The sequence below is a fragment of the Lissotriton helveticus genome, chromosome 4_1 (assembly GCF_964261635.1).
Source record: "Lissotriton helveticus chromosome 4_1, aLisHel1.1, whole genome shotgun sequence".
Classification (NCBI taxonomy): Eukaryota; Metazoa; Chordata; class Amphibia; order Caudata; family Salamandridae; genus Lissotriton; species Lissotriton helveticus.
In genome coordinates, this window is record NC_136063.1 from 724,684,337 (window position 1) to 724,828,515 (window position 144,179).

The 144,179-nt window shown below is 45.9% G+C and overlaps 1 protein-coding gene and 1 pseudogene across 1 annotated transcript; both read right to left on the bottom strand.

The window, feature by feature from the left end:
* Nucleotides 1-50,617: 50,617 nt before the first annotated feature.
* On the bottom strand, nt 50,618-104,635 carry LOC144827309 (transthyretin-like). Its single transcript, XM_078685678.1, has 4 exons — nt 104,484-104,635; nt 99,991-100,136; nt 55,949-56,084; nt 50,618-50,887 (listed from the first exon to the last, which is right to left on the bottom strand). The coding sequence occupies exons 1-4, from the start codon at nt 104,544-104,546 to the stop codon at nt 50,780-50,782; spliced, it is 453 nt and encodes a 150-aa protein (XP_078541804.1). The 5' UTR covers nt 104,547-104,635; the 3' UTR covers nt 50,618-50,779.
* LOC144826828 (mortality factor 4-like protein 1) lies at nt 87,802-88,875 on the bottom strand (annotated as a pseudogene).
* Nucleotides 104,636-144,179: the final 39,544 nt, after the last annotated feature.

The window sequence follows — 144,179 nt, forward strand, 5'->3', positions numbered from 1 at the left end:
CATACCGCAAACTATCAATAGACCCCACTGATAGACTCACTAAAGAAATTAGTCAAATTGTAGAAGAAGCCCTGAGTGAGGGTTGGATAACAGCAAAAGAAGGGCAGTATCTGTGCACGGTGAATCCCAGGGTTCCCTATTTCTATCACTTACCAAACCGCAACGTCCACCACCGGGCCGCCCTATCATCTCAGGGATCGGCTCATTATTAGAACCCCTATCAACATTCGTTGATGTCTTCTTGAAACCTATGGTGAGCGAAATGCCCACATACCTCAAAGATACCAAAGATGTACTGAGACTCCTTCCGGACATTGAACATGATAAGAGGACAGACATCTTGGTGTCATTTGACGTAGAGAGTCTCTACACCTCGATACCACAGGTATAAACATTAGAGGTAGTTGAGGCACTTCTAACAGATAGGCAATTGGATTCTATTACTCCAGTTAGATTGATAATGACTCTGGCCAATCTAGCGATGACTGAGAACTTTTTTCAGTATGAAGACTCCCTCTATTTACAAGTGAGTGGGACCAGTATGGGCAGTATTTTTGCCCCGTCCCTAGCAAATCTGTATGTTCACAAGTTCGAAACAGACCATATTTTCTCTGATACTAATCCTTTCGCAGACAACGTGCGTCTGTGGAAGCGTTATATAGATGATATCCTGATGATATGGAGGGGGAGTGAAGCTGAACTCACTGTCTTTCACGAGTGGCTGAATGAAAGGAATCAGTTCTTGAGGTTCACTATAGAACACAGTAGGACACATTTGGCCTTCCTGGATCTTCTTATAACCTCCACGTCCACAGGTTTGGCGTCTGAACTTTATCGCAAACCAATGGCGCGGAATTCGCTATTAAATTACAATAGCTGTCACCCGAAGGCCCTCAGGGACAATTTGCCCTATGGGCAGTTCTTGAGGATTCAGAGGAATTGCTCCACAAAGAATAGTTTTGAACATCATGCAGGGGGCCTAGAACTAGATCTCCTGCAAAAAGAATATCCGAAATATCTAGTCCGCAGATCAAAAAAGCGAGCCTCAAATAATAATCGCGAGGGGTTATTGGAGATTTTACCTTCCAAACCTAAACAAGAACGTGTCACTTTTGTGAGTACATTCACTACACAGTCTAATCGTATTCAAAGAATAGTGAAAAAGCATTGGAGTATATTGAACACGGGAACAGACTGTATTCAAGCACCGTTGTTCGCGTTCAAAAGAGGGCAAAACTTGAAGGACAAGTTAGTCCATACCCGGCCTAAGAGTGACTTACCGAGAGCATTGGGCACTCTATGGGATATGCCGGCAGCCACCGGACATCATCCATGCGGGAACTGTGCAGTGTGTGCCAATACAACCAGATCACATACAATAGATATCGGCACAGGCCGTCCGTGGGAACAGCGCAGATTCACCAACTGCAACAGTTCCAATCTAGTCTATTTGATCACATGCCCGTGCCAAAAAAGATATGTGGGCATGACAACCCGAAAGGTTAAGACACGCATCACGGAACATAAAAGTTCCATTCGGTGTTCAAGACAATCAACGAGACTTACAAATCATTTCTTACAAGCGAAGCATACTCCTACTGATCTGCACTGGACAGTGTTAGAGCAACCTTTAATACCCACACGCAATTGACTAAATAATTGTATACTTTTAAAAGTGTGTTTTAAACTCACCATTATTGATGTAATATACCACCCTCAGCCCCGGTCCATCGCGGCTCTGTGCCGTTTGCGTGGAGGGCAGGGTCAGCTCCACTGTGCTGCAGCGTGAGGTCACCTATTCGAACGGAGGGAGTGTCTCAACTGGGGGCGGGGCTCAGGACATAAGTAGGAGCGTGATTGGCAGCACGATCGACTAGCAGGGTGGTGGCAGCTCTCTGTGTGGTCTTTACCAAGCGCTCGTGCAGATTGCGAGGGGCTCCTCCTCTGCACGCTACTGATGCCCTTGAGAAACGTTTTCTACTGAATACCTACTCTTTTAATATCGTATCTCTCATTGTTGCAATTGACTAAATAATTGTATACTTTTAAAAGTGTGTTTTAAACTCACCATTATTGATGTAATATACCACCCTCAGCCCCGGTCCATCGCGGCTCTGTGCCGTTTGCGTGGAGGGCAGGGTCAGCTCCACTGTGCTGCAGCGTGAGGTCACCTATTCGAAGGGAGGGAGTGTCTCAACTGGGGGCGGGGCTCAGGACATAAGTAGGAGCGTGATTGGCAGCACGATCGACTAGCAGGGTGGTGGCAGCTCTCTGTGTTGTCTTTACCAAGCGCTCGTGCAGATTGCGAGGGGCTCCTCCTCTGCGCGCTACTGATGCCCTTGAGAAACGTTTTCTACTGAATACCTACTCTTTTAATATCGTATCTCTCATTGTTGCAATTGACTAAATAATTGTATACTTTTAAAAGTGTGTTTTAAACTCACCATTATTGATGTAATATACCACCCTCAGCCCCGGTCCATCGCGGCTCTGTGCCGTTTGCGTGGAGGGCAGGGTCAGCTCCACTGTGCTGCAGCGTGAGGTCACCTATTCGAACGGAGGGAGTGTCTCAGCTGGGGGCGGGGCTCAGGACATAAAATGGTTACCCGGAAGCGCAGCGGTAGAGCGCAGCGGGAGCGCCATCTCCGCGCCGAAGCCGCGCCAAAGGGGTGCCAGTCTGCGCCAGTCCGCGCTGGGACTGTGCTGCGTGCCAGTTTCTCTGGCCACCACTGTCCCCAACACACATCAAAGGTACTGTCTTACTCGCGATTACAGCTTCTGAGTATAGGAAATACACTACGTGATAAGAATTGCTCTCAATTTGACTTTGGATCATTGTACAATTACGCTTATATTGCCTGCCCAAACTGTGCGCTTACGACTACATCATCCCTTTTTAAACACCTTTGTACCCCATCTTCCGGAGACGAAAGCGGTAAACATATAAGCTGCGTACTCATAAATACACGCTCCCTCATAAAACATAGGTACGATGTCGCAGAATTAATAACCTGTCAAAATATTGATGTTATGTTTGTTACCGAGACCTGGGCAGATCCTGCATCAGGCCCAGACTTTAACATCGCCACTCCAGATGGCTATCAGGTAACAAGACTAGACAGATCATCAGGGAAAAGAGGGGGGGGACTAGCCATTATACACCGAGACAAGCTTGCCATAAAAACTGAACCCCTGGATTATAACTTCGCGGAAGCCCTTGCTTTTACAATCTTTGTCTCCCCTGAACAAACTTTCAAAGGAACCCTCCTCTATCGACCACCCACTTCACGCACATTTTTTTTGAATTCTCTTATTCATTTATTAGAGCCAGTACCTGCCAACCAGGACTATACTATACTGGGAGATTTTAATTTTCATTTGGAGAATGATAATGATAAGGACTCGCATACTCTAATCTCTGATTTCCTGGCGGCAGGCTTAGAACAACAGGTTAATATGGCAACTCATCAAGCAGGACACACTTTAGATGGCGTATTTACTAACAACGCCCATATAACATTCTCTACAGTGCTCCCACTCACATGGACGGATCACTTAGCTGTCAAATTTACAATCTCAGCTAAGTATTCTAAGAACTCCTCCACCGGCACTTGCCCTCCGATCCTAAGTCGAGATTGGAAAAATATTGATGTCACCGCTCTATCCAATACCTTGGAATCCACAATACCTGAAGAATTATCTACCCCTCAGGAGGCTGCTCAGAACTACCAACTATGGCTACGTATGGCACTTGACCACGTAGCCCCAAATAAAAAAATGCAGCCAAACCGCACCAAACCTTCTGCGGCTTGGTTCTCTGAGTCACTTAGGCTCGAGAGACAACGCTGCAGAAATCTGGAGCGGCGGTGGCGTAGGTACTATGATAACTACGACAGAGATACTTATAAGAGTGCCTTGCTCAGCTATAGAAAGCTGCTCACTGCTGAAAAACGCACCTTCTACAGCACACAAATAGAACGTGCTCTTAACTCGAATAAACAACTGTACCAGGTGGTAAAAGATTTAGCCAACCCTCCAGCCCCCCCTCCAATTGAGCCATCCCAAATATTCTGCAACAAGGTAGCGGATTTTTTCCAGGCCAAGGTTTTGGATATTTTCGATAACTTTACCAATATAACGATTACTGACCCTACTATCCCGGAATCCCCCCTTTTGTCTTCAAATCCTAATTTTGAGGTCTTCTCTCCACCTTTGTCCATGGTGGAGCTTATAAATAGTGTTAAATCAGGCTCACCATTGGACCCATGTCCTCCACGAATCCTTACATTAGTACCCAACCTTATAGCCCCAGTACTCAGCAACATCTGTCTCTCCATATTTCAGACTGGTGTTTTCCCCCCTGTCTGGAAAAAAGCAATTGTAACACCTCTTTTAAAAAAACCCGCTCTAAATCCTTTAGAGACAACAAATTACCGCCCTATCGCCTCTCTCCCTTACCCTTCCAAAATAATTGAAAAGGTAATGAACCAACAGTTGTCGACTTTTATTGATCAGAATGGTCTACTTGACAACACGCAGTTTGGTTTTAGGAAGGGCCATGGGACGGAGACTGCCCTGATAAAAGCTGCCGAGGAGGTCAGGATAATCATGGATAAAGGTGGTGCAGCCATCCTGATACTCCTAGATCTATCCGCGGCCTTCGACACGGTCGATCATACCATCCTGATCGACCGTGTCGCCGCCCTAGGCATTCAGGGCAGGGCAAGAGCAACATTGGCTTCTTTTCTGGCCAACCGAGTACAGTCCGTCAAGATGGGATGCTTCTGCTCTCCTGATTTCACTCTCCCGTGTGGCGTTCCCCAGAGCTCCTCGCTAAGTCCGACACTTTTTAACATCTACGTGTCGGACTTGGCGAGGGTAATCAAGTCGTTCGGTATAGGTTTAACATCATATGCCGACGACACACAGCTGGTCCTGGAGATACACAAAAACGGAGAAGCAGTGGCAGCGAACTTTCAGGAGGGCATGAAGGCAATCAGTTCATGGATGAATCGGAATTGTTTAAAGCTAAATTCCGACAAGACGGAGGTGATGGTTTTTGGCGAACTAACTCCGTCTTGGTCCCCGGTCTGGTGGCCTTCGGAACTTGGAGCTCCCCCACCACCTGTTGCCAAGGTGAAAAACTTGGGCGTGCTTTTTGATAATAAGCTTACGTTTCTAAGCCATGCCAACGCGGTGGTGTCAGCCTCCTTCTTTACCCTGAGAATGGTGAAGAAACTGCTCCCATTTCTTCCCCCAACTGCAGGTAAAACCTTAATGTCCTCCCTGGTGTTATCTAAGGTGGATTACTGCAATGGTCTATTGCTTAACGCACAAGAGCAAGTTCTGAGCAAATTACAGCTTGTCCAGAACGCTGCTGCAAGGATTCTCATGGGCATCCCAAGCACGCTTCTATCTCTCCCACAATTCGTGAGCTCCACTGGCTACCAATAAGAAGCCGGATAAAGTTTAAGGCGATGTGTATCATTCACAAGGCCTTGAACAACAATGGACCTGAATTTTTCAAAAGAGCATTTAAACTGTACAAACCCAGCCGAACATTAAGTTCTTCCTCGGCCCAACAGCTCCAAATCCCATGCACAAAAAAAGTATCATGGGGAGATAGACGTTTTGTAGTGGCAGCATCAAAACTATGGAATCAGATCCCTTCCTCTGTTAAAGATCAATCCTCACTACTTCTATTTCGCAAACATCTCAAGACTTGGCTCTTTAACCAGTAAGACGTCAGTGGAACCCCTGCAATCTGCAAACTTCAGCGCCGAGACACCGAAAGGTATTTGCGCGCTTTAGAAATTTAAAAAAAAAAAAAAAAAACACACATCACTGATACAAAGAGGTTCTTGTTCAGGCGTGAACAGAAATGGGTACACAAACTTCAGACGGACAAACAAGGACTGAATGAGGACATTCCTTGGATGTCATTATAAAGTCTTTTGGAGTCCACACTTTGTCTCCCAGAGGATGGTATCCTCGATGTATGCTAGAGGCTGGGAAAAGTATAGACCACGTGTCTAGGTGACTGAGACCAAAAGATAATTGACACGTATGGTTTATGAAGACTTGTAATTTTTGAATTGAGACCGTTTATGGGCATTAAATTGGTAGGAACTACATTTCCCATAAGCTAGGGCGAGACGCGTTGCCACCTGAGCGCTGGATCCAACATTCTCTACTGAGAGTATGGAATATCACACAATGAATCATATTTTCATTTACCAACCTGTTGTCCTAGTAGTGAACAGTAAGACCTAAAATAGATGACAGCTAATTATGATCGATTACGATCTTTTGTCGCACTGGCAGTACAAACACTACATTTCCCATGAGCATGGGCGCCGCGCTATGACGTCAGGGCGCCGCGCCAATTGCTCCAGCAACAAACCGAAATCTGTAAATAGCAGCAGACCTGCCCGCTCGGCACCTCCAACAGACAGCCCAGAAGGACGTGTGGAGTACCGACGGGCAGGTGAGTGATTTGAACGAACAGTCTTCACTTTGATTTAGGGCCAGTTAAGCGCCGGGTCTCACAGCGCGGGCTCAGCGCGACCACGCGCTAGATAACACGTGTGCTCTCGAACTGTTTGCCTTACCGCTGGACTCTACTTAATAATAAAGGGCATCACGAACCGTCTTTCGTTTTACACAAATCGGTTCTGAAGTAGAACACTGGCCCATTGACGCGTCTTGGATATAAGCGCGTCACAAACATAAATTTTAGTTTAAGATCATACTATACCAGCAGAACCTACAAATTCCATTTTAGACTGCTTGGGAATAATTTTAAATGGACACATAGGTTGTCCCTGCCTCAGAGTGCCTCCTCTAACCCCCTCCTTCTGCCTTTGTTTGTTTGTTTGTTTGTTTGTTTGTCTATTTGTTCACACAGAGCGGGGCTCCGTCGTACCTGCGCTAATGCCGGGTGAGGTGGGGCGATATTCTCCATAATATTGGGTGAGTGTATCTGAGTACAGGTTATTCTGCTCTCATGTGACTCGCAACGCGAGAACGTGATATGTGACTGTTTGAATTAGTTTAAGTAACAGCCACTGTCAAGTGCTTTGTACCACTGTGGCTAGATGAGAAATTAGCTAAATGTGCTTTTTCTTTTTCTTTTCTTTATTGCATATTGGTGTGTGTGTCACTTTGAAATCCGGGGATTCGACATCCAGGAGAATTTAAGGTGATATTTTTTACACTTTCCCCCATGTTTATTTCACTTAAAGCAAGCAGTAGAAAAAGAAGGTCCTGATGAAGCAGTAGGTGACCTTTGGGCCCAAGGTAAAGCTGCAGAAACATGTCGACCGTGACCATGATAACTGTCAAGGTAGTTATTTGTTAACACTACCTCTTTTCACTGTTTTTAATAGTGGGAGAGGAAGGTCTCCATTAAACTTTTTTCCTTCCTCTACCCCCTTTTTAAACCACACCACCACATTTTAACATCATTTGTTTATTTCATTATTTAGCACTGCTTGTTAGAAACCTCCTGATACCCATCCAATGACTAGACACATTTGGATACAGAGAACGATTGAGGTACTGTTGTGCCGAATCGCACATTGGGCCACTTCCAGTGTGACTTTCTAATGTCTTTCCCAAATGATGTAGGGCGGTACAGGTTGGTTTTCTGATGGGGACACTATGAACAATTGAAGGTGCCCAGTGAGCGATTTTACTACTAGTCCACACACACATATGTATTCCTCTTCGGAGGTTGAGACTGAGTGCTACCATTGTGTTGGTTTCTGAGATTTAAAAGGGTAGTAGCACTGTGGTCGTTAACCATTCCCTCAGACCCCCTTTGAGTTAGTATTATATGCTCTGTGGAGTACCATTGTTTGAATAAATTTAAGCCTGACGTTATGTGACACCCTTTTGGGATGTTCCAGTATAGTCTGCCACGCTCTATCCACAATTTCTGTGGTTGTGTTATCAGCCCATCGAGTTCTCAGGGCCGCGAGCGGGATCGCTGCATGTGCCCTTATCCCGGTAAAAAGCCAGCGGACCAAGTGCCCTCCCAGTCCCATGTAGTATAATAGGTGCACTAGTTTGTGTTGTGTGGGTTTAATCGTTGTGGTGACCAGGTGGTCCTAATGTAATGCACTACCATTGCATGTAACAGATATGAGCGAGGTGGAGCGCCCGTGATCTGCATGAATGTATCGTGGTCTAGAAGTATTTCATCTCCAAAGAAAGAACCAACCTCTTCAAACCCCAATATCTGTCCAGTCCTGGAGTCTAGTTCGTGTGAGTCTGCCCTGCGGTGTGGGTATGCCCAACAAGGGTATATTCGCCGCATATGGTGGGGCCACCGACGTGTAGGAAAGGGCTTTCCTCCAACAAGTCAAGGCACATATCAGCAGGGGAGGACAGTCCGGGGGAATCCTAGCTTTAGGCAACAATAGGGAGTGGAGTTCTCCACGTCCAAGTCTTTCAGGGGTAAATCCAATCTCGTGCAGGTTCCGACCCGCAGTCCAATAGGAGAGCCATTGGAGCTGGCTAGCATAATAATATGTAAATACAAAATATATCCCAGCGTCTGTACGAGAAGAGAAACAAATGAGGATTCTTAACAAGACTCAAAAGTGTAATGTAGCAAGGTAACATAAAAGTATATGTGTGTGGATTCCCATCATTCACCAAGCCTCCCCGACAGCTTGGAAGACCGTCAGAGGTACCGACGGAGAGAGCGGTGCCTCCTTTATCCTGAGCTGTTGCCAGGTGGGGCGAGGTTTTGTCCTCTGTATCAATAAGAAAATTTTTGATCCCATGAGGAATCCTGTAATGTGAGACGTTATACTCACACTATATCCTTTTTTGAAAGGGTTGTAAATAGCAGTAGCTTTAGTTTTAATGGTCCTGACGAAAGCACATGGTTTAATCTTTTTTTCCTTTAAGTGCTAATAACATGTTGACCGCTCTTGTTTAGGACAGCTATTTGTTGAAACTGGTCCTTGAGTCATGTTTTTAACCTTTGATCACGACAGACACCAATAAAATGTATTGTCTGTTGATGCATCAATTTTATATATTTTTCTCACTTCACACTTAGCACTGCACTTGATAATGTGTTCCCACATATTCGATCTTGCTCATCTTGGTAACTATACCTTTGACATTCTTGAGCTCTGATATTCATAGAGCTTGAAAGTCATTAGATACAAAAGGATACCCAAATGATGAAGCTTATCACCAGGCTTGGTGAATGATGGGAATCCACACACATATACTTTTATGTTACCTTGCTACATTACACTTTTGAGTCTTGTTAAGAATCCTCATTTGTTTCTCTTCTCGTACAGACGCTGGGATATATTTTGTAATTACATGTTAGTGGTGGGCTGCATATTCCAGTTGGTCTCTAAACTTTGGCCTTTGACCCTTTCTTAATTTTCCTGTGTGTTTTTTTTTTTTTTAGCATAATAATATCCCCGAAAATCGGGGCTCCCAATCCACCTGCTTTCGTTCCTAATTGGAGTTTCCGGAGGCTCAAGTGTTTCCGGCTTGTCCCCCATATGAGACTGATCAAAATGGTATCTAACGTATTAAAAATGGACTAAGGCAAATTCACCGGTATATTCACAAAATAGTAGAGAAGGCGCGGGAGCACCACCATTTTTGAAATGGCTATGCGTCCCATCGCTGACAGGGGCAAAGAGGTCCAGAACCCCACACTGCCCCAAAGTCTAGTTATTGCTAGCTGGATGTTCCTGTCAATCTGATCTGCAGGCGATCTGTACACCTGAATTCCCAGGTATTTAAACGTGTCAGGGTCCACCGGCATACTATGAGCACCGAACTGTATGTGAGTATGTTGGATGTCTCTTGAAAGAAAAAGCCTAGTGATTTTACACGGTTTATCGCCAGTCCCGATATCTGCTCGAATGTGTCGAATATCTCCGGCATCGGATTGTGATTAGCTGTGAGGTCACGGACATATAGTAAAATATCGTCTGCGTATATGGATATATGATGTTGTGTGCCATAAACTGGTATGCCCAAGCGATCAGCCATACCACGAAGGGATAGTGCCAGGGGTTCGAGGGCAAGAACAAATAACAACAGGGACAGGGGGCAACCCTGTCTCGTGCCTCTGTGTACCTCATAGCTGTCCGAGATGTATTTACCAGTGCGAGCCCTGGCCGTGGGGCGTGTGTAAAGTAGGCGAATCCATCTCAGGAAATTGTCCGGAACCCAAAACGTTTTAGGGACTCGAACATAAACCCCCACGACAGGGAGTGGAATGCTTGTTTAAGGCCCAGTGCTATACATCCCGCCCGAGGGAAGGCACCAGTAGCACCCGACATTATCGAATGCAAGCGGCGAGTGTTCAGGGAGGTACTACAATTCGGAAGGAATCCACACTGGTCCCGATGGATAAGGGTGGTTAGGTGCGATTGTATCCGGTTTGCAAGGGCCTTACTTAATATCTTGTATTCAGTCCAGAGCAGAGAAAGGGGTCTATAATTGGTCATGTCCAATTCATCTCTCCAGGGCTTTGGCATCGACGCGACCAATGCCTGCATGGTGGACTCGGGCAGGCAACCCGCATCAAACGCCGTCTTGAAGACCGCTTCTAGTACCGGAACGAGGCGGTCCGAATATGTAACATAACATTCCACGGGGAGACCATCCATGCCGGGCGTCTTATTTCAGTTTAGACCTTTAATTGCTGCGCGTATCTCAGATTGGGTGATAGGGCCGTCAAAATGTTTCCTAGTAGCTTCCGAAAGTGTCTGAAATGGCAGGTCTTGCAGGAAGTCGTGAATCCTGGCAACGTCTATTGGCTCGGGGGGTGAATAGAGCATTTGGAGCATGGGCGTAAAATCCGTTTCGCTCGCGGATTTTGCGGATTTTCGGTAAATTCGCAATCCGCGAACTCTCGCGAACTTACCGAAAATTCGTAAATCCGTGCGAAGCGGATTTTTTTGCTTGTTCGCACTTGCCAACTAGAATACTATACAATTTCGCGGGAGTAAACACTCGCGAAAACGTAGATGCGGCGGGCAGCGACAATCTCGCAATTGCGAGATTGCAAAATTTGCAATTTCGCACAAGAAATCCACCAGCAGGCAGCATAAACCTTGAAAATTATGATTTTTATTAGAATAACTCCTCAGGTTGACATTTGCCTGCACTTTTTTTTTGCAAGGAGTCCATTTTGGGGGGGAGGCGGGGGGGTGGGAGGAAGGAAGTGCCCCACAGTCTCCAACTTCCTGTTCCTGTCCAGCAGGCTCCTCTCAGTGCTTTCTTCATGTGCTGGTCACTTTGATTTGGATCTTGACCTGGAAGCACTCAGCAGGTGCAAAAGTTCAAACTCATCATTAGTAACCATTCCCTGTAGTGCTTCCTGAGGGGCCCCTCCAGAGTTCAGTTGCCTACTTGCAACTATTCTATGACCCTGCTCTGACCCTCACAGCAGGCTCAGAGAATAGCTACAAGTATACAACAAAGGTCCTGTTAAAAAAATTACATTGCAACAGAAAGCAATTACAGATAAGGAAGCAGGTGCCAGGGATCTTGACCTGGAAGGATTACTTTTTGTGGATGCTGCTGGATATTTGGATTTTTGCAAAACTGAAAGCACTCAGCAGGTGCAAAAGTTCAATCTTATCATTAGTAACCATTCCCTGTAGTGCTTCCTGAGGGGCCCCTCCAGAGTTCAGTTGCCTACTTGCAACTATTCTATGACCCTGCTCTGACCCTCACAGCAGGCTCAGAGAAAGCAATTACAGATAAGGAAGCAGGTTCCAGCCAGGAAGTTCAAATTCAGTAACACATTAATCAGCCCCTAATTCATTTATGTCAGTTGAGGCAGGGCAGGTGTGCTTTTCCACCCATAATCTACAGTGATGAACTAGAGGGTGGCATGGGTGAGCCAGAGGGTGGCATGGGTGAGCCAGAGGGTGGCAGTGGTGAAACAGAGGGTGGCAGTGGTGAAACAGAGGGTGCTGTGATGAACCAGATGTAGAAACAACATGTTCGCGACCGTTGCTACCCGAAAAGTAAGTTCGCGTTTGCGAACTGGTACAAAATCCTCGCGAACTGGCAGAAATCCTTGCGAACACAAAAAAAAAAAATTCGCGAGAGTTCGCGGATTTTGCGGATTGCGAATCCGTAAATACGCAATTTCGCGGATTGCCAATTCGCAAAATCCGCCCATGCTTAATGAGCACGGAATACGACATTTATTTCTGCTTGTGTTTGAACCATGACCCCCGTCTGATCGCGTATACTGGTGATGTGGGGTGGATCAGGCTGGTCTCTGACCAGTCGGGCGAGCAACGTACTCGGTCTATCCGCCTCAGTGTGTTTCCGGTTTATGTATTCCCTGTAGTCTATCTCTCTGAGAGTTTCTAGTGTTTCAACATGATCAATGTGAGCTGTTTGTAACTCTGCTCTTTTTTCAGGATCAAGAACCACCTCCCTTTCTAGTATTTGCAGTCTACTCTCCACGTCCTTCAGTTTTTGGTGTATTTCTTGCCTAGCCCCTACCAGTTGACCTATCGCCACCCCCTTTATCACCACCTTTAGGGCGTCCCATACTATTAGGTTCAAGGAAGCCGTGTTCCAGTTCTCCCTCAGGTAGTCAGAGACAGCAGTGGACAAAGAAGAGCGAAAGGGGGCATCCTCTAACAACCGTGGGTTCAGCTTCCAGGTAGGCACGGGGGTTGGTACCCTACCCCAGAGCAGCGTCAGTGTGAAGGGCCTATGATCGGAGAAGTTCTTAGCAAGGTATTCCGACCCATCCATATTTGTGATAATGGCCTTAGAGCAGAGGAAGCGGTCAATCCTAGTGTGGAGACTGCACATAGGGGAGTAAAAGGAGTATTCCTTCTGTGTATGATGGAGTGTCTGCCAGACGTCAGATAAAGACCAGCCATCTGTCCAAGAGGCAAACTGTTCAGTCAGTCTAGTCGTGGAGGAGGCCTGAAGTGGGGGATGCAATCTATCCAGCCCTATATCTAGTATTGAATTCCAATCCGCTCCCAGAACCCAGGGGACTCCATCCCAGTCCGCCAGAGCCATCCCCAGCCTCTGCAGGAATTCGTCTTGCTCGAAATTAGGGGCGTAAATACTACCCAGAATCACCAGGGAGCCATCTAGCATTCCCTTCACTAAAACATATCTCCCTTGGTCGTCCACCCGCCTCTCAATTTCAACAAATGGAACCCCATGACGTATCTAAATAGCAGCCCCTCTAGCAAAGGCTGAGTAGTTTGTAGAATAAATACATCCCCTCCATTTTTTCCGCATTTTCTGGGCTTCAGCCTCCATAAGGTGAGATTCCTGGAGGAACGCAATGTGTGTTTGGTGGCGAAGTAGGAGTGCGTGAATGCGGTGTCGCTTTTGGATGGAACCCAGCCCTCTCACGTTCCAGGTAATCAAATGATAGGAACCCAGAGGTTTAACTAATCGGGCCATTCCGCTCATAGTAAAATAAGAGCTTTTCCTGTGGTAAGCGGTCAGGCAAGCAGGACCAGGAATCCCCATCCCCAAGAACGTGAACTAAACCCAGCATAGCGCCAGAACCGCACTGAACCCAACAGTGCTGCAACAAGCAAAACCTAAAACAAATGAGGGTGCGTACGCAACGAGGGAGGCGGCCAGCCGCCCCCACAACCATCTGCTAGTCAGCCACAGGCACCAGCCAGCTCTACGTTGCTCCATTCCCGGGGGAGATATAAACTATGGGTGTAAGTATGAGGAGGATTGGCAAAGTGTTTCCAGTTCTCTACAAGGGCCTACCACCATCAGGAGCACCCCAACCCCCACGTTTGATAGTGGCATCACTAAGACTATAAAACGCACACGTAAGGTGCACTGGCAGACACTACAATGCACAATACGTTCCAAACGTGGCTTCGACTATATTCTCATAGACCCCTTCGCAAAGGCTCAAACCATTCGCTCAGTTCAAAGCAACACAGTAAGGACAATAACAGTGTACATAGGTGTAACTCAGGCCGATATAAGGATATAGTAGCAGCAATCAATTATCCAGTAAGTCATCTGCCACTCTAGGCGTGATGGTGGGAAACAATATGGCACTGTGTTCCGAATCAGAATACAGGGTACTGTCCTCTGAGTCCGTGGCTATCTTGTGCGGGTCCTCCCGAAATGTTCCGACCGCTGCCACCCCCCCCCTTGGTCTTCCCGCTGTTGTTATTTTGAAGGGCCACCACCTCTGCTACCGTGTTCGAGCCTCGGGGAATGGTAGGGGGATCGTCCAGAGGCCCTCCCCAAACCCTGCGGGAGTCCCTCTGAGGCGCCGATCTGGCTAGAGCCTATACACATGACCTCCATCCATTCTTCAACATCAGCTGGGCTTACGAAGAAGTGCGTTTTCTTCCCATGAATGTCCTTCAACCGTGCAGGGTATAATAATGCATACTTGAGCTGCGCGGTCTGGAGCTTCTTCTTCACTGCAAGATTAGAGGATCGCTGTCGCTGGACCAGTAGCGTGTAATAAGGATATAAGGACACCCAGTGGTTTTCTAATTGAATGAGTGCCTTCTCCCGGGCTTCCCGGCCAAATATCCCGGTCCCTGTAATTGAGGACCCGCACAATCAAAGGGCGGGGCGGCATTCCAGGTTTAGGTTGGCCAGTCGGGATTCGGTGTGCTCGCTCCACACAAAAATATGGGGAAAGTCCTTCCGGCGCCTCATGGTCCCTAAACCACTGTTCCATAAATTCCGCCGCTTTAGCCCCTTCACAGCGCTCCGGCAGGCCAATAACGCGTATATTGCTGCGCCTGTTGCGCCCCTCCGCATCCTCCACCCGATCGAAGAGCGTAGAGACCTGCTGCTGGAGCTGCTTCAAGGAGGCGGAGAGCTCCGTTACCGTCTGGGTAAGATCCGTCAGGGTTCTGCCATGTTCTTTAACTTTATCCGCCAATTTGCCATGGTCTGCCTTCAGGAGGGTCAAGCCATTAGTAAGAGTGCCAAGTTGTAGCTCCATCGCTGCCCTCGAGTCAAGGATCTCTTTAAGGATCAGGTCCAATTCATCAGGAGGTTGCCCCTCATCATGGCCGTTCGAGGGGGCCCCCGGCGAGGAACTCCCACTGGCGTCGCCCGACATGACGCGGGGGGCAGCAGAGCTACTCCGACCGTCCTGACCCCTCGCCCGATTTCTGCCCATAGAGGCTAGTGGGTGACAGGCCAGAGGAAGGCAGAAAATCCACCACGACCAGGTCCGCCAAACCAGGAGAGGCCAGCACACAACAGTCCAAACCAGTACCCAGTGCAGGCAGCGCAGACAGTGTCAGGTGGGCACCCTAGAAGCGAAAGCCCCAGGTACCCAAATCAGTCCTTAGCAGAACCAGCAGCAACCAATGACACAAGGCAGGCCCCAGCAACAACGGTGCATCTCAATCTAGAACCAGGCAAGGGGTAGATCGAGCCAGGGAGCAGGTAGAGGGGGAGAAGGGCCACCCCCGGGGGGGTTACCACACTCACGGTGGCGCTGTCGAACCCCCGGAGAGCCCACCTCCGTTTCAGCAGATAGAGGACTCTATTCCAGCCGGTAGCTGCGAGGGGGGTACGGGTCAGAACGCCGCAGGAGCAGGCCGCAGATCCCTGCAGGCCGCACTTCTGTCCCAGCAGGCAGGCGGCAACGCTTCCCAGGCTCTCCGCGATGACTACAGCTTGTTTCCCCGCCCGCAGTCACACAAATCAGGAAGGCATCTCACCGCCACAGGCCCACCCAGGCCTCCAATATATAAGTAATGAAGACTGGTGCACAGCTTTAAATTATGTAGTTTTGACTTTGTTTGCTTATTCAAGTTCTGGGTGCCACCTGGGTGACGTCTCCTGTCACAGACGCTTGTATGAGTATTCACAAAAAAGTGCTTCTAATATGCCATTAGTCGCATCCCCTGGTGCACACCTAGGTCTCCAGGATTGTTAGTCAAGGATTCCTTTCTTCAAAAAATATGACTTTCGTCGTTTGATTAAATAGATTATTTATTCCATATTTTTCATTGTTAATGTTTCTGAAATTTCTTTAATTTCATATCTTTGCTTTATGTATCATTATATTCATTTGACATCATAGCTTTATCCAATGCATTTCGGGCATTGAGTGCCCTTCATCAGGGAGCATGTGCTATATGAGTAAAGAACAAAAAATGTATATTCACTAATGTAGTTCTGGTCTACATAATCAAATTAACACTCTATAATTCACTCCATGTGTGAAAAAAACGTGCTTGTACTGCTCAAGGTGTGTAACGCCAAGTGTTCTATAGGTGATGATAAACTTTGTGAAGGGATGTGTAAAAAACGAGTATAAGACTTATATGTCAGCAGTAGAACGTATTCTTGCTTAATGTTAAACAGTTCACGGAACACTGAAGGTGAAAACAAGATCATAGGTGATCGTAAAAATTATCGACATTACATGTGTCTCGCAATATTGTTCCAATTATCAAAGTAAGTGCAGAAACGTACAGTTATAGAGCGCGTAGCTTCTTTCCCTTCCTTCTCGTTCGTGTCATATGATATACGTGATGCGCTTGACTCTGATTGTATTTCTGCTTCCTGGTTTACAAGCAGCAGCAAACCGATTGGTTGCGGTGCCGATCATGTGACCATAGGCATGATGGAAAGACTACTAAATATCGGGTGTGTGTCTTCGGAAAAAAAGTGAATGGGAATGAAACTTAAAATATAGGACAAAAAAGTGGGTCTTAATTCCCCAATAAATTGGAAAAATGAATGTTATGTGGAAATTACATGTTATGTGAAAATTAACAAATAAAGGGCGCATGGTAAAAAAATGAAATATAACTTCACATCGACTTAGAAGAATATGGGAATACAGTGACGGCATAAGTAAATTGCTTTAACGTATTATAGATAACATGCAAATTCAATGCGATCATCTAACCCAAAAGGTTTACTGGAGTTCATAATGTGAATCCAGCTGTTCTCTCTTTGGAGGAGGTATTTGTAATTGTCCATTCCTTCTTTTTTACAAACAGTTTCTAGGATAGGAAATTGTAATTGAGACACATTGTGGTGTGCTTCAGAAAAGTGAAGTGGTACAAAAGGGGGTGGTGATGGACGGAGCATCTGAACCAATCAAACACTCACACCCAGTCAACAGATCTGGGTTTAATCCATCACCGTTCTTTAGCCCACTCTGCCACCCCAGTTCAGACATGGCCATATGCAAATCAGTCTGACCCTGTGCCTCATGGGAACAGTCCAGCCCGAACTGCCAAGCCATGCCTTCCCTGGACCGGAAACAAGCTTCCTAGGGCCGGTTTCTGGCATTACAGCCGTCTTCAGCCAGGCTTGCTTGAATCCAGTGGCAAAGTGAGCAAGGGACTCACGTCTGAGCATACCCTGCCAACTTATGGCGAACAAAGCGGTACAAATGGGGGTGGTGATGGACGGAGCATCTGAACCAATCAAACAGTCACAACCTTGCCTGAATGTACCCTGCTCTGTCAAACACAGCGTGGCGGTCAGGCGGTGAACACCGGACATTATGCAGATGAGCCCTGATGAATTGTTAGGAGGTGGCTCAGCTTGGGTTAGAGGCGCTTTGGCTGTCGGACAGCCTCGTTCGTGCGTTCGTGAGCCAAAGCAACAATGAGTCACCTTTGATGAGTACTGGTACTCTCCTTGGCAGCAGAGAAGTGCTGGTACTCAGAGCACTAAAAATGAGAAGTGTCGGTACTCAGTACCGGTGAGTACCGGCCCATTTAAAGCACTGCACGTATGTGATCTAGTTCGGCTTCCATGAGGTCGAACTCCACCCGCACCTGTTCGTCCATGTCCTTCTGGCAGTCTAACACCTGGCCTTGGAATGCGATATGTGCTTCGGTGAGGTGCAGGGAGCCAGCTGTGGTGGTGGGTGCTTCCTGTTGTGTGGTTTGTGCAGGGGGTGGGGTCTCCTCGTGGCAGCTGGGCTGCCCTGCTCCTGGAGGTGGATTGTCTAAGATGTCCATGAGATGTTGTAGTGTTTCGGTATCGTGAGTGTGGAGGTCCTCTTCAGCATCATTGATGAGTTGTCTGCTCTGCTCTGCTGGAGGTGTTGTTTGTCCCTCTGCAATGTGAAGGGGAGATGCATTTTGACATTGTGTTGACATATATGTTGACGCATTGTTCAAGTTTACATACAGACTGCATAACAATGTACATTGTGACTGTTTGGGAGGAGCTGACTATTTGATGCGGGACAGTGACATTTGTACTACATCATGGATGTGTTGTTGCACACGTACATTTTCATCTCACAGTTTCCTGCTATGTCAGATGTGATTGACCAGTTTCTACGCAAAAGCAGACCCAGTTGTGTTCTCTGTTCTGCAGTGTAAGTGTTGCACTTTGTACCACATTGGCGTCAATGTGGATGCGCTGTTATTGCTCTGTGTGTTTGCTGCATTGTGGGAGAGTCGCCCCTGCAGCTGTGGTTTTGCTGCCCCTTATCCCTTTGAGACGGTGTGCCTTTGACTTTTGTGGTTTTACGGTGCTGAGATGTTGGTGACTTGTGCTCTTGGACGGTTTTTGTACTCTTGTGCATTGTTTGTCTGCACATGTATTGTTGACGTCAGGGGTTGTTTGTGCACATGGATGTGTCAGAGTGTGACCTGCTCCTTTCCGGATCTGGTCCACACTCAGCCACCTCAGTGTAGTGGCGTGAACAATGTCATGATGATTGTACTGCAGCCATGTGATCATCATGTAGTGTCACTTGCAGTGTCAGTGTGGCTCACAAATAGGCATCTTTGCTGGGTTTCGCACGTGTGCATGTGTTGATTGCGAGTTTGGTGATGTGTGGGGTGGGACCCCTTTGGGCACATGGTGGATGGGGCCCTACTTGGTGTTTGTATGTGTGCTGCAGTGTGCCACGGGGATCAGGGACATGATCCAGGGTCATTGTGGGTGTGCAGTGTGCTACACATCATTGTGCATGTGTGCTATTGTGCCCATCCCCCGTCCCCCCAGTCCCTGGTCGTTACTCACCCTGTTGATGTTGTGTCAGGTCATATAGAGTTGTGTCCGGACTCCCAACTCCTTGCACCGTCTCCACACTGATGACTGTGTCCACCATTTCCTCCTGTGGCGCAGGACTCCCACCTCCAGTCGCCGTTGCTGCCTTCCTATTGGCAGCGGGCTTCTGCTTGGTTTGTCTTTTCACATCAAGCCAGCACTTCTTGACCTCCTCCATTGACCTCCTCGACACTCCGATTACATACACGTTGTTCACGATGAACTGCCATGTTTCCGTTTGTGTTGCCAATGACACATTGGAGGTGACGAACAGTTGTTGGTAGTATTCTATCACCTCCGTGACGCTGATCCGGATACCTGCGGACTGAACCCCGTTTTCCTCTTCCTCTTCTCTTTGGCCTTCCTCCACCCCGAGGTTCCTTGCTGGTGGTCTGTGGGGCTTGTGGGGTTCACGTTGACCTCTGCACTCGGTCCGGTCGCATCCATGGTGCTACGCAGTTTCTTTTTTTGCGTGGGAATTGCAGGCCTGTCACTGGTTATCGCAGAATTTTGTATCACGATTGTCCTCATCGCTACTGTTTTCGCGTTTTGAGTTTTTTCGGTGTCACGTTAATTTTAAGGCAGTCATTTGACGCGTTATCGTGAGACTATCGCATAGTACTGCCTTGTTGAGAATATAACGTCAACACAGCGTTATTTTCCCACGATAGACTGTGATGTGAAGAGTTGCGTTAAGCTAATTTTGCGATAATTATCACACGTTCTTGAGAATATCTCCCAGATTGTGCTGAACCCATGGCTACCACGTACTCATTCTGCCATGAGGGCAGCACATTCAAGAGAAATGCATAGCAGCTTTCAATCAGCTGCTCTATATTTCACTGTGCATACTGAAAGCCACTAGCAATTTGAGAGGGGATTTCATGTTCCCTTGAAGGCGGGTGCAGTGATTGGCTGCACCCGCATGCAAGGTGATGTCTGTCGTAGACATGGGACACCCTTTGAGCCCTCCTGAGGGCTGCTCTTAGTGGGAACACTGACAATGCACTACCTTCAAGGTGGTGCACTGTTAGTGCGCATAATGAGAACTTCTTGGCATCTGCACCTGGGCCTGTGATACAGTGCAGGCATAGAGCCACGGTTATTTCCTCATTTTTATTGGGCCCACCACCATGCAAGAATGGAGACGCCCCTTCAGACAGCACTATTGTGTTATGGGCACCAGCGCTATCATCATTTCACAAAGTGAGGTACATGCATCTGTGCACACCTCTGTAATTACAAAGTGCCCTGGGGTGCACATAGAAGGCACATAGCAGGGGCGGCTCTAGGCTCATGGCGGCCCTGGACAGGGAGCCTAGGTAGGGGGACCCGGAAGATGAGGTTCAGGCGAGGCCCCGGAAGAGGGGGGTCAGGGTGTTTGGAAGTGGAACAGAGCCGGAGGCCGCCAAATCCCTGCCAGGAGCCACTACGCAAATATGTATCCATCCTCAGAGGATTATTATAGTAAGGATATATATTGGCGTGGGGGCCCCGGGGTTTGGCGGCCCTGTGCAGGTGCACAGCTTGCACATGCCTAAGGCCGCCCCCGCACATAGGCTCATGGCACATGGTGAATGAGAATCAGGTCTAGAATGTAAGGTTTGCACTCCCACAGAATAATAACTCTGTGCAGTCTCAGAAAGTAAGGAGACCAAGAATGCAAAATGTTTATGTGCCACAAGCTCCAGTAATCCAGTGTCCGCAAGCTCAGATTCTGCAGCAAAATGCGAGTGGTCGCCGATTTAACTCAAATCCAGTCCCAAATCTTTTAATCAGAATAATTTCTAAAATCAGAGTGTGTTTTAATAATTTCGTATGTTTGAAGCATTTGAGGATTACAGTTCTGACCTGTCACAATGATAGTGCCTGAGAGGGAGGAGGATTGTGTGCTTCATGCAGTCTTAGAGGTAGACCAGAGTGGTCCATTCTTAGAAGGTGGGGTGAATGGTGACCCGTATCATTCCTGATTGATACTGGTGCTACTCGCTTTAGTGTTAAAACAGTGGAGGTTCCAAATTTACCATTGTCAGTAAAAGGAATCCAAGTTGTAGGAGTTGCAAACAAGCAAATGACAAGCCCAGTGTGAGAAGAAGTACCTGTTAAAATAGGGTCCTTTCTGGTTAATCACCATTTTGTGGTGTGTGACTCGATGCCTGGAAATCTATTAGGGCATGATCTGTTGTGCAAATTGAACTGCACCATTTACTCTACCCCAAAGGATGTAGAGTCTTAGACCCATGAATAGGATGTTGCCGTCAAATTGGCAAGACAAGGTCCAGACATTGGACTGTTTCCCTTGATAACAAATGATGATTTACCTTCAGATCTTAAAGATACTGTGAAACAAGAGTTCTGGAATTTTTCAGGAAAAGACATAGGTCTCATCAAGGGAGTTGAGTCTGTCCGCATTAATGTAAAATCTTGAGTACCCAAGTACACCAGAATATAATCTGACCCCTGAAACTATTGCTGGGATCACTCCAATGATTGACTCAATGAAGGTATTTTGAAGGAGATAATGGGGAGTCCATGTAATTCACCCATTTTGGGCTTACAAAAGCCTTGCGGCAAGTACTGTATAGTTCAGGGCCTGAGAAAGATAAACACCATAGTTGTTTCATGTTATCCGTGGTACCAAATCTAGCTGTGATTTTATTTCAAATTCCATGTGAGGCTGAGTGGTTTACTGTCATTGACTTACATAAGGCCTTTTTTTCCATACCGTTGCATGAGGGCAATCAGATCCTCTTTGCATTTCAGTTCTAGAACTGTGTTTTGGCTTGGTGCCCAGCCCCACAAGAGTATATGGAGAGCCCATCAATTTTCAATCCGATCCTTTAAAAGAATCTTGAGTCCTTGGTTATGCCCTGTAATTCAGTTCAAGTATATTAACAACCTGTTGGTTGCATCAGCTACACAGGAAGGTTGTAAACAAGACATTATTGCTCTGTTGAACCACCTGGCTGAGAATGGACTTAAAGTGACTCCAAGCAAGTTACAGTATTGTCAACAAGAAGCCCTGTATTTTGGACATCACGTTGACAAGGGAATGAGAAAAGTGTCACAAGAAATAATCACGACAATTCTGAAAATGAATCTGCCAACTACTCAGAAAGAAGTCAGGATGTTTTTGGGAATGGTGGGCTACTGTAGCCAGTGGATTTCCAACATTTCCCTAGTGGCCAAGGGTTTAAGGGGGACAACTGACAAGGATGTGTCTGATCCTGTACCTTGGGATGCCAACTGTTTGATTGCCCTACTAGAGCAGAGAGAAAGGCTTTATTGTGCCCCAGTGTTGGGAAAGCTTGATTAAATAAAGCATTTGCTCTCTTTTGCAGTGTGAGGGAGGGCTGCATTCTCTCAGTGCTTACACGGTTATGTGGAAATACTCGAAGGCCAGTGGCCTATTTTGCTACTACGCTTGACCCCGTAGCTGCAGCACTGCCTGGATGCCTTAAAGCTGACAGCAACAGGTGTCAGCATAGAGCGGTGTGAAAGTATTGTGATGGGTCATCCCTTACTGTATTTGTGTCCCATTCAGTTGAGATATTGTTGACCCGTACTCAACACTTAACAAAGAGTTGCCTGACCAGATATGAGCAGGCCATACTGTCAGAAGATAATGTGACTTTGAAAAGATGTGCTACCTTGAATCCTACTAACCTCTTACCCCTGCCTGAAGTTGAGGGTGAGGAGTGGCAAGTAGAGAATGACTATATTGATGTCACTGAACTATGCACAATGCCAATACCATGTATTCAAGATGAGCCACAGCCTGATTCCAATTTTGTAGTGTTTGTGGATGGGTCCTGCCTATGAGACAATGAAGGAAACGTGAGAGCTGCCTATACAGTTTAGCACAGTCTCAGGAGTAATCAAATCTTCCTTGCTTCAAGGAGTGACATCTGCACAAGTGTCTGAATTGATCGCTTTTACTAGGGCGTGTTGTGTTTCTTCACACCTGAAATTGACAATTTTCACTGTTAGCCAGTATGACTTTGGTGTTGTTCACGGCTTCAGACAATTATTGTCACAAAGGGGAGTTATGACTTCCTTGGGTTCCCCTATTCAGATTGGTGAGGATGTAAAGAGGTTGCTAGCTGCACTACAGTTGCCTGGCCAGATTGCAGATGTGAACTTTTCTGCACACTGCCAGTGGAGATGATTATGTGACCGTAGAGAACAGATATGCTGATGAAGTTGCATGATACTGTGCCCATGATGCTTGTATATTCAATAGTGAATATTGTAACAAGTCTGAAGATGAGACGAATCACGCATTTTTCTAAACCACAGCTGAGAGGAGGTTAAGAGGTTACAGGAAAAAGTGTCTGAAGCAGCAGGCAAAGTTGGGTCAGAAGTGGTTGTGTCAAAAGAGATGATGACATTCTGGTTTCGGCAGATGGAAGCCCTTTGATGTCAGACAGTCTGTTGCCTCCAATGTTTAGATATTATCATGGTCTGCCTTATGTAGAGAGGGATGCTATGATCTGTGTGTTCCTTCAGACTTAGTTTAATCCCAGATTCAGATCGATGGCTTACAGATTGTGTTACAGATGTGTTGTGTGTCAGCTGATGAATGTAGGGAAAATAACTGCAGTAACGTTGAGCCGCATAGGGAGATCAGGCGGTCCATTCAACAATATGCAGTTAGACTTTATTGAGATGCCTGTGTGGAATGAGCTGAGAAGATACATACATGTGGTTGTGTGAATCTTCTCGCATTCGGTTGAAACTAACCTGACCGGAAGAAATAACAGTCTCACAGTAGCTAAATTGTTGTTGAGAGGTTTAATATCTAGGTTCAGTTTCCCGACTACTCTGGAGTCAAACTGAGGGTCTCATTTTAATACTGAAGTCCTGAAAATGTTATGTGTGTCATTACAAGTAGAGCAGAGACTACTTTGGAGTTACCAACCTGAGGCTTCAGGAATAGTGGAACAGGTGAATGGCATGCTGAAATCCAGACTAGCTTAAGTGTGTACATCAACATTTTTAATATGGCCTGATGCCTTGCCCCTTGTGTTGATGAGTCTTCACAGTGTTCCGGGTTGTAGGACAGCATTATACCCTCACAAAATATTTATGGGCTGAACAATGAGTTTGCCAGCTGTACCTGCAAATGCGCTTGTGAACATGACAGATTACCTGATTCTTGATTACTACAAGGGACTGGCTCATGTGGTGCATTCTGTGTCTCATCAGGTTGGAACCTCCACAGCCCCGCCACATCAGGAGTACCTCCATGACATCAGGTGAAGAAGCACGCTAGGAAAACAAGCTTAGAACCTCATTGGCATGGTACTTACCAAGTTAATCTAGTGACAACCAGTGCTGACAAGTTCAGAGGTCTCCCCAAATGGGTGCACACTGCCCATACTCACAGATTTGAAAGTCCCCCATATGATGTAACAGCACCTCCCTCAGAAGTGGCAGTTGTAACCAACAGAAATCAGAAGTAGGTTAGATAAGCTGTAGGGGACCACCGAGAGTCTGAAATAGCACATGTTTGTCCCGAGTGGAGTCTTGATGAGACAACAGTTGAAGCTGAGACAGGAAAGTCTCGTCCTGTGGTGTTGACTGAGCCAGATTCTGACCCTAATGAAGGGCCTAGAGCTGTAGTAACATGAGCGAAGGCTGGAGAACGTAGGCCAAGAAGGCAAGAGAAATATAGAGAGAGAGACCGAAATTGTCTGAGGGACATGTGCCACACACTATTCCAGAGGAAACTGAGCATTCTGACCTTAGTGACACTGAATGTGAAGGGCTTGCACTCAGGAGGTCCAAAAGAGCTAGAGTCCCCTGTCGAAGGTACATGTCACTTGAATGGATATACCTTTTAGCCGAGAGGGTGAGTTTGGGGATTTTGAGGCTCAGTACAGTTCCAACTGAGCCTTCTTGAACTGAGTGTTGTGGCTGAACTGCATTTTGAACTTACTCTGACACTAAATAGACTAGCACAACATATAATTGACATGATCTCACACTGAATTTGTATTGTACCTTTATCAGAGGCATTTAAATAGACTTTGTTGAACTAAGAAGGCTACCTAGGCCCGAAACTGCTGAAGGAGTGTAAGGGTGTCATTTAGAACACCGAGTAGGGCTAAGTATGATTCATGATGACTTTGTAAGTAATTTAATTGCGAATATGTGTTGAAATCCCGCAGCCTTTTTCCCCGCAGGGAATCACAACGCGGTTGTTACAACAACCGTGTTGTGATTCCGCATACCATTACTACGCTAGTCGGAACAACGACTTGTGGAGGGGGGGCGCTGGATGTTGGAATAGTATAATTTACTATTCCAACTCCAGTCTGTGCAGACACTAGGGATGGTGTTGGATTTTAAATCCAACACCCCCCCCCACTCCGCAAGTCGTTGTTCTGACTTGCGGAGTAATGGTATGCGGAATCACAATGGGGTCGTGTTAACAACCGCGTTGTGAATCCCTGCGGGGAAAAAGTTTCGGGGTAAACAATGTTTACCTTTAATTGCACATCCTTTGAACTTTATTTTGCCATTTGCACAGTTGGAAACTGACAGCGAATATTCTGCTGCTACTACTTTCCATGCAATGATCTGATTCCTGAAGAGTAATGGAAACTAATAACCATAGTAGACGTAATTACATAATAGCAGGTGTGTTAAAAGCTGTAGTTGCAGTACTAATTATGTTGCTTGTAGGGTTATAATCACCCTTGTCCTCAAGTTTAGCTAAGACTAGAGCTACCCTTAGCCTACTGAGACCTACTGATAGTAGTTTGCATTCACTTGATGGGAGGGAATTACATGTAGAGTTATCTAGAAGAGATCTTTCCTCAAATTCTTATTTTAAATTAATTTATGAGTTCATTGACACTATGGATGGAAGGGATTGCTACCTATGTACACAATTACCTGCATCAGCTGCAGAAGGCATCACGTACCATCATATTCCACTAACTTATGGTGTTACTTGTAGCTTGTTAATGAGTCTTTTGTATAGACAGAGTCTTTTTCAGTATTATTTTTGAATCATGATTTAGTTTTTTCAGAAGTTGCTATACTTCAGCATTTGAATTGTCACCCTCAGGCTAAAAAGATAGAGACAACTGAAAAGTTCTTTAAACGCACCATAACACCAGATACTGCCTATTGTGACATCATCTGAGGTTCCATGGGGAACTGTGTTATGTAAAGGGTTCTAAAGGGTTCAGTTACTGAAGAGCGGTTGGTGGATGAGGTGAATAAACCTGTCTTGAGACTTATCTGATTTTCTTCTTTTCATTTTAATGTGGAAGACACCACATTAATTTGGCGACAAGCGTGGGTTTGGAGTGCCCTCTCACCTCAACATCAAGCACGAGCTGGCATTCCACTATTTCGTACATTAGAGAAGTCATGCTTTCATTCTTCTCCAGCGGCTGACTTGTGAAGCAAATGAGAAGTGGAGTGTACATCCTTATCCAGTGGCTGTTAAAGACGTGGAAGGGTCGTGCCAGCGAAATCGGAAAATAGAAATTACCCGGTTAGGAGATTTGAGGGAGGGGCAAGTGGTGAAACGCATCTGTGTTCCACTGTTTCAGTGCGTTACATCTCTGTTGGAAACGCAGGCACAAAAGTCCCAATGGGAGGGGCAAGCGCTGAAACACATTATCATTCCACCGCATTAGAATGTTGCTCCTCAGATGTGTGTAGTCACACTTTTGGCACCATTTTATAATTGGGAAGTTTGTGGCGCATAGTTACTTTAAAACAAGCTTGCCCACTTGTGGAAATGTGTACCACGACGTGTGTAGACTCGAACGGACGCCATGTTGGTCAATTGGGAGTTTGAGTCCGTCTGACACTGCTCCCAGCGACGTATCCAGGCTGCAGTCTTCTGCCCATGTGTGAAGGAGCTCCTGCGAATCGAGTCTGCCTTGTTTGACAGTGAAAAGCGTTTTACAGTTGTCTCTGTGTGCTGGGTTTAGGATTATTCATCGGTGATTGGCACACCACTTCGTCACATGTGCAATTTTCGTAGTGTGCTGCTTCGAATGTTTATCAGTGATTGGCACACTCTGTTGGTCACTAGTACAGTAAGTTTTAATTCGATGATTGGCACAGCACTTCATCCATGTACAATTTTTCTCTGAGTGCGGATTCATTTTTTTTCGGTGTTTGGCACACTCTTTTTCTCGCAAGTACAGTAAGTTTATCATTTTACGGGGTTTACTCTAAACTTACTTCAAGTCTCTGGTTTTCTCAGACAATATATTATTTTAGAATCCTGAGGTGACTTTGTTTCCTCTTAACAACTTTAATGTGGCTCATGTCACCTTACAAGTGTATAAGGTAGATAGCACTTGTTGTTCATATTAATTGTAATGCAGATTCAACACAACCACAATTTTTCTTGACCAGTCCTAGTGAACCAGCCATTAAGTGGCAAATATGGAAGAAGATCTTCGTGAACTATGCCAGAGTGTGTGGGACAAATTTAAGTGCAGAACGCAAACATTCTTTGTTACTTCACTCCTTTGGAGGAGAAGGACAGGATGTACCTGAATACTTATCCTTAACTAAGTGCATCTGATCAGAGAACATTAAATGAGTATGAGATATGCATTTTACAGTTGTAACAACAATATCTCCCACGTGTCAGCACTATAATGGAGAGATATCATTTGGGCTTACGTGAACAGAAGAAAGACGGGCCCGCCGAAGAGTTTGTTACAGGGTTAAGGAAATCAGCTGCCACTTGTAAATTTGGTGGAGCCGTAGAGGAAAGATTAAAAGATACATTTGTTTTAAAGTGTGCACATAATCAAATTAGAGAGGAGTTATGGTTGAAAGATGAACCTACTTTTGATGAGGTTTTGGCTATTGCCAAACCGGTTGAATATATTTAGAAATGAGTAGATGAATTAAGTGGTGCAAAAAGCAAGACACATGCTTTGTCTCATGATGTTGAGGAAGTGGTTTGTCAAACTAAAAATAAGACTTCTGTTGATTTAGGGAATGGCAAACCTTATTGTGTTGCAGTAGGCACCAGTACACAAGACAACAGGTCTATCTGCTTTAGATGTGCTAGGTTAGATCATAGAGTGAATGCTTCATTTTGTCCAGCTTTACAGGTCATTTGCAATGCCTGCGGGAGAAAAGGTCACTTTGCAAAATGTTGTAAGAGCAAAGTTAAAAGAACAGAACAACCTCAAGTTAAAGAAATGATGTATCAAGTAGATGATGGCAAAGTAAAACATCCATCTCATGTGGTCTTGGTTGGAGCAATTGAACTTAAGATGAAGTTTGATTCATGTTCACATCTCACCATAATTAACAAAGACACATTTGATGTTCATTTTAGAGACAGTGCTACACTTTTAAAATCCGACGTTTGTCCTCTTGGTTATGGAGGTTTGCCGATAAACTTGCTGGGCTATTTCATGGCATGTATTGAATTGAGTGGAAGAATGATTGCTGGAAAAGTATATGTTGCCAGGAGAGGAGATACACTTGCAGGGTGGCCCCATCAACGTCTTCTTGGTGTTCTCCTTAATCTGAATGCTGATCCACAAGTTCAAGTACAAGTAGTTGACAATCCTGTAGCTGTTCTAGGTGAACAGTTTTCTGATGTGTTTCAAGATAGGTTGAGTTTTCTGAAAGGGTACAAGCAACACATAAAATTTAAAGAAGGTGCCATTCCCATTGTTGCCAAAGTAAGGATAATACCGTTGAATAAGTAAACAAGTGTGTAGAAAGAGATTAAACGTTTGGTAGCTATGGGAGTCATTGAGTCTGTTGCGGCAACTGAGTGGTTAGCTCCGATTGTTGTTGCAAAAAAAGCTAGTGGCGATATTCGTCTTTGCATTGATTTGCACTCTCTTAATATGGAAGTGGTTGTGGATAGATTTCCTCTACCCGGCATTACTGAGATTATTAGCACTTTAGCAGGTGCTAAGTACTTCACCACCCTAGATTAGGTTCTGCCTACCATCAGGTGGATTTGGATAAAGTATTGCAACACCTGGGAGCGTTTGTGACACCCATGGGAACATTTACATTTTTTGGAATGCCATTTGGGCTTGTATCAGCAGCCTCTGTGTTTCAGTGGAGTATGTCAAATGTGCTTAAAGGCGTTTCTGGAGTAAAATGCCATCAAGATGACTTGTTAATTTATGGTAGCACTAAGGCTGAACATTTTTCTAGAGTGTGTGCTGTGTTGGAAAGACTGAGGACAGCTGGATTAACACGTAAGTTGGAGAAATGCAAGTTCTGTGTAGAGGAGGTGAATTATCTGGTTCATCGTATCACGGGGCAAGGTGTTTTTCCTAAAAAAAGAGTTAGTTGACACCATTGTGAGATTGAATGAACCTTGTAACAAGGAGGAGTTCTTGTCCTTCCTGGGCATGGTCGAATATTATTGCAAATTAATTCCAGGTTACACTGATAAGACACAAAGTCTTAGGTGTGTGACTGGTAAGAATGTGATTTTTGATTGGAGTACAGAGTGTGCAAGAGAATGTGTTTATATCAAGGAAGATTTGAAGAAAGCACCTTGCTTACAGGCCTTTGTACCAGGTGATGAAACTCATATTTTGACTGACGCAAGTGCCAAGGGCATAGGTGCTGTTTTGCTCCAGAAGAGTTGTGTAGAACGACTTATAGCATGTGCATCAAGATGTTGTAAGGGCTTTGAACTAAATCACTCTGTAATTGAGAAAGAGGCTTTAGCCATCTTTTGGGCTTTAAGAAAGTATAGGAATTTGATTTGGGGCACGGAGGTAAAAGTACTCTCAAACCATAAGCCCTTGAAGGATGTCTTTTCTAAAAAAAAAGGACTTGATTTGATTTCGTCGAGAATTAGGAAATGGATCATTTCACTTCAAGAGTACGAGTTTGAAGTTGATTATATTCCAGGTGTGATTAACAATTATGCAGATTGCTTATCTCGTTTAGTAGATGTCAAAGAGATTGATCTGGAAGAAGAAAGTTTAGTGGATGAACTTATAAATATTTGTGAGGTGACGTTGGGTGCAGTTGATGAATCTGAATGGAAATGTGAGTTAATTGAAGATGTTGAAATTTTGAAAGTGATTGAGTTATTTTTGTTAGGAAAAAACTACCATCTTGATAAACCTTGGTCTTTGGTTTGTGAGGAGTTATCGGTGATGAATGGTAGGCTTGTTCGTGGGACAAAACGTGTTCCACCCTTAAGTGTACGGAGTAAACTTCTCAATGTTGCTCATGTTGGTCACCTAGGCATTGTAAAAACCAAGGATTGTCTGAGGATGGATAAAGAAGTTGAAAGGATGGTCAGCTTTGAGGGTTGTGCGAGTGATAAAATTTAGAGAACCAAGCAAATGCCCATGGTCTGAAGGAAGCTTCCTATTCATCCCTGGGAGGAAATTCCTATTGATATTGTTGGTCCGTTGCATGGCATGACGGATACCCGTTATTTGATTGTTGTCTTGGATCTTTATTCAAGATGGATTGAGGTAAGCTCTGTAAGAGATATTTCTTCTGTAAGTGTATTAAAATTCTTAGAAGAAATCTTCAAGAGAGAAAGCTATCCCAATTTCATTCATTCAGGTAATGGTCCTCAGTTTTGTTCTTCTAAAATACAGACATTTTTCAAGGAGTGTGGTATAGTTCATAAGAGGAGTTCAGTTTATCATCCTGAAACCAATAGTGCTGTGGAGAGAGTGAATAAAACTCTCAAAGAAAGCATTCAACTAGCCAGGGCAAGAAATCTTAAAAGGAAATCTGTCCTGCAAGACAGAATTACTGCCTATCGTATGTCTCCACACTCGACTACTGAGAGGACTCCTTTTGAGTTATTCAAAGGAAGGGCTTCCGACTCTAAGTTGTGTCCAGGTTGGATGACATTGAACAAAGGGTTGAAAAACAACGAAATTCATGAATGGAAGTGTAAAGAGCTAGATAAATAGAGAACAAGGAAACTGTACTTTGATGAAAAGAAATGTGCACAAACTAATGAAGTGTCTGTGGGTGACTTTGTAAAAATCAAAGCACCTGTTGGTTGTCAACTATGGTCAAAATATACCAAAGTAAAAAAAGTTATAAAAATGTTCAAGAATGCAGTGAAGACTGAAGATGGTAGAATTCGGACCAGAAGCAGAGTTGTTGTCAAAACTAATTCTTATCCAGTCTTCGTGAAGGAGGGCTGTTCTGGCAATTATTGCTCTTCAAATAATATTGTTTCTTCAAAAACAGGGTCACACTCTTTACCTGTCAATGTTAGAGAGAGAAGCCAGAGGGTGCGTAGAAAACCCTCAAATATGAAAGACTGAGAGGGCCATTATGATGTTGGGCGGATCGCCGCCGACCGGCGGTGGCGATCCGCCCGACATCTTTCCCCGAGCGCCAGCCATTTACCCCCACCCCATTAGAATGGCAGGGGTCACAGTGGCGGATACAAGACCGTCCACCTCATTACCGCAGGCAGGCAATCGTTACGATTGCCTGCCGTGCTGTCCTGGCTAGGCACCGCCCACCATATTATGATATGTGCAGATTTGTGCCTTTTCATGGCGGTGATGCCGCCATGGAAAGCCGTGCGGTCTTTGGTAACGGGGGCCTGTTGTGGGCCCCCACGGTGTTGAGGGGTGTGGAGGGTGCACATGGGGGGTACCTATGGTACCCCTACATTTGCAAGCACAAGGTGGCAGGCACCGCGCGGTGCTTGTCATGTTGTGCATGCAAATGCACAACATGCATTTTTTACATTGCGGCGGGTGTTGCTTACAGCACCACCTGCCGCAATGTAAAAAATGCGGGATGCGACTGCCATGGTGGCGGTCGCATCCTGATTGGCATGGCGGGACTGCCGCACCCATAGTGGGTGATCCTGTTTGCCGTTGCGGTGGCGGGCGGACTTTGTCTGCCTACCATCATAATGATGCCCTATGTTTGTTAAATTATCTTAACAGCTTTGTCATTTTCTTTATGTTTGATTATTTATGATCTACCATGCTTGTAGTTCTCTTCTCCAGCCTTCTTTTTTGATGTTTTGTTAAATTTATTTAGCTGTAAAGAGGGAAGATGTGCAACATCTTCTGAGGTTCCATGTGGAACTGTGCTATGTAAAAGGGTTTTAAAGGGTTCAGTTACTGAAGAGCGGATGGTGGATGAGGTGAATAAACCTGTCTTGAGACTTATATGATTTTCTTCTTTTCATTTTAATTGGGAAGACAACACACCTATGTTCATTGAAACAATTTGACTAGTATTCTTACACATGTTGAGAATTATTTTCTAAATTTAGTTGAAGACTAGAGGAGAAATATGGAATAAAGGTAGAAGAATATTAAGAATGAACGTAAGTGGAGTAGAGAAGAAATTGAGCATCAAGTGGCAGGAAATTAAGCAGCATTGACTTTGGATTGGAAACATAAATGGAAAATATGCATTTTTAGAGATAAATCTGCAGTTGACACTAAATTCATGTGAAAGAGTGAATGTGTTCACACATTTGAAGCAAGAAAAAAATGGGAATTATTATTAGCAGGTCAAGATCACGCTTTTCCTGGAGTTTATTATATTTGTGGATTATATGAATATTTCAAGTTACCCAAAGGGTGGTATCATATATGTTTTTTGGATTTAGTCTTTTCAAAGATTTAAAATGTAGAACATTGTATTGATCCTGTGTGGGAAGCAAATGCCAGAACTAGAAGAAGGGCTAGTGATGCAGAAATTGTGGGAGACATTTTTGGTGCAATGATTCCATCTGTAGGAGTGCCTTTAAATGGTTTGAAGATTAGAAAGTTGTCCACCATTGTGGATAAATTGTCCACCAGCAGGAGTTTTATTGGTTGTAGATTCTGAAATGTTAGCTATGAGATCCATGGTTTTGCAAAATCACCTTGCTGTAGATATCCTCCTCGCGAAAGATGTTAAAGTCTGTCAGATGTTAAAGGTTTAACTATGTTGTGCCTACATTCTGACAAGAGTAAATATTTGAAGAAATATATCAAGAAAATTACAGGTCTGAAGGAAGATTTGAAGGAATTAGAAGTGACAGGTGCTTGGAAAAACAAGGGAAATGGATTTGCTCCAGTAGGTCGATGGTTTGGCAACCTGGAAATTGTAATATTGGATCCCATATTGAAGACCCTTAAGTACTATAAAAGCATACAGGTAAGGAGGGGAGTGAAAAAAAGAGTGTGGATGTGGAATAATAGGAGTATCAGTGTAGATACTATGATGACATGAAACATTTGGAGTAGTCTAGACGAAAATGTATGAAACCCATGAATTTCTGACTGGTTCATCTGATAAGTACTATATCGTCATTGTGGTGGCTAGATTCGCCATCAGAGGGGGCACTGGGGCACCACAATTTAGGCTCCATCTTTGCACGTCACAGATGAGCAATGTATATGTGTACCTAGCACCCTATGCTCTGTGCGTCTCAAGTTTTTTTCACAACAAGTTTTATTGAGTGATTAAGCAAAAATAGACACGTGGCACTCCACAGTCAGGAGATCACCACCAAGCATCATGACACGTTTTTATCATTAGTGCAAAGTCCAATCAATAAACAAGAGGAAAGACAAGGAACCCCCCTCCTCCACCCACCGACCCCAACCACCCAACTACCCTTCTACCCACCCCTTATCCCTCCCTAACCCCATGCACGTGAGTATATAAAACATTCAGTACTCGGTCGTAGTGTGCTAGGTATGACACACTTCCTAGGCCTGTAAGGCATCCTCCACCCGTATTTCCTCCTCCTGTTCTACTGGGGGGTCCAGTATCAGCCCCCTATATTCCGCCACCGCTTCCAGATCTTAAAATGCTTACGGGGGCATCCTCTTGCTTCAAATACCGGGCGTTCCAGTCCCATAAAGTAGTCTAGTCCAGCCTTCCATGCACACAGGGGGGGGGGGCTCGCTCACCCTTCCATGCTCGGGCTAGGTCCCTTTTTGCAACAACAAGCCCCAGCAACAACAGATGGCGTTTGTATATATTTCCATCTACACCGTCCAATACATGGAGCAACCCTAATCGAGGGGTGCGGGGAAGATCCCATCCCAATACCTCTGACAAGCAACTCCAAACACCCCTCCAGAATCTGATCAGCCCAGCACACGACCACACAGTGTGCAGCAGCGTACCCGTTGCAGCCCCACAGCGCAGACACTCCGGAGACCCAATCAGTCCTGCCTTCCACAACCGCTCCCGGGTGTAATAGGCCCTGTGTAAGTACTTGAATTGGATTAGCCTAAGTCGCATTGCAATGGCAGCCCCTCGCGGGGACTCCAGGGCCTCCCTCCAATCATCCTCATCTAGGGGGCCAACATCTTCCTCCCAGGCCTCCTTAAGGGGAAGTAGGGTGGCGGAGCAGTGAGTGACCAGCGTTTGATAGATTCGGGACACCTTCTTATCTCCAAGGTCTCCCATGAAGACTTTCGCTTCAACTGGGCTAAATTCCGGGAGCGACTCCATGTTAGGGATACTAGGTGCTAGCGCATGGCGAAACTGTAGGTACCGAAAGAATTGGGTCTTGGGCATGTGGATTTCAGTGCTGAGTTCCTGGAATGATTTGAGGGTGACCCCGGTCAGCACATGACCCAATGACGAGATCCCAATGGCATCCCAGCCATCAAACCCCGCCAAGGAGGCCAGCGCGGGGAGCCACCCGTTCTTCCACAACGGAGTCTCCGCCGTTAATCTACTCCACCAGCCCATGCGACGCAGCGCCTGTCGCCACACAACAAAGACAACTCGCGTGGCACATGGCAATGTCCGCCGCAGCCTGGCCGAGTACAGGATCGTGTGGAGTGTGTTGTCCCCCATCAGCGAGTGCTCCAGTGCATATGCTGGGTCTCCCCTGTCTCCATACCACCATTCGTTGAGTACCAGTAACTGGGAGGCCGGATAATAGGACAATAGGTCCAACGTGGCCAAACCACCACAATACGTGGACAGAAAGCATGTCCGCAGCACCCCTCTGGCAGCACCCCCAGCCCACAGGAAACAGCCCAAAACGGAGTTGACCTGCCGAAACCACTGGGGGGTAATTAGGTGTGGGTAGCTTTGCAGCTGGTATAAAAGGCGCGGGAGCGCAACCATTTTGAAGATCGCGGACCTACCGAAAATAGTCAGGGGCATCCGGGACCACGTTTTCACGTCCGTCTGGACCCTCTCCCATACTGGTACTATGTTACGTTCCCAGGTAATATCCACGGATTCTGAGAGGAACACCCCCAGGTACTTCCAGCCCCCGGCCGCAACCTGCAAAGCTGATGCCCAGGGGTCCGCCGCTGTCCCGCCACCCAACACCCACAGAGTGGACTTACGTGGGTTTAGACAAAGGCCCGATACCTCCCCGAAAATACGCATAATTTCCAAGACTCGGGCCCGATCTGTGTAAATCAGTAAGAAAGAAGAGGTCATCATCTGCATATAATGCAATTCTATCAGTGAGGTTCCCACTCCACTCAAAGCCCCGCATCTGTGCGTCAATGCACACCCAAGAGGCCAGAGGCTCCATAGCTAGTGCAAATAAGTATGGGGAGAGTGGACACCCCTGCCTGGTCCCCCGGCCAATCAGAAACTTTCCTGAGACCGCCCCTGAGACACGCACCGATGCGGTGATATCGGTATAGAGTAGTTTAATGTAGGAAATAAACACCGGGCCCAGATTGAGACGAGGCAGGAGCGCAAATAGGTATGTCCAACTAACCGAATCAAAAGCTTTATCAATATCCGCTAGTAGCAGAGCCGCCCGTTCCCCCGTGGCCCCCATGGCATCGACTGCCGCCTGCGCCCGTCGGATGTTGTGCCACATCGCCCTATGTTTTGGAAACTGGGGGGTATGGCCCTGTGGACTGAAGTGGGGTTGGGCCCAATATATGTAGAAAAACAAGTACCCACACTTCCTATCGTTTAGTCTCAAATGATTTAAAGCAAGAAATGAACCAACTTTATCATGTTCATCTCGGCAATTACTTATGCCTTTTATTAGTTTTTTTGGAAAAAATGGTATTTTTTAGAAAGAGAACAAGGAGTTCTCCACAAACATAGCCACACTTTTTTAGTGAGTGATTTTTACAACAACATATGTGCAAACATAGAAAAACAAACAGTCAATACATTTCATTTCATGATATGACGTGAGTTTAAAACAAAACGGTTGGAAAAAAGAATAGTGCAATCAAATACGATGTCAAAATTATTATTCAATAGACATCAATGCATACATGCGATCATATCCAACATGCTAAAGTGCCAACAGATATTTTTAAATCAATAAGGTTCAGTTCCCTTTGTCAACAACAAACATTTTCAATGTTTTGGGATTTTATCCTTTTTAATCCTTTTATGCCATGCCGACGCGTTTCAAGTGTGGGTGTCCTGTACCCACACCCTCATCAGGGCTGAGTGAATCTTTTTCCAATCCTTATCCTAGTGATAAAAAACATATATGTGCTTATTAAAACCCGCTTCCTTAGGTTTTCAATTTTTTTAGAAATGGTAAACAAAACAAGGCGCCTTACCTCTGGGTTGTAGAGGTAAAAGGCCACACTTGAATCTTTAGAATGAAGCGGTGTGCGTGCTTCTAAAAATATAAACATGGGTTCATGTTAAATGAATATATCCAACATCATTAAATGCTGGTGCTCAGCCGTTATGCGGAGCCTAAACAAGGTATTTACCTTTCTGGATGTCTCCTGGAGGGTCAATATTATTTGTTGTTTTCCGTCTATCGGTTGCACGGAACCCCTCTTCACACTTGTTTCTCTGAAAACGAGTGACCGAAATGCCATTATAGTTTCTGCATGTGTTTAACAAATACGCTTTAGGTAGCGAGCCACAGAGCCACTCACCGCGAATCCTCGCGCTTTAGGTGATGTCTGTAATCCTTATTCAAATTGAATGCTCGTGAAGTTTTCCTTATTCTGTAACATTTAAAAAGGGGGTGGGAATTAAATCATGGGCGCTGTGCTTAGATTTATAAATCTAAATTGGTTTGAGCGTTCCGAGGATAGCCGCTTACCAAAGTTTTGCTTGCGTCTCCTCTTGCACCAACCCTCAGTCTGAATCTTCAGTGCAGTGTGAGACGACTGCTACCTGTTGGGTTCTTAGAACTTTTTAGACCAATGAGAGGGGGGTGTTGCAAGAGCACCAGAGAGGTGCCTTCTGGGAGTTGTAGTGAATCAAGTTTCTCACAGTCTATTTAATTCACTCATTGAGTTTAATCCCTTATTGATGCTATCAAACTTCATAATAAGGTATGCTTCCTTACGTAACAGCGCTTGTTCAACATCAGGCGACCTATGTTTAGGGTCAATGCTTGATAACACAGTCCAAGTGAAGTCGGACTCCTTGTGTTCAAGGGCTGCGAAATGGTCGACCATTGGGGCATTCGGGACTCTTTTCTTCAGTCGTGATCGGTGTTGTGTGATTCTGGCATTCACTTGTTGGCAAGTTTTTCCAATATATATTTTGTTACACGCACACATTATTGCATAAACTACATTCTTGCTCTTGCAGTTTGTGTGCATCTCGTGTCTCCATTTGATGCCACTGTGGCAGAATTCATTTCCTTCTACGGTGCTACTACAGGAGGCACACATACCGCATTTGTGGTGTCCAGTTATTGGTTTTAATTTCCACTGTGATATAAGATCACTTTTAGGCTTAGCGACATAGCTGTCTGCCCGAATGATTTGTTGGCCAATACTTGGATTTTTTCTCATCGCGAAAATTGGTTTCTCCAGGGGGTTTTCCAAACCCTCCAGTAGGTGCCAATTTCGCAATATTATTTGTCTAAATTTGTTGGTGTGGGCCCCATATGTGGTGACACAAACCAATTTGTTCAGTTCCTTTTTTGGTTTTATTTGAAGGAGCTCTTCCCTTGGGGTATATCTTGCTCTTTTGGCGGAATGCTTTAACAGTTTTTTTGGGTAGCCTCTCTTGATCATTTCATCGCAGAATGTTGCTGCATGTGTCTCAAAATTAGTTAACTCAGAACAGTTTCGTCTAATCCTTAGTAATTGGCCGTATGGTAAATTCTGTTTCAGACCTTGGGGATGCGCACTGTTATAATGTAAGATGGTGTTTTTGTCTGTCTGTTTTTTGAATAGAGAGGTTGAGAACCTGTCTCCTTCAATACCTACTTCCACATCCAGAAAGGTCATTTTCTTATTGCTGGAATCAATTGAGAATTTTATATCTGGGTGTCTTGCATTCACCCAGTGATAGAAATTATCCAGCTCCATCTGGCTACCCTGCCACAGCAGCCAAATGTCATCAATATACCGTGCCCACTGTTTGATATTCTTGCTGTAAGGGTTATTTTGATAAATGAACTTTTCCTCGTACTGGGCCATGTACAACACCGCCATTTCCGGCGCATAGGGACAACCCATGGCTGTCCCTTTGATCTGAATGAAAAATTCGTTTTCAAATTTGAAATAGTTACATTTCAAAGAAATTGCTGCCAATGAAATAATGAAACTGGTGGGGACCCTGTGAGGTCTCACACGCTGCTCAAGGTAGTATTCCATCACTTCGAGGGCCTCATCTTGAGGGATCTGTGTGTATAATGAATTGACGTCCATTGTGGCCATCAATTCATTTATACTATCAACCGTAGTTTCTTGTAATTTATTGATAAAATCAATAGTATCTCTCAGGTAAGATTTGACCTGAGGTAGAAAAGGCTTTAAGAAGAAATCAATATACTTGGAAATAGGTTCCAATACTGAATCACAGCCGGAGACAATTGGCCTCCCGGGGGGTGTCTCTTGGTTTTTGTGTATCTTTGGCAAAAAGTATAGTATCGGTGTTCGTGGTGACTTTTTGTTTAAAAATTCGAACTCCTTTGGTCCAAGGAAACCACTCTCCAAACCTTCTTTTGTGAGAATGCTAATCTTATTTTGAATCTCAAACAGTGGGTCCTCTTTGACTGGTCTATACCATTCCCTGTTGTTAACATGTGCTTTTCCCTCGGATAGATACATCGTGCGTGGCCAAATTACCACCGCTCCCCCCTTATCCGCTTGCTTAATCACAATGGAGGTGTCTGTTTTTAGATCTTTAATGGCCATCAACTGATTCTTGCTGACATTGTGGCGGATGAAGCTTTTACTCTTTTCCAGTTTTGTGAGTGATGATAAAATCGCCTGTTCAAAGGCGTAGACTTGTTTCGGTATATTTGTCATTGGCAGAAATTTTGATTTCACCCTTAACCCAGTGGTTTCCCTTTCAGGGGTGGGTTCGGCACCGGCAAAGAAGGCTCTCAACCTGATCTTACGGCAAAATTCAATTGCCTCCAGCTTAAGTTTTGTGAAGTCTGTTCTTCGACTGGGCACAAACTTTAAGCCCCTACTTAATACCAGTTATTCATCTACCGTTAAGATTTTATCTGAAAGATTGACAATGGTAGACATGTCTAATTGTTGTAATATCTGTTCCTCGTGCGCATCTCCCATGGTTCTTTGAAGCGGACCGGTTGTTGCCCGCCTCTCCCTAAAAAAGGTTGATTTGGACCCTTTTTATTTTGTCCCCCTTGTCTATCTTGTCTTGAGTCAGAAGAGGACCCCGATGACGAGGTGGAAGAGAAGGTGGAAAATCTTGTTTTAGATCTTCCTTGGTAAGTATTCAAAGCCCTCCTAGACTCTACCGTTGTGTAGTAGTCCTCCTTTAAGAAGGGGTATACTTGGTCAAGTTTAAATGACTTAGAATCTCTTTCAAATTGAGAAGTTTTTGTACTTATCGTGATGTCTTTAAAAGTTTGTATTTCCTTCTCAATCTTTTCGAGTAGCGCTTTAGCCTCCGTCTCAGTTTTGTTATCTGCAATAGCCTTTATCAATTCTGTAATTTCCTTTTCCTCCTGACTACATAGACGTTGGGCTGTCTCTATTGTATGGACCATCAGGTCTCTGCTACATTTTGTATTAATGTAGCTGAAACCTTTCTTGTATTCTACGTCCTCAACAAAGATTACAGGGATGTTTTTAACCTGTAGTCCCCAAGGTATGGTGCCAGCCTGAAGGTGCTGTAGAAGGAAATAACCGTGTAGTTCGGTTCTTATGTGTTTCTTTTGAAGCCTAGTTAGTTTATCAACCTCATTTTGATTTTTTGCAGTGGTGCTTAATGAAAGACCTGGGAAGGGGTTAGAAGCTATTAAATTTTGGATGTGGCTTTCTGTGAAGGACAGCGTCTCATTCTCTGACATAATTTAACAGGAGATTTTCTCCTGGTCTGAATTAATCAAATGATCTGGAAAGTTGGCCGTGAAGGTCAAAGTCCAGACCCACTCGGGTGACAACCCGCGCAAATGCTTTGGAAACTGGGGGGTATGGCCCTGTGGACTGAAGTGGGGTTGGGCCCAATATATGTAGAAAAACAAGTACCCACACTTCCTATCGTTTAGTCTCAAATAATTTAAAGCAAGAAATGAACCAACTTTATCATGTTCATCTCGGCAATTACTTATGCCTTTTATTAGTTTTTTTGGAAAAAATGGTATTTTTTAGAAAGAGAACAAGGAGTTCTCCACAAACATAGCCACACTTTTTTAGTGAGTGATTTTTACAACAACATATGTGCAAACATAGAAAAACAAACAGTCAATACATTTCATTTCATGATATGACGTGAGTTTAAAACAAAACGGTTGGAAAAAAGAATAGTGCAATCAAATACGATGTCAAAATTATTATTCAATAGACATCAATGCATACATGCGATCATATCCAACATGCTAAAGTGCCAACAGATATTTTTAAATCAATAAGGTTCAGTTCCCTTTGTCAACAACAAACATTTTCAATGTTTTGGGATTTTATCCTTTTTAATCCTTTTATGCCATGCCGACGCGTTTCAAGTGTGGGTGTCCTGTACCCACACCCTCATCAGGGCTGAGTGAATCTTTTTCCAATCCTTATCCTAGTGATAAAAAACATATATGTGCTTATTAAAACCCGCTTCCTTAGGTTTTCAATTTTTTTAGAAATGGTAAACAAAACAAGGCGCCTTACCTCTGGGTTGTAGAGGTAAAAGGCCACACTTGAATCTTTAGAATGAAGCGGTGTGCGTGCTTCTAAAAATATAAACATGGGTTCATGTTAAATGAATATATCCAACATCATTAAATGCTGGTGCTCAGCCGTTATGCGGAGCCTAAACAAGGTATTTACCTTTCTGGATGTCTCCTGGAGGGTCAATATTATTTGTTGTTTTCCGTCTATCGGTTGCACGGAACCCCTCTTCACACTTGTTTCTCTGAAAACGAGTGACCGAAATGCCATTATAGTTTCTGCATGTGTTTAACAAATACGCTTTAGGTAGCGAGCCACAGAGCCACTCACCGCGAATCCTCGCGCTTTAGGTGATGTCTGTAATCCTTATTCAAATTGAATGCTCGTGAAGTTTTCCTTATTCTGTAACATTTAAAAAGGGGGTGGGAATTAAATCATGGGCGCTGTGCTTAGATTTATAAATCTAAATTGGTTTGAGCGTTCCGAGGATAGCCGCTTACCAAAGTTTTGCTTGCGTCTCCTCTTGCACCAACCCTCAGTCTGAATCTTCAGTGCAGTGTGAGACGACTGCTACCTGTTGGGTTCTTAGAACTTTTTAGACCAATGAGAGGGGGGTGTTGCAAGAGCACCAGAGAGGTGCCTTCTGGGAGTTGTAGTGAATCAAGTTTCTCACAGTCTATTTAATTCACTCATTGAGTTTAATCCCTTATTGATGCTATCAAACTTCATAATAAGGTATGCTTCCTTACGTAACAGCGCTTGTTCAACATCAGGCGACCTATGTTTAGGGTCAATGCTTGATAACACAGTCCAAGTGAAGTCGGACTCCTTGTGTTCAAGGGCTGCGAAATGGTCGACCATTGGGGCATTCGGGACTCTTTTCTTCAGTCGTGATCGGTGTTGTGTGATTCTGGCATTCACTTGTTGGCAAGTTTTTCCAATATATATTTTGTTACACGCACACATTATTGCATAAACTTTTAGGCTTAGCGACATTATATCACAGTGGAAATTAAAACCAATAAACTGGACACCACAAATGCGGTATGTGTGCCTCCTGTAGTAGCACCGTAGAAGGAAATGAATTCTGCCACAGTGGCATCAAATGGAGACACGAGATGCACACAAACTGCAAGAGCAAGAATGTAGTTTATGCAATAATGTGTGCGTGTAACAAAATATATATTGGAAAAACTTTGAAAGTTGATGGCCATTAAAGATCTAAAAACAGACACCTCCATTGTGATTAAGCAAGCGGATAAGGGGGGAGCGGTGGTAATTTGGCCACGCACGATGTATCTATGTCGCCTGATGTTGAACAAGCGCTGTTACGTAAGGAAGCATACCTTATTATGAAGTTTGATAGCATCAATAAGGGATTAAACTCAATGAGTGAATTAAATAGACTGTGAGAAACTTGATTCACTACAACTCCCAGAAGGCACCTCTCTGGTGCTCTTGCAACACCCCCCTCTCATTGGTCTAAAAAGTTCTAAGAACCCAACAGGTAGCAGTCGTCTCACACTGCACTGAAGATTCAGACTGAGGGTTGGTGCAAGAGGAGACGCAAGCAAAACTTTGGTAAGCGGCTATCCTCGGAACGCTCAAACCAATTTAGATTTATAAATCTAAGCACAGCGCCCATGATTTAATTCCCACCCCCTTTTTAAATGTTACAGAATAAGGAAAACTTCACGAGCATTCAATTTGAATAAGGATTACAGACATCACCTAAAGCGCGAGGATTCACGGTGAGTGGCTCTGTGGCTCGCTACCTAAAGCGTATTTGTTAAACACATGCAGAAACTATAATGGCATTTCGGTCACTCGTTTTCAGAGAAACAAGTGTGAAGAGGGGTTCCGTGCAACCGATAGACGGAAAACAACAAATAATATTGACCCTCCAGGAGACATCCAGAAAGGTAAATACCTTGTTTAGGCTCCGCATAACGGCTGAGCACCAGCATTTAATGATGTTGGATATATTCATTTAACATGAACCCATGTTTATATTTTTAGAAGCACGCACACCGCTTCATTCTAAAGATTCAAGTGTGGCCTTTTACCTCTACAACCCAGAGGTAAGGCGCCTTGTTTTGTTTACCATTTCTAAAAAAATTGAAAACCTAAGGAAGCGGGTTTTAATAAGCACATATATGTTTTTTATCACTAGGATAAGGATTGGAAAAAGATTCACTCAGCCCTGATGAGGGTGTGGGTACAGGACACCCACACTTGAAACGCGTCGGCATGGCATAAAAGGATTAAAAAGGATAAAATCCCAAAACATTGAAAATGTTTGTTGTTGACAAAGGGAACTGAACCTTATTGATTTAAAAATATCTGTTGGCACTTTAGCATGTTGGATATGATCGCATGTATGCATTGATGTCTATTGAATAATAATTTTGACATCGTATTTGATTGCACTATTCTTTTTTCCAACCGTTTTGTTTTAAACTCACGTCATATCATGAAATGAAATGTATTGACTGTTTGTTTTTCTATGTTTGCACATATGTTGTTGTAAAAATCACTCACTAAAAAAGTGTGGCTATGTTTGTGGAGAACTCCTTGTTCTCTTTCTAAAAAATACCATTTTTTCCAAAAAAACTAATAAAAGGCATAAGTAATTGCCGAGATGAACATGATAAAGTTGGTTCATTTCTTGCTTTAAATCATTTGAGACTAAACGATAGGAAGTGTGGGTACTTGTTTTTCTACATATATTGGGCCCAACCCCACTTCAGTCCACAGGGCCATACCCCCCAGTTTCCAAAGCATTTGCGCGGGTTGTCACCCGAGTGGGTCTGGACTTTGACCTTCACGGCCAACTTTCCAGATCATTTGATTAATTCAGACCAGGAGAAAATCTCCTGTTAAATTATGTCAGAGAATGAGACGCTGTCCTTCACAGAAAGCCACATCCAAAATTTAATAGCTTCTAACCCCTTCCCAGGTCTTTCATTAAGCACCACTGCAAAAAATCAAAATGAGGTTGATAAACTAGGCTTCAAAAGAAACACATAAGAACCGAACTACACGGTTATTTCCTTCTACAGCACCTTCAGGCTGGCACCATACCTTGGGGACTACAGGTTAAAAACATCCCTGTAATCTTTGTTGAGGACGTAGAATACAAGAAAGGTTTCAGCTACATTAATACAAAATGTAGCAGAGACCTGATGGTCCATACAATAGAGACAGCCCAACGTCTATGTAGTCAGGAGGAAAAGGAAATTACAGAATTGATAAAGGCTATTGCAGATAACAAAACTGAGACGGAGGCTAAAGCGCTACTCGAAAAGATTGAGAAGGAAATACAAACTTTTAAAGACATCACGATAAGTACAAAAACTTCTCAATTTGAAAGAGATTCTAAGTCATTTAAACTTGACCAAGTATACCCCTTCTTAAAGGAGGACTACTACACAACGGTAGAGTCTAGGAGGGCTTTGAATACTTACCAAGGAAGATCTAAAACAAGATTTTCCACCTTCTCTTCCACCTCGTCATCGGGGTCCTCTTCTGACTCAAGACAAGATAGACAAGGGGGACAAAATAAAAAGGGTCCAAATCAACCTTTTTTAGGGAGAGGCGGGCAACAACCGGTCCGCTTCAAAGAACCATGGGAGATGCGCACGAGGAACAGATATTACAACAATTAGACATGTCTACCATTGTCAATCTTTCAGATAAAATCTTAACGGTAGATGAAAAACTGGTATTAAGTAGGGGCTTAAAGTTTGTGCCCAGTCGAAGAACAGACTTCACAAAACTTAAGCTGGAGGCAATTGAATTTTGCCGTAAGATCAGGTTGAGAGCCTTCTTTGCCGGTGCCGAACCCACCCCTGAAAGGGAAACCACTGGGTTAAGGGTGAAATCAAAATTTCTGCCAATGACAAATATACCGAAACAAGTCTACGCCTTTGAACAGGCGATTTTATCATCACTCACAAAACTGGAAAAGAGTAAAAGCTTCATCCGCCACAATGTCAGCAAGAATCAGTTGATGGCCATTAAAGATCTAAAAACAGACACCTCCATTGTGATTAAGCAAGCGGATAAGGGGGGAGCGGTGGTAATTTGGCCACGCACTATGTATCTATCCGAGGGAAAAGCACATGTTAACAACAGGGAATGGTATAGACCAGTCAAAGAGGACCCACTGTTTGAGATTCAAAATAAGATTAGCATTCTCACAAAAGAAGGTTTGGAGAGTGGTTTCCTTGGACCAAAGGAGTTCGAATTTTTAAACAAAAAGTCACCACGAACACCGATACTATACTTTTTGCCAAAGATACACAAAAACCAAGAGACACCCCCCGGGAGGCCAATTGTCTCCGGCTGTGATTCAGTATTGGAACCTATTTCCAAGTATATTGATTTCTTCTTAAAGCCTTTTCTACCTCAGGTCAAATCTTACCTGAGAGATACTATTGATTTTATCAATAAATTACAAGAAACTACGGTTGATAGTATAAATGAATTGATGGCCACAATGGACGTCAATTCATTATACACACAGATCCCTCAAGATGAGGCCCTCGAAGTGATGGAATACTACCTTGAGCAGCGTGTGAGACCTCACAGGGTCCCCACCAGTTTCATTATTTCATTGGCAGCAATTTCTTTGAAATGTAACTATTTCAAATTTGAAAACGAATTTTTCATTCAGATCAAAGGGACAGCCATGGGTTGTCCCTATGCGCCGGAAATGGCGGTGTTGTACATGGCCCAGTACGAGGAAAAGTTCATTTATCAAAATAACCCTTACAGCAAGAATATCAAACAGTGGGCACGGTATATTGATGACATTTGGCTGCTGTGGCAGGGTAGCCAGATGGAGCTGGATAATTTCTATCACTGGGTGAATGCAAGACACCCAGATATAAAATTCTCAATTGATTCCAGCAATAAGAAAATGACCTTTCTGGATGTGGAAGTAGGTATTGAAGGAGACAGGTTCTCAACCTCTCTATTCAAAAAACAGACAGACAAAAACACCATCTTACATTATAACAGTGCGCATCCCCAAGGTCTGAAACAGAATTTACCATACGGCCAATTACTAAGGATTAGACGAAACTGTTCTGAGTTAACTAATTTTGAGACACATGCAGCAACATTCTGCGATGAAATGATCAAGAGAGGCTACCCAAAAAAACTGTTAAAGCATTCCGCCAAAAGAGCAAGATATACCCCAAGGGAAGAGCTCCTTCAAATAAAACCAAAAAAGGAACTGAACAAATTGGTTTGTGTCACCACATATGGGGCCCACACCAACAAATTCAGACAAATAATATTGCGAAATTGGCACCTACTGGAGGGTTTGGAAAACCCCCTGGAGAAACCAATTTTCGCGATGAGAAAAAATCCAAGTATTGGCCAACAAATCATTCGGGCAGACAGCTATGTCGCTAAGCCTAAAAGTGATCTTATATCACAGTGGAAATTAAAACCAATAACTGGACACCACAAATGCGGTATGTGTGCCTCCTGTAGTAGCACCGTAGAAGGAAATGAATTCTGCCACAGTGGCATCAAATGGAGACACGAGATGCACACAAACTGCAAGAGCAAGAATGTAGTTTATGCAATAATGTGTGCGTGTAACAAAATATATATTGGAAAAACTTGCCAACAAGTGAATGCCAGAATCACACAACACCGATCACGACTGAAGAAAAGAGTCCCGAATGCCCCAATGGTCGACCATTTCGCAGCCCTTGAACACAAGGAGTCCGACTTCACTTGGACTGTGTTATCAAGCATTGACCCTAAACATAGGTCGCCTGATGTTGAACAAGCGCTGTTACGTAAGGAAGCATACCTTATTATGAAGTTTGATAGCATCAATAAGGGATTAAACTCAATGAGTGAATTAAATAGACTGTGAGAAACTTGATTCACTACAACTCCCAGAAGGCACCTCTCTGGTGCTCTTGCAACACCCCCCTCTCATTGGTCTAAAAAGTTCTAAGAACCCAACAGGTAGCAGTCGTCTCACACTGCACTGAAGATTCAGACTGAGGGTTGGTGCAAGAGGAGACGCAAGCAAAACTTTGGTAAGCGGCTATCCTCGGAACGCTCAAACCAATTTAGATTTATAAATCTAAGCACAGCGCCCATGATTTAATTCCCACCCCCTTTTTAAATGTTACAGAATAAGGAAAACTTCACGAGCATTCAATTTGAATAAGGATTACAGACATCACCTAAAGCGCGAGGATTCGCGGTGAGTGGCTCTGTGGCTCGCTACCTAAAGCGTATTTGTTAAACACATGCAGAAACTATAATGGCATTTCGGTCACTCGTTTTCAGAGAAACAAGTGTGAAGAGGGGTTCCGTGCAACCGATAGACGGAAAACAACAAATAATATTGACCCTCCAGGAGACATCCAGAAAGGTAAATACCTTGTTTAGGCTCCGCATAACGGCTGAGCACCAGCATTTAATGATGTTGGATATATTCATTTAACATGAACCCATGTTTATATTTTTAGAAGCACGCACACCGCTTCATTCTAAAGATTCAAGTGTGGCCTTTTACCTCTACAACCCAGAGGTAAGGCGCCTTGTTTTGTTTACCATTTCTAAAAAAATTGAAAACCTAAGGAAGCGGGTTTTAATAAGCACATATATGTTTTTTATCACTAGGATAAGGATTGGAAAAAGATTCACTCAGCCCTGATGAGGGTGTGGGTACAGGACACCCACACTTGAAACGCGTCGGCATGGCATAAAAGGATTAAAAAGGATAAAATCCCAAAACATTGAAAATGTTTGTTGTTGACAAAGGGAACTGAACCTTATTGATTTAAAAATATCTGTTGGCACTTTAGCATGTTGGATATGATCGCATGTATGCATTGATGTCTATTGAATAATAATTTTGACATCGTATTTGATTGCACTATTCTTTTTTCCAACCGTTTTGTTTTAAACTCACGTCATATCATGAAATGAAATGTATTGACTGTTTGTTTTTCTATGTTTGCACATATGTTGTTGTAAAAATCACTCACTAAAAAAGTGTGGCTATGTTTGTGGAGAACTCCTTGTTCTCTTTCTAAAAAATACAATTTTTTCCAAAAAAACTAATAAAAGGCATAAGTAATTGCCGAGATGAACATGATAAAGTTGGTTCATTTCTTGCTTTAAATCATTTGAGACTAAACGATAGGAAGTGTGGGTACATCGCCCTATGTGGCATGAAGCCGGCTTGGTCTGGGTGGACCAGGTCCGTCACATACGAGAGTAGGCGGTTCGCCAACGCCTTAGCCAATATTTTAGCCTCTATGTTTAGTAGGGATATTGGGCGATAAGAGTCATGTCTGTCCGGGGGTCCGCCCGGCTTCTGAAAGACCACAACTTCGGCATGACGCCAGTCAGGCGGCAACCTACCCCGTGTTTGCGCCGCCTCTAGTGCATTCCGGTAATGGGACCCCAATTGGAGCTGAAATTTCCTATAGAATTCACTCGGGAAGCCACTTGGTCCAGGTGCCTTCCCCGTGTTGAGCTGTCCCAATGCGTCTCCCAGTTCCTCCGCCGTAAGGGGAAGGTCTAGTAATGTCTTGGTCTCATCCGAGACCGCCCTCGGAGGTAAGTCATCAATAAATTTAGCGACCTCATCCGCCGACAGACAATCCCGCGGAGCATATTGCGCCGTAAAGTAGCGGGCAAAACTCGCTGCCAGCTCAGCCGGGTCAGTAATCGCCACTCCGTCTCCAGCAGTGAGGCCCGGTAGCGTAATCGGTTGGAGAGTACGTTGACATAGCCTATGGAGCATTGTGCAGGACTTATCCCCCCACTGATATACTCTACTCCGCGTGGCCAGCCACGCTTGTCTAGCCTCATCGAGTAACACCCATGCATAGGACTGTTGTGCCTGCAGGAGCAACCTCACCGCAATCTCGTCTCCCCCTCCCCGGCACCGCAGTTCCAAGGTTTCCACCAGTGTGGCTGCTTCAGTGACAGTCTCCCGGCGCCGTGCTTCTCAAGTTTAGTAATGTGAAGTGTTCAAATGTACTAATGAAGTCTATTCAGTGTAGAAACTAAAGATTCATAAATGTGTGCACTTTAATGTTTAGCTTAACCATGAAGAAATGTAGTTCTCAAATCTATTTACACTTATATTCCAAGTTACACAGCATTTGTTTGAAGGTGCCTTGTATATGTAACTATGAACTACTTTATTCATGTATTGAATTTATTCATGTTGCATTTATTGTGAAGTTATGCATGCACATACAATGCATTTGAAGTGCAAATTGTAAAGCTTGACTAAAGTTAACGTGACTAGGCCATAATGTTGAAATGCATTTTGTTTTCTTGTGTGTACTCTCCTCTGCCGTTGCTTTCTCAAGGTTTCATAGCTAGTGAAAGGAGTATTGTTGTATTTGTGATAAGAAGACATGAGAAGGAAATCTTGTCAGAAGTGTGAGGAGCTAACGAGCTGAAGAAGTCTTCTGTTAATTTTGTATAAGGAACAGCGAGGTACCCAAGACTGCAACTATTGTTTCTGTTTGTGGGATAGGAAAGTCTAAAGATGTTGCAATCATACTGGTGTACTTGAAAACCATTGGTCCCTAGAGAAGTGGGAAGAGATATTGGCTAATGTTGAAGTATTTGTGTTTTAATTATTGTATGCAGTGTTAGAGTTTAGAGCAGATCCCTTTGAACTTTGAAAAATACTGACCTCTCTGCTTCCCTTTAATCTCATGGGTGTGTATCTACAGGTGGTATACTCATTCCCTGTTTTAGAAGACTTCTACTGGAGTTTATACTATGCTGACACCTTCCAGCATTCCTATCTCTCCCTGAGACTTTTCATTCTGAACCATCCTCATTCTAAACTTAGAGCCCTGGATAGATGACTTTGGAATATACGTTGGAAATAAGGCTTTGAATTTGTTTAAGGGACATCAATTTCAGTTTTTCACTATTAATAGTCTCGAGGATGCACTTATTGCCTATCTAATGCATCTGAAACTGAAAGTACTTCATCAACACATTTCCTTTTGGGATTTGGTATCTTTATGATGCTTGATTTGCATTTATTTGAATTACTTGTTCACTTGCAATAAGTCCACTTAACTGTAACCATTGATTACTGGTCCTCATTGTGTAGCCAAATGAGATACACAAATTTAAATTGTTATGTTGAATACTAACTCCTTTTGCCTCTTAGTCAACCAGCAAGATTTATTGGATGGAAATGGTAACAGCGTTACAACACGTCATCACTGTTTTGTTACATTTGGACAATGAAAGTTCTATTTTTATCCAGTGAAATGTGTGGTCAAAGCATTCAACCATGTTTGTCCAGATCCTTGGTCACTATTTTGGCACATGTCGATGTGGGTGGGAGTTACCAGCACATACTTGGAATTAGAAGTGGTGAACCGTCTAATATAGTGGATAAAAAGTTCGAAACAGCAGAACGTAGAAGCAGTTTAAACCTGACATGTATTCGCGTCTGGTAAAAACCTAATTTGCGGAAAATTCAGTCAGTCGTTGCATGACACACTCAACAGTGTATTCCACAATTGGCATACTTTTGTCAATCCTGCTGCAAGCCACATAAAACAAGGGACTCGATAAAAATTGAAAACAACTTTTATATTTGATACACATTTTAACGCAACTTGAAGTACGAGAAAATCGTTTGCACAGAACAAACAAGCCATACCAGTCATAAAACACACCAAACAGTCATATATTGAGATTAGAAAAGTAGGTACATTTGCAATTTGATGCATAACTTAATTTACTGGCCCGTTAACTACTGCACTGATTGTATGCGAATAAGGGCTGAGAAGAGCAGCAATGACGTAGTTGCGGTGTACAACTTGATTAGACTTGAAGATCACCTGGGAAAGAAGCAGAAAGTGACATTAAAGTACAAACAAATTCAAGGTAAGCGAAAAAATATGTGAAATGCTTTGTAGCTGCACCCCACGCAGGGTCCTATCCGTGGGTTATCATCCCAAATATAAATCTCATTCTTAGTGTAACAATAATTTTCCAGACATTTCTGGCAATAGTTTCCTGATTTCATATTCTCTACTTCTTAAATTTGAATTTGCATGTTTGCAATCATTTAATGGCTTTTGTAAATTCATTTTGTGCCTAATTTTTTATTAGTTGAATAAAACATTTGCCAGGCCTAGATGTGGACATTTCCCCACGAATTTTGTTTGAAATCTTGCCCCATCACACAGATTACCTTCATTAGGGGCATTGTGACTAAAAAACTAACATTGTAATTCGCAAATCCGAGCAATCGCATACGGTACTATTCCATCAAAGAAAGTTTTAATGCACATGGACAGTATAAATAAGAAATAATATCCATTCGGCATAATTTACAGATTACCAAGTTATTTAAAAAAAATTAAATTAATACATCACCATAATGCAGCAATTTCAATTTAGATTTCAACATTTACGCCCCTCCTACTTGCGAATCGGAAAGGATCGTAAAAGTCTTTTTGTGAATCTCAACAAATTTTGCAACTATTAAAAGAGCTTTTGTACTTAAACAAAAGCTCTTCTGCCATTGCATACCCTTTGATTTTGTAAATTGCTGGGTGCAATCGCTAAAGGGCTTTGTACATGGTGCCTAATGTTCTTTTATGGAGGTACACTTTGTGGGGTGAAATGAATCAGCAGACACATGAACCTGAAGTCCACATCTAGCAGAGTAAACACCTGGGGAACAAACTAATATAACAAGACACATAGGACAAACAAAGTAGAAAATGTATATGTGAAACAAACCAACATTATTGTCTCCGACTTTGGCAATGCAAATGTTAGTGCAATAGTGCAGAAAAATATTGGGTAGCACACCACTCGGGCCCAAATCCATGGTTTCCTCCACTCGCTTAACTTGTAGTTATTCATGCTAGTGATCACATTTGTGACCGTTGTGGACCAATATAGTTTCCTTAAAATACGACATTCATCTGCTGTAGATTGTAAGGTATAGGGCCACCTGCTGTATTTGAGTTCTTGGGCATTTTTGGGACTGTGGCAGTCCAGTCCCTCGTCAACAAAGATACAACCAAGGTAAACAGCAGACGCCAGAGATGTTACAAATACCTTATTGATGAAGTGAGGAAGGCTTTAAAGTGAAATAGTTGCTATCTGAAGAGGTTCTGGAGGGCAGGAGATGAGGTGCAAGTGAGGGTGATACTTTCAGAAAGGTGCCAAGATTGAATAGAGACATGAACATTCTGAGTGCGAGGGAAACTTGTGGTAGGTCTTTGCCCTCCGCAGAAAGTTCACCTGGTGCCTTCCCTGGAGAACTTCACCTAGGTGGAACGTCATTCTTTGGTGGTCGCTACAGTTGAAGAGTAACAAGTGCTGGAGAATTCACCTGCCATGAGAGGTCTGCTCCTGGGACAACTCTTTGTGATCTGGGGCATGGCATGTGGTAGAGTTTGACCATGGCTTAAAATACACAGCAGAAAATCTCTTCAAATCTTCAGACACACTATGAGGAGAAGCCAGTACATGGACGTATTGATAAGCAGAGATGCCTGTCAGCCGTAACAAACAGTCCTTAGGAAAGGCAGACCTTTTAATCCAATGAGAGTCTAAACATCACCCTACGCTTCCAGTTCCTTATTTTTATTTTACAGTAAATCAGCAGAATACCTCATTCCATTTTGCAGCTCGGGCATTTAACAAAGGAGCAGGCCTTAAATGGCTGGTAGAGCCAGCTATAGAGTGCTCTAGGGCTATTAGAACATTCTGCACCTAGATGGAAAAATTATCTAATTTGAAAAAGAAGGCCTCTCGGAGCCCAAGGAGAGGCCTTTGTTCACAGCAACAACTGTGAAATAAAATAAACATTGGAACGTTGCTCTATGGGGTTCTACCAGCCATTAGAAGCCCAGAGTACTCCATTGTTTTCAATGTCCTAATTAATATTGTGTTAATAATCTTTCAGCATGGATACTAGTGCTAAACAACTGTTCATATCTGTACCTATCACATGTAACCATAACATGATTAGAACGGCCCCTGCATTCCTTGGCAAGCTAAAATATATATACAAGGAGTCATCTGACTGCAAGAGAAAATTCTGAGGTAATTTTGAATAAGTAAATGTAGGTAGTTAGCCTGTAAGGTAATGGGTAGTATAGGTTAGCTGAAAGGTGCAAAGATGCACAAAGAGGGTGGTAGGTGATGAGACCAAAAGGAGTAGTTATGAAGCAGAAAGAATTGCTTTATGCAAGACAGAGGCTGACAAGCCACCAAGAAGTTTGATAACTAGGGAGAAAAAAAGTGAATACATCCTGCATTTTGTACATAAGCAGATGTATGGAAGAAATGGAGAGATTGAAGGTTTTCAAAGTAGAATTCATTTTCCTAGGGAAATGAGTGAAGTGGAGATCGAGGGATATGTTGCAGTTGTTGACAAGTTTGGTGATAGCTATGATTTAGCTCAGAGTTTTTGCTGAGTGGGGAAGGGGTATCACTGGGATGAAAGTATATTTTAGTGATGAACTAAAAAAGGTTCATTTCACTGTCAAAGTAGAATTCACATTTGTGGCCAGAAGAGTTGGTTGTGTTGGAGCATATTGGAAAGGAGATGAGAAGCATACAGTTTTTGGAAATGCACAGAACGGAATAGATGTGGTTTTCATTTCTGGCAGAGATCAGCTGTGGCTGGCTAATCGCTGTCAGCATCGCAAGGGCTAGAGGAGTTATTTTAACTTGTTGTTATCCAATTCAGGATTACGCTAGAGTCTTGTTCACTGGAACATAGAACAGGGATTTCGGGAGCATCTTTTTACTCACCGTGCATCCTGATACATATCCGTAGCATCGTCTTGAGCTTCCACAGCACTTTGACGTCATTGCATCAATGCGTCACACTGTATCTTTTGGGCACGCATGTCAGAGTGGCAGCTATCTTTCCACTGTAATTGGTCTCCAAGCAATGAAGCCTAACTATCCTATGTGGAAATTATTGCACTGTGGCACATACTTTGCTGGAACAGGATCCTCAAGTGCTTCATATATCTGAAACTCAGAGCCACACTTCCGGCCTCACCTAAGTCAGATATACATGTAGATCTTGATTATTGGTATGGCATGCTGGTATATTATAAAATTTACTATTCTATATTTTTTTTATTATCCCACAATCTTCTCTAGTCTAGTGTGTCACCTCTTCAACCATTTGGGACAGATTTACAAGAAACGAACACATCTGTATGGATGCGTCAGTTTCTCTGTGCCTTCATGCTAATCCCTTGCTCCACAATGGATGCGCCGTATTTAAAATATGATGCACCATGGTGCAAGGATTGACGGATGCATCAGAAATTCTGACGCATCTGTTGGTGCAAAGTCACACATTGCTGGAGTCGTGTTGCAAGCATGATGCAACTCCAGCAATACTAAGGGAGTCCTATTCCCAATACACAGCGTCATTCCTTACACCTGCTCCAAGCAGATGCAGGGTTTCGCAGCAGTGGCATCCTAGAAGTGGTGCAGTGAAATCTTGTAGATTTCACTGTGTCACTTCTACAAGGTGTTCCTGCGTGGGAACGCCCACCCAGCATATATTATACCTGACGCAGTTATTATGTGGCGCAGGGCTATACATGGTGACACATCTCCTTAGATGCGTCACGGTGTAAATGAGCCGCAATGTGGCGCATTATTTACGCCGCTGCGTCACAAAAAGTGACGCAACAGCGCTGCGAAAATATCGCAAGGGGCTTTTAAATCTGCCCATTAGTGTGTACATTAACTGCCCACGTAAACAATGGCTACTGAACAAAATGTAATTCAGCCTCTGCCATTCATACAGCTTCTTGGTAAACCTCTTTTGAGGTGGAGTGGCTGAGAGTTATTGAGGACTACCTTATTACCATCGATGTCAGTAAATATGATGATATATGATTTACTGCCTGGTTGGGCAATCATTTAGGGGAGACTGGCTAACAACTTTTTGACAATTTGTCTGACATGGTAGCACCTCAATCTGGCTTGGCATATGAGAATATAGGATCGGTATTGTGATGCTGTAGCCCAGAACGAGATAATTACCGCTAAAACACGCATTGCACATTTTTAAATATCGCCGTCTATCGTTGTGTTACTACGCTGTGTTAGCGGCATATCAGAAACGCTTAGCACTTAGGTGAAGTAAAACACAGGGACAGACGGTGATAATCAAGATTACTGAGGGAAATCTAGCGATAATGTCAGAGAAGCTTGCTTATAGGGGAGTGTGAATTTAAGCTGTCAATCCTCCTCCCAGTGTGGAGATAGCTAAGTAAAGTTGAAAGCAGGCGTTACAATCCGGCGATAACCATGTTTAGCGCGGCTTTTCTTAACGCTGGGGCCCGCATTGTAAATAGTGCGAGGTTGTGTTTGCATCGCCTATCATGCAGACATTGCGAGGAACGCCCACTTTGCATGTCATTAGCGATAATAATCGCTGACATGCAAAGTGGAGTAAAAAGGAAACACGCGTTAGCGTGTCCTTGATAATAGTGAGATATTTTAATCGCCACTTTTTGGCCAAAAACGGCAGCTAAAGTGGCGATATTGGGCTTGATAACATGGCCCTTAGACTCAGAGCAGGTCTTAGGAACCGAAAAGCAGCCCTTCTGCCCTGGCTAAAAGCTCTAATCAGCCCCACTCTCTTCTCCTCGATCTGTTCCAGGCTCCAGCCCGCCGGGGAAATGTCCGTGGAATAAATGTCCTGCCCAGCCTGGACTGGACATTCTCTTTTTTAATAATCGAACCCAAATTGTATTGGAAATACAATTCTAGAATGCTGAACATGGTACGACTGGAAAGTTTGTGGTAAAAAAATTATTACATGCTTTCTTGGACACAGAAACAGCATAATGAGTTACATGCCTCAGTTTGTTTTGAAGTCTCAGGTGTATACCACTTACTTGCACATTTTCGTAGAATGGGGTGATGCTCGCTTTCTTCCAGTACGCCCATGAGCAAATTTTAACTTTGTAAAGTTCTTCTCCAAAGTCGTCGTCTAATAAAAAATACTGGAACTCACCTAATGTTGATGTTTTCCTGTTTAATACATAAAATATAGACATATGTGTTTGTATGCATAGTACTCCTGTAATATTCATCTGAATCCGAGTTATTACTGAACAAAATCAAAAAGTTGATAAATATATAACGTATTACATTAGCAGCATTATTATGTTAGGTATAATCCCGAATTACTATGTCCACAAGTAGGATGGTGTTAATTTTGCAAAGACTTGTTTCTTCCCCACCCACATTACATTAATAGTATGAACACTATGGGCTGAATATCGGAAACACTTCTGCATTCACAAATCCTGTTCGCCATATACTCACAGAGTTACAATCACAAGAGTGTTATATGCAATACACTTAGGGGCTTATGTACAGGGCCCCTGCACCACCAGAGCATCACTTTTTGCGATGCTCTGGTGGCACTGGGTCCTGCTCCATATTTACAAGGCAGTTGTTTAACGTGGCCTTGTAAATATCATTCCCTTTGACATAGATCTCAGCATTAAAGTGGGTGCTCCAAGCAACACCTCTGGCTTTTTGAGACTGCCCCAGATTTACAAGGAATCGGAAATCTGACGCAGTGCCAAAAACGTATGCCTGCTCAGGAGAGGTATAAGGGTGGCGCAACAAGGAGAAATACTTTTATTTCTCCTCATGTTTTGCTCTTTGATTTGTGCTGCATCCTGCAGTGCACACAGAAGGAGAAAACACCATTAATAATTGTTCTTGTGGTGGAAGGTGTCCCTTCCTGCACAACAACAATCATCCCTGCAATGCAGCCACCCTGGCACCATGTGCAAGCGTGTCTGCGTTGGTGCACGGTGCTGTTTGTGTACCATCCAGCACAGGGGTGAGTACAGGAATGCGCCGTATGCTTGTGAATATGACTCACCTCGGGCATGCAAAATTACTTGTGGCACCATTTGGAATGCAAGTAGGGAAGGGTTAAAGAGGGAAGCAATATTGGGTGGGTTTAATTGAGACCACAAAACAACGGATTACTGTTTGTTGCATTCACATGGTGCAGCTGTGAGGAGGAGATGAGAAGGTATAACGACTAGGAACAGTATTTAGTATGTGCAGGTACAAATGATTATGGATGTTTTGGGGAAGTTTTCATGACATGAGGGACAGTTTGGTAGACACTGGGTGGCATTGAGTTCAACTGGAGGAGCTTTTGGTTGATGTCGTACATTTAGGGGCAGATTTACAAGCCCCTTGCGCCTCATTTACGCCGCCGTTGCATCACTTTTGTGACGCAGCGGCGGCGCAAATCCTGCTCCATGGTGTGGGGGTACTTACAACGTGACGCATCTGGGAGATGCGTCACGTTGTAATGCCCTGCGCCACATGTAGGTGTTCCTGTGCAGGGGGGGGCGTTCCGGCGCAGGAACACCTCCTAAAATCTACAAGATTTCACTCAGTCACTTTTAGGCCCATGCTGCGTCAAAACCCTGCGCCTGCCTGAAGCAGGCTTAAGAATTGACGCAGCATTAACTAGATAGGGCCCCCAGAGCATTGCTGGAGCTGCGTCGCGCTTGCGACGCAACTCCAGCAATGAGTCACTTTTAGGCACAGATGCGTGACGCATCTGTGCCGTTTTTGCACCATGGTGCGCCGCATTGTAAATGCGATTCAGAAAAGGGGGTGGTGATGAACAGAGTGTCTGAATTAAGCAGACCACTCTTACCCAGTCCAAAGATCAGGGCTTGATCCATCACCGTTATTTAGCTCACTGCCCCATCCCAGCTCAGAACCTGGCTATATGCAAATTAGTCTGTCCCTGGCCCAGTGCATCATGGGAACAGGGCAGACCAAACTACCAAGCCAATTCTTCACCAGAAAGGAGACAAGCTTCCGGGGACCGGTTTCCGCCATTTCAGGCGTCGTCGGCCCGGCCTGCCCGAATCCTGATGGAGCAGTGAGCAAGGGACTCATGTCTGAGTATACCCTGCCACACCTATAGTGGCCAAAAACGATTCAGAAAAGGGGGTGGTGATGAACAGAGTGTCTGAATTAAGCAGACCACTCTTACCCAGTCCAAAGATCAGGGCTTGATCCATCACCGTTATTTAGCTCACTGCCCCATCCCAGCTCAGAACCTGGCTATATGCAAATTAGTCTGTCCCTGGCCCAGTGGATCATGGGAACAGGGCAGACCAAACTACCAAGCCAATTCTTCACCAGAAAGGAGACAAGCTTCCGGGGACCGGTTTCCGCCATTTCAGGCGTCGTCGGCCCAGCCTGCCCGAATCCTGATGGAGCAGTGAGCAAGGGACTCATGTCTGAGTATACCCTGCCACACCTATAGTGGCCAAAAACGATTCAGAAAAGGGGGTGGTGATGAACAGAGTGTCTGAATTAAGCAGACCACTCTTACCCAGTCCAAAGATCAGGGCTTGATCCATCACCGTTATTTAGCTCACTGCCCCATCCCAGCTCAGAACCTGGCTATATGCAAATTAGTCTGTCCCTGGCCCAGTGCATCATGGGAACAGGGCAGACCAAACTACCAAGCCAATTCTTCACCAGAAAGGAGACAAGCTTCCGGGGACCGGTTTCCGCCATTTCAGGCGTCGTCGGCGCGGCCTGCCCGAATCCTGATGGAGCAGTGAGCAAGGGACTCATGTCTGAGTATACCCTGCCACACCTATAGTGGCCAAAAACGATTCAGAAAAGGGGGTGGTGATGAACAGAGTGTCTGAATTAAGCAGACCACTCTTACTCTTACCACTCTGTTCATCACCACCCCCTTTTCTGAATCATTTTGTCCACCATAAGCGTGGAAGGGTATACTCAGATGTGAGTCCCTTGCTCATTGCACCATCAGGATTCAAGCAAGCCGGGCCGACGACGCCTGAAATGGCAGAAACCGGTCCCCGGAAGCTTGTTTCCTTCCCAGTATAAGAATTGGCTTGGTAGTTTGGTTTGCCCTGTTCCCATCATGCACTGGGACAGGAACAGACTAATTTTCATATAGCCAAGTTCTGAGCTGGGATGGTGCAGTGAGCTAAAAAACGGTGATGGATCAAGCCCTGATCTTTGGACTGGGTAAGAGTGGTCTGCTTAATTCAGGCACTCTGTTCATCACCACCCCCTTTTCTGAATCATTTTGTCCACCATAAGCGTGGAAGGGTATACTCAGATGTGAGTCCCTTACTCATTGCACCATCAGGATTCAAGCAAGCCGGGCCGACGACGCCTGAAATGGCAGAAACCGGTCCCCGGAAGCTTGTTTCCTTCCCAGTATAAGAATTGGCTTGGTAGTTTGGTTTGCCCTGTTCCCATCATGCACTGGGACAGGAACAGACTAATTTGCATATAGCCAAGTTCTGAGCTGGGATGGTGCAGTGAGCTAAAAAACGGTGATGGATCAAGCCCTGATCTTTGGACTGGGTAAGAGTGGTCTGCTTAATTCAGGCACTCTGTTCATCACCACCCCCTTTTCTGAATCATTTTGTCCACCATAAGCGTGGAAGGGTATACTCAGATGTGAGTCCCTTGCTCATTGCACCATCAGGATTCAAGCAAGCCGGGCCGACGACGCCTGAAATGGCAGAAACCGGTCCCCGGAAGCTTGTTTCCTTCCCAGTATAAGAATTGGCTTGGTAGTTTGGTTTGCCCTGTTCCCATCATGCACTGGGACAGGAACAGACTAATTTGCATATAGCCAAGTTCTGAGCTGGGATGGTGCAGTGAGCTAAAAAACGGTGATGGCTCAAGCCCTGATCTTTGGACTGGGTAAGAGTGGTCTGCTTAATTCAGGCACTCTGTTCATCACCACTCCCTTTTCTGAATCATTTTGTCCACCATAAGCGTGGAAGGGTATACTCAAATGTGAGTCCCTTGCTCATTGCACCATCAGGATTCAAGCAAGCCGGGCCGACGACGCCTGAAATGGCAGAAACCGGTCCCCGGAAGCTTGTTTCCTTCCCAGTATAAGAATTGGCTTGGTAGTTTGGTTTGCCCTGTTCCCATCATGCACTGGGACAGGAACAGACTAATTTGCATATAGCCAAGTTCTGAGCTGGGATGGTGCAGTGAGCTAAAAAACGGTGATGGATCAAGCCCTGATCTTTGGACTGGGTAAGAGTGGTCTGCTTAATTCAGGCACTCTGTTCATCACCACCCCCTTTTCTGAAGCATTGTAAATGCAGCGCTTCCATGATGTCGAAGCTGTGGCGCACAATAACTGGCGCATCCCTGCTGATTTTCAGGGATGCGCCAGTTATTGTAAATATGCCCCAAAGTTTTTTAATTCACAATGTTAAGTAAGACAATGTTTGGGATTTAAGAGGCACTGATGTATGTAAATTGTTTGTACCAAACTTGTATTGACTAAAGAGTGTAAGATGTGAGATACAGCAGTTTTTGCTTTACGTCTAAAGTGGTAATATATTAATTTTGGTTTTTAATTTGAATTTATAGCTACCCCTGACGAATCGGGTCAAAGCGAATACAGCTGCCTAGGCTGAATTATGTATTTCCACATGGTGCTAAAATGGCCTGAATAGGCATTATTAGAGCATTTGAAACAAATGGGAAAACAAGCAGACTTTTATGTGCATGGAGAAGGCAAAGAGAAAGTTATGAAATTAAACATGGACTAAAAATGGATTACAATGGATGATTTAACTAATGATGAAGTCTTTTGAATATTTTCCGAATTGACTGTACGACTGGTGGATGGAGCGTAACGTAGCTCCACATGGTATGAATTCACACATCCAGGTGTGCCATGTCTACCAAGCACTGCATGTGGTGTAGGTAAGTCATCCCTATGGAAGGACTTACCGCCCTGAGGCAGGGTGCACTATACCCATGTGTGGGTATATTTGCGGTAGTGGATGCGTTTCTGTGAGATCTAAGCTCACCCATAGATATTACAAGTTTCAGGGACGCCATGATGAGTACATGGGCTGGACTACATGGGCTGGACACTCATGATGACAAGTTCTCCAGCTACATGATGGCTTCCATGTACGCCACGGTGTTTGGTACTAAACACCTCGTCTTGATAAACCCAATAAGATGCCAGTGCTGGATTTATTAATAAATGCCCTCATAGAGCACCTTTGAGGTTCCCCCTGAAAACCTAAGTGGAAGTGATATCACACACCCTTTTTCCCTAATGAAATCACTGGATATTACATCATATGACCTTTGACCAGGAATGACGTACAGGAAGCGGTGTCACATGGCCTTAACCATGAAGACATCACAACAATTCACAAAGCTGAAGTTCTATGATAACTGCATGATTAATTTAACATAACACAAGCACATGTCGATTTTGGATACCACCTATATTATGTTGTTAACATGATCTTTGAAAGTGGTAGGACGTAATGTCCTAATTTGTAGCATGCAAATGAGCCAGACCTCTTCTATAATGGTTCAGATGAGGGTTGGGTGCTCCCCCACAAGAAAAGTTTATACAAAATGGGATTAAATAGTGCACTTACACGGACAATTTTCACCTACATTTGCAAAAAAGCTGTAGGATCTGAAATGGTACTTGTGAGAAAATGAATTATCAATTGCATTGGATGGTAGTCCACCAAAAGTAATAATGTCACTAACTTGTCAGGTCCAATCAAAGGTTTCATTAAATTAAATTGATACTTGTATAGCGCACTACTCACCCGCAAGGGTCTCAAGGCGCTTGTACGAATACCGCTGTGGAACCCATCCTGGCTTTCCCTCTGAGGTGTCCACTCCTGGGCACCACCAAGGTGGAGGCCAGGCATCCTTAGCGTTGTGGGGGCCGTTGTGGAGATTAAGCAAGCTATTGCCCAGAGTTGCAGAGTGGGACTCCATGATTGGAATAGGCACCGAGGCGAGAATTATCAGGTCCGTGGAATTTTTGAGCTCAAGACCCGCCGAGGCGCGGAATTGAACCCTGGTCCCGGGCTAGACCTCTGCATCAGGGTCTGCCGCTCTAACCATTGAGCCACAAATTAAGTCATTAATTTAAACCTGACTGAAATCCCTTGTAGTTATGGCACAGAACAGACATGCTTAACTTAGAGAACATATGCAAAGCATTTAACAGTAATTAAACAGTTAAAATGTCAAAAACACAACACACTAAAAATTCCACTCTAATTTATAAAAAATAGGTAAAATGTTAATAAACAAAATGACACCGAAATCACAAACATTAATCAAGGACCATGAAAGTAGAGAAGTTTGAAAAAGGTTTACGTTTGAGTCTGAAAGGGGACTTCGCCATTATCCTAAGAAAAAACTCTTCTCTGCCTGGGACAATCTTGAAAGTCAATCTAATTCTGTGGAACTGCAAACAGAATCCTTTTCGCGGTCAGTACTCGAAGATTTTGAGAAACCTTTTTGAAAAAAATCACCAAATTTCTTTTGGTACCCACGCAACCACAAGTGTACACTCCTAAGCCCTCACCCAACCAGGACCCAATGGGTGCTCTTAGAGACTCCCAGGGTCAGTCAGAGGGCAACCGCAAAGTTCACTCCTGGTCTAGTTGCCCCTGGCCTGCTGGGATTCTTTACAAATATTTTCGCATCAGCATTTTTTGTTTTTCTCCGAACCACCCAGGGGATCAGCCATTCTGATCCTTAGGGCTCAGCGATTCTGATCCTTGGAGATCAGGATTTTTGTCCTTAGGTTTAAAGTGGACAGTGGTCCACCCTTCTCAGGTCCTTCTCACTGGTCACAGTTGCCAAGTGCAACAGGTTTGGTCTACCTGGTATCCTTTTGCCTGTCCAGCTTTATAGGGTTCACAAGCCTGTGGGTTAGGAACACCCTAAGACACTCCTAGTCCTTCTCTGACCAATGAAATAATGGTTCAGAGTCCCTGACCTTCCTACTTTCGTAATAGTTCCTGTTTGCTTTACTTTCAAATTGGCCCAAAAGGACTATATCATGGCGAATTCAAGATGGTGAAGGTCTTCGTCGACACTAAACTTCGACTCTGTGGCTGGGGGTGTGAGTGGGAAGTGTACTATAGTAATACTAGTGTCCTCCCACATCTAACACTAAAATCTAATTTGAAGCTGGTACCGTACCCATAACAAACCCGGACACAGCAATGTGGTTGGACAATAGCAAGGTCCATCACCAACCAGACAGGGGATGCATAAGCATTACCATGGCATCTAGTTTGCTCTCTTTGAAGAGTGCAAAACTTTTCATGTGCATTAGACAGTCCTGTCATGCAGGATTTGACACTGTGGTGTCATCAGGAGGGCACATGCCTCAACATGCATAATCTACTGAGCTCAGAGCAGTCATATCTGCCCAGTCAGGTCATCCTATTATGTGCTCTTGGGAGGAATGTCACACCTTATTCATTCCAATTACAGGATGGGAGAAACTGGAGAGCTGATACAAATTAGCCTCCAGGAACTTCAGGCAGAGAAAAGGTGACTTTCGGTTAATATTTATAAAAAATCTTACTGCACCATTGAAATGGGCTTTTTATAACTATTTATAACTATTACTGTTAGTTGTTCAATTATTTGTTCAGCTAGTCCCATTCCCGAAATGCATTATTAGAGCCTGATCCACAAAGTTAACCTTATACTTTTGTGTCATTTTACTCTTTTTGGGTATTCACAAACAAACAATTTAATAGTAACTTTATGACTCGGGAGACTCCCCAGTCGGGACGAGAACTCTACACATATGAAGATATGTAGGTCCTATCTATTTATATGTGGAGTTCTCCGCCCCAATGGCAGAGTCTCTGCAGTCATAAAGTTATTATTAAATTGTTTGTTTGTGAATACCTAAAAAAAGTAAACTTACACAAAAGAGCAAGTTTACCTTTGTGAATTGGGCCCATAATATTTTAATTTGTACTCTGGTTTTCTACATAGAACAGATAGGCCTGCAAAAGTTAGGGCATTGTCACTCTAGGACATTGTAACATTACTTTTCTACAGATTTGACTTGTAAATACTATGCATCCTACTTGTGGGTTACACTCCTACACAGGGGTGACTTACTAATAATTAAAACTGAGGCTTTTACTCATGAAAAAGGGTTGTTTTTACAGGTCGCACCACAGATTTTACACTGCTGCTGGTAAGCTTCAGAGGTAGGCCTGAAGCCAAGTGATTAGTCACACTGGTGAGTTGCACAATACGTGTTGCAGTCCACAGGTGAATTTTAAAATGTCATTCCTTGGTTCTGTTTCCACACCATATATTATGGTTTGATAGAAACGTTAAATACACCAATCAGGGATTAGCCAATTTCTCCATGTTTTGGGATCAGAGCTCATGGACTTGGCACTGGGCAACAGTGTCCCAGTGTGCAGAGTCTAAAAGCCAGCAACAAAATTCCGCAAAAAGGGGCATTTAATGACAGTACTCATTAAATAGTGATGTTCTTCCATGGTGTGCCAAGCCTATGAAATCTGATGCTCCCTAGGAATTGACCCCATTGTTCTCAAAATGTGCTATAGATACCCTGTAGGTCAAAAATTACCTTCATTGTACCAGGGGCATTTGTCATGGGTTCCCCCTTATGCCGAAAATTGCAAAAAATATGCCGGTGTCATAATTTTGCTATTAATACCATCTTAATATATTATTAGTGACCCTTATGTAAAAATGACATCTAGTATGTCAGGGCTTGTATTTTGTCATGGTTGCACCCTTAAGCCATGGTTTTCCTCTTTTATCCCAAGAAGTACCTCCAGTGAGCCTGTGCCTGTATTTTGCTACAGGTAGTCCAAGAATGTTCTCAAGCATACTATCATTCTTCCCCATATGCCAGCAATTACACCCGGTATGCGAGAATCAATATTTATCATGGGTGCCCATTGTGCCAAGAATTACTTCTACACCGCCAATGTGCCAGTATTTAGTCAGAGCTGCCTCTCATACCAATAATTGCCTCCGGTACGCCTGTAGGACCATAATGCCATAGGTGACTATGTAAGGCAGGTATTATATGCCGGGGCCTACTGCAGACTCACATGTAGAACACCATATTGCCACTCATTTTCACTCACTCATGCCCACTCATTCATTCTCAGTCTCTCCTGCACTCTCTCTTACTCATTCACACTCACTGTCATTCTTACACTGATTCACTCATACTTTCAGTTACTTCCACTCACTCTTACTCATTCCCTCATTCTCAGTCACTCTTACACTCACATGCTCTCATTCATTCATTCTTTCAGACACACTCTACCTCACCTTCACTCTTACACTTTCTGATACTTTCTCACTCACTCACATGCACTTACATGTTCCCACTAACTCTCAATTATTGTTGCCCTCTCCGATTCACCCATTTTCACTCACTATTGCTTACTTACTGTGATCCACGCACACTCCCTTGCACTCATTGTTATTCATTCTCACTCAACCCCTCTCTCTCTTGTAGTCACTGTTACTCTCACTCATTCTTGCTCACACTGGCTCACTCACACTCACTTACTGATACTCAGTCTCACTCATTCTTACTCACTACTTATAATAGGCTTATTTTCACTTACATACACACGCACACAAATGCCCACAAATACACACTCTCACATACAAATACACTCTAACCCGCAAGCACCGACCACAACATACATTTAGGATTTTCTTTTTTTTACTTACATCATCTGCTACTGCAGGTCTCGTTTCAGCTCCTGGTACTTTATTTTTTATCACACTAATAGTGAATAACAAGTTAGTATTCACTATTAGTGTAATGACAAAATGGGATGGAAACAAGCCATTTATATCACACGATTGAAGACTAAAACATCACCATTCCTAGAAACTGGCCAGTGCGAGGTATCAATTTTCTGAATTCTGTATCAGTTCTGCTTTGCCTGATCCAATTATTCATGGATGCGTCCCATGGTATCTAAAGCCCCAAACTTATTTTGGATACGTTTAAATAGTTAAGCCGATATTCATGCCGATTAGTTAATGAAAAGCAACTGCAATGAAAATGCTAAAGGGCACATTTTACCTGGGTGCTGTGGCCACTATGAGGCATGCATGCCGGTGCCATGCGCCAGCCAAACTGAGATTTTCCCACCAATGTTTTTGGTATTTTGTTTGTCCTGAAGTATTTTCCAATTATTTAGGCGGAGCTGCTTTTGTAAAAGAAACCCAGATGGCATATCCATGGTGCAAGGCAAACCTGTTAGAACTTTTGTTTTCCCAAAGCCAGACGCAAAAGTGGCAGTCTGTCTTTGGAAACGTAAAACCAATGTTCCAGACGGACTGGGCGATTTCTGCCAGCAATGTTATACATGGCAGACACACAGGGGTAGATTTACAAGCTTGTCACACAGTTCAGCACAACAATTCACCATGCTGCAGTGCATTGCGTAAACACAACAGTTGATGGACAGAATGCAAAACAATGTCATACATTCACCCCAGTACAGAGATCGCCATCGTCCACAAAGACTCCATCAGAATCTCAACTAACACCGACGACACCATCACCACCGCCGAGCACATGCTCATGCAAGCCAGCGCACCGGACGGACCTACAACGCCTCCACGCACTCAACGCCGGCTGGAACCCCGCCTGCTACCGAGCCACCCCAAAACGCACCCACGGACCCTTCACCTGCCAAGCCTGCCAATTCACCTGCCTCCGAACCTACACCGCACCCGCCAAGCCGAGCACCAGCAAGAACCACCTCAAGTGCATCCTGCTCAACACCCGCTCCGTCCACAGGCACGCCGTAGAACTCTGGAACCTCCTCAACACAACCTCACCAGACGTCGCCTTCCTCACGGATACCTGGATGAACGCCTCCTCTGCCCCCGACATCGCCATAGCCAAACCGGACGGCTACAAGATCACCCGGAGGGACCGCGTCAACCAAACCGGAGGAGGCAGTGCCATCATCCACAGAAACACCATCGGCGTCACAACCAACTCCGACGACACCCTCACCGCCACCGAACACCTTCACTTCCAGATCCACACAGACCCCAAGACCACCCTCAGAGGCACCCTCATCTACAGACCCCCGGGACCACGTACACAATTCAGCGAAGCCATCTGACTTCGTCAGTCCACACGCCCTCACCTCCACAGACTACATCCTCCTGGGGGACCTCAACTTCCACCTGGAGAACAACAAGGACTGCAACACTACCGCCCTGCTGGACAACCTCGCCAACCTCGGACTCAAGCAACTGGTGAACACCCCCACCCACTACGCCGGACACACGCTTGACCCCGTCTTCTCCTCCAGCAAGCACATCTCCTTCAGCCACTCCACCGGACTACACTGGACAGATCACAGCTGCGTCCACTTCAACTTCAGGAGAACCACGACCCACCACCACCCGCAACAGGTTCCCCGCAGAAGATGGAGCAAAATCACCGCCGACCAGCTCACCACCTCCCTCAGCCAGAACCTGCCCACCAACACGACGGACCCCGACGAAGCAGCCCGCAACCTCACACAGTGGCTCACGACTGCGCCGACGAACTCGCACCACTGAAGAATCCTCCCAGCAGACCCGGCAGCAGGAAAGCCTCGTGGTTTACCAACAACCTCAAAAATTCCAAGAAAACCTGCCGCACCCTCGAGAAAGCCTGGCGCCACGACCAGACAGCAGAGAACATGACAGCCCTCACGAAAGCCACCCACAAACACCACCAGCTGATCCGCACCACCAAAAAGACAACATTCAGAGAACGACTGGACAACAACACCCACAACAGCAAGGAACTCTTCAGCATCGTCAAAGAGCTCTCCAACCCCAGTGCCTGCAACAACGATATCACACCCTCGCAAGACCTCTGCGACTCACTCGCCTCGTTCTTTCACAGCAAGATCGCCCACATACACAAGAGCTTCAGCACACTGACCACGCACCCAACCACCGAACCAGCGCCTCCCACCACCACCCTCTGCACCTGGACCCCTGTCAGCACCGAAGACACCACCCGCATGATGAACACCATCCACTCCGGCTCCCCAACCGACCCCTGCCCACACCACATCTTCAACAAAGCAGACTCCATCATCGCACCCCAGCTCCGGAACATCATCAACAGCTCCTTCGCATCCGCCACCTTCCCGGAGAGCTGGAAACATGCCGAGCTGAGCGCCCTCCTCAAGAAACCCACCACGGACCCCACGGACCTGAAGAACTTCCGCCCCATCTCGCTCCTCCCCCTTCCAGCCAAAGTCACCGAGAAGACCGTCAACAGACAACTCTCCGCCTTCCTCAAGACCAACGGATCCCTCGACCCCTCACAGTCTGGTTTCCGAGCAAACCTCAGCACCGAGACCGCCCTCATTGCAGCCACCGATGACATCAGGTCCCTGCTCGACAACGGGGAAACGGCTGCCCTCATCCTCTTTGACCTCTCAGCAGCCTTCGACACCGTATGCCACCGCACCCTGATATAACGCCTCAGCAACACCGGAATCCAAGGAGCGGCACTGGAGTGGATCATCTCGTTCCTCGCCGGAAGAACCCAGAGAGTCCGCCTCCCCCCGTTCCGATCCGCGGCCACTGAAGTCATCTGCGGCATCCCGCAAGGATCCTCACTCAGCCCCACCCTCTTCAACATCTACATGAGCCCCCTCGCAGCCATCGCCCGCCAACACAACCTCAACATCATCTCCTACGCCAATGACACCCAACTGATCCTCTCCCTCACCAACGACCCCGCCAGAGCCATCTTCCAGGAAGGAATGAGAGACGTCGCAGAATGGATGAAGATCAGCCGTCTGAAACTGAACTCAAACAAGACGGAAGTCCTCATCCTCGGACCATCTCCCTCCGCCTGGGACGACTCCTGGTGGCCCCCTGCCCTGGGCAGCGCACCCAAGCCTACGGACCACGCACGCAACCTGGGCTTCATCCTGGACTCCTCCCTCACGATGACCAAGCAAGTCAACGCCGTCTCATCATCCTGTTTCAACACCCTGCGCATGCTCCGAAAGATCTTCCGATGGATCCCCACCGAAACCAGGAAGACGGTCACCCAGGCCCTCGTCACCAGCCGCCTGGACTACGGGAACACCCTCTACGTTGGAACCACAGCCAAACTCCAGAAAAGACTCCAGCGCATCCAGAACACCTCAGCATGACTCATCCTGGACATCCTGCGCCGCAGCCCCATCACTGCCCACCTGAAAGACCTTCACTGGCTCCCCGTCAACAAGAGGATCACGTTCAGACTCCTCACCCACGCACACAAGGCTCTCCACGACATGGGCCTGAAGTACCTCAACAGCCGCCTCACATTCTACACACCCACCCGCCAGCTCCGATCCGCCAGCCTCGCCCTCGCTTCCGTCCCACGTTTTCGGAAATCCACCGTCGAAGGAAGATCCTTCTCCTACCTGGCAGCGAAGACATGGAACTCCCTCCCCACTCACCTACGGCTGACCCAGGACCATCTCTCCTTCAGGAAACAACTCAAGACCTGGCTGTGCGAGCAGTAGCGACTCCCCGCCCCCTTCAGCACCTTGAGATCCTTACGGGTGAGTAGCCCACTTTATAAATTTCACTGATTTGATTTGATTTGATTTGACTTCTAGATTCACACCAACCCCAACACGACCCTCAGAGGAACACTCATCTACAGACCTCCCGGACCCGACCACAGTTCAGCGACACCATCACCGACCTCATCAGCACCCACGTCCTCGCCTCCATGGACTACATCCTCCTCGGGGACCTGAACTTCCACCTCGAGAACCACAACGACGCCAACTCCACCACCCTGATCGACAACCTCGCCAACCTCGGACTCAAACAGCTCGTGACGACACCCACCCACGCTGCTGGACACACACTTGACCCCATCTTTTCCGCAAGTCCCCCCGTCTCCTTCAACTACACCTCCGAACCCCACTGGACCGACCACAGATGCGTCCACTTCACCTTCAGGAAACCCACCACACACCACCGCACCCAACAGCTGCCACGCCGCTGCTGGGGAAAGTTCACCGAGGACCAACTAACGACCACCCTCGCCCGGAGACCACCCACCGACCCGCCGCAACCAACCTCACACAGTGGATCAACGCCTGCGCCAACACCCTCGCCCCTCTCAAGACCGCCACAACCAACCACACCAACAAGAAAGCCCCCTGGTTCACCGAAGACCTCCGAATCTCCAAGCACACCTGTCGGAAGCTGGAGAAGCAATGGCTCCACGACCAAACACCAGACAGCCACACAGCCCTCAAAAGCGCCACCCGCAGGCACCACCAACTCATCAGGACCGACAAGAGGACCGCCTTCAAGGACCGCCTAGACAACAACGCACACAACACCAAAGAGCTCTTCAGCATCGTGAAAGAACTCTCCAACTCCAGCTCCAACACCAACAACATCCCACCATCACAAGACCTGTGCGACTTCCTGGCTGCATTCTCTTACCGCAAGATCACCGACATCCACGACAGCTTAAACTCCCACACCCCCGCACCCACCACCGAGTCCAACACCCCTGCAACCACCACCCGCACCAGCCGCCTGACTGCCTGGTCTAACGTCAGCGACGAAGACACCATCAAAACCATGAACTCCATCCACTCCGGATCCCCATCTGACCCCTGCCCACACCACGTCTTCAACAAAGCCAGCACAACCATTGCGCCCCACCTCCGAAAAACAATCAACAGTTCCTTCGAGACAGCAACCTTCCCGGAAATCTGGAAGCACGCCGAGATCAACCCCCTTCTGAAGAAGCCCAAGGCGGACCCCAAGGACCTCAAGAACTTCCGGCCCATCTCCCTGCTCCCGTTCCCGACAAAAGTGACGTCAACAAAAAGCTTACCCGCTACCTCGAAGACAACAACATCCTGGACCCCTCCCAATCCGGTTTTCACAGCAACCACAGCACCGAGACCTCCCTTATCGCCGCCACTGACGACATCAGGATCCTGATGGACAAAGGAGAAACAGCCGCCCTCATCCTCCTGGACCTATCAGCAGCCTTTGACACAGTCTGCCACCTCACCCTATCAGCACGCCTCCATGACGCCGGAATTCAAGGGAAGGCCCTGGCCTGGACCACATCCTTCCTCTCCGGCAGAACCCAGAGCGTCCGCCTCCCACCCTTCCGCTCAAAATCCACTGAGATCATCTGCGGCGTCCCACAGGGATCCTCCCTTAGCCCGACGCTGTTCAATATCTACATGGCACCACTCGCCCACGTTGCACGACAACATAACCTCAATATCATCTCCTACGCCGACGACACCCAGCTGATCATATCCCACACCGAAGACCCCCACACTGCCAAAGCCAACCTCCAAAGAGGAATGAAGGCCGTAGCCGACTGGATAAAGGACAGCAGACTGAAGCTGAACTCAGACAAGACGGAGGTCCTCATCCTCGGACCCACCCCATCAGCCTGGGAAGACTCCTGGTGGCCCACGTCGCTAGGTGCAGCCCCGGAACTCACAGACCACGCACGCAACCTGGGGGTCATCCTCAACTCCACCCTCTCCATGACCAGGCAAGTCAACGCCATCTCCGCGTCCTGCTTCAACACCCTCTGAATGCTCCGCAGCATCTTCAAATGGATTCCCACCGACACTAGAAAAACGTCACTTAGGCCCTCATCACCAGCAGACTAGACTACGGGAACGCCCTCTACTCAGGAACTACAAACAAATTCCTGAGTCGACTACAACGAATCCAGAACGCCTCGGATCGAATGATCCTTGAAGCCCCCCGCCGCAGCCACATCACACCTCACCTGAGAGGCCTGCACTGGCTCCCCGTCAACAAGAGGATCACCTTCAAACTCCTCATCCACACACACAAAGCACTACACAACACCACCGGACCCACCTACCTCAACAACCGACTCAGCTTCCACACCCCCACCCAAAGCCTCCGCTCAGCCAACCTCGCCCTCGCCACAGTCCCTCGGATCCGGAAAACCACAGCCGGCAGAAGATCCTTCTCCTACCTCGCCGCCAAGACCTGGAACACTCTCCCAACCAACCTACGACAGACTCAGGACCTACTGGCCTTCAGAAGACTCCTCAAGACCTGGCTCTTCGACCAGTAGCGACCCCCCCGTAACCCCCTTCCCCCCAGCGCTTTGAGACCCTCACGGGTGTGTAGCGCACTTTATAAATGTAATGATTGAGGAGGAGCTTGGCGGGCATCCGAGATGGCCGCTTGAGCACAGCGCTCTCCGGACCCTCGCCGCTCCCGACATTTTATCCTGGCTGAATCCTGATTTCTTGCAAGAATTCGTGTAGGGGACGTTTGGCTGATTACCCTAGCACTTTTCAGAAATCGATTTGGATCTCGTATTCCTGAGATATGGTGCTCTGAACTTTTGGGCTCCGCCCTTGAGGTGCGCCCGGGACGGGGTGCGGTACTGTAGCCGTCCTGCAATTGAACAACAACGGCAGGAGATCTGGCCTTGTGGGTCCCCCCTTCCTAAGTTTCGGTTTCGATTCCGTTCCGACTTGGGCCACGGCTGTGGATGTCGTGTTGCGACTGAGACTTGGAGGCAGATCGGCTGTTGGGCTTTCATGTGACCTATTTGCTGGTTTGGCGACCTCTACCCGAGTTGTGCCCCCTTTTTCTGTACTTTTGATCCTGTACTTTGGGTGTCGGGCCCGTCGGACCTGGTGGCTTGTCCTGTGACGCATCTTCAAAATGGCGGGCAGAGGGGACAGAGAGACGCGCAAGACGAAAACACCTCTGCGCGGAGCTCCAGTTCAATCAAATGTCATGGACCGTTATACCCATTCTAAGGGGTCCCCCGGAGCTGCCCTGCCTGGTTCTAGTATTGCGTCTGAACGAATTTTGGAAGAGTCGGCGGAGCCCTCCTTACAGGATATCATGGGCGCCATCTCGGGTGTGAGGGAATCCATCGGCCTACAGTACGAGGCCTTGGCCCACAAACTTGACACCGTGGCTATTGAGGTGAATCTGATTCGTGCTGACCTCGGCAAGACGAATGAGAGGGTACAATCACTGGATATTAAATCCTCTAGCCTTACGAATGACGTCTCGGAGCTCCAAACAGAGATTGGAAATCTCCGTCGGGGGAACGACTTCATGACCCGTCGCCTGGAGGACTTTGAAAATAGGGCGCGTCGCTGCAATGTTCGCCTGGTTGGTGTACCGGAAAACCCTGAACCCCACTCGGTGGATCTCCTGGTTGAGGATCTGGTCTTGAACCATTTGGCCCCTTCTGGTCTCACAAAATTTTTCACGGTGGAACGTGCACATCGTGTTCCAGGGGGCAAAGTCAAGCCGGGAGCCCCGCCGAGACCCATTGTAGCGAAGCTTTTTCATTATAGAGACCGGGACGCTATCCTGCAGGCCTCGCGGGTGAAGGGCCCGGTGGCCTTTGAGAATGCTACGGTGAACTTTTACCCGGACTTTTCCCAACAGGTTCAGAGACAACGTATGGAGTTTCGTGGTGCCAAGAAACGTCTCCGGGATCGGGGCCTACGTTACGCCATGCTCTTTCCCACTAGACTCCGGGTTGAATACAATGAACGTACCCTTTTCTTTGATCGGCCAGATGCTGTTAATGACTGGCTGGACTCATTGCCTGACTGTCCTCCTGAGACAGACTCCGCCGCTCACCCTGGCGGTGCCGGAGGTGGTGTGGAGATCTAACTGTTCGGCTCTTATGTCTTATTTTGAATACATTCTCAGGAGTGTTGGCCGGCGTCCCTCTACATTGTGATCATTCTGTCTTTTCGTTTGTTATTTTTGTTCTTGCTGAGGTCGGGGGGTGGATGGAACGGAGACCTTTCCTCCTCCGGGGTCTTTGTGTAGAATAGGGGTTCTTGGGCGACAGGCACACTGCAGGTTGGGGTGGCTCTTTAGCTTTTTGCAGGGGTGCAGGGTGGGGGGTGTTTCTCTTCAGTTTGGGGGAGGGGGGTTGGGAAGTTTTTTCTTTTCTGTGTGTTGTTTTCAAGGCGAGTTGCTCCTGTGTTTGCTGCTGTTTCTGATGTCTAGCTCATGGACGAGGGGTCTTGGCTCGGGTGGTTGGGATGGGGGGTAGAGGGTTGAAATTTCTTTCCTGGAACGTTAATGGCCTGGGAGATCGTATTAAGCGCAGTGTGGTCTTAAAATGTATACGACGTTTGTCATCGGACATTGTTTTCATGCAAGAAACCCATTTGATTGGTAATGTTTGTTATGCGATGAATAGATGGGGCTACCGCCTTGTGGCGCACTCAGGGTTTACCTCCGGATCTAGGGGTGTGGGTATTCTTGTTCGAACCTCCCTCCCCCTGGCTATCGATGAGGTGATTCATGATGACCGTGGGAGATATACTGTCCTGGTGGGTAGATATGAAGGCCGCACCCTATCTCTCTTCAATGTTTATGTTCCCCCGGGTTTGCAGGCCTCTACTTTTACTGACTTGGGCCGTGTTCTGTTGGATCTCCCTGATAGCACTCTCTTTCTTGCCGGTGATTTTAATTCGGTGCTTTCCGGCCTTCACGATCGCCATCCCCCTAGAGATACCCCGCAGGCTCAGCAGTGGTTGGGTGGGTTTTTAGATACCTTTGGCCTTGTGGACTGCTGGCGACTGTTGCATCCTACTCAGCTCCAATACACCTTTCATTCTGGGGCCCATGGCAGTCTGTCCCGGCTGGATTATTTCCTGATGCCCGCAGCCCAATCATCGGCGGTTCGTGAGATTTTACACTTGCCGAGGGGTATTTCTGATCACTCGCCGCTCTGGCTTCGTTTCGAGGTTGGGGTAGAGGCGGCGGGCCGAGTGGCTCCCATTAACCCTTGGTATCTTTCCTCCCCTGAGACTCGTACCCTCTTGCTCAAGTCCATGGATGCATATTTCCTGGAAAATGAGGGGTCGGTCTCTTCGGCTGTGTCCCTGTGGGAAGCTTTTAAAACTGTGATTCGTGGACAGGCCCTTTCCTTGATTGTTGAAGCTAAGAGGGCAGGGAGGAAGGAGGTGGTGGACCTTGAGGGGGAGATCTCTGCTTTGGAGGACGAGTTGGAATCTGGTGTCACGCCTGACAAACTCCATGCCCTGGGTCTAAAACAGTTTGCATATAAATCTCTGGTCACTGACGCTGCAAAGGTGATGTTTCGTGAGCAGCAGGGCAGATTGTACGATGTGGGTGACAAGGCGGGCAAACTCCTAGCGTGGTTGGACAAGAAAGAAAGAGTTAATCGTGTGGTGCCCGTGATTCAGTCTGCGAGTGGTGAGAATGTGATTGATCCGACCGCCATTGTTGATCGTTTTGCAGAATATTTCCGTGTGGTATATGCTCCCGTGTCTGTGAGGGATGTTGCCGACTCCCGCCTTCTTCTGCGTGATATCACTTTGCCCTGTGTCACCGACTTGGACCGTATTGCTTTGGACTCCCCTTTTACGAATGATGAGATAGCCAATGCAGTTCGATCGCTCCGTTCGGGCAAAGCACTGGGCCCGAACGGTTTGCCTATTGAGTTGTACAAATTATGCCCCGATAAGGTGGCGCCGTATCTCCGCGCCATGTTTCTAGAATCTCGTGAGCGGAACATGCTTCCCTATGATCAGCGTCTGGCGACAATCGTCGTCATTCCCAAAGAGGGTAAACCGCGTGACCTCTGTTCCTCGTATAGGCCCATATCCCTATTAAATGTTGAACCTAAGGTGTTGGCTAAACTTTTGGCGACCCGTCTCCTTTCGGTTCTTGGGGAGTTGGTCCATCCGGATCAGTCTGGCTTTATCCCGCATCGCAACACTGCTCTGAATTTACGTCGCCTCCACGGCGCGCTGGCGAGGGCGGGGCTTTTGACTGAACCGGCCATTTTGGCGTCCCTGGATGCCTCCATGGCCTTTGATACTGTGGAGTGGCCCTATTTATGGGCGACACTTGAGAAATTTGGATTCGGGTGCGAGTTTATTAGCTGGGTTAGACTGTTGTACGCGGAACCTCTGGCGCAAGTTGTAGTGAACGGTAGAGTGTCGACCCCCTTCTCCTTGGGCAGGGGTACCCGTCAGGGTTGCCCCTTGTCCCCTCTGTTGTTCGCGCTCGCTCTTGAACCGTTGGCGGCCTGGCTCCGTTGGGAACCGTCCCTTAAAGGTATTCGATGGGCCCCGGACTTCGAAGACCGCGTCTCGCTTTATGCGGACGACATCCTCTTGTATCTTACTTCCCCTCGCAAGTCTTTATCTGTTTTATTTGACGTTCTCGCGTCCTTTGGTGCTAACTCAGGCCTCGTCATCAACTGGTCTAAATCCTGTGTATACGTTTTATCTGGTATCTTGCCTCCGTTGCCGAGTAGACTTCCTCTTCAGGTGGTCCGGGATGGTTTCAAATACTTGGGGATTTTCGTTACCTTGGATCCGTCCCTTCGTTTTGATCGTAATCTCCTTCCCCCGTTGCTTAGGCTCCGTTTGGACGTTGCCCGCTGGCGCAAACTTCCCCTGTCTCCACTGGGTCGGGCGGCCCTGTTTAAGATGATGTCACTACCGCGGTTTCTCTACGCTCTCCAGAATTATTATGATCCTATCCCCAAGACCTATTTTCGGGAGATTGAGAGCCTTCAGAGGCAACTTATTTGGGATGGGCGACCGCGCATTGCTCTCGCGAAACTTTCTATCCCGTGGTACGATGGGGGCATGGCGCTCCCCGATATTAAGAGATACTACTGGGCTTCCCATCTGTCCGCTATTAATCACGCTATGTTCTCTCCGGGTCGTAATCCGGCGTTTGAGATGGATAAACTTCAGCTTCCGGGAGGTGACTTTAATAGAGTACTCTATTCTCGCTCCGCTGGGCGCCATCTTGTGGGACCTACTTTGACTGCTTTGACAGTGTGGCGTGCTGCGAATGTGAGCCTGGGCTGGGAGGACCGCTTGACGTTGGCGACGCCTCTTTATGCTTCAGAACGTCTGGGCGGTCTTTGGTCTTCCAAGGGTTTTGACCGTTGGGACTTGATTGGGATCTCTAAAGTGGGGGATGTATATTCTAAGGGTTCTGTGCGCTCGTTTCAGGCCCTCCAGGCTGACTATGGCCTGAGTAGTCGGGAATTCTTTCGTTATTTACAGATCAGGCACGCTTTGGTTTCGGTGTTTGCTCCTGGTGAGATTCCGCCTGACTCTTCCCCACTTGAAGACCGTATCCTTGACGGACATCTTCCTGATAGCACTATCTCCCTGATCTATAAAAAGTTGATCAACAATCGGACTGACTTATTGGCCCGACTTCGGGAACAGTGGATGGGAGATGGGTTGGAACTTGATGATGAGGATTGGCAATCGGCCCTCTCCTCTCCGAAGGAGGTGGCTATACCGGCTCGACTCCGTCTGGTCCAATTGAAGATCCTTCATCGGGTGTACGTGACGGGACCGCGACTGATGGTGATGGGCTTTTCCTCTGATGGACTGTGTAAGCGTGGATGTGGTTTGCGTGCTACTTTCCTGCATATTCTTTGGGAGTGCCCGATGGTGGCTGCTTATTGGGTGGCCGTGCTTGATCTGATGACTGTGGTGACGGGGATATCCTTGCGACCGGAACCTCGTCGCTGTCTTTTGAATGTTTGGGAGCCCACGGACTTTTCGGTGGCACAGACTAGATGGGCCACCCTGGGCTATATGATTGCGAAGCGAGATATTGCGCAACTCTGGGGGGCCTCCAGGCCCCCTGCCCTCGCGCAATGGGAGGATAATATGGATTGGTCCATGTTCCGTGAGAAAACTGTTTATGTGGCCAGGGGTAGACCCAGGGCATGGGTGAAGGTGTGGGGTCAATGGAACGAATACCGTGGTGACATTTGTACTCCTCCCCTTGTGGACACTATCGAGATTACCCTATCTCCCTAGGCTAGCGTTCCCGGAATCTTCATATAGGGACTGAGCTGGTGTCACCGGCTCTTCCCCCCCTTCTTCTTCCTGATCTCTGCCCCCCTCCCCCCCCCCCCCCGCTCCATACTCCTTAGTGCTTAGGATATTATTACTGCACCTCCGCTGCTGTCCCCCCCTTGCGTCCCTTGGGCTGACCTTCAGTGATACACTCTCGCCTTTTTGTATGTTTGTTCTTTCATATATATAAAACCTGTTTTGGTCCTGTATTTAATGTGGAGTGTTGCATTGTTGATTGACGGTTACCTCTGCGGGCTTATGTGATATGTGTCTACTCCTTTTTAGCGGCTGGCCCGTGTGGTTGTAGGCCCATCCTTGTACGTTTCTGCTTGCTCAAATAAAGGTTTTTAAAAAAAGAAAAAAAAAAAAAAAAAAAAAAAATAAATGTAATGATTGATAATGAATGATTGAAAAGAAAAGGGCAGGAATGCGCCGTATCTACAAGATACAGTGCAATCCTGTCCTTTCTGCCGGCGCACAAACTGCAGCCGAGCACCAACTCGGGCTCCCTTGCCCCACGATGCAAAAGTGTCTCTGTTGTTGGCATGATTGTTTGGTTTTGTCCAGGAAAGGAAACCTTCCTGCACAAAAACAATCAAAGGATGCATTTTCCTCGTTCTATATGTGCTATAGAATGCAGCACACGTGGAAAGAGTAAAAAACCACGAAGACTTGCAAACATTTCTCCTCTTATCCCTGTTTTGGAAAGTTGTTAGTTTTGTTGCTGCCCCAGATTTAGACTATGCTGTAAATCAATGGCAGTGTCAAAAACCATGGGTGTTACCTGGGAACACCCACAGCAACAGCCATAGAATGCCCCTTGCACGCAGAATAAGGCATTGCCTTGCTCCAAAATTACATGTACATGAAAAGTCAAGCAATATGCCCCACAGTGTCAGAAAGGCTAGCCTAAACCTCACAGGCCAGATTTACTAAGCCTTTGACTGGTGCAAAACAGGGACAATGATAAGGCTTCAGTAAGCTTTACCAAGCCATGTAAGGGGCTATTCACACCACCTTGCATGACTTTGTTAGGTAAATGTAACTCAATGCACCAGGTTGCGCTGTATTGCATTACATTACATTTTGAGCTGATTGTAGTTCCATGGGTGGAGCATGTGTGTACCTGTGCATCCAACCATCAATTTGATGCTGTTCCAGATTTACAAATGTTTGTAAACCTGGGACTGCGTCATATCAGTACACCTCCCAGAGAATGGCGTAACAAGAAGAACCATCTTTTTTTCTCCTTGTTATTTCCTCTTTCTATGAGTGAGGCATTCTGCATCGTGCAACATGCATCTTACCACTTATGGGTCATTTCAGTTCTCTCCGTTTCACACAACGCAGCAGCTTTACTTGCTGCCCTGAATAAAACATTAGCAAATATCCCTGGTGTCTCTTCTGGTGCCATGTCTAACTTTGGTCACTGCACAGAGAGGGTTTACAATACAGCATAGCTAGAGGTGGCTCTACCATAATGAAAACCTTCATCCTCGACCCATGAAGCAGTGAATGCAAGAAGTGAGTGGCAGGGTGAGACACTAAATTCTCATTGATCTCCCAATATTGCCCACCTCTAGAAAAGGGTGTGAACATGATGTGAATGTAAGAACAAGTTAGAACGATATAGCAATTCAGTATTGGATTAAAGAGTAAATAACTTTCTAAATTAGAACAAATAGAATACATGGATGCAATACATAAAATAAATATTAAAATGTAAAACTAAACAATTTGAAAAAGTAAAATGGAATGATTATGACTGGTCTTCAGTTATCATTGTTTGCTATCATACATCCCAAAATGATTAGGCCCCTTTCATTTATGTGTTGAGGGGGGTCCTTGAATCTTCCTTATTTAACAGATATTCATACACCTTGATCTCTAAAATACCTTACGGTAGCGAGCCACTACTTGGAAGGTACACATCAACACTAGATGGGATTGTGTCTAGGGCCTGTAGAATGATCTTTGGCCTCCCAGATACACCTCTCCATCTCAGATAAGGCTAGAGTTTGGGCTTCAGAAACAATCCTCACCAGGAGAGATGCGTAGTACAACATTTAGAACACCGAACCAAACCGATTACATATGTATTTATGGCTGAAACTGACAACTAAATTCAGTTCGCCTGCCCAGGCATTCCTCAATGAAACCATAACGCAGCTTGGCCTACAAGATCTCTGGGCAACATCTGCAACTCATTCCAGCTTTAAAAAGGTGGTAACTAAAACCATCAAACTCAACTCGCTGACCTATGACAAGGCAGCAGTGAGGGACAGAACTCATTGTTGGCCTCTGCTGCAAAGCTATGACAGAGCCTCACCCCAACCCTACTTTCATGCAGGCTTTTCTAACTTTCTAAAAGAAAAATTCCTGAGATATCGACAGGGTATCCTACCATCACTCCTCCATGGAAATGCATCTCGACCGTAACCGACTGCCAGCTATGTGGCAATGGGAAAGAAGATATGTTGCACTGGGTATGCACGTGTAAGGAATTACTGGGAGAGAGAAAAATAATGTTACACCCACTTTTCAAACAAAGAGGAATTAGGTTATGCAGGCAGGTGGTATTGTCCTATTTTTCCCCAACAGACACACAAATGAACTGCTGTTTTGTGAGATTTCTCCTCAGGGACTAAAAGAAACAAATGGCATCCCATGGCAGTGATACATAAGGACAAGGAACAAATGACTGCATACATGTACATATAAGACTCATAACAGGGAACACCCTGCAGTCTTGGAACTTGCTAAACAGCCAATTATACTGCAAAAACCCAACTTATCGTCGAGTCACCTACTTGATCCACTCTTCTTTTAATCAGAAAAATCTGTTGCTCTGCATATACGTATTTTTAACCCTTTCTCTAATGACAATGCCGTTTAATGTGTGCTTGGGTCACTGTACAGTGGACCTGTCTCTAATGTGTACAGAAGAATGCTTTTTTTTAATCTATTGGTAGAGACACTCCTAAATTGTATCCTTTGTATTTCATTCTGTGGAACCATTTAAGATGTCAGTGTAACATTGCAGTTTTATTCATGCAATGGTTTCAATTAACCATGCAAATTAATAAATAGATGTCTACTAAACTTAAACATATACTATTGGCTGATTGGGACCCCCCTTGTATCTATAGGGGCCTGCCCTGCTTCTGTAGCTATCTGAAATATTACTGCTTATACATGCCTTGAAAATCAAATTTCACAGTACGAGCATCCTGGTCCGGCATAGGGAAAACGTATTACGATTCATGTAGGAAGCTTGCTCTCTATATAGTGTAATACAATGAAGTACATTGTGCAGAGAGTCCAGTGGGTCCAGGGGCATAGGGGTCTTGGAGCAAGGGGGCAAAGCTGGTTCATGGGGACCTGGGCGGGGATGCTCGGTGCAGAGTGTTTGGCTGGCTGGGCTGGGTGCGCATAGATGCATCTCACGGTCAGGGACAAACAGCTGGCAGGGGAGAAATCAAGGCAGCTGGGCCATTCTCAAAGTGGGTCTCAGTCATGCTGCCATCCCTCAATGGACTGGACTGGACACTGACTTTTGGTGTTTGGTGCAGGGCGTACAGTACCCTGACGGTTGGTACTGCACGGCTTCAGTTGGTCCTGTTGTCTTTATAGTCTGTGGGGAGACAGATCTGACATTTCAGAGCGCAAGTACCTTCTCCTGTTCATCTGCAGTGTCAGTCAGACCCAGGAGCTTCAAAATATGCCTGACCCTAGAATGCTAATTCCATCCTAAACAAGATGGAGGAATCTGAAAGGCTGGCTGAATGTAGGCACACCTCCTAATCTTACTAATTTTCCCACCTGTCCTGCCACCAAAATGTGGGGTCAGGACAGGGGGTTGGGCATCTCCACTCTGGAAACACTTGGGTCGCATAACAAAGGCGGCAGGGCCTTTGAAGCTTCCCACACTCGAATGCACTTCCTGCGTGGAGGAGGTGTGAACACATCTGCCCGGAGCAGGCTTTGTACTTGGCCTCCGAGAGCAAAGGCTCTTATCCCAGGAGGTCAGAAACTTGTCAATGGTGGGCAGCTGGTTGAGACCGGTCAGTCAACAAACTCATAGTTGGTAGGTTTTCAGGGGGCTCCTCTAAGGTGCTCTCTGGGGGCTTTTATTAATAAATCCAGCAATGGAATTAGTATGGGTTTATTGAGAAGAGGTGCTTGGTACCAAACACCATGGGGTACAGTGAAGCCATCATGTAGCTGGAGAACTCATAATCACGAGTGTCCAGCCTATGTACTTGTCATGGATTCTGTGTGCACTTGTAATATCTATGGGTGAGCTTAGATATCAAAGAGACATATACACTCCCTCAGATAGGCCCACACATGGGTATAGTGCACCCTTCCTTAGGGCTGTAAAACCTGCAATAGGGGTGACTTACCTGTACCACATGCAGTGCTTACTAGGCATGGCACGAAGGGATGGGTGCCCTGTTGACTCTTCATTTTTCTCTGCACGAAGACACGCAGGCTGCAATGGAGGTTTGCATGAGTTTGGTGAAGAATCCCTTAAGTTGCCACAATTTGTGCTGCAGACCTTTGGGGCTCTCTTTAGTTCCAATTGCCAAATGTACTAGGGGTAGCCTTTATTAAGGACTTACAGGGATCCTAAAGGGGTGCCAATTGTAGAACAATCATACAATTTCAGTCAAAGTTGCACCAGATACCAGGCAAAAAGTGGTGGGTGACCATGTCAAAAGGGGCACTTCCCTACAATTTACTTCCAAAAATAAGAAGATGCAGTCAAAAGTAAAGTGATGACTAATCTAGCTAGGCTCATGGAAGTGTATTATCATTCTTATTGTCTACAAGCTTGGAAGCATAGTCTGTGGCCTTTCATTTACAAACCAAATAATGGCCCCATCCAGCTCTGAACCAGAATGTGGACCACCCAAGACTACTCTTAATGGCCAAACATCTAATCAACATCCAGAAGTAAATGTGCAAATGGCCTGGCTATCAACAGTGAGACAGATGCAGTGGTCCCCGGGTCCAGTTGTGATAGGAACCCAGTGCATCCAAATTATGGCTGTTTTACAATTGATCAAATAAATGAGAGGTGGTGAGGCATTTTTCTTGCTTGCTCCCAGCCCTATAGTTCCCCTGCTATGCCACTGAGACATTCCAGAGGTTTCCTTCAATGAAAATACCCAATGCACATGTCTCAGGGAATAAAACATGTGAAAACCATCAAGAACCTTTTCAACCTCTATTCCTTGTTTCCAAACACACAACAAAAACATTATTTGCATGCCTTTTTTGCAAAAGCAGTTCAAGCTGTTCGGGGAGTAGCTATTGACCTCTCTAAATCAGTGGACTGGGAGATAAGGAAGGTGATAAGAGACAAACAGGGTAGATGGATTTGGGTAAAAGTTTCAGTCCAAGCAGTTCCCTTTGATCTGTTTAATTTGTATGGCCCAGTACAAGATGTTGATGGCCCCTTGAAGGAAATATTTGTTCCTGTAATGAGGGAAGAAAAGCCCTCAATTTAGGGAAGCAATTTTAACTATAAAGAGGACCTCAAATGGTATACTTCTAACAGAAATAAAAAAAACTGTTGAAAGCTCAACTGCACAGGCTATTGATTCCATGAAATATAATTTAAATCTGGTCAATTTGTGGTGTTTGGATCATCCGAACCAGGCACAGTTTATGTATTTCTCAAGTGGAAATAGTACAGTTTTACAACTGCATTTCTTCTTAATCACAATTTTTTTTAAGTGAGGAAGAACGATGATTTGGGCTAATGCATTCTCAGATTATTCAGTAGTGGGGATCACACTAGAGATGGAAGCTTCTAGTACTTCAAGCTCACAATGGCAGTTCGATGGAACACCCCTGGTAGATTAGATTTGTCTAGGTGCAACACGTAGGTTATAAAGGAGTTCTTTTAGGCTATTCAAAGTACTATTTTACCTTTTGCCATATGGGAATCATTCAAAGCAACATTTAGAGGTTGGATAAGTGCATATAATTCAGCTCAGAATAGAGCTCAGAAAGCTCAAGCCAAGGACATACAATGTAATCTACATAATGTACAAAATGCATTAGTAAGGAGAAGGATAGACTTAAGACCAGGATTTGGAGGAAAACTTGACCAGGCCAAGCAAAGACTAAGAGGCATTTTTATCCTTGCAGAGATTAATAATACAAAAACGTTTCGGCAGAAACTGTATGAAGAGAGCCGGTCAGTGGGCAGGTTGTTGACTTGGTCAACACGTCTTAAAAACGTTGCATTTTGTACTGGGGAAATTATGGATGCCAGCTCAAATGAAGGCCAAAAATATGACCCTGATATAACACAGATATTCCTGCAGTGTTATAAAAAATATTTTTGGCAATTCTAATTCTGTCTCCAGATCTTGTCTTGAGGAATTTTACGGGCAGATTCAGCTTCTGTGTTTGACCTAGACCAAGGTAGAGACTGTGCTGCAAGATATTTCATTTGGGGAGGCCACACAGGCATTCCAAAAGCTGCTTAATGCCAAGGCAACTGGCACCAACTGAATCACAACTGAGGTATAAAACAAATTCAGAAAGAACTTTACCCGCATCTGGTACAAATGTTTAATGAAATAGGAGGTGGACTGGGCATTTCTTTGACATTTAAGGAGTCAGTGGTGATAAGCTTTTTAAAAAAAGATCTTGTTAACACAAATTTTTATTGCCCAATAAGCCTGCGTAATGCAGATTACAAGCAACTAACAAAATCTGGGCATTACGTATAGTTGTGGTGAGTCATGCGCTGATTCACAAGGAGCAGTATGGGTTTCTACCAAAGTGAACAATGGCAACAAATACACAGTATTTGGTTCACATTATAGACTACTTCTCCAGCGGTCAAGATAAAGCTGTAACTGTAATGATCAATGCTTCAACCTCTTCATTTGAGTATGGATTTCCACCTAGAATCGTGGCAATGCTTATTAAACTATAGCAAGGGGACGAAGCTTATCTGATAATTAATACAAGGTTAGCAGCCACTATACAATTTAAATGTGGAACCCGGTAAGGGTGCCCAATGTCCCCTATACTTTTTGCCCTATTTATTGAACGATTAGGAGAAAGAATAAGTAGTGCCACAAATATCATTACCCTGCTGCAAGGGATATGCAAACTTAAGTTATTTGCGGACGATATAGTCCTATACTTAAAAGCTGACAAAGCTCATATTAAGGTGGCTTTGAACGTTATTCAAGAATATACAATCCTGGGGGGATACAGAGTTAATAAAGATAAAACCACTAGATTGCTTTTTAATATGCAGGCATTAATACTGCCAGCGGACATAATTAAGAACTATAATAATAGTCATCCCATTTGCTATCTGGGGATCTATGTGACAAATAAATTCACTGATCTCTTCAAACTGAACTATGTGAAGATGCTGAAGAAGGTGAAGTGTCTATTGAACAGGTAGTCCATGTTGCCTCTTACATTAATAGGAAGAGTGTTGTTACTAAAAATGTCAATCCTGCTGTTGTTTTTATTTTTATTCACAAATCTCCCATAGGGTATTTTTAAAGGTCATCATATGGTAATGCTGCAGATTTTCAGGGGCTAGGACTGGTGATATCAAAAGCGATTTGCAAAATACGGAATTCGCAAGAGTATCATTCATTGAGTGATTTTGTTATCGGATGACAAACTGGGAGGAAATTCAGTTACATATAGGGAGGTAACACAAGAAGCTGCGGCACAGCTTTGTTCAGATTAAAGGTTTGAATAACAGCTGTGTACAAGAAATGAGCCTTCCTCAGAGTGGTTGATGAAGTTATGGTACAAAAGCCAATAGATGTGAATAGAGAACTGGGATAGGTCTCTTCGGATTTTCACAGATTCCCCATTGATTGTGGACCATCTGAGAAAGGTTGAAAAGGAAACTGAATGTCAGTCGACAGTGGAAGAATGGGAACATATTTCGATACTATGGTATAAACCCCTCATGGCAACCCAACTTTAAGAGAAGGAGTTTTTTTTATCATAATGGATGGCCTACTATACTCCACGAGCAATTTATAAAATGTATCCATCTGTCCTAATATATGTTTTACATGCACCCAAGATGAGAAAGTGGACTGCTTACATATCTTTTTTTTGAGTGCCCCAAGCTGCTACAAATTTGAGAGTTGATCTTCCAAGCATTAAGTCAGGGTGTTCAAGCTGTAATCCTGACAGACACAAAGCTGGTACTTTTAGGCTATCTAGTCAAACTTTGCGGCTGGATAATTATTGTTTGAATTGTATTTCTTTAGCCATGGCTACATTGCTGATATTACAATATTGACAAACAATTACGGTGCCAACTTTTAAGATGTGACTATAGAATCTTCAAAGGACATGGCTGTTTGAAGATGCAGATGACTGGAGGATGGGCAGCTTGAGAGAATACCTTCAATATCCTCAACATTATGGTGCATCTTGAGGACAGATCTACGAATAAGTATGACCCTTGGGAATCTGTCCAACAGTACACCCATATACAGCTCCATGCAGCCATTGGGCCCTCAAGGGATGCAGGAGTGATCCCTCTATGATCACTATGGGGCTGGGCTCTAGCCTCAAAGGGATGAGCTACGGCCAGCTACAAGGTTGTCTCACTTGAAAGCACAGCTAACCACTGACAGGATCCTCGATGATTTCTACGACTCTTCCCTGCAAGCTGACATAAAGATACACACGCTGTCCTCATCTAGATTTTGCTCAGGCATAACCAGTGACATTAGCCTTCCTTCCAGAGCAATAGGATGCAGTGTACCTTCCAGCTTCCTAGGCACTCTAGCTGTGGCAGCCCCAGAAAATAGCTACAGGTGCAATGCAACACTAAACGATGAGACCTTGGCCCTATTATGATTGCCAAGCCTGTGAGTCGCGAGATTGCAGGTTTTACAACGGCAAAAAAAACATTCAAAGGATCTAAAACCAAGGGGCTTAATTGTGTGTGGCTTGCAGCACTGGGGGGATGTATGACATTACAACGCATGCTTTTACCACGCATGCCTTTACATCGCAGTTTTTACAACGCATGCTGTTACAACGCATAGCGCTTAGGGGTGCTGGATAGTGAATAGTTTAATTTACTATTCCAACTCCAGTACCTGTGGATAGTAGGGAAGGTGTTGGATAGTAAATTAAAACTATTCCCTATCCTAGAGCGCCCCCCCAGTGCAATGCGTTGTAATGGTTTTTGTTGTAAAACCTGCGTTGTAAAAGCACTGCGTGGTAAAAGTTGCGTGGTAAAGGATGTTTCCCGCACTGGAGGTCACTTTTGTTGATGCAGCATCCATTTGCAAGCGTAAATGTTGTCCTTGAAAGACAGCTTCTACTTTGTAAATGTAGGCTGCATGCATTGGAGGGAGTACACAGTGATCTAAGTAACTCCACTCTGCTTCTCCTATGTATCTCACATCATTAGCTGAAATTGCAGCCTCTGCAACTTCAACGGACAGGTTCGTCAAATTCAGGACTTTTTTAATGTCCATATTGGGATGGGTGTGAGTGGCGCACTGGCATCCCAGCATTTGCAGCCATATAGTAAGACCAGGGGCGTAGCTAGAGCTTGTGGCGCTCGGGCTATCCCTCAGATTGCCGCCCCTTGGGGGGAGGGGGGGTGCTGGGGTGCTGGGGAAAAAGTCAGCAGAGCACTTGAAAGATGTCCGAGAGACACGTAGTATTGCTGCTAATAGTTACTTCGATCATGCAAGTTACATGCACATACATGAGGGGTTTTAATTTTTGCCCCTGAGAAAGTGTGACTTCTAGATGTTGAAATGTCACTCATAATTACAATGAAATTCTGAAAGTGCCACACACAGCAATCTGAAACCTTGGCAGCTATCATGGATGGGCCACAGACTCAGCCACCCACCTCTCTGAATCTGCTGCTGCTCTCCTCTTACCTCACTGGCTCCAAGCTGGGTCTATGGCAGGCAGGGGTTGGGTACAGGAGGTGCAACTTCATAGTCACTGGTGCTGAACAATACTAGCGCATTCTTTGCAAGGTACTTCAGAAAATCATGCAAATAGTTCAATAATAAAGCCAGACTCTTCTCATCCAGAGGTGTGTAGGCAAGCATTGCACCAATACGGACAAACAGTCTTAAAAGGTGAGGCGCTCCATAGACGTGTGACATCTGTGCATCTGGATGATCAGCCAGAATTTCTGCATACTGTGGCCTCTCAAACTTGTACAACAGCTGTGTACCGAGCATCACGTTAAAGTATTCCTTAATCCCAGCAACCACTTCGTTCACTGCATACTCCTGGTTATCTGTGTTGCCTCGCGATTTCTTGTAATTTGCATAATCCTCCATAATGGCATCAACACTTTTTTTAGCAGGGCCATAGAGGAGCTGCTTTTGCCTAGTTATCAAGCCCCAGTCACCAACCAGCCACGGTTTGAGCGCCTCTGGAGTCTTTACTTTCACTTCAACTCTGTCCCTAAATGTTTCCGCATTTTCCACGCTGGGGATTACACGAGCTCTCTTCTTACGTGGTGGTTGAGGTGCTTCACTCGTACTACTGCCTTCTCCAGCCCCTGGTGTTTTCTGTTTATTTGTCTTTGTTTTTACTTCCACATGTTTCTGCTGCGGACCCCCGGCCTTCTTTGGTGCTGCACCTCTCATTTTCCCCTCTGCATACTGCTCCTGATTAGCCTTCTGAAGTTCCTTCTGCTTCTGCAGGTTGGTTTCCACGTAGTTGAGTACTCTGCTCTCTGGCACCCACTCATCCCAGTTCCTATTCCAACCGCTGTAATGTATAATGTATTTCACTTGTCTTGTTTCTCCTTCATGGAAACCTTCATACACTTGGCTTCATAAAGGAGAGGTCCGTGGAAACACAAATCTCGCTCCCTTCTCAACTCAAGCAGTGATAAATCTGGACTCTCCTTACTAAAAAACCTTGCACTGATGCAACGGTCCTTCGAAAGCAGGCGGAGTGCATTTTTATTTACCTTCGGTAAATTTGGGCCTGGGCTCCTGTTTCGGCGCCATTTATACTACCTGCTCCTCCCCGGGCCTCCGCTCCCAGCCCCGCCACATCTAATCAGCACACGCCCGCCCCAGCCGCCGCCACCGCCCGCGACACGCATAGCTGCCAAGGTTTCAGATTGATATGTGTGACATTTTCATAAATTCAGTGTAAATATGAGTGACATTTCAATGACTATGAGTGACACTCGCCAGCAAGTTTACCTAGACTGAATAAATGATACAAATAACCAAGTGTTAACTGTATCCAATCCTGGTGTGGAGCATATTTACAACCTGTCTGTGCATTAGCTTGTACTGTGCACAACATGAAAATAGCCTAGCGTTTAGAGTTTGAGTCTCTGCCTCGAGCGTGCACTCAGCAATGCTACAAAGTGTGCTGATGTCCTATTCATCAGTGGCTATCCTTCAATATGTGAATGACCCATCATGACTATCTGAATGTATCCACGTCACATGAATATCAAATTATTGTCAACTTATTATAAACTTATTGTGATTGTGATTTCATCCAGATACGCATGTCAGTTGCCTGCTGATGAAACCCTGACATCTTCAGAGGCAGTAGATTGGGCTCCCATAACTAACTAGTTCTGGTCTGGCGCTTTTGGGTTTTCCATTGCAGGCAGCGACTTTGGTGTGCAAGGCTGGCTGTAGGCAGGCAGGCAGGCTCAGGCTGCAAGCCAACGTTGGACGGGGCAATTCGGTTTGCCTGTCCGAGAGATGAGGCGTGGACTCGGATTGGGCAGGGTTAGAGATGGGAATGGCGTTCTTCACCCCATCATTGCCTGGGCAGCCATGGATGGACTTGGGATGGGACACTCCTACCTTGGTCAAACCACAACAGGTTTGTGAAGTCGCTCCTCGTGTGCTCTGGGGAGCCTGACAAATCCCTAATGGATTTCAAAATTTCGAGAACCTCCGCATAGAGCTGGAAGCTCACTCAGAGCAGGGCTGGCAAAAATGTTCAAGCCAGCCCTGCTCCTTCCCGTCTTTTGCTCTCTATCTTTCCATCCATCCATTCTCTGTCTCTTCCCTCTCTCTTCTGCTTCTGATTGCTTATGTCTCTCTCTAGCCACACCATTCTCCCTCCCTCGCACTTTGATCTGTTTTCCCTCTCAGCTCTCTCTCCCTCTTTCCCTCTGTCTCCTAAAAGCCCCTTCTGCGTGAGCTGCCGTTAACCTAGAGGAGCTGGAGACCGGCACGAGCTGCCGGTCCAGGACTGTCAGAGCCTGGCCTGCCATAGACGTTCCCTTTATGTGTGTGGCGTGATTGTAATCGTCCTTTAAGAGTCAGATTTAGTAACACACAGCATTTCCTAGGCAGTCCTGCTAAGCTAGGGTAGGTCAGAGCGAAAGTTGAAAAAATGCGATCACCTTTTATACAGTTAAAAAAGTTATTTTGACATTCAAGAAAAATTAAAAAGTTGAATGTTGAAATGGTACTTAACAGAGCAGTATATAATTGTGCACATCTATTTAAAACAAGCATTGGCATAGCCAATAGGTCTCGCTTGTGGGACCTTATAAGTATTTTGTTTTGCAGCACAATATCCTTGTTACTAAATACTTATAAGGTTCCACAAGCGAGACCTATTGGCTATGCCAATGCTTGTTTCTACATCCAGCGCCTCACACCGCAGTGTTGTTCCCTTTAAGTGCATCTGAAAAACAGGTGGAAAGAATAGAGCACGTGAAAGTACCAGACATAAGGAGGCAGAAGCTAGAGAGGGGGGAGAGGCTATGGGCGAAAAAACGAGAGCAGAAAGGCGGGCGGGGAGCGCGAATTGTCGAAGGAAAGTCAAAGAGAGTGGGTGAAAAAGACGGGGGTGCGAAGAGAAGCTGCACGGAGGAAGGAGGGAAGCGGAGACGGGGGAGAAAGAGAGAAGAAAGCTGAACAGGGAGGGTTTAGGAAAACAGAGTGGAGGAGTGGGGAGAAAAGGGCGAGAGGCTGCGGGGGCGGTAGGAGAGGAGGGAGGCATGGTCCGACAGGAGAGGAGGGGAGCGAAAAAAAAATGAGTGGCAGGGTGGGAGAGAGAGAGGGATAGAGAGAGGAGGGGTAAAGAGCGCGGGAGGCAGAGACTCTGTTACCAAACATGGCGCGTGTGCAATACGAGACGAGCGAGCAGCGAGGGAGGGGTGAAGGACACTGCATAATTTGCTGAGGTTGAGCAATGCTGGTTTACAAATGTGGGCAGTTTGTGAGTAACGTCTGTTCCAAAGCACGGGGAAGAGATGAAACCATGCCAAGAAACTCGAGGCTCGCCTCTCCATTCTGCTATTTTCTTTCCTTTTCAGCCATCTCCTGACGTTGCCTGGAAGGAAAGGGCCGGGTGCCCCATAATGGGGTCTGCGGTGGGGAGTTATACCGCACACAGCTCTCACAAAACGGCACGGTTCACTCCCACGAACTTCTGCAAGCCCTGGAGAACCAATTATGATGAGAGCTGGATTAAAAACAGAAGCAATATGCTTTACCCGGGCAATGAACAATTAGTTCCCGTACCAAATCGAAAGAAAAATAGAAAATTCTATGCGAAACAAACACACAGATGAAACAACATACACTTTGTGGGAGGGGGGAGGTGCTGGTGTGGGAGGAGTGCTGCTACGGCAACTGCTACGGGCTGGGGAGGGGGAGGAGAAATGAAAGGAAAGGCTGTGTTTGCGGGGAGAGAGAGGGGAGGTGCTGGTGTGGGAGGGGGGAGGTGCTGGTGTGGGAGGAGTGCTGCTACGGCAAGGCTGTGTTTGCGGGGAGAGAGAGGGGAGGTGCTGGTGTGGGAGGGGGGAGTTGCTGGTGTGGGAGGAGTGCTGATAGGGGAGGAGAAGCCCTGGCCGTGAATGCTCGTGCATGTTCACGTGAACTGCAAGAAAACGCCGGGCTGAAAGCCCTTAGTTTGAAGAGGATTTTGCCGACATGAATTCTCGCTCCGCTCGATGCGCATGCGTGCATCGATAGGTCGCGAGACCTAAAAACACACACACACATCCTCGTACATTTTACCCCATTATTCACCTCTCCATGCGTGGTAGTGTGTTTCATTTCCATTTCTCTGGTCATACAAAACGTGGCTCGAGTTTCTGTGAAAAATATTATCCTCTGAGCCATCATGACGTTTTGGTGGTAAAATCGGACATTTCAAGTGCGATTCATGTTTTGTATAGAATAGATGACTTTCTTCCGCCACAATCAACGCCTTGAAAAAATTCACACACACCTTCTGATCTCCAGGGGCTAATGGCACAACAAACAATTCATAATAAATGAGCCCTGCGCCGCGCTTTGATCTTGGAGGAGGTCAGAATGCAAACCAAACCCGGGAGCACAGATAATTTGGAACTGTTTATTGCCAGCAAGTTACGCCCCTCTCTAACTCCAACCCGGTCTGGGCACACACTTACTTGAAAAGAAATTGCAACTGCGGCCTGCTCGAGAGCAGCTGCGTTTCACGCGATGCCTTCCGCCTATCACGCCTCTCCCTGTTGTGTCCGGCCTCCCACATCAGGCTCATTCGGGGCTGCCCAGATCACCTCTGCTGCACAGTTCCTGGTGCTCTGGGGACGAGAGCGAACCACTCCGGCAGCCGCAGTCGGGTGCCCGGGTGTTTAAGTGACCCTTCCGCCAACCAGGCCATGGTGAGACAGGCTGGGTCGAGCGCGCGTGATGCAGCGGGCCACGGGATTAATTGCCGCGCCTGCTGTGACCTTGCCAAGGCCAGCCCCCTGGAGCCATTCTGAGTTCAGCAGAGCTCCTTCCCATGGACTCACGAAAGAGAAAGCATACCGCGCTACTGCGCGGCCAGCGGGCGAATCAATACAGTTTAGATTGTAAAGTTGGCAACTCGGAGCCCAGCCCCCAAAGAAGTCTCCCGAGTCCCGTGCAGCGCCGGCTGCTTGCTTGTGCCACTAGTATTTTATAACTTACAGCGCTTGATAGGCACAGCCTTTATAATTTATTTGGGGACACTGTGTTCCTTCCCAAATAAATTATAAAGGCGGCCGCAACGGGCATCCAGTAACACGGCCGACTGCGGCCGCCTCAAAAATGATGCCGCCTGGGGCGGACCGCCCCCCCCCCCGCACCCCACTAGCTACGCCACTGAGTAAGACTCGCAAAGTGAACTCTACCTCATTAATATGCTTGAGGTAGCATTTTTAAAAATCCAATTGAATGTCAGTTTTACAGATGTGGAAAATTCAAAAGGTTGGTCAGTTTTCCAGTTAATGAGGTTTGGGATTAGGGATGGAAATGGGGAGTCGAAAGGTGTTGGCAGTGCTTAATTTGAGCCTGTTGTTTCCGGCGCTCGTCACCGGCACTTAATTGTCATCACCGGCACTTATGACAGTTTGCCACATGGTGGCACTGTCTATCTAATTTAGAGAGAAGCACATCAACAGTTATTTTTTAATTCAGTAAACATTGACAAAAATTACGTATACCTGCCACCCAAGCCATTCTTATATCTTTAGGGGTGTGGAATAATCTGAGTTGTCACACTTGCAGGAGTGTGATGGCTAGTAGATGTGGTGGGGCGGTTATTGGCTGCACCGGCCGGGGAAATGGCGGAGGATGCAGTGGCCTTTTTTACAATTTAAGCACTGTTGGTCATCCAAAATGCATGGAATAAAAACCAATAAGTTTCCCCCAATGCAACAATTGGAAGGCAGCACATAGATCAAAAGAGAAGCATCTGTCTTTAACAATGTTTCTTTTGAGTTTAGGAAATTGTTGAAATCTGCAGGTTTGACTACACAAATCATCATTACTTTTACTTTCCCAATTTCCTAATAAATTATAAAAAGTAATCTTAATAAGAGTGCCTGGGGGAAGTGTCTACTGTTTCGTGATTTCATTATTTCATTATTGAATCATCCATCCAATTCGATATAGTGGTGTGCGTCAGCAAATGACATAGTTATAACATATTAACAGCAGTCCACAGTACAACCAGAAGTAAAATAAAATTACAGAGGCTTTTAAAAAGGAAACGCCTTTGCCCGTCAGAGTAGTGAAGTCAAAGGAACCAAGCCAAGGTCACCACCTCCTTGGCTAAAGACTGCAGGCTTCTTACTGTAGGAATGTTCTACTATTCCACACTGATGTTTACTCCCTTCCCATTCATACGTCCTGGAGGAAATTACAAAACAGCAAAAATGACGAAACACCTCTGAAAATGGCTTTCTTAGGAGCACAGAATAATGCCATAGCCATGACTGAAATAGTAACTAGTGAAATAGAGATGTTGATATACAAATCATAGACACAGAAGGACAGGGGTATACCCGTTAACTCAGTCGATACCTGGATAAAGTATGCATACAAAAAACAATGTCTCAACCATTAATTATTTCGCAAGGCAATTTAAATACAAAGAATTAATCAAAAGGAGAGTTGGAAGAAAGGGAGACCCAAAAGAACTGGTAGAAAAACAAAAGGTTCTTATTTGCAGGTAGTTATAACAGCACCACAATATATTGTATGTATAAGTAACCATAAGTGGGTTGTGCACTATACATGCTTGTGACAGTGAACGGCGCAGTGACATAACGGTCAGTGACACAACAGTGAAAAAACAGCGTGAATGGTGCAAAAATAACAGAATTTGTGGGCAACAACAAAAAGAAGGTATATACAGGGTAAGTATTCCATTACAAACACAAGTATCCTGGTCCTGATGACGACCCGAACTCAGACAGGTCGAAACACCGTCGACCACCCAGCGTTACCTTGGGCTTAATGTGGTCAATTTAAATAATTTAGAAACAGAATACTTACCCTGTATATACCTTCTTTTTTGTTATTGACCACAAACTCTGTAATTTTAGCGCTGTTCACACTGTTTTCTCATTGTATTGTGTCACTGCGCCAATCACTGTCACAAGCACGTACAGTGAACAATACACCTATGGTTACTTATACATATAATTTATTGTAGTGCTGTTATAACTACTTGCAAATAAGAACCTTTTGTTTTTCTAACAATTCTTTTGGGTCTGCCTTTGTTCCAACTCTCCTTTTGATTAATTATTTGTGTTTAAATTGCCTTGCAAAATAATTACCGGTTGAGACATTGTTTTTTTGTATGCGTTGGTATACAACTGGCAAAAGAAGAACTTCAACCAACGTCAAAAGTGCATTTATAAAGAGGACATCCCATGTTTATCAGCTGAAGGAGGCAGACCAAGCCACCAAGATGGCATGTTGCATGCTGGACGGATTCCTGTCTGCAATACAGTGTGGACCCCTACCTTCAACAGTGCTGATACTCTAAAGTCTCAGGTAGACAGCAAGTGGTGGGGTCTTGTGTGCTGCAACGCAGTGCAGACCACCCTAGCTAAGACTGGCCAGGCCTTCACTGCTTTGTGAGGAACCTCGTCTAAGCCTACTGCCTCTGCCCTCTTAGACGCCTGAGTACCTAGGGAAATGAAGAGCCCTCTACCTCATTCTTACTTGCTTTAAGCTGATGTGTGACTGATAAATGTATTTATTAATTAGAATGAGAATGGGGCATCTGACTGTAGATACTGTGGGTAGTGAGAGGAGACCGTCCCCATGAGTCCAGAAGTTCTTTCTGGTTGACCCTAGTACATCTCGAACGGCATCCCGCCTTTTAAAAAAAAAATATTTGGCATAACCCGATTCCCCTCGCTACCAGCCAGAGCCTTTACTATCCATGTATCCATGACTTCTTCACTCTCCTTGCTTCTGTTACCCCAATACGTTCAGGTTGGTCATACACATTACCTCTCCTGCTCCCTGTCTTTCTTCCTACATGCCCATACAACATCCAAGACCTGCTACTCATGGGGTATAAGCACTTTGCCTGGTGTAATATTGGCATTTTAGGAAAGACAATAGAGGGCCTGTCATGAGCTTAAGCATTTCCTGCTTCCTACAGCACTATTCTGCCTCGGTCTCAGCAACCCCAGCCTATCAAAGTCTCTTATTTAGAAACTAAGGGCCAGATGTAGGAGCCTAAATACCGGTCGGTAACGGCCGATTTCGGCCTTTACCGACCGGTATTTAAGAATTGGCATGTAGGGGCATAATTTTACAGAATCGTAAATTTACCGATTCGGTAAATTTACCGATTCTGTAAAATACCGAATCGGTATTTTTACCGATTCGGTAAATCCCAGATGTAGGTGGGACTCTTCTGAGTCCCAAAGGCCCTACAAATTCGGTATTTTACCACCCAATCCAATTGGGTGTTAAAATACCGAATTCAGGTGTGCCTGCACATGTGTGCATGCACACCTAGCCATGTGACAGACAGACATGCCCTTAGGGCATGTCTGTGTGCCACATGGCGCACATGCCTATTTTTGGGGTGCCAGAGAGTGTCAAAGTGACACCCCCTGCACCCTTGCAAAATTCGGTATTTACCAATTCGGTAATTACCGAATCGGTATTTCCCATTGATTCCTATGGGCTTCACAGCCCCTAGGTATCAATAGGAAATACCGATTCGGTATTTACCGAATCGGTAAATACCGAATTTTAACAATTCGGTATTTCAACATCTGGAAATACCTACATCTCCCCCCTTCAAATTTACCGATTCATAAATACCGAATCGGTAAAATTCGGTATTTATGAATCGGTAAATTCAGATTACCTACATCTAACCCTAACTCTTTGTTTCATTCTGCCAATATTAACAACCAGTAGAGAAACCTTCATGCTCTAAAACCTTTCCAGTTTCCAAGAACCCAGCTCTGCCTCCATCAAAAGCCTCCAGGCCTGTCAGGTGCCAAATCATCTCATAACATTTCTCCATTTACCTACATGCCTAGCTGTTTACCTAAGCTGGAGTGTTTCCCTGAATTGACTGTATAATGGGGCATGTTTATAAAAAAATCAAGCAGCGCAGCAAGCCGCCTTGCTGCGCTATGCGATGGAGAAAGGGCATGAATGTACAGTATTTAACATTATACGGCGCATTTTTGTATTTTCCCTGCGCTGGTGTACGATGTGCTGCCTAGTGCCAATGTATGCACCCTTACACAATGGTGCAAGAGTGCCTGCATTGCCAGCAGGATTGTTTTTGTGTAGGAAGGGAGACCTCGCACAAAAACAATACTTAGAGGTATTTTCCTTTTTCTATGTGAGATAGAGAATGCAACCCCCATGGAAAGAAGAAGAAAACTAGGAGAAATACGGATATGTATCCTCGTTACGCCTCACCTTGGGAGGTGTAGCATTTTTACGTATTCCCAGGTCTACCACTCATGGTAAATCTTGGAATGCGCCACAATCCATGGGTGAATGCATGGGAACACCCATGCTCCAACTATGGAATCCCTCCCTGGTGCAGAGGAACGCAATGCAGGCATTTGCGCTGCGTTGCACTAATGTAGATTTATCAAGCCACTCAGGGCCATGTAAGGTGGCCTTGTGTAGCTTGATAATTCTTACTTAGTAGTTGCATCGCCCGTGCGCCCCATTGCATAAATATGCCACAATCTTTTGAGTACCCTTTCCAAATCAATTGGTCATAGTGTTGCCCACACTTTTTGTGGCTGTAGTTTTCAACTTCAAGTGCAACTGCCTACCTCTTATACTCTGCCTACGTATCACCAGTCACCATGAGAAGAAAAGGCTTCTGTGAAGGGATACTCATCGAACCATGGATTATTGCCCATGGATGTGAACATAAACGTAGCCCCACTGCCCCCTCTATGTTTTTGTCACTGGGTGGGCTTGTGCTCCTACTATCCAGAGACACAAAGATCAAGATACAAGCCACTAGACTTTTTTCAGTGACTTTTGTGGTGTTTTTATGTAAAGTAACATTTTAGTAACATACACAAACCCTGCTCTGCCTCTGGAAAGTCTAACCTAACAACACAGTGGCGACCCCCACAGTGTGTGTGTGTGTGTACACACACACACACACTGCACTAACATTCTCTTGGATCACATCAGCTCTACAGAAAAATATAAAACATAAATAAATAAATAAACTTTTGACAGCCTCATCTTTCAATACCCACATACAATGAGGTGGTGTGTGTTCTCTAACCAGCTAACCTATCCATAAAAGTGAACTTGATGATCGACATAGGTGTGTAAAATATTGAATTCCATTTGATTGCCTTTAGCGATCTTATGGACATACATTTTGGCCAAGGATGGTAGCTAGTGGAGTTATTTTATTATCTGAGTAACATTACTAAAATGAGTAGATGGGGTGATAACCCTGGCACTTTGATTTTGTAAACTCTGTAGGTGATGGATAAGAAATACACGAATGCCCTGATACATAGCACTGCAGTGCTCACAGGTCTAAAGGGGGGGGGGAGGTTCACATTTTGGCTCTCCCAGAAGTCTAACAGGCTAAAAAATCCTTTTCTTCTTTGTGGTTTTGTGTGTGAGAAACCTGGATTTTCCATGAACCTCATGGAGGTAATATAGACAGGCACATTCACATTCACTTTGGATTTTGGAAGTCTCAGCTGTCATAGGGAATGAACATGCATGAAAAGTCCCCCCCAGATGTTAAACTGTGGATAATTGTTGATTTTGCATCTGTTCCCCGCGGACTGAGAAAAAGGAAGGAATACTCGAAACACAAATTGAGCCATCCCGGCATTAAGGGATTCTTCCCTTCCCTTCAGAGTTCTATATAGCACGAACTTGACCCAAAGGTATCAGAGCGCTTTATGTGAACACCAGTTGTGTTATAGATAGACACCTTCGTTTGTTTTTGTTGGGCATGGGAAGATTAAGTGATGTGACCAGAATCACAGGATGTTGAGCGTCCCTGCTGGGACCCAAACCCGGTTCCCACCTTCGAGGTTGAGAGGTCGAGCGGTCTAGCTATAAGGCCGCATAGTCTCCCCAACGAGATTTCTTGTTTTTCCCTGCATCGTTAGGGGCTTGCCATTGCCGTTACCTTAATGGTAATCAGTTTTGGTGAATACACAGGCAGGCCACTGACCAACAGCGGCCTGTCTCTAAGGGTGCATGCCCCCCACCCCCTTTTGGCATACATGAAGAGTTATTGTCAGGCTGAGCAAAGTTCAGCCTCAGAAACACTCTTTGTATTCAGGTCAGGCAGCCAGGTGCTATACAGGCACTAAATGTGCAGGCGCCTGGCTGCTTAAGCTGAACCTAGCTGGGATGAAAATAACACAGTTCTGTGGGCATGACCTGCTCAACCCTGCAAACCACTGTTAGTCACTCTCACGACGAGGGGGAGCGTCACTGATAGCCTTGGCCTGGGCACTTCAGTTCTAAGCCCTAAAGTACCCAGGGCTGAGTGTCAATCAGTGACACCTCATCACAGACTGGGATGGAGCCAGCAACTCTTACGGACCCCATCCCACTCTCTGAAGAGTAAGGGACTGGCTCCTCCCCTCATCAGCTGACCTAAGGTCAGACAATGAGGGGAGGTGGCAGCCCCACCCCTCCTGGGACCTCGGAGGTTTCTCTGAAGCCAGCCGAGATCACCGGTGCAGCTGCCAGGTTGTTTTTGTAATGACTGGTAAGTGCGTGCATGTGTGTATGTATGAATATATTTGTGTTTGTGCACACATGCTATAAATGGGTCTGTGTGTGTGCTTGTGAATAATGGGTGTATCTGTGCATGCTTGTGATTGCATGGGGGTGTGAGTGAATGTGCATGTAGATGGGTGAGTGTATTTTTGTCCGTGTGTGCCCTGCTAGCCCCCCCCCCCGTTCCTATTACCAGCCACCACAGCTCCTGACAGTGCTCTTTTTTTAAACTTTATTTTTCAGTTTACATGTTACAAATACAAATAAAAACAAATCAAATCGGCATCAAATCGGTATATGTAGACATTTTGTTGACAGTGCTCTTTATAGGTACTTTCCCAGAAGGGGAGCTTGACTGTGACACCTGCTTGCGAGGGGCAATGTATTTACCTTAGTGCCTCAAGACCAACTCAAGCAGTTTGATTTGGTGTAATTCCACCCCACGTGCAAAAACAAAAATGCATGAGTATTCCTCTGCGAGCCGCAAGTGGATATTTAACCATGTCTCACCTATATTTCTTAAAGGGTAATTCGTGTGTGTATATTTTTCTGATCTGTGCAAATCACACTATCAGCACTGTCAGTAAATATCATTTTTTTCTGTAAATTGCAACTTACCCAAAGGCATAGAGACTCCAGCTCCCATTTTCAGTCTGCTTATACACTTCCACAATCATATTGTTTGCAGGCTTTCCAAAGGTGGCATCCAGAATTTTCACTGACAAAGATGATTTCAAATTGTTAGTCTCCAGGGCAGTGTCACCCTTAAAACATAAAGAGAATGCAGAAATATGTTAGTAGTAGTAACTTTACGACTGCGGAGACTATGGGGCAGAGAACTTCGCACATAAAAAGATAGACCTGTCCTAAAATTCCCTTCTCAAAGTGTTGCTGCCATTAAAACTGTGCAACATTGACGGATGGATTGAAAAAAGCAGAAAAAGGAGATATTTCCAGTAGTAAATCGGGATACCTTTGCTCATTACCTAAAAGTGACAGGTACCACGCCCCGGAAATGAGGCAGGCGATCATGTGTCCCAGGGGGCGGGATCACGTAGGGGAGGGGCTATTTCCTCATTACAGTGTTAAATATGTGACTTGCTTTTGGCTTGTTGCCTCAAGGTTTCATAGATTTTTTTGGTGTCCACGTTCTGAACCAAAAATCATCTTGTGTACCAATGTCCCATTTTTTTAATTTACGAAGCACAAGTCTAGCAGCTCCACCCATTGCAAAGCTAGAAGCCCCACTTTTCACAGCACGGTCCATATGAACTTCATTAGACTTTGGCATTGGGAAAGCCAAAAAGTGAAAAAAAAGGATTTTTCTTGTCCATTTTCAGTGCTTATGATTCCATTTCCGTTACCAGCTACTAGGCATCTAGGCTTCATTCAACCAGACAAATACATTCTGAGGGCCTCTTTCATATGGCTGTCAATGCCACTACTGTAACTACTTGAACTGTGGTAAATCCCAGAGCAGTGCCGTATCCTAAGCAGTGCCATTTGAAGTAGACCCTTTTTCAGGCAAAAATATTATTTTGCTAACATTTTTTTTTTTTTTATTAAGAGTAGATATAATTATACAGATAAATCAATCTACATTTTAAGCAATTCTTCAAAACATCAACTTAATTATTAAAGCATGTGATATATCACAATACCAATATGTGGGCAGCAGTAATACCCGGAAAAATGAAAACAGTAGAAGGAAAGCAAGACAATTTAGGATTAGAATTCGTAATACCTTAGTGCCAGATGTACAAAAAAGTGTTTGCAATTTCCTAATTTTTGCAATTTGCAATTAGGAAATCGCGAACAGCTATATATAACAGTGTCTCAAACACTGTTTGTGGTTCCTAATGAGTTGCAAATGGACCTGCCTCATCAATATTCATGAGGTATGTCGCAATTTGCGACCCATTGTGAATGGCTACAATCACTGGGATGTTGGCCTGCTTGGATCAGCAGACCACCAAGGCAGTGATTGCTTTTTAACGCCTTAACTGCAGCCGTTATTTCAGCGCAGTGCTGGGCATTCCAAAGAGTGGGCGGGGCCGTGTCGGCCGTTTGAACGTTCGCAGCACCAGCCAGGTAGTGCTCCGAACGTTCAGCGGCCGACGGCAGCAGCAATGGGGTTAAATAAAGTTATATATTTTTTTGTAATGCAGTTGGCTTACCATAAAGGAAAACAGGCTGCATTACAAAAAGAAAAAAGAAAAGTTTTCTTTTAATTTTTGAGAGTAGGCGGTGGTCCGTTGGACCAGTGCCTGGTCTAAAAAAACATTTTTCACCCACATTCACAAAGGGGTCCCTTGGGGATCCCTTCCGGTTTGTGAATGGGTTACCACCTCCTTTAAGGAGTCGGTAGATTATAAATGTTTCGCAATTGCATTCTGGCCGCAAAACATTCATACATATCAGTGCTTTTCGGTATTAAGAAGGGAAGCGATAAACACACCCCTTCCTAATACCGAATCACAAAAGCAAAATACTATTTGGTAACAAGTTACCAAGTCACATTTTGCCTCTCGTACATGGTAAAATGCATTTTACCTGCGCAAACGTGACTGTACAGATTTATGAAACAGGTTCTGCCCTGTAGAATTCTCCCACTGAAGAAAACAACCAGAGCTATTCACACACAGCTTAGTTTTGGGAATTTTATCACACTGCATACATGTGACCCTTTGTGCTCTTGGTAAAGCTAAGCACCTATTTGTTAAAAAGTATTGCACAGGGGGAAAAAGACAGTGTGGCATAAAAGCATGAAGTGTAATACACTATTTATTACCATTGTTGAGGCAGAAGAGGGGTATCATGACCCATTCCCCTCTCTCAAGTGTAATAGCAAATACAATATTGCACCCTATGCATCTGCATACATACCACATGCAAATGTAAAAAGGTTACTACTACTTTTAGGGGCAAAGTCCCAAATCGAGGTTGTAAAAGGTCTGTATTCAGTGCCCACAGATCAGATGGAGGACAGACTATGTTTTTTGTGTGCTTTCTACATTAAGCACCAACATTTTAAGTCAGAATCAGATATCCCATAACTAAACTGAAAAGATAGTCACAGGATCCCCTAGGATCCGAGGTAAGTTATGTGCATTAAATGTTTATGATGCTCACAAGGCTGTAGACCCTTATGACCCTGGTTTTAGAACATATGTTTTCATGGTCGCAGAAGTCCCCTGCATAATGCATTATTGCAACAACAGGGTTCAATTTTCCACCCGGCAGAACTAAAGTCTCATGGGAGAGAGTTTTGTTTTGTGGCTTCCTAATGCTAGCTTTGAACCATCCAATCTTCTGGACAACAATTCTACACTGTTCAAAAAAGTATCGGCAATCAGACGGTAACTCACTGCTTTACTTTAACCAAAACCTCAAGGGCTCGATGGTCACCGTTAGAAGGTACAGCAAGAGCCACTCCTACGTCCAAAGTCAATAACCTGAGTCCCAGGGCCAGCTGCCAACCAGAAGCGAAGAGAAACCCTGTTATGTGCAGCACCTTGGATATATGTGCAAGCAAAGCAGCATTCTTACCACTACCCAGGCATGGTCGAAGGCAGCAGTAATACGGATGTATGACGTTACAACGCAGGCTATTACAACGCCTGCCTTTACAACGCGGTTTTTACATCGCAAACCTTTACATCGCATAGCGCTTAGAGGTGCTGAATAGTGATAAGTATAATTTTCTATTCCAACTCCAGTCCCCGTGGACACTAGGGAAGGTGTTGGATAGAAAATTAAACTTATTCCCTATCCTAGAGCGCCCCCCAGCGCAAGGCGTTGTAATGGTTTGCGTTGTAATGACCGCGTTGTAATGGTAGTTCGTTGTAATAGTTTCGTTGTAAAGGTTGTTCACCCAGTAATACACAGTGGGTCTGATTCACAAATGTCAACATACACTTTTGTGCAAGTTTAAGATTTTTTGCAATTCACAAAGCAATTTTACGAGTAGTATCTTTACTACTCCAGAGACCCACACGCATGGCGGAGACCCCTCACATAAAAAGATAGGCAATCGTAAAGACACTGGGGCAGATCTACAAGAAAGTGCTGCAGCGTGGCACCGCAAGCCCTTTGGCTGCGCCACGCTGCAGCACTTTCAGAGCACAGGAATGCAACATATTTACCATGATATGTTGTATTCCTGTGCTCTCCCCTCGCTGGTGCACAAACAGCTGCCATGCGCCGGTGTAGGCACCATTGCACCATGGTGCAAGGATGTCTGCCCCATAGGTAAATTGTTTTTTTTGTACAGGAAGGGGCACCTTCATGCACAAAAACAATCACTACAGGCATTTTACTTGCTGTAGAATGCTGTAAACCTATGGAAGGTTTGGGTCCAAATTGCACGCTAGAAAGGACAACAGTACTTTTTTTTACACAAAAGTGTCTAGTGGCACAAGTTAAATACACAATTCACCATACAACGAGCCGGTGTTGTTAATCCACAGGCTTGTGTGGTTTATTTCACAATTATTCTCTGAGAATAATTGTGAATTAAAACAAATGAGCTTGTGGATTAACAACCCCAGCTCGGTGCTGAAGAATGCAGCACGCATTGAAAGAGGAAAAAATGAGGAGAAATGAAAACATTTCTCCTCGTTGCACCTGGCTGGCGTAGCAAACTGACGCATTTCCGGGTTTATGATTTCTCCTAAATCGGGAAATGTGGCTGGTTCCTTGGGTGTTGTGTGAGAACACTCACAGCAACAGCCAAGGAACGCCCCTTTCACGCAAAGTGCTGCGTGTAAAAGGGCCTTATTTACAAGGAGAGGAAAAGCCATGCAGGGTGGCTTTTCCTGTCCTTGTAAATATGGGGCAGAGATATTCGTGCTGCCATTGCGTCAGAAAAAGTGACATACTGGCAGCGCAAAAGGCTTTTAAATCTGCCCCACTATGCATAAAGTAGCCTTGTGAACAGCAAAAAAAAATCGTAAACATAACCTAAAAAGGAGGTTTACCTTTGTGAATCAGGCCCACGATGCAAATCACTGTTAGATGATTCCCCTGCATTTTTTGCTGACTGCCCCGAGTAATGAGAGGCTTGGTCTTAAGAAAATCTGATCAAACACAGATCTAAAAAAATAACCTACCGCAGGTGCTGTTTCAGCCAATACCAGGGCAGCCAAGCCAAGAAGTATGGAAAGAGGTGCCATTGTGACGGAGGTTGGGGAATTCTGGCATGCCGTTTTCGGGCTCAAAGGTGAATTTATACCCCCTTCCTCTCACATGCGGGTGTTTACCAGTTTGCATTTCCCGCAAGACCTGCTGATTCTAATTATTTACTAAGTATACAAAGAGCAAATGAGTAACCCACAGAAATATGGACATTGCCTAAAGAGATTACCTTGGAACTGGTGCATGCTGAAAAATATGAGCCTTCTTATCAAAGCCCAGTGTGGGGTCCCTTTCATGGACCCAGTCAGAATCCACAGAACATATGCACAAGGGCCCCCCTAGCATCCCTGTTCTGTAACTGTGGCAGGCACAAATGAGAACAGATATATTTTATGCACATTATTGCAACAGCCTTTTTCCCCTGTGGGCCCCCTTAATTCGAGTAACATTTCCAACAAAGATGCATTCCCATTTTCACAGATTCATTATTCGAAGAAGTGCTCCTCTATTTTCACGTGCGTTGGGTAATCAAAAGGTGGACGTCACCGGGGTCATATCGATATAATGATTCATGTTTTATCCTGGCCTTGCTATCTTGGAAACTAAAGGTTCTAGGCCTGCTATTCCTATGAGGCTACTGTTCCTTACCACTACCATACCATTAGAAAGGCTGATCCGGGCACCTTACCACCCCATCCCCATCTCCCCTTTAGCCTGAAGCCAGCTGCATCATTTCACCAAAATCCTAGCACTTGTGAACAGTGTCAGATTTACCAAGCGTGGGCAGTTTAGGTGATGGCTCTTTCAGACATTGTTAAAATATGTGCTCAAACAGCATATTCTATGGCACATTTTTCATTACTTTGGGATTACAGAAGAAGTCATAGACATGTATGCGGCCTTCCTGAAATGTTTATCTTCCAGCATACATTTTACACCTGCTCAACCCCAAGGGGTTTTTCTCTCATTTCTTTGGGCACATGGCCCCATGCAAATGAGGAAATGTCCATGCAGCCACATCATGTTACACATTTTAGTGCAGGGGTAAATGGTCCACCTGTAGGTGGATTCATTGTGCGCCACAAGTACTGCAGAGTTGGAGTGCATCCTGAGGAAAACCATTAGGATGAGGTTGGTGGGTCCAAGGAACCCACAAGCATCCCGGGAAGGTGTGTGAAAACACGCACCGACGTCTCTTCAAAATTGAGCCAGGTCTTCTGGCAGTGAAAGACCATGCCAAAGCCCCGAATCTCACATGGTGGCTATATCTTTCAAGTATGCGCTCTACCCAGGCCAGCCGTAGACTGTCAGAATAAATGCCTGCACTGGAGAAAGGACATTTACTTTTACATATTTAGGTGAACTGTCCCTTTCTAGGCAGGTCGCACAGAATGAGAGTGCAGTCAGGGACAACGCCCGATTGCTGTGAGATGGGGGAAAATGGGGACCGTCTTCATTGGATCCCTCCTAACCTTGTCTTGATGGTGGTAGCCCCACTTGACTTACTCTGCACTTGCCCTTGCTAGAGGTAGTTTCACAGGTTTGGGGGCAATGGCTTCTCCTTCTAAGTAAATAAAGGATAGCATGTACACACAGCTTTACATTAGAGCATTGTCAGGGTTGACTGCTTCTATCAAATAAAAATAACGAGTCGCCCAATAGGCAATGGGTCTTCAAGCAATACCCTGATCACGGCTGGGGATGTTAAAAGGAATCACATATGTTGGAGAATACAACCATTTAATCTTGATTTTTTATTTCGCACATTCACAGGAGGTGACTTTCCTGAATCCAGTCACCCCTTCAACTAGGTCGGGAGCTGTAGGTTTCCCCCAATGTTGCTTGATACAAATCTTGGCCACAGATAGACCTGTTGCCATCTACTGCTTTCTATGGTTGGAAACATGCACAATATCAGACATTACATTGAGAACAGCTAATTGTGGTGAGGGGGTTATCTTGAGGCCAAATTGTTCTGTACGGCCTACAAATAACTAGTCAAGTTTGGGCATTCCCGGAGTATACGTAATAAATTGCAAGCTGAATTACCACATCTCCAGCAGTCTGACTAGAGGAAAAGTCCTGACCTGTGCAATTTAAGGGGTGTCCAGTAACCATTCCATAATAGTTCAAAGAACAAAAATTTGAGTCAGGCTTATGATAGAGAAATCATGTGTGGAGAGTATGGAGACACAGTTTTCTTCTGAGTACTCAGTTTCTGAGTGTTCTGCCGGAATAATCTAGTCCCTGGCCGGTTCTGTCTAGAAAAAAGGCAACCAAAGAGTTCTCCTTACAAAGCTGAAGCCACATCTCTGTAAACATCCCATTTCTTGAGGTAGCCGTGAATAGTCGATGTTGACTCTCCAATCCACTTACATAAAGGGGGGTCAATTTGCAGAAAGGGGAGTATCCACAAACTCAGGGGAATATTTATAACAAAGTCACAAAGTGCAGCTCAGCAAGTCACCTTGTTGTGCAGTGCTGTGTGACAGTGAAAGGGAAAGAATGCGCCACATTTAAAGGAATACCGCGCATTCCTGCCTTTCTCCCTGCCCTGGCCCTGTTTTGGCTGACTAGCGCCTTTGCAGCCCTCTTGCACCATGGTGCAAGGGTGCCTGTGTTGCATTCAGGATTGTTTTTCTGCAGGAATCCTGCACAAAAGCAAGGCTGAGAGGGATATTCCTCTTTCTATGTGTGCTTCAGAATGCAGCACACATAGAAAGAGAAAGTAATGAGGAGAAATCCCCTCATTACTTCTCCCCTGAGAAGGCGTACCTTTTAGGCACATTCCCAGGTCTACTACTTTTGGTAAATCTGGGAATGCATCAAAAACCATGGGAGTTGGTGGGAACACCTACACAATGCCCATGGAATGCTTTCTCAGGGCAGACTAATGCAACACAGCAATGTGCGCTGCCGCGTGTTACTGCTAATTTATGAGGACACTCAGGGCCAGGCACGGTGGCCCTGCCTGGCTTCATAAATTATATTTTGGACTTGTGTTGTGCTTGCATCACATTGTGTCGTACAAGCACGACACACCCCTTTCATAAATATGCCCCTCAATGTACTTAGCCAAGGTCAATAAAGACTCATGTGCTGGCTAAATGACCAGGCTTCTCCAGGTCTCAGTTTTGTAGATATATTCAAATTCAGCCGTAGCTCCTCTGCTGAGGCGTAGGAGAGCCGCCCCACTGCTCTTTGAGAAGTGGAAAAAGGAAAAATAAAATGATAATAACACAATGTTATTATCATTTTATTTTTCTGAGGCAGTTTCACGGGCTGGGCTGTTGTCACAGCCAGCAGGGGGAGGAGTGGTTGGGGCACTTAAGTACGCATGATGGTCTTGTCAGCCGTCTTGCGCTGGCCAAACAGTAGTGCATACTTAGCATGTTCTCCACTGCACTGTAATGCACAGCCTGGGTGAAGAACATGCACATGCTCTCCCTCCCTCTCAGAGCGCCAAACCACAGCACTCAGACCAATCAAAACACTGCTGTCATACTGGTGTACAAAAGGACCAGGAGCTGACGGTGCAGGTAAGCATTTTGGGTCAGGCGTGGGGGGAGTCAGCAGACGATGATGCGGGAAAATAACATAAAAAAAGAAAAACACTTACCTTGCCCTCGCCACATTGCCGACTTGGTTATGCGGCAGGTGCAAAGTGAGTGTTTTTCTTTTTTTTAATGGAATTTTCCCTCGTCGTCGTCTGTCAACTCCCCCCCAACACTGCGCTTACCTGCACCGGCCGCTCCTAAAAAGGACCACCTATGTGAGTGAGAAAGAAATCAAGCAAAATGTCTAAAACAAAAAAAAAGAGCAGTGACTCTATGCAATAAAAGAAATCTAAAATTGTGCACTACAAACTGCAAAATGTAAAAGTCTTTAAAGACTAAAATGCCTCAATGCCTAAACCAAAAATGTCTAGTGACTAGCTGTCTCTAAATAACAAGCGCAAAACCAACAGTTGATGGACAGAATGCAGAACAATGTCATACATTCACCCCAGTACAGATATCTGGGCCTAAATCCATCGTTTTTTTGCACTCCACACCACCCCAGTTCAGACATGGTCATATGCAAATCAGCCTTGACCCTGTGCCTCATAGGAACAGTCCAGCAGAACTGCCAAGCCATGTCTTTCCTGGACCGGAATCAAGCATCCTAGGACCGCATTCTGGCTATCAGCCGTCTTTCGCCAGGATAGCTTGACTCCAGTGGTGTGGAGAGCATGGGACTCTCGTCTGAGCATACCCATCCCACTCGGGGTGACAAATGCAAAACCAACAGTTGATGGACGGAATGCAGAACAATGTCATATATTCACTCCAGTACAGAGATCTGGGCCTAAATCCATCGTTTTTTTGCACTCCACACCACCCCAGTTCAGACATGGTCATATGCAAATCAGCCTTGACCCTGTGCCTCATGGGAACAGTCCAGCCCGAACTGCCAAGCCATGTCTTTCCTGGACCGGAATCAAGCATCCTAGGACCGGTTTCTGCCTATCAGCCGTCTTCAGCCAGGATAGCTTGACTCCAGTGGTGTGGAGCGCATGGGACTCACGTCTGAGAATACCCATCCCACTCGGGGTGACAAATGCAAAACCAACAGTTGATGGACAGAATGCAGAACAATGTCATACATTCACCCCAGTACAGAGATCTGGGCCTAAGTCCATCGTTTTTTTGCACTCCACATCACCCCAGTTCAGACATGGCCATATGCAAATCAGTCTTGACCCTGTGCCTCATGGGAAAAGTCCAGCCCTAACTGCCAAGCCATGTCTTTCCTGGACCGGAATCAAGCATCCTAGGACCGGTTTCTGGCTATCAGCCGTCTTCAGCCAGGATAGCTTGACTCCAGTGGTGTGGAGAGCATGGGACTCCCGTCTGAGCATACCCATCCCACTCGGGGTGACAAATTCAAAACCAACAGTTGATGGACAGAATGCAGAACAATGTCATACATTCACCCCAGTACAGAGATCTGGGCCTAAATCCATTGTTTTTTTGCACTCCACACCACCCCAGTTCAGACATGCAAATCAGCCTTGACCCTGTGCCTCATGGGAACAGTCCAGCCCGAACTGCCAAGCCATGTATTTCCTGGACCTGAATCAAGCATCCTAGGACCGGTTTCTGGCTATCAGCCGTCTTCAGCCAGGATAGCTTGACTCCAGTGGTGTGGAGAGCATGGGACTCACGTCTGAGCATACCCATCCCACTCGGGGTGACAAATGCAAAACCAACAGTTGATGGACAGAATGCAGAACAATGTCATCCATTCACCCCAGTACAGAGATCTGGGTCTAAATCCATCGTTTTTTTGTACTCCACACCACCCCAGTTCAGACATGGCCATATGCAAATCAGCATTGACCCTGTGCCTCATGGGAACAGTCCAGCCCTAACTGCCAAGCCATGTCTTTCCTGGACCGGAATCAAGCATCCTAGGACCGGTTTCTGGCTATCTGCCGTCTTCAGCCAGGATAGCTTGACTCCAGTGGCGTGGAGAGCATGGGACTCACGTCTGAGCATACCCATCCCACTTGGGGTGACAAATGCAAAACAACAGTTGATGAACAGAATGCAGAACAATGTCATACATTCACCCCAGTACAGAGATCTGGGCCTAAGTCCATCGTTTTTTTGCACTCCACATCACCCCAGTTCAGACATGGCCATATGCAAATCAGCCTTGACCCTGTGCCTCATGGGAACAGTCCAGCCCTAACTGCCAAGCCATGTCTTTCCTGGACCGGAATCAAGCATCCTAGGACCGGTTTCTGGCTATCAGCCGTCTTCAGCCAGGATAGCTTGACTCCAGTGGTGTGGAGAGCATGGGTCTCACGTCTGAGCATACCCATCCCACTCGGGGTGACAAATGCAAAACCAACAGTTGATGAGCAGAATGCAGAACAATGTCATATATTCACTCCAGTACAGAGATCTGGGCCTAAATCCATTTGTTTTGCACTCCACACCACCCCAGTTCAGACATGGCCATATGCAAATCAGCCTTGACCCTGTGCCTCATGGGAACAGTCCAGCCCGAACTGCCAAGCAATGTCTTTCCTGGACCGGAATCAAGCATCCTAGGACCAGTTTTTGGCTATCAGCTGTCTTCAGCCAGGATAGCTTGACTCCAGTGGTGTGGAGAGCATGGGACTCACGTCTGAGCATACCCATCCCACTCGGGGTGGCAAATGCAAAACCAACAGTTGATGGACAGAATGCAGAACAATGTCATACAATTACCCCAGTACAGAGATCTGGGCCTAAATCCATCATTTATTTGCACTCCATACCACCCCAGTTCAGACATGGCCATATGCAAATCAGCGTTGACCCTGTGCCTCATGGGAACAGTCCAGCCCAAACTGCCAAGCCATGTCTTTCCTGGACCGGAATCAAGCATCCTAGGACCGGTTTCTGGCTATCAGCCGTCTTCAGCCAGGATAGCTTGACTCCATTGGTGTGGAGAGCATGGGACTCACGTCTGAGCATACCCATCCCACTCGGGGTGACAAATGCAAAACCAACACTTGATGGACAGAATGCAGAACAATGTCATACATTCACCCCAGTAGAGATCTGGGCCTAAATCCAACGTTTTTTTGCATCCACACCACCCCAGTCCAGACATGGCTATATGCAAAACAGCCTTGACCCTGTGCCTCATGGGTACAGTCCAGCCCGAACTGCCAAGCCATGTCTCTCCTGGACCGGAATCAAGCATCCTAGGACCAGTTTCTGGCTATCAGCCGTCTTCCTTCAAACTGCCTCTGCCCGATGACTCTCTGTGCTACTACTATTAGACTGTCTTTAGATAAGCTTGCCCTGTTGGCCACTCTTTAGTTAAGATAAAGCTGTGATAGAATAGCTGTAGCCACTGGGTCCACTCCTGTCTTTTGCGTTGTCCTCTGTAATCTCTAGTCTTTGTCAATTCCCACCCCAAAAATGCGCAACCAGATGTTTGCCTACTAATTTTTGTTAGGTTATTATACTACTACTACTGTTGCGGTTATTCTCTGCACAGGCACATACAGAACTATGCACAAGAAAATAGGATGTTGGTGATAGGGAGGTTGGACCTTACTTACACCCTAGTCACAGAACTCAGTCAGAAGAACCCACAATTCAACGACAGTCTACCTACCTAAGTGTCTCAGTCATAGTCATTTGTCCCACTCCCAACCCCCACAAGAAGATAGTTAGATATACCCAATTATTTTCTTACACAACCCAGAACAGAAGAACACCCTTTCGCTCACTCACTCGTTTAAGTCCACAACACCCCAGACACTCAAAATATACCACAGAGTCTATGTGCAAGTTCAAAAACTTTATTTTTTTACCAACAAGCTTTGTATTGTTGTAACTTGTAAGTTGTTCCATGAAAAACATCCAGCTCCACCATGCAAAATAAAGAAGATTAAATACTTTACATTTTTGTACAACTAGTGCACAATAGAGAACTGTGGGAATTGTGGGAAACCCCTAACCATTGAACGTATACTGGTTACACATGCATCTTTCGAAAGCTCTGCTAATCTCTGGTTCGTAGAAGGCAATCTTCTCATCTGCCTAGGAGAAAAATGTTGCACGTTAGACAGTGAATACAACTATGCCAGTTTATAGCAGTCATGCCAAAAAGTGTACCATTATGGATAAGCAAAAGGGATTAATAATACTGTAAGTAAGTAAGTAAGTCAACCTCTTTAGTTGTATGCAACACTCATGTGGCCTCAAAGGTGTCTTTCTTACTGTGCAACAAGCAGCAAGGTAACAACATGGGCAAAACAGTAGACCCGGATCATTCTAAAATGGTTACATGGCTCAGGCTAACGTTCCAAAGACTAGAGTAGGAGTAGAGATTAGATGACCCTAGGGACCATCTAATAAAGTAAAACTAAACTCTGTCTAATGACTGCTGTACAGTAGTACGCAATTTGGACTAGTTACACTTACAATGCTTTATGTTGTACTTAACTGTATTTTCAATCTTCCTTCCTGGTGAAGTACAACTAGTAAAATAGGTGAAGTTGTGCAGGCATCTCAAAAGGTGTATTTGCTTTTATAGGTGCACAATCACTACCAACGACCAGTGCCACTGCCGACGGGGCCAGCGGCGATACCAATGCCATCCAGGAGGGGACAGTGGCTGCGGCACCTGCAGTAGCAACAGTGGGGGAGGAAACGTCAGCGGTGGGCGGTGGTAAGTTATATTCATTACTTATTTGCATTACTAGGTGGGAGGGGAACATTTCCCTCACTGTGCTATGAGACTTATTAAGAAAGTATGAATTTGAAATTGTACTGGACAATATACAATGGTTGAAGAAGACACCCTTTGCAGCATTACCAGCATGAGTTGAGTAAACAAGGCCTCTTCTATCAGACTCCAACACAGCTGTGAAAGTTATGGAGAAGACTAAAAGTCAGATCAGATGACCTTGAGGGATGTGTTGAACAAAAAGGGAAAGAAGTGAACTAGGGAGGAAGAAGGAAGGACGAAAGATGTAATAAGACTACCATAGAAGGATACTTTGGAAGGTTCATGCATGTGGCTGATATGAATCCGATGCATGGGTTGTTGAAGGATGGGTAGAAATGGAAGGTGAAAGAGAAGATGCATGCCTGGTTGGGCAAAACAATATGGGTGCATGGATATAGTGGATAGCAAGAATCATGAGCGGAGTTTGTGACAATGAAACACAAGGCAAGGAAGGAGTGGACGCATGGGTGGTTGTTGGTGAAAGTGAAACCAGCTAAGGCGATAATAAAGAATGATAGACATTTATTTTTATTGGTTGTTTTCCCCCTAAATGTATTGTATTCATCATAGGTGGAGACTGTCACTGGAAGCAGAGTCTTACTTTGAAAATATAAAAGGAGATACAAAAAATACTGGTGTTCTTCTGTGTACTCAAGTCCACCCATAGTACTAGGGCCAGTATAATGCCAGAAAAAACTTCAACAAAAGTTACAGGCAGGGGAAGCAGGAGGATAGATACTAAAAGTTGCCACCGTTTGTATGTACTGCGCTTGGTAGTGCTACTATGCCACTATGTGTTGAATTAATTTGGAAGAGTTTCAGTTACAATTCTGTTTCTTTTTTTATAAATACTCATACTCCTTCCCAAAAACCATCAAGGAAGGAGTTGGCAGCCAGGGCCCGGCAAAGGAAACTGCAGGCCATTTTGGAGGAGTACCGCCGGCTGGTGGCTGAGGCCGAGGAGGAGGAGGAAGAGGCAGCAGCTGCTGCCTCTACCAATGCCCCAGGCCCCAGCCAGGCCCCACCTGCAGGAGTACGGCGCCGTGGTCAGGCAGCCGCTCACCGCCGGCATTTAACAACATCTGCCGCCCCCCACATCATGGATGCAAATGTAGGTGCCGTGCATTTCGGCAAAAGATTCTCCTCCGGGTGTCAAAGTTGGAGGATCAATTAGAGGAGCGTGTGAAGGTATTGGTGGACAAACACCTTAAAGCCCGCCGATTGTGATGGACATTGTTCATTTGCCCCTTTTTTAATACTTTTGTTGGTGGGTGGGAATTGGGTGTTGGGGTTATTTTTGTGGGACATTCTTTGGACTTGGACATTGGTTGGGGTTAGGGTGGGGATAGGGGTGGGATAGGAGAGGACTAGGAGGATATTTTTTTATGTACATCAATAAATGTTATTTATTTTCAACGTACACATATGATGATGTTTTGTGGTGGGGTTACTGTTGTACGTCACAAGGTTTACTCTACATGCAGGGCAGCGGCCAGTGTTTGATTGAAATAATTTATTAATTGACCACATGTAACAACATCATGCCAACAGATAGATGCGGTACCCCTCACTGAGTTATATTTGTCCTATTTGTACTACCAGTCTCTCCTCCATTATACCTCCGAGCAAACTTCTCTTCTTACCTGTGATTGATGATGATTAAGTTTGGCACTGCAAGCAGGGCTGCATGGTTTCCCAAGACAACGGAGAATATGCCGTGGTTGTGTGATGTTAGTAGTAGACTAGTAGACACTGGCACTAGCATTGGAAAACAAAAACAAAGAGACAATCATTTGCCTGAGACAGAATGTGGGAGAAGTTGAAAAATACAGTACATAAGACTGACCCAAAAAAATACAAACAATATTGAAACTGCTAGTGCTAAACTCAAAGAAATCAATGTTGTCGAGGACTGCCAAGTACAAGAAGATAAATGTAGTTGTGTTGAAGGAGTCAGTAAAACACAATTCAATTTGTAAACTTAAATGCTGTCAAATTAAATTCAAACAATGCCACCAATTATTTAGATGTATTTGTTGGGTCACTTTGGGAAATTAATTGCCTTGTACACTAGTACATACAGTGAGCTTGGGTGGGCAAGCAGAAGAGGATCCTCGCCCTGCCTCGTTGACATTTGATTTCATTAGTGTTGCTTTCACCACATCTGCCCCAGCAAGCGTGTGATCAATTGTTGGCGTAGATTTAATGTAGTAACATCACACCTCAATATAAAACCACACAGCCCGGGGGAAGAGGGTTAGGGTTTGATGAATGGATGGGAACGGGGGTTTGGGGAAACGTTAGACAAAGAAAAACAGTACGCATGGACACAACAAAAGCAAAACAATGAAGACGATGATTGATGATCCACTACTACCCAATAAATGTAAAGTCAAGTAAGAAAAACGAAATGGATGCATGATGAAGGTTAATTATTAACTTGATGGTTAATAATAAGTGGTACTTACTTAACTACTACTACACAATTCAAAGGAAGTATTTCTTATACATGATATGAATATGACTTTTGCCTAGGCTGTATGCCCTCTGAGAAACCGTAATACCTGATGTAGCGGGCTGAAAGCTAGCAAAGAAAATTAAGAGATAGATTAAGTGAACAATCAAATACCAAACACAAGCGTAAAATAAATGAAGAGGAAAAAGGAATCAAAGAAAATTACGAAAATGATACTAAAGTTAATGTATTATGTTATCCAGGGCCAAATATGTAGTTGTATCTCGTCATTCATCTATGTCCTCCCTTCCATGGACACTGTGACTGATTATATCATTCTTGGGCGCCTCTGGCTGGATGATGATGAGGAGGATGGATTGGTAAGGTAAGTGTGAGTTGTTGCTCCACGTATAATAGCGCTGGGTGAAAGGCCGGCCTATAAGTGTTGATGAAAGAAGAAATGGGGTATTACAAAATAAGTTAACTGAATGAAAACATAAAAATAAATTACGGTGTAGTGCAAAAAAGACAAGACTCGTGAGCGAGAAGATTTTCAGACTGAGGCTGCTTGGATACATTGATTAACTCTAATCTTCTAGTTGCACAGCAGTCATCGAAAAGAACAAGATAGGAGCCAGCACAGAACAGTTACATGGCCACACCACAACACCGGGCCGTGAGTCTGTGGCCCAAACTCCATTTACCTACATTTTTCACAGTTTCAGACAAAAGGCATATACATCAACCTAGCATTTTTCAAAACAAGTAATTAAATCAATGCGCCAATGGCAGTCAATCATACCACTATTCTATTCCACCACTGCACACACATGTAGCCTAGGTCTGCTGTGGTTCTTGTTGATTGGTTGTGCGTTTACCTTGTATTCCACTTCCTGAACATATTCCATCAATCATCTCTGATCAAACTGACTGACAGCGTGCAAAGATGGTATGGTGGTCATCATCATTCATCATCCAGTGTGGCACGTGTACGTGTTCTCCAACAGACCGCCAACAGCAACTCAGTCTGTAGTGAGTGACTACGATTAAGTCCAGAGTCAGACTGCACCTGCAGTAGTAGGAGTACAATTGGATACATATTATTAAACAACATGGAAACATTGACCATCACTTGAGACACAAGTACTTTGTTATTATATTAAACTACTAGTATATTTCTACTTCATGCACATTTGCTCTGAGTCAGCAAGCAGCCAATGCAATGTATGGCATCATTCATTTCAAATACCTGTCTTTCTCTTCTTTGTGGCTGTCAGATCACAGATGCAGCAGAGTCTTCTGAAAGTGATGAAGAGTTTACTTTAATTTTGGAGCCCTGCTCAAGTTCTGACATTGAAGAGTTGTGTATGCCTGCAGACAGAGGTGTAGCCTTAAGACAGTGATGCATTTCAGATTGGAAACAAAACAGAAGATGGCTATAGTCACGTACGTTTCACTTGTTATGGAGGGACTGTTTGAGGCTACATTATTGCACTATTGTCCATCTCCATCCAATGTACATTGGCAAGATGGAAATGTATTTAGGGTGAGCCAGGAAGATGGAGCAGGACTCTGATGAGTGGAGTGCACAGTAAATGCTCAGATGGTTAACTCCAATAGGTAATTAAAAGAGAAAGGAAGATGGTGTTGGTTTTGAAGTTTGAGTCAGAAAGACAGATACACACAAATAAGGAAGGGAGAAATAAAGGAAGGGAGAATGTAACAATTTCAAAGCCTAGTTGTCAGGGAAGAGGAGCTCGTCCTCAAACCCTGGTGGTTCTTCCGACAGAAGTAGGTCCTGTAACCCACTAATTATTTCTTCCGACTCGCTCTCCTCTTCCAGCTCTGATTCACGTACTTTGTAGTCTGGTGGTATCAAGTGTTGATTCATTTTGATCATGGTTAACCTCTCCACGCTTTTGGGCGAGCGACTGGTCCTATTCACAGTCACAATGGCACCAGCAGCACTGAAAACACGCTCAGAAGAGACACTTGCAACAGGGCAACCTAGATACTTATCGCCAGCCTGCTGAGCAGTGGCCATTGGCTTCTTGTCCTATACCAATACACCAATGGGCTTTGCTCCATGAACACCTCTGTTGTGAAATCCAGATAGGCCTGGACCAACCGCTCAATGTTCATTGGTGCTCAGGTTTGCTCATCCTCTTTTTGCTTTGCGACAGCAACGGACTTACCCATCCCTTTCTGTAGAAACCAAGCAGCTATTTTTTTGCTTGTGTCTGATGAATCAGATCCTGTTGGTGCGGTTGTTGTTATTGTTTGTGTTGGTGACTGCTGGGAAGCAAACGCACTGCTCGCATGCTGTGAAGAAGAACTTGACTCTGTAGGATGCTCAGTAGTACTTGCACTGTCCTGGGCTGGCACTGGCAGGCCTCTAATTGAGAGCCGTTTGTTTTCTAAATCAGTGGCTTCCTCGGCTATTACAGTTTTGTACTTGGAAACATCCCCTTCTGAAAAAGGAATTACTGCATTACTGTTCACAAATAATTTGTACTGTGGATCCAAAATTGTGGCAGTAATGTAATGTTGATGCGACACACTCTTATTTTGAATCCTTGTATTCTCAGATAAGCGGCCGGCTAAGGACTTCCCCAAATTACATGCTTCAAGTTTTCCTTCAACACCTTCGTATGTTTCAGACACCTCCTTCAGCTCTTGCTCCAGCATGTACAACAATGGGATAGCTTGGCTCCTAGTACAGTCCTCCCTGCTGACTGCACGTGTGAAGACCTCAAAAGGAAGTAGCATCTCTGTCAGGCATTTAATGAGGTCCCATTGCGACATCTAAACTGTTATGGCGTTAATAACACCAGTTGGATCCCCTGATCTTCTTGTCATGACATAAGCATTAAGTGGTATGTACTGCTCAAACAGCCGATCAAGCATGTAATAAGTAGAGTTCCAACGTGTTGGTACCTCCTGGATGAGTGCTTTGACTGGCATTTTATACTCACGTTGAATGACCCGTAGCTGCTTCCGGGCTTTAAAAGAATGATTGAAATGCGTGCAGATTCTTCTGCAAATGGTCAGTAAGCTGCTGACTTTGCTTTCATTTTTCAGAAAGTCTTGAAACACAATGTTAATGCAGTGTGCCAAACACGGGACCCTAAAATAGCTACCATCTTCCATGGCCTTAACTACATTACTGCCATTGTCGGTGGCAACAAAACCAATATTGAGGCCTCTTGGTCGCAGCCATTCAAAGACCTTGCTGTTGAACTCATCCAAAATGTTTGCAGCAGTATGAGATGTCTCCCTAGCAAACATGGCTACAGTAGCATGTCTGCGAGTATCATTAAAAATCTCAGTAGTGTCAATGCCTGTAGATATCTTGTCTCTAACACCTGTAAAAGGGATCCAGTGTGCAGTGATGCACATGTAATCAGTGGCTTGGCTACTGGTCCACATGTCTGTTGTCAGGTGGATACTATGCACAGCACTCTGCTGCAAGGCTTTTCCAAGCAATTCCAGCACGTCGTGGTGTAGTGCTGGAACAGCAACTCTGGCAAAATAGTAGCGGCTGGGAACATTCCATTTGGGGCAGAGGGTTGTCACAAATTCCAGGAAACCCACCCCTTCAACAAAAGAAAAAGGGAGAAGGTCCAGAGCTAACATTTTAGCAAGCTTAGCATTGTACAAACGTGCTATTGGGTGTTTGCGCTCGTACTTTCCCTCCTACCTAAACATGCTAACAATGGTACGCTGCTTGGTATTTCTTTCTGATGTGCCCGATGCTGTCATTCGCGTCGCAGACTTCGCACCCGTACTCCTTGGTGTCTCCGGGTTACTCTTACTCTGGTGCCACAGAGATGTTGCTGATGCGGAGGATGTGGGATCTGCCACTGCAGTGCTGGGGAGTCGGACAGGGGTACTTAGTGTACCACTACCAGATAGAATGTCTCACTTTTCTTCCTGTTCGACCTGTGGACCTTCTACTGCTTCCCCACCAACATTAATGGTTCCTGCTTTTATGATACGTAGGTGGTCCTCCCACTTGATTGCGTGGTGTTTTTTCATATGTGTCATTTGGCCTCCGGTACCATAGTTTGTACCAAGCTTACCACGAATAACAGAGGAATGACAAATGGAGCATATAGCAATGTTCTCCTCATTTGCGCTAACTGTAAAGATGTCCCACACTGGGGAGCTTAACTTTTGTCTCCTGCTAGAGGTGCCACTTCCAATGCCGGATGAACTGGAGGTTGTGTGGTGAATTTCACTATGTGGCTGCGCAGTAGTACCACTACCTACTTCTGCTGAGGTGGAACTTGTGCTGGATGTAGGACGCTGCCGGCTGTGTGCAAATGTAAAACTGGAAGCTGGAGGTAGTTTTGGTGTGGCCTGTGTTGGTGGTATGCATGCTACATCCCTAGTCGCAGCCATTCTTGCTAGGGTTAAAATGTTGGTCTCCATGTCCTCAGGGCCAGGAGTAATGCTTGTGATGACTGGGTCTGACTCATCATCACCATCATTATCCGGCTGCTCAACATCGCACTCCATAAGTGGTAGGCTTCCTGGTACCTTCCTTTTCCCTAGCCTGGTCTTCTTGGGATGTCTCTCCCTCTCATGCTCAGATTGTTGTGGCTCCCAATTGGGATCAAGATCATCAGAAGGGATGCTTGGCGAAGAACTCAATGGACTAACCCTCCTTTTCCTTGGTGGGGATTTGGAAAACAATAGATCTCCTGCATGAGGTGCTGCCTCTTCTTGCTCTGCATCAGGCTCAATTTCCTGAACTGCCCCGACTTGGGAGGAACAACAACTACTATTGCCGGTGGTGGTTCTTGAACAACAACTATTGCAGGCGGTGGTTGTGGTTGTTGTTTTCGTTGAACATCTACTATTGCGGGCGTGGTTGTGGAACACCAGCTATTGCAGGTGGTGGTTGTGGTTGTTCTTTTCGTTGAGTATCTACTATTGCGGGCGGTGGTTGTTGAACAACTACTATTGCGGGCGGTGGCTCAGGTTGAACATCTACTATTGCGGGCGCTGGTTGTTGTTCACCACTTTTCTTCTGTGTTCCCTCTTGCGTGAAATGTGTACTACTTTGAGATAGCGATAAGTTCAGGCCAGGCTCAGTATCACTGCTTTCCACCATTAGGCTGGCTACCTCTTCGCCACTATTCTGCTTGGGCCTGAGCTGGTGGCTTGGGCCCACTGATGCGGAGGTGCTGGCCCCAGCTTGGACCCCGGTCACTGCTGCTGCAGGCGTACTTTCTTTTGCCCAAAAAAGGTTTTCGGGTCAACACCAGACTTAAGTGTCACTTCCTTCTTCTGTTCTTCCTTCTTCTCAGCAACTTTCTTGGTCTTGGAGGACCTGGTACCTGCTTTCTTTGGGCCCATCTTCTTCAGATGTCAGCAGCAGCACTCAGTTGCACAAGTTGCTGAGAATGATGTCTGGTCAGGTTAGTCACACCACACGTGACATAGTACAGAAGGACGTCCGTCTGGCAGTAGAACAGGCGATGAATGATGACAGATACCTCCTCTTCAGTCTTTTGTGCACCTACAAGCAAAGAAGGCAGAACAACATCAGTCGAATGTGGATTTTTTTTTAGCTTTAATTTTAATTACTACTAGAAGTATTAGTACAACCAGTAAGAGTAAGAATAGCAAAGAACTAAAATGCAAATGTAGTGGAAGTGGAACTTGTTTATCCTTAATTTGTGCATCATTTCGGATGGATGCAGCATCAGTGACCTGCAGCAGATAGCAATGGGGATGTGAACAGTAGTAAGCCAACAGGAACAATTACAAGACACAGGCCAATTTGTCAAAAACAAAACAGCACACTACTACTACCACCCCAGCTCCACATGGGCACTCTCATCACAGGTACATGGGTAAAGGCCAGAAAACAATAAACTCAAGCAGGCCTATATCCCTCCTATATGGCCAGAAAAAGGAGGATGCCTGCATCACAGCTTAATGCAAAAAAGAAAATCCCCATGGCTACAAGGTTTGAAAGTTACACAACAACACAAACAACAAAGGCATTTAGAGTTTTCACCCAAACAGTTAACTACACCCCAAACACCACATTTGAAAATTCAATGCATTGCCACCCATGCCCTAAATGATGTTAAATTCAACAGACAAAATGAAAAACGCTACATCAAGCATCCCCGCTGACTATCTCTGGGACTCTAGGCCTACTGGCAGAAAAATCACACAAGTTTGTAGGCCTGCGGCAAAAAAACTAAACCACGATGGAAGGTCACACAAAATGGCCGCCCCCACATGGCCTGGCGACCCCCAAAAACATGAAAAGAAAGAGAAGACAGACAATACATTCCTATGGCAAAAGGACAATGCTTGGCTTGACAAAATGGCCGCCAAGCTGCCCACATGGTCAGGCCACCCTCAAACAACAAAGTACATAGAGGACAGAAACAGTAAGTGGTCCATGCTCCAAAAACTACAAGCAAATGACAACCTGAGGAGTTTCTTTTAGCAAAATGAACAGCATCTACATTTTTGGGAACGTTTTAGGCAACTCGAGAGATATTGCTCGCGAGAATGCAAATTCGGCGTGTTCAGCAGCGCAAACAGTACAAAACGTCGTTATCGCGTGCCCGAGCACGCACATTGAGCGCGCGAAGAAGACAAAAACTGTAAGGTCGCGTTGTAGCACTGTGCAAAGTTACCAAAACTACGCGAGCTGAATTCTAGGGTTACCTAGTGCGCAGAAAAAGCCATATTATTCAACACACACCCAAAATCTGCAATTCAACACCAAAAACACATTTTGCTAATTAATACAAAGCCATCCATGACCTACATGATGTTACACTTACCACTTAAACACCCCTATAACAGTTGAACAACTTTCATGCAACCATGATGAGGACTGTAGTAGTACCCTTGGGCCTACTGGCAGAGTAGGCCACAAGCTTGGAGGCCTATGGCAAAAACACAGAGGCTACTACTAGTACCAGGAAATGGCCGCCACGACATGGACAGGCGGTCACAATAAAAAAAAGAAAAGGAATAAAAAAATAAGAAAGGAATAAAAATAAAAAACAGACAAAGCGGGCCTATGGGAAAAGCAAAATGCATGGCTTCACCAAATGGGAATGGGCACAAGCCCCATGGTCAGCCCACCAACAAGAAAGTACAATTCAAATAAACTCAAGCAGGTCTATCAATAACCCTATATAGCCAGAAAAAGGAGGATGCCTGTTACACATCACAGGTTAATGCAAAAAAGAAAATCCCCATGGCTACAAGGTTTGAAAGTTACACAACAACACAAACAACAAAGGCATTTAGAGTTTTTTTCACCCAAACAGTTAACTACACCCCAAACACCACATTTGAAAATTCAATGCATTGCCACCCATGCCCTAAATGATGTTAAATTCAACAGACAAAATGGACAACGCTACATCAAGCATCCCGCTGACTATCTCTGGGACTCTAGGAGTACTGGCAGAAAAAATCACACAAGTTTGTAGGCCTGCGGCAAAAAAACTAAACCACGATGGAAGGTCACACAAAATGGCCGCCCCCACATGGCCTGGCCACCCCAAAAAACATGAAAAGAAAGAGAAGACAGACAATACATTCCTATGGCAAAAGGACAATGCTTGGCTTGACAAAATGGCCACCAAGCCGCCCACATGGTCAGGCCACCCTCAAACAACAAAGTACATAGAGGACAGAAACAGTAAGTGGTCCATGCTCCAAAAACTACAAGCAAATGACAACCTGAGGAGTTTCTTTTAGCAAAATGAACAGCATCTACATTTTCGGGAACGTTTTAGGCAACTCGAGAGATATTGCTCGCGAGAATGCAAATTCGGCGTGTTCGGCAGCGCGAACAGTACAAAACGTCGTTATCGCGTGCCCGAGCACGCACATTGAGCGCGTGAAGAAGACAAAAACTGTAAGTTCGCGTTGTAGCACTGTGCAAAGTTACCAAAACTATGCGAGCTGAATTCTAGGGTTACCTAGTGCACAGAAAAAGCCATATTATTCAACACACACCCAAAACCTGCAATTCAACACCAAAAACACATTTTGCTAATCAATCCAAAGCCATCCATGACCTATGATGTTACACTTACAACTTAAACACCCCAAAATCAGTTGAAGAACTTTCATGCACCCATGATGAGGACTCTAGTATTACCCTTGGGCCTACTGGAAGAGTAGGCCACAAGCTTGGAGGCCTATGGCAAAAACACAGTGGCTACACACATAAAATGGCCACCACAACCTGGCCAAGCCACCCGCAGAAAGTAAATGAACTCAAGCAGGCCTACACTAACTACATGAACAACTAGGGTTACCTAATTTTACTAAAAAAAATGTAATTCCACTACAACAGAGTATGCAATTAAATCCAATGCCATCCATGATGTTTTACAGACACAACAGAAACATGGGTGGACCCTTGGGTACCTCTAGGCCTACTGGATGAAATTTCAAACACATACAACGTGGCCCCTCATGAAAGTACAGGCCTCCCTCAATAATAATTTTTAAGAAAGATTTAGAAGCACAGAAAACTGTAGTTAAAAAAAAAACCAAACCAAAAAACATTTACAGTACACCAATTCTCAATTCTGAAACTTGTAAAAGAAAAGTTCAAATCCAAAATTCCTCAATAAATCCAATTAAATGCTATGATGCAGCAGACTTACACAAAGAGTGATCCTTCCAGCTCCAATTCCAAATGAAAGTGAACACCACATGGACAAAGCACTGGGAGGAGCCTGGTGGACAGGAACAGGAAGTTGGAGACTCAGGGGCACTTCCTTTCTCTTGAAAAAAAGAGTAGAAACAAAAAGAGGACTCCTAGCCCAAAAAAATACAGCCAAATCACAATCTGAGGGGTTAAATGAACATTTTTTAGAAGATTTTAACATGCTCGGGAGATATTCTGTGCCAGATTGCAGTTTCTGCGTGTTCGGAAACGCGATATTACCAACATGGAACTGCAAGGAGGATCGCACGTCCCAATGACATGTTCGCGCGTCCGAATGACGTAATCGCATTCTCAAAGTCGCAGGGGATTGTGCGGCCGGATTCCAAACATCGTAGCGAACGCGACCGGGAGAGAAAAGCGAGAAAGCGAACGCAGAACCACGGTAAGTCATTACCGCGCGTGGGGGCGTGGCCAAGGGCCGATCATGGTGGACATGTAGTCCCTGAGCTCCGTCCTTAGCCCTAAATATGAGCAATTTATCCTGCAATCCCGGTTTGCAACCCACCTGAATCCTGTGCACGAAGTCTCCGGGAGAGAGCGTCATGCAGCGGAGAAGCGCTGCTCCCCCGGACATCGCCGGAGAGTCGTTGGAGCTGTGGTGCCTGCTGCGGCCTGCGGAGCAGCGTGAAGCCTCGGCCTCGATTAGTGGCCTGCCCGACCCGCCCCCGGTTGCCGGCCCGCTCCTGACCGGGTCCCGTACCGGCGGTGGAGCACGATACCTGCCGATACATCGGGGGACGGAGGGGGGTCCCCGCTCTGCCTGCGGCCTCGCTGCCTCCCCCCCAGCTGCTGAAACCCCCGGCCGGCGTACCCTGCCGAGCGGCCCACTTGGGACACAGGAGCTTCCCGGACCGGCCCGCCGTCCGCCTGAATCCATCCGAGGTGCCCACGCAACCATTGACACGGGTGAGGAGTGCGGGTCAGGAGGAGCGTGAGATCCGTCGTCGGCGCTGGGGGTCCCGACATCCTCTGGCTACACCACGCACTGGGGGGCACGGAGCGGCCCGACACCAAGGCAACCCTGTTGGCACCATTTTGTCTCCACGCCGGGACCGGACCAGAGACCCGGAGTATCTGTTGCGGCGCCTTGCCCACCCCTGGATTGCACAACAGCGAGCAGTGTACAGGGACAAGCCACGCGGCAACACGCACCAGAGGCTCATGCACCTTGCACCGAGACGTGGACCCCCCAAGCAGCTGAGCTGAGCAGAACCGGCCCACACGGCGGACGAGAAGAGAGTCACACTCTGCGGAGCCCTGCCGCCACATTGGATGCCAGGCGCCTGTCGCGCTCCCGGTCTATGAAAGGAGTCCCCCCCACCATTACCTGAGGACTGCGGCCTCCCCCCCTATACCTTGCCGGGCCGGAACCATAGCAACTCACAAGATCCGCAGCGGAACGCCACTCCACCCTACAGAGGCGCTGTGGTGGGCGGGCTAACGCTGTCCCTGCCTGAGCTGGGGTCATCACCGCAACTGCCTTCCTCCAGTAGAATCCTGGCACGCCGCAGCCGCTGACCGGCACCCTGAGTGGACACTTGCAGGGGTAGAGGCCGACGGCCGCATTTACTACAGCGCCGCCCTGCTTACTAGGTCAATGGGCAGACACAAGGGCAGGAATCAGGACCAGGGCGCTCCAAAAGACATGCAGTCCACGGGCTCTGAGGACCCGCTCGCCTCGTCAAACGCGGATATCATCCCGCCGACCGGGAAGGGATCCCAGGACGCTAAGTTGGACCTTATCCTTAACGAAATACGCGCAACGCGCGAGGCGTTGGAATCACGCATAGACAATATGGCAACTGGCCTATCCCTGCTGCGAGCTGACCATAATAAGTTGGCGGAGCGGGTCTCGGAACAGAAGATAGCGCTGAGGGACCTCATACCCCAACAGACGGAACATTCTACGAAGCTGGAAAACGTAGAGAAACAGCTCAGGCAGCTATGGGACAGGGTGGACGATGCGGAAGGACGTGCCCGCCGCAGCAACGTCCGCATCCTGGGCATTCCGGAGCGAAGCGAGGGGAGGAACCCCACCCAGTTCGTGGAAGATTGGCTGCGGAAACTAGTGGGCCAGGAAGATCTTACTGCCCTATACAGTGTGGAGCGAGCACACAGGATGCCGTCACGGCCCCCGCAACCGGGGCCACCCCCTCGTCCCTTGATTGCGCGCCTTCTCCACTATAAAGATCGTGACACTGTTCTAAGAGCGGGTCGAGAGAAGGCGCCAATACGCTTCGAGGACAAAAATATATCGGTGTACCCCGACTTCACGCCCACAGTACAACGAGCCAGGTCCACTTTCATGGGAGTGAAGCGCAAATTGAGAGACAGAGATATGAAATATGCGCTTTTGTTCCCCGCAAGACTCAAGATACAACATGACAACAAATCTCACTTCTTCGACTCGCCGGAGGAGGCGGAGGAATGGATGGAGGTCACACTATCCCCGCCGGCCTCGCAAGACCCATTTGCAGATAATCGCAGCGGCAGTCACCGGAACCCGCCGGACCGAGGGGACACCACCACTTCCAACATCGGACATTACCCCTCAACAGGGGCACAGACGAAAGCTCAACCTACAGGAGATCAGACGGCGGGTCATTCGTCACCGCTGATGCGGCTAACGGAGGAGGCGCTGGCCGCGCATGACGCGGGAGCAACCGGAGACAGGATCACCGTTACCACCGACACCCACACTGAGGTATCCGGATCAGTGGACAGCCTGCAACTGTTCCCTAAGATCACAGCCCAGATGGCGGCAGAGTTCTGAGTGGCAGCATGCTTGATCCTCTCCGGGTGGTAACGTATAACTGATCCCCTTCTTCATCTATGGTGGGTTGCATGAGGGCCCACCCTGTTGAGGGCTACCATGCCAATGCAGGCCATTAAGTGACAAATACCGGTGGTCTACTACCCCCAGTATGCACATGGACCTAACTGACTTGTGCCCACGTTGGGCACCTTGGTTTGGCTCCCGAGCCCGTTGGCCTGGGGACCTTATGGTTATGGGGTTACATGTTTGCAAGACACTCCTACCTTGTAGCAAGACAGATCTGGCATGGTCGCCCAAGTGCTCCACTCTACCGCTCCACACAGATGGTCATGGGGCCTCTTAATGTTTATCAATTGTGCACCTGGAACGTGCGGGGCATGGGCTCGGTCCACAAACGCCATAGAATTCTAGCTCAACTCAACCGCAGAGGGATACAGATAGCTTGCCTACAAGAGACACACTTGAACAATGCTGAAAACGTGAAGCTACGCAAAAAATGGAGAGGGCAGCTCTTCGCTACCTCCTATTCCGCCTTCTCTAGGGGGGCGGCTATTTGGCTTCGCAACTTTGTTCCTTTCAAGATGTTGGAGCAGAAAATTGATAAGGAGGGACGATATGTGTTTGTACGGGGTTTGTTGGACGGGGATGCCATTGTATTTGGTTGTGTGTACTCACCTAACACAAGGCAGTCGGAGTTTTTGTTAACTGTAAACGGGGTCCTTGCAGATTGGGCTGATCATCACTGGATAATTGGGGGGGATTTCAACGCTGTGCTTGATGTTACACTGGATAGGTCACACCCCCCCTTGCAGGCCACTGAAAGCAGGAAACAGGCAGACGCTCTGGCACAATGGGCTGAGGGATGGGACTTGGCATACGCATGGCGCAGCACACATACACAAGAGAGGGAATACACCTTTTTTCCCCCACCTCACCATCTCCACACCAGAATCGACCATGTCTTCTGCTCCCGCTCCCTAACAGATTCGATTGTTCAGGCACAACACATGGGGAAAACCCTGTCCGACCACAACCCCGTTGAGCTCACTTGGCAGTGGGGCAGACTGCTGACCTCCATCCCGACTTGGAGACTACCCACAGATCTCCTTGAGGACACGGTCTTCCGGTCATCCCTGTCCGACTCTATAGAAGCCTACTTCTCCACGAATACGAACACAGCCAGCACCCGTCAGATAGAATGGGACGCTTTCAAAGTGTACCTCAGGGGAGAAGCGATGGCCACTCGAGTGGGCAGGAGGCGAGAGGTAATCAATCAATTGAAGGAAGTAGAGAGTTCGCTAGCGTCCCTAGAGAGTGAGGCCGCAGGCACAAATGCACATTTCACACCACTGCAGGATGCTCACATAAGACATGCAGAGCTACTAGAAGACCTGAGGCTCCTAGACTATAGAGAATACACGAATAGGCAGCACACGCAAGCAGATAGAGCTGGCCCCCTACTGGCCCGTCTTCTACGTGACTTCCCAGTTTGCCACCCGATTTTGGAAATACTGGATCAAACAGGCAATCCGACCTCAACCCAAATAGGGATCAATACTGCATTCAAAGACTACTATACTACACTGTACAGCCCCCCCCGACCCCTCTCAGAGGCCGCCTTCGAGGCCTTCATGAGGGAATTGGACCTACCCCAACTCACTGACAGGCAAAGCAAAGATCTAAAGCGCACTATTTCAGTGGCGGAAATTAGACAGGCGATACAAGCTCTCCCGAAGAGCAAGGCCCCCGGAACGGATGGCCTACCGGCCGAATTCTATGCGACGTTCCTTGATCTCCTAGCCCCACGATTACACACTATCTACTTGGAAGCTTTACGGACAGCCTCCCTACCACAATCATCCATGCAAGCGTTAATCACATCCCTCTTAAAACCAGGCAAAGACGGACTGCAGCTGGCCGACTACAGACCCTTATCCCTCCTCAACACCGATTACAAGATTTTGAGCAAAGTGCTGGCGACGAGACTAGTGCAATACATACCGCAGCTGATCCATCCCGACCAATGTGGTTTTGTACCAGGCCGCAACACGGCCATGAATCTTAGGCGCTTGGCCCAGCTGATGCTCGGAAACCAGGTGGGCGCGGGCTCAGAGGGCTGCATATCGCTGGATCTGAAACAAGCGTTCGATTCCCTTAGATGGGATTACATGTTTGCCACACTCTTGAAATTCGGGATACCGCCCGAATACATTGCCTGGGTCAGACTACTATACACCCACCCCACGGCTAGAGTGCGTACCTCCAGGCACATTTCAGGACCCATAGCTATAGCGAGGGGCACCCGTCAGGGCTGCCCACTCTCCCCACTCCTATTTATCCTTGCCCTCGAACCACTGCTCTGTAGGCTTAGGGCAGCGGCCCCCCGCTGTGGTATTCAGAGGCACGGGACGGTACACATAGTGTCCGCTTACGCTGATAATATCATTTTATACCTTCAGGACCTGCGGGGCGACCTGGGCCCTATACCCCATATATTTGAGGACTTCAGGTCAATCTCAGGCCTCACCATAAGCGAACCTAAGTCTTATGGATTCACCTTTAGAGATGCGGGCTTGTCCACTCCCCTACCCTTCGCCCCGCACGAATTCCAGATGGCGGGAACCACCTTCCGATACCTTGGGATGCACATCTACAGGGAAGCTGACATGATGATAGATGGAAACCTTGGGAGGGCCATAAGAGCGCTGAAATCGCAAATTCAATTCTGGCTAACATTGCCCCTTTTGGTAGCCGGCAGAGCGGCCATCTCTAAGATGGTGATGCTCCCTCGCCTCATTTACCACCTCACCAACCTACCATTCCTGATCCCAGCAGCGACCTTTAGGACTCTTGACACACTACTCTCGGAACTTGTGTGGGGGCACGGGCGAAGGCGCATAGGCCTCGCTAAGCTACAGCTCCCCTCTGGCTCTGGTGGCATGGGCCTGCCGGACTTTAGGGCTTACAACTACGCGTGCCAGCTGCAATGGCTGGCTTACTGGGTGGCAGGTCGCAACCTCCACGAGATTAACATGTCAGGGGATGAGCATGCCAAAGGGAAGATACACACATTGCTTTTACCCCGATCGAATCTGCCGGGAGATGCCCCACCGCTCCTCCGGCTGGCAGTGCAATACTGGCGGAAGGCATTAAAGTACACGTCCCCCACGACATCTTACGCCCCCACAATCCCGCACTTAGGTATCCCACTGGGCTCGGGGACACTTACGACGAACAAACTGATGTCCTGGCATGACGCAGGAGTGTCGCATGTGGGTGACCTGTTTGCTGAGGGACACCTATTGTCCTTTGAAGACTTCAGAGCCGCACATGGTGTTCCTAGGGGCTCATTCCTTTTACACGCAGGCCTTCGCCATTATATAACACACAAGTGGTCACCTGAGGGTCGAGAGCCAAATATAAACCCCTTGATAACAATGCACTACCTCATGGGCACGGGCGGCCACCTGACCAAATGGCTCACCGCTAGCATCAAAACCGGGAGGGCGATCCCTCTGTCGCCTCTCAGGGCGACATGGGAAGGAGATATTGGGAGGCCACTGAGAGACAAAGAGTGGGAGCGTGTCCTCCAGTTTCCCAAGAAGGTGGCTAGACACCCCAAGTTTAAGTTTATTCAACTGATGTTGCTACATAGGGCCTACCTGACCCCACACCGCATACACGTGATGTTCCCTGATGCAGATGGCAAGTGCCCCCGGTGTGACACGGACGACGCATCGCTAATACACATGCTATGGCAATGCCCTAAGTTAGGTTATTACTGGACCACTATCAATGACATGCTTGAGGGAACTGGCACCCTGCCCCAATCACTCACCCTAGAATATACACTGTTAGGGCTGGGACCATCGGCACGTACAAGAAGCGTGGCGACACGTTTTACTGACATGGCCCTATTGCTAGCGAAGCGAGCAATCACGATGAGGTGGACGTCATCCAGACCACCCGACCCCGATCTATGGAAAGCGGAGGTAATACGGTGGGGCAAGGCGGAAGGCGAAGCACTACAGCGAGAGGAACGCAGAGGCCTCAGAAAAACACTGATTTCACAGGATTGGTTTGCCCTAATGGGAATGTTTGAAACTGGGGATGATGGGGATGATGGGGACACAAATGACTCGCTGCACGTATGATGAACATGCCCAACCCTCTTTGACATTTCATGTACCGTCACGGACTGTGGTGCACTGAGACCTGGTACGAGGAACCCCGTACCATCGTTTATCCTACCCCTACCTACCTGTGTGTATGGACGCCACTGCATTTTACGGTGCCATGGACGACCCAGATGTAAATACTATGATTATACGCATACTGAAGGAGTGTCGGGAGGGACTCTTGAGGGTGGGGGGAGGGTTCAGGAACAGTAAGGGATTGCTATGTTGAATGGTTCTGGAAAACAACAAAATCAGTAATACTATGTACCTGTCCATCCTGAGCAAGCAGATGCATGTGACATCCTGCGTATTGCTGCGCTTGAATATGTATGTCTCTGCTCCAACTACTATGCTAATAAACAGATTTAAAAAAAAAAAGTAATTACCGCGCACGCGAGAATGCTATTGAGTGCGCGAGGAAGAAAAACTACTACGCTACGCTGTAGATTGCGAAGTAGTCGACAGCTTCACGCTCGCAGCGAAGTTGCCGAAAATACGCAAACTCCGCGAACAGAGCGTAGTTCTCCGCCCAGGGTTAATTAATACCCAGAAACATAATGTAACTATTTTTCTTAACACTTTATTAATGGCCCATAACGTTCTTGCCGTGCACTCGCTACCAATTAATTGTGTGTTGTGTTTGTCAACGTGTGTGCCCTTTTATAGGCAATAATAGCAACACAGGAACACACTATTGTGGTTGAGACATATCAACTCACACCCCAGTTAAAGTTAGTCATGCTTTCCTTCAATCTCTGCCGCCCTGACTCTTGCACTGAACAATTATATTTTTAAAAAACGGGACACAAACAGCAGCGTGTTTATTTTTGCATCGTGCTTTACAGTGAAAGCGAGATGCAACAAATGAAAACGCTCCTACCTCGACAGGAAAACACAGTCTGCCGGGATCCCCCTGTCCTCCCCGTGACCCCGTGCGCCTCTGTACTCGGTGTCTGCTTCAGGGCTGTACTGAAGAATTTTCTCATCTACTTGTTAAAATAAACAAGCTGATGGGAAAAGTCTTCACGACAGCCATCCGCAAACCAAGCTCTGGTGTCTGGAGGGGCTGTCCGAAAAACAGACAGGGTGGCACCCAAAAACCCTCCTTTCCATTGGGAAGCCAGCATTTACCATAAACGCTGACGCTACCCAATGGAAAGGAGGGGCGGTGCTTAGAGTCCCCTTTTCCTAACAAAATCTCCCACGCGAGACCTAAAAAGTTTAATGATATTAACTTAGAGTTATTATTATTTTATTTATCCTTTAGTGACAATGCTTAAAACAGTGGGGCAACGCTCCTTGACCTTAGCGGAGTAGCCTCCACTGCCCAATTTCATGTTGTAAGGGAGATTGAGTGGCTGCCTAGCTAAGGTGATGCTGTTAAAGTTAAGAATATTATTCATTTGTGAGAAGGGACATTGTGAGAGTAGGTTATTGCAATACTGAAATTTACTAATTTCCGCAGAATTGATTAGTGCTTTAGAAGTAATAAATAGAATCGCTGAGTAGTTTTCGAATCTTTAGGACCTTTTCATTTTGTCATGCCGACAGTTATAATGATAAATGATTCCATACCAATTGGTTGGTTGAAACCTACAAGATGGTTTCCTCCAGAGGAAGTGAAAGTGAATATCTTAGAGAAGAAGTGGACAGAGCAAGTTTAAGGGATGGTTGTAGAAGAGGATAGAAAGTTGAGGCCCTCGTTGAGTACCCTGATGGCCACCCAGTGATGGATAGCAGTGAGGCAGTCAGAGATGTGTGATTGGAATTAAGATGGTAGGAAAGGAAGAAAAGATTTGTGTGTCATCAGACATTTTAAGGCATGGGCTAAGTGGGCGAATGCCAAGGCCCTCACCTTCCAAGGCCCCTTCTGGTAAAGGCAGTGGAGCAGGCTAAATTCCTGCCACAATAACATTGCTTTTAAAATCAACCCTATTTTTCTAATCTGACAGCTGAGCATGCTTAACAGAAACTTATGGCCATATCTGCAAAGAATTTGCGCAGGGGCAAAGTCATGCAAAGTCATACAAAGCAGTACAAACTCTTGCAAGAGTAATTACATACCAGAGCTTAAATTATTTTGCACTGTAAAGGTGCCATTTTCTCAGCACAAATAGCACTTTCCATTAAGGGAGTGTCACTTGGGTGTAACTTGGGTGGATTAGCACAAGTACCCACAGTTTCTTAAGCAAATTCAGATCTACTAGTAGAGCCAGGCGAGTTCTGCCTAAAACAATAACATGTCCTTGAAGCAGGAACTAACATGGAGAAATAGTTTAATTCCTGCAACTCATTCAAACATTGCAAGTGTGCTGAACTGTGCATAACATACAATGTGTGGCACGTTTAAGAATGTTGATCAAAGAAGTTGGACAAGGCTGTTCCTGGAATGGAGGGGTGTGTGTGTGTAGGTGTACTGGTCACCAAGAAGAGGAGGGGGAAGCGTGGTGGTTAACGTGTATAATCCTACCACTGGGTATCCATTGTGTTGGATGTAGTTGCCTCACACACCTTTACAGGTGTCATGCTTCATCATAGGCAGTGCTCCTCGTTGGGCAGGCGGTGCAATGCCCAACGGGCTCACATCAGAGAGGGGCTCTTTGGCGGAGATCTTTTTATCCAACTGCCTATGGGTGAAGTGCGGGTGTGGGGCCAGGAGGTTGTAGACAGGAAGTGGATTAAAATGGAGCAGAGGGTACCTGAGACTACTTTATTCGGGCGGTCCCTTGCTACAATTAAAATTGGAGCTAGTCTGAGTTTGCTGGAATTTAATGTTTCCTTGCTCTAGACTAGACTAGGAGGTGTTAAAATCGGTCAAAATGTTTCTCGCTATGGTGCATTGACACGCGATTCATCAGGACCTCTGTGATAAAGTCTCCAATCAAAAATGTTTAATTCAAAGTTTTATACTCATTACCAATTGCGGAAATGCAGTACCTCTATTGCAATGTTCCTTGCCTGGAATGGGGAACAAAAGAGGTAGGTTGTGAGCATATGTGACATAATGTCCTCAGTATATATAGTGACCAGGTGCACCCAGCATGGCATGCTAAATGTAAATATCACTAGCATTTTGGTGGGTGGTAGGTGGACTGGGTGGCATGCTTTTGTGCCGTTCAAATACTATCATTCAGTGTGAATGGTGAAACAATAAGTGCACGTAAAAATTAATAATTAAAACCAATGTAGCAGCATTCTGGTTGTTCCCAAGGGGTGGGAACTCACACTCACCTATTAGTCAAGTATTATATGCAGCATCAATGACCGGCGGGACGTACAACAGGGTTGGAGCCTCTGAGTGTGAGGCTAGATATTTTGGAAGTAAAAACAAGACAAGGTAAAGCCTAGTGTCCACCCTCAGTTTTCTGTCACAGTGCTAATTATGATGAGGTGGTAGAGTGGATAAATAAGGTTGCAATATCCATGTTAATATCGCCTGTTCCCTACATCCGTTAATGCTCTCCATTGAAGTAGTCCTGGATATAACTCAAGACGCAATTGATGTAAAACTTGTTATTAATATGAGCAAGTTCCGATTAGGCAGAATAAATCTGTGCCTGAGGAGATGTATAGTTTACAAACAGCAGTATTAGTTGCACTGGGGTTGAGACGCGGCTCAACTTTACTGGGGTTGAGACGCGGCTCAACTTTACTGGGGTTGAGACGCGGCTCAACTTTACTGATAGGGTTGAGACGCGGCTCAACTTTACTGATAGAACGCGGTTTTGATTTTCCTCCCTATACTCCACTTCGACTAAGAGAAGTGTTCCAGTTACGCAGACTCTGATTTAAGGAAACCTCCCTGTATGCAACAATTGAGGGTTGCCATTACCGCCAACTTTGGTACTTTGTTGTGGGGTCGCCCTCCCTCCACCACCCTCTCAACTTGATTACGTGTTTATCCGTAGTGAATTGTCCCTCCTTTTCAGACGCCTGTGGTTCCAGGCGTGGATACGTTTTAATTACACCAGGAGCAGACAACTATTCCAGTGTTTGGACTCCTTGATATATCTATAATTGGTGGCCCGTATTAACTGTACTGGCGTGACCCCCTTGCTCTATCATTGGTTACCTGATCCAGTCCCTGTCCACCCCTACCCCTGTCCTGAAGAAGACCCGCAGCAGAGGCCTTCAAATCGCCCTTATTGCGCTTGGGTCGAAACGTCGACGACTATCCCCCTAACCTAAGGCCTACACCCATTTTTCCAACCCCCATACCCCTATTGTTTTAATTGATGTATATATTAATGTGTGGGTAGGCCTCCTGTGTTCAAACTGAAAAATTTGTTTTTTTAGTTGCACTGAATCATTTCAACTCTGTCCTCTGAACTTTTCTTCTTTCCAATTCACTTGAGCACCCTCTTTGTATTCACCTCCTGTTCTACTGCATTCTGCAGTCTTCCTGGATCATTTATTTTAGTATCATGTAAATAAACCTGTGATATAAAGTAGCTTTGGTTATTGATTTATATGTGTTGGGTTTATTGCAACTAATACTGCTGTTTATAAACTATACATCTCCTCAGGCACCGATTTATTCTGCCTAATCAGAACTTGCTCATATTAATAACAAGTTTTACATCAATTGCGTCTTGAGTTATATCCAGGACCACTTTCTATATATAAACTGTTACCCAGGTCCTGTGATTAATTGGGTGTACCCCATTGATCCAATGCTCCCTTGAAGTAGGATATTTCATGAAAATACACTTTCTTATCCCAACATATTACATTAGAAAACTTGTGTAGTCTTACAAAAGCTTGCTAAAGATTCCTTTCGGGGTGTGTGGTGGCTTAGCGACAGCCATTACCCCAGTGCCTGGTCGATGGTCAAGTCAGGTATTCATACAGGCTAGTGTATAAGGCAGATCTGCACTAGACGTAATGCCCTTGAACAGGGGGGGGCGGGGTGTGTGTTGTTTAGTTTTTGTTCCCCAAAGCGCCTCACTGCATTCAGGCCCCCATACCCTTGTATCAAAGTTGAGATATGACCCGTGTGGGGAAATGGCGAGGGCGGATGGTTGGCAGGGGGTGGTGCATGAGTGGAACGGAGGTCGCGCTAGCGGTGGAATTCGTGCTGTAAAGCGAAGCTTACACGCTAGTGTTAGGGGGCATCACTCACCTCGGGTCTCCTGTGTGGTAGGCTATCGTCCTACCCCTCTCCGCCGGGATCGGGTAGATGCTGGTGCACGCGTCCGGCCGCCATTATAAAGTGTATAAGGCGTGGTCAGAGCGCCGGGAAATATGAGGCTTATGTGTCACAGGGGTTTGTAGGGAAACGTGGCGGCCATCTTAAAAGGGTAGGAAGAGACTGGCGCAGTGCGTCCAGTGTTGTATGGTGTCATTTGAATAATGCAAACACTTGGAAGGTTGTTAGGTAGTTGGAACCATCAATGTCGGGACGTGTTTCGTCTCGACGCGGCAGTGGTCGGCATGGGTTAATAACACTGTGGTATTAGTGGTAACACTCGTAGGAGTCAATAATTATTCGCCCCCATCAGGTTGATGGATATGTTAGGATGGGGTGAGCTGTGAAGACTCACAGTAATACAATAGTGAAGACGACCATGATCACTGAGGTCACATGATATGAGCTGTTCACGGGGCGGCCATTTTTTAGTGGTCGTGGGAACCATGTCCTGAGCTAGAAGTGCTTTGTATGGAGGTCCAATGTGAATTGTACCAGGCTATAACCCATGTCCTTTTCATACAGAGACTACTCTAAGGTGCTGTATCGGTGCCGGGTGAGAGAGGGGGATGAGGCTAGGTCAAGAATTAAAGTGAACTCCAGGGAATCTCTTCATTCAATAATAATAAAGACATTTATAGAGCGCATGATACGCCATCCCGGCGTGTCCCCGCGCTAAAAGATAGAGGAAAGGAGCTCGCCAGGGGAGAGGACAGTACGAGGCAGAGAAACATTAAAGTGAAACTATGAAGAGAACAGATGAGTTTTAAGTTGGCGTCGGAAAATAGTTTCCGAAGGCTCCAGGCGGAGACTGATGGGAAGTTTGTTCCATCCTATGGCAACCGCCACTCTAAAAGGACCGACCTCCCATTTTTTCTCTCCTATAGCGGTGGGTCACAAGCGTGCCCATGCCGCCTGATCTAAGCGATCTGCGTGGTTGATACCAAGTAACTAGATCTGTCAGATAACCAGGAGCTTTATGCCAAAGGATCCGATGACATATTAGAAGGGCTTTCTACATTATTCTTTTTTCCACTGGGAGCCAGTGGAGGGCCTCCAGGGCGGTTCTAGCGTTGGCTCTTCTTGGGAGTCTAAGCACTAGGCGGGCTGCAGCATTTTGTAGTATCTGGAGTCGTCCTATGCTTTTACTCGAAGCTCCCAGGAAGAGGACATTCCCATAGTCGAGGCGTGAGGTAATCAGTGCCTGGGTCATAGTGCGCCGAGCCTTCAGAGGGAGGAGGTCCAGGGTCTTATTAAGAGTCCTTAGGACTCCAAAGCACTTGCCTACTAGACGATTGATATGTGCCTCATAAGAGAGTGTGGGATCCATCCATATCCCTAGGTTCTTAGCTTCAGGACATGGTGTGGGCATAGCGCCTAAACAGCTTGGCCACCAGTCACATGTCCAGAACCGTTGATCACCACCAACCACCAGGACTTCTGTCTTAGAGCCGTTCAATTTTAGGCAGTGGTTATCCATCCAGGTGGCCAATGCTTGCATACAGGCTCGGAAGTTATTGGCTCCTGCAGCCGGAGTTTGGGTGAGGGTAAGTAAGAGCTGTGTATCGTCGGCGTAGGAGACAATCTCTACGCCGAACGATTGAACTAACTCAGCCAGGGGGGCCATATATAGGTTAAAAAGGGTAGGACTTAAAGCATAGCCCTGTGGCACCCCCTGTTCCAATACCCTCTCCTCAGACTGAAACGAGCCCCGTTGAACCTGAAAGCTTCTGCCCGTCAGAAACGACTTAAGCCAACCGAGTGCTCTGTCTGTCACACCTCCTCTGTTCAGACACTGTAGCAAGGTGATATGTGCTACAGTGTCGAACGCTGCACTAAGGTCTAGCATGACCAATGCCATGGTTAGGCCTGCGTCAGCTCCTTGCCGTAGAGTTTTGGTGGCTTGTAATAAGGCCGTCTCAGTTGAGAAGCCTCTTCGGAACCCCGATTGGGAGGGGTGTAGGAGATTGTTCTTCTCCGCAAATGCCATCAGTTGTACATTTGCAATTTTCTCTGCAATTTTCGCAGTATAAGGTAGCAGAGAGATAGGTCGTAAGTTCTCCAGGACATCATAGCTTACGTTAGGTTTTTTTCTAATAGGTAACACAATTGCCTTCTTCCAGTTTGTCGGAAGGGTCTGGGAGTCAAAAGATGTTACAAGGACATGGCGGATGTAAGGTTCTAACGCCACTATGCTAGCACCCAGGACCCTCGGAGGAGCTGGATCTCGAGGTGAGCCCGATTTTATGCTGGTACAGATGGTTTCAAGTTCTTTGCTGGGTGGTACGGTAAAGTGCTCTAACCTCGGCTTCGAATTCAGCAGCTCCACTTCCTTCAATTCTATGAAGGTTTCTCCATCCGCAGGACATCTGGAGAAAGAGCTGTATATTTTTTTAACCTTATTGGCAAAATATTCTGCCACCTTATTACATTCCATGACGGAATCAGTTTCCGGAACATTGGAGAGGGAAGCGACTGAGATTTCTTTGTAGATTTTGAAGAGCTCTCTAGATGAGCAGTCCGCCTCACTGATTCTGTTTCCATAAAAGGTGGCTTTTGCAGCTCTGACCTGCTTATGATATCTTCTCTGGGCTGTTCTGTATAGGAGTTTAGTACATTCTTTCTGATTTTTTCGCCACAGTCTTTCTAGCTTTTTACATTCAGATCTGATCGACTGCAATTCTATATTATACCATGGGGCCGATTTTCTAGCTCTGTTCCCTTGTTTAGCCGTGGATAGAGGGGCTACCTTGTTCAAGGCATCAAGGATCCGGGTTTCAAGGTTTTGATTAGCACTTTCACTATCTGTGCCACCCGGCATCCCACCTATGCTTAGCATCTTGTTAAAGATGGGTTGAGAATTTTTTTTCCATTTGCGGTAAGGGTAGCCATTATTGCCACTCAACTGGGGGGCAGGCTTACTTAGAGTGCAAATTTCCAAAGGGACTAGAAAATGATCTGTCCAAGGAAGTGGATTAGGAGTACTCGTGGTTATGCCCTCCCAGTTGGCAAATACCGGGTCCAATAAATGGCCATGAGTGTGTGTGGGTGTTTGATTTATAAGTACCAAATTAGTATTTTGTAATTCCTGCCTCATCTCGGTGGCTTCTTTTAGTTGGCTATCATCAAAATGAATATTTAGATCACCCAGAAGGAGGACCTTCCTATGTCTAAGCGCTAGGTGAGCAAGGTGTTCTTGCAAACTCGGCCTAAACTTTCCCAGGGTCCCAGGAGGTCTGTAAAGGAGGACACCCGAGATGTGGTCCTGAGGGCCAAGTTTCAGTGCGAATTTGCCGGCTTCGCAGTTCTCTATTCCAAGAGGTTCGAGGGAGCATACCAGGGGGGCCTTACTAATAACTGCAATCCCACCTCCACGACCTGACGGTCGATCCACTCTGGTTATGCTATAGTCGGGTGGAAGGGATTCGATAATCTCGGGGTCGGAATCTACCCCCAGCCATGTTTCCGTCAGAAAGAGTATATAAAGGCCCTCTTCTAGGAGCATGTCCCAAATTTGCAAGGCGTGTCTCGGGAGGGATCGACAATTTAACAGGCCTCCTCTGAGGCTCCTTGTCCGTTCTTTGTTGCCTATCTGTTTACAGGTTTTGAATGGGCAATGTCGGCATTTGGTAGAGGATAAAACCTCCATTTTGTGCCTGCAACACTCATTTATTGGTGGGCATAGGTCCCATAAGGCCTGTCTATTATAGGTTATCAAGTCAGTAGGTAAAAGAGCAGGGGTTATGGCCCTGGACCGCGCCCGGCCGCGGACGGGCGCAGACGGGCTTGCCTTAGGCGCGCCTTCGGCGCGCAATCGACGCGCCATTCTGAGCTCGCCCGCTGTGCGATCGGTAAATGCACATAATTTATGTTGCTCCAGGAAGAGGATTGCGGGGGCGTGGCCTAAAAGGGGCGTGGCCTCCGCTCGTGGCGGGAGGGCGCGAGGGGGAGTATACGAAAGATTTTAAATCAACAAGCAGTCTGTTATCTAAAAATACAATAAATTAGTGACACAACAAAGTTTTAAAAGCACAAGTAATCTGTGTAAGTAACTTTAAAAGAAACTGCCTCGCTCCCGGCTTTCCGCCTCAGGAGCTTACCTCTAACCTCTAAGTTTTGCTAAGTATCCTCACAGCGTCAGCTATATTCGATAGAGGCTGGGGGCGTGGCCTAAAAGGGCCGTGGCTTCCGCTCAGGGCGGGAGGGCGCGAGGGGGAGTATACAAAAGATTTTAGATCAACAAGCAGTCTGTTATCTAAAAATACAATACATTTGTGACACAACAAAGTTTTAAAAGCACAAGTAATCTGTGTAAGTAACTTTAAAAGAAACTGCCTCGCTCCCGGCTTTCCGCCTCAGGAGCTTACCTCTAACCTCTAAGTTTTGCTAAGTATCCTCACAGCGTCAGCTATATTCGATAGAGGCTGGGGGCGTGGCCTAAAAGGGGCGTGGCCTCCGCTCGTGGCAGGAGGGCACGAGGGGGAGTATACGAAAGATTTTAGATCAACAAGCAGTCTGTTATCTAAAAATACAATAAATTCGTGACACAACAAAGTTTTAAAAGCACAAGTAATCTGTGTAAGTAACTTTAAAAGAAACTGCCTCGCTCCCGGCTTTCCGCCTCAGGAGCTTACCTCTAACCTCTAAGTTTTTTCAAGCCCCCTCTATCTGTGGCTAATCGGTGCACCCACCGTTGTTCTGTCAAAAAAAGATTTTGTTTGGAGCAGTTTGGACTAGCCTCCAGTATAAGCCACTTAAGTGAGTCTGCAGTGTGATTATTCTCGATGAAATGTCTGCACATTTTGGTGTTATTCTTTTTGTAGCGAAAGTTGCTGCGGTGTTCAGTAATGCGTATTTTGATGGGGCGTGAGGTCATCCCCACGTATTGGAGTCCACATGGGCATTTCAGTAGGTATATGCAGTGTGAAGTGTTGCAATTGGTGTGCCCCCTCAGTTCCCACTTGAAGGACTCTGTAAGCTGTATTGTCTTGTGCACAGAGGTGTATGGGCATGCACTACACGAACCACAAGGGTAGTGTCGTTGTACCGGAGGTAAATGCCATAGGGTGGATTGCGAGGTTTTATTCTGTGGTTTTGGTCTAGTCTTGATCAGAATATCCTTGACATTTTTCGATCTCTTGAAAGCGAACCTAGGAACTTCAAGGGAGAGATCGCCAGTATTCAGGATTTGCCAATGCCGTTTGATGATGCTTTTAACTTGAGTGGATACTGGTGTGTAAGTGGTTACACAAGTCATGGGTTCGTTCTCCTTGGGGGTACTCCTCCTATGTTCAAGTAGGGCCTCTCTATGGTTGTTTTTGGCTCTTTTTTGAGCTTTTGCTATATCTCTACATGGGTATCCTCTCTCAGCCAAATTCCTGGACAAGATAATGGATTAGTTTTTGTACTCAGAGAGGCTACTGCAATTCCGCCTTACTCTCAGGAACTGTCCGAAGGGCAGGTTGGTTCGTAAAGCTTTTGGATGGTGGCTGGAAAAATGGAGTAGGCTATTGCGGTCAGTGGGTTTCCTGAACATGGTGGTACTCAATTGACCGTCCTTTAGCTTGATAGTCAGGTCCAGGAAGGCGATCTGTCTGTCGGAAACCGTCATGGTAAACCGCCGATAGGGGTTGAGTGTGTTAATCCATTCAAAGAATGCCTTGTAAGAGTCACTGGTACCTGTCCAGAAGATCAGGATGTCGTCGATGAACCTCTTCCAAAATGTGATATTATTGTGGTAAGGGTTCATCTGATGGTGTATGAATTTGCCTTCGAAGTTAGCCATGTATAGACAGGCCACCGAAGGAGCAAACGTACTACTCATCGAGGTGCCCTGTGTTTGGTGGTAAAATCTCCCCTTGAATTCGAAGTAATTCTCTGTTAGAGCTAGAGTGGCGCAGTCCATTTTGTTTCACCATTCACACTGAATGATAGTATTTGGACCGCACAAAAGCATGCCACCCGGTCCACCTACCACCCACCAAAATGCTAGTGATATTTACATTTAGCATGCCATGCTGGGTGCACCTGGTCACAATATATACTGAGGACATTATGTCACATATGCTCACAACCTACGTCTTTTGTTTTCCATTCCAGGCAAGGAACATTGCAATAGAGGTACTGCATTTCCGCAATTGGTAATGAGTATAAAACTTCGAATTAAACATTTTTGATTGTAGACTTTATCACAGAGGTCCTGATGAATCGCGTGTCAATGCACCATAGCGAGAAACATGTTGACCGATTTTAACACCTCCTAGTCTAGTCTAGAGCAAGGAAACATTAAATTCCAGCAAACTCAGACTAGCTCCAATTTTAATTGTAGCAAGGGACCGCCCGAATAAAGTAGTCTCAGGTACCCTCTGCTCCATTTTAATCCACTTCCTTTCTACAACCTCCTGGCCCCACACTTCACCCATAGGCAGTTGGATGAAAAGATCTCCGCCAAAGAGCACCTCTCTGAGGTGAGCCCGTTGGGCATTGCACCGCCTGCCCAATGAGGAGCACTGCCTATGATGAAGCATGACACCTGCAAAGGTGTGTGAGGCAAATACATCCAACACAATGGATACCCAGTGGTAGGATTACACACGTTAACCACCACGCTTCCCCCTCCACTTCTTGGTGACCAGTACACCTACACACACACACTCCTCCATTCCAGGAACAGCCTTGTCCAACTTCTTTGACCAACACTTGCGCAGGGCACGGACTGTGGCTGGACCTTCCACTCCCTCTGAGTGGTACTTCCGCCCTGTTGATCCTATTGGATCACTCTCCCTCTACGTTGTATACACGTTTAAGAATGTGTCTGAACATATGATTTGCACTGGAAGTATATGTTTCCAATGCAAGTCCTTTAGTATGCAACATATACACACACCGATGCACAATGCTGCAAAGGTTGTGCGTGGTGCTGTGCTAGACAGCCTGTTAGTGTGACAGCGCAAAGGTAGTGAGCAGCAGCAGGCCCCTTTTCTCCCCCTTGCGCAACTCTGCTTTGCTCCAAAAATTGATGTTATCCCTTATTGTACATGCCTGACCAGCTCAGCCTTAACACTGCACTCTCAGGCAGTTGATGGCAGTAACATTTCATTCCTTACCTCACCTGTTTTACCGTAACCCACTCTCTGTAGCTTTGCTTCTCTATTTACCTCCATCCTCTCTATCTCAGCTCCCTGTACCTCACCCTTGTCTACCTCACCTCACTCTTAAATTCATCTCTCCCTGCCTCTCTCTTATGGCTTTGCACCTCGCTCTGTCACTCTCTGTCTACATCTATATATATCAGTCTTTTTCCTCTCATTCCCTCTACTCCCTCTCTACCTCATCCCTCTTTCTATTCCTCACTGCACTTTTTCCACCCTATGGGGCAGATTTATGATGACTGGCGCATCCCCAGGGATGCGCCAGTCATCCTGCGCCGCTGCTCCGCCACCCATGGTGCGCCGCATTAATAATGCGGCGCACCATGGGGCAAAAACGGCACAGATGCGTGACGCATCTGTGCCGTAAAAGTGGCGCATTGCTGGAGCTGCGTCGCAAGTGCGACGCAGCTCCAGCAAGGCTCGAGGGTGCCCCATTTCCACAATGCTGCGTCAAGACCTACGCCTGCTTCAAGCAGGCGCCGGGTTTTGACGCAGCATTGTCCTGAAAGTGACTGAGTGAAATCTCATAGATTTCACTCAGCCACTTTTAGGAGGCGTTCTTGCGCAGGAACGCCTCCTTATGGCGCAGGGCTTTACAACGTGATGCATCTCCTAGATTGTTTGCGCCGCCGTTGCGTCAAATAAAGTGACGCACCGGCGGCGCAAGGCCTTCATAAATCTGCCCCTATATCTCTCCTCCAGCTGCAACTCTCTCACAACCCCATCTCTATCTTTACCTCGCCTCTCTATCTTTTTCTCCATGTCTCTGCTACCTTACCTCTTTCTGCTTCTTTTCTGCTCACCATTCACCCTCACCTTTCTATCTAATTTCTCTCTCTACCTCACATCTCCCTATCTAACCTCTCTATACTCCACCACTCTTTCCTCTCACTTTTTCCCCACCTCCTT

Bases quoted from the DNA above. Each gene is read 5' to 3' on its own strand.
- LOC144827309 (XM_078685678.1), bottom strand. From the start codon at position 104,546: ATGGCACCTCTTTCCATACTTCTTGGCTTGGCTGCCCTGGTATTGGCT. The intron at 100,137-104,483 runs GTAGGTTATTTT...TTATGTTTTAAG, and splicing joins TGGCTGAAACAGCACCTGCG to GGTGACACTGCCCTGGAGAC. The intron at 50,888-55,948 runs GTAAGTGGTATA...CTTCTTTCCCAG, and splicing joins CATTCTACGAAAATGTGCAA to GTGATCTTCAAGTCTAATCA.